This window comes from Arvicanthis niloticus, chromosome 8 (assembly GCF_011762505.2).
Source record: "Arvicanthis niloticus isolate mArvNil1 chromosome 8, mArvNil1.pat.X, whole genome shotgun sequence".
NCBI classification, from domain to species: domain Eukaryota; kingdom Metazoa; phylum Chordata; class Mammalia; order Rodentia; family Muridae; genus Arvicanthis; species Arvicanthis niloticus.
Genome location: NC_047665.1, coordinates 41,812,045 through 41,950,476, shown reverse-complemented (window position 1 = coordinate 41,950,476; position 138,432 = coordinate 41,812,045). Strand labels below are relative to the sequence as shown.

General features: G+C 38.5%; 1 protein-coding gene across 5 annotated transcripts; it reads right to left on the bottom strand.

Moving 5' to 3' along the window:
- Window positions 1–17,046: 17,046 nt before the first annotated feature.
- LOC117714384 (putative G-protein coupled receptor 141) lies at window positions 17,047–79,618 on the bottom strand. 5 transcript variants are annotated; one of them, XR_013112226.1, is made up of 6 exons: window positions 79,501–79,618; window positions 59,490–59,556; window positions 59,269–59,352; window positions 22,575–22,708; window positions 20,689–20,828; window positions 17,047–19,394 (listed from the first exon to the last, which is right to left on the bottom strand). XR_013112226.1 is itself a non-coding variant. In XM_076939324.1 (5 exons), the coding sequence occupies exon 5, from the start codon at window positions 20,646–20,648 to the stop codon at window positions 19,731–19,733; it is 918 nt and encodes a 305-aa protein (XP_076795439.1). In that variant the 5' UTR covers window positions 20,649–20,828; window positions 22,575–22,708; window positions 59,269–59,352; window positions 59,490–59,556; window positions 79,501–79,618; the 3' UTR covers window positions 17,047–19,730. The 5 variants fall into 5 exon arrangements, 3 of the variants coding, with proteins under 3 accessions (XP_076795439.1, XP_076795440.1, XP_076795441.1); XR_013112227.1 differs by lacking the exon at window positions 17,047–19,394 and adding an exon at window positions 19,953–20,048; XM_076939324.1 differs by having other exon boundaries at window positions 17,047–20,828.
- Window positions 79,619–138,432: the final 58,814 nt, after the last annotated feature.

Here is a 138,432-nt window from a genome sequence, read left to right as displayed (position 1 = left end):
TCCACTCAGTCAGATGCGGCATTTGCTCCATGCAGACATGAAAATTCTTTAACAAGGAATAACCAGTCCCTAACAAGACAGCCTAAAAAGTGATTTACTTCAGGATAATACTATCTTTTTATTTAACCAAAACTCAGAGGTAAGGACATTATCACCAAGTAGAGGCAGATACAGGGAGACGATGTCATCCCTACTCCACCAGGAAGCACATGGTGGGAGGCTTTCTGTTAGAGGAACAGTTCATTTATTTTCTACTATTTTTTAAGTTGAATTAATTTACATTAACTACACAAAAGGGATGTTTTTGACATCTAAATACATGTATATTATATATTTTTCTTGGATTTCTTTCCAGACTCACTTTTCTGGTGTTCTTTCTCCCTTTTCAGTGTCTTTTTCCTCTGCTCAAACAATCTCTACAGTTACTCCACACTCACGTGTGTGCATTTGCACAGGCTGTATGTCAGAGGAGACACAAGATTAGCCATTCTGAATCTAGTTTATTTCTCTCAACATGATGATTCTGCATCCCATTCATTTCCTGCAGCTGACATGATTCTTACCAAGACACTATTGTGTATATGCTGTATTTGCTTTATCATTCATCTGTTGGTGGGCATGCAGCCTGGTTCAACCTCCTGCTGATTGTGAACACAGTAGCTAGAAACAAGATTGTGTCCGTGTCTCTGTAGCATGATGGCTCAGATCCCTTACAATGTATGCTTTGAGTGGTATGTCTCGATCACATAGTTGTTCTATTTTTAGCTTTCTGAGGGACCTCCCCATGAATTCAATCGTGGCTGCTCTAATATCTAAGGGCTCTTTTCTCCTTGGCACTGTTTGTTTTCTGGAGGAGTATGGGAAGTTTGAGATTCTCTCTGAACATTAGATTTAGAATGGACTTAAACACTCATATAGAAATACTTTTCAAAATCTCCGAGAATCAAAAGTCCTGTTTTAAAGATGTATTTATTTTTACTCAAATGTGTCTGTGTGCTGGTGTGGGTGCAAGAAGATGAGATGGTCAAAAGAGAATGGTGGATCCCTTGAAGCTGGATTTTTCAGGCAATTATAAGCCATCTGACATGAGTGCTATGAAGTACATTCTCTTAACCCCTGAGCCATCTTTCCAGTCCTCAAAGGTGGTCTATAAAGTCTATACTCACCTCATAAGCTGAAGTTTGACATGGGCATTAATTGTTAGCTTGTCATTTTTCAGAAGACAAAGTCAGCACATCTTCATCAGGTACGTAGAGGAAGCAAATGTTTCTAAGGAGCTGCTGTGTACCCTTCTATGGAAGATGCCTTTTGAGAGGCTCTGGAGGGGTTGCCTCTGCCCCTGAAAGAATGGAATGGAAATTGCCCACCATCATTATAGTTGCTAGAGTCCAATTGGGAAATGTCCTTAGGCAACTGGTAAGAAAAGTAGAAACTACTCACTCTTCAAACATATTCACATCTTCATGTTGTGGAATCCTGGGAAATGCCATCTGATCGCAAGTGCCCAGAGACCAGGTCACCCTGGATACTGGGTTCGATGTAGGGGACTTCAAGCGTTGTCTGTGCTGGCACCTGTGCTCTTAGTTTCTGTTCTCTTACTTCTCTCTAAGGGTATGTGCATTCCACCTCATGATCTCAAGGCAGAAACAAATTTTCTTCTATAAAAATTTGAGACTTTTGAGTGAGAAAAATAAAGACAAATTGCTCCTCTTCTCTCTGAAGATGAAAGCTGGAGGAGGCCCAGTGTTCCTCTAACAGCATCTCCCAGGGAGCATGCACAGATCGGAAGTTTTTAGCATTTTTAGGAGTCAACCAAAGTATATTTGAGAAGATTATTCTCTGTCTGATTTTCTAGCATACAGAGCTCCAAGTAATAAAACCACAGCTGGCACACAGAAACCTTTGGTAGTTGAGAGTTACAGATATTCGTTTTTAAATATGTGCGCATGCTCAGTCTGCTCTCCTTTCTTCAGGGCATCTCATGAGCAGATTTCAGGTCCAAGTGGAAACTCTTTGAGAAAAATTTTCTGTACTAAACATGCATACACTATATTGACATTATTCGCTAAAAACATAACTCTTTAGGTAGCACTTGTACTGCATGTTGAATAGGTGGAAATGAGATGGTGATATGTTAATGCTGCCCTATTTTGTACAACAGGCAAAAGAGAAGAGAACCATACATCTATTATCATAGATTCCTATCAGGAACAAGTCTTCCATAAATACAGCAGGCTAGCTGGTTATGTTTTTCTGACAGAGTGTTCTTTACAACTTAAAAGAAAAATACACCTTTAGATTTTTATTCCTGTGTATGTATGTGTGTATGTGTGTGGTATATGTATGTATGATATGAGTGCATATACATGTGTGAGCATAGGTGCATGTATACCATGGAAGCCAAAGGGCAACCTCTGGTGTTGGTCTTCAACGTCCACCTTGTTTGAGACAGGGTCTTTGTTACTGTTGTTAGCCACTGTGCATGCCAGGCCAGCTGGCCAAAAGACTTCAGGGCATCCTCATGTCTCCACCTCCCATCTCAGTTGACATACGTTCTGGTGACTCAGACTCAATTCCTCACATTTGTGCGGCAAGTGCTTTACCCATTGAACCATCATCTCAGTCAAAGAATTCAAGTAGGGTTAAGAGGGAAATTTGAGATTGGATCAGAAAAACAACTCTGCTGAAAGAAAGAGGTAAGACTTCAATTCACAGAATGCCGTGTCATCTCTGATTTCTCTGCCTCTGGAGTTCACTTAGGTCTTTATGAATTGAACCCTAGACACCTGCCTCTATGCTTGGAGTGGTGTTAGGCTGTCCTTTGTCATTCTGGTTTCACTAAGGTGTTTACTTCTTCAGGATCCAGGACTGCATGTTGGGAGGGTGCTTGCCTCTGTCACACTCCCTTGTTCAATTTCATCATGCATAACCTCCACCTGCAGGTTTATGATCTATTCACAGTGTTTATTGCCCAGCATCTCTTCTCCTGAAATACTCTGCACCCCTCCCCATCTGTCCAGGGGGTCAGCCTCTGGCATTCTAAAGTGAGAGTCAGTGTCAAAGTTTTGAGAATTAGGAATGGCTGCTTTATCTTCTTAGGAGCTTCAGCATCTGCTCACTGTTGGTTCTCCCACATTAATTGGATAATTTAAATGAATGCATAATAATATGTGACCTTCTGAGAGTAGATATGGAATAATCTCTTTTGTTGGTGAGTTAACAATTCCCCGCTAAATCCTTCCAACTTTTCTGGGGCTAGAGTTGAAAGCAATAGTTGGCATTGGTCTAAAAGAGGCTCTATCATATCAAGGCGCCTTGTTTTTTATTATTATTATTATTTTGTGATTTTTTTATCAGACAATATAGTTTGATCATGATGTCCTCTCCTCTAACTTTTCTTCTATTTTCCCCACATTCCTACCCACCCAGCTTTATGCTCTTAAGTTCCTCATTTTACAGGAAAGAGCTGAGACTGAGAGGCAGCTGAGGTCTAGGCTGTACAGAGGACTTGGCTCAGAGGTTTGAAAGTCCGTCCTTCTTTCTTTATACTCACTCACAATGCTGCCCAAGGTAACAATCTCAAAGCCACTATAGCAGATGGTCGCTCCATATTCCAAAGATCTTTCTATCTTGGCTACTGTCTCTTAACATTTGGGAAGGACTTCAGAACATGAACATTTTCAGTGAATAATGAGGAAGCATTGTGTACAACGAAGACCTTTATTATTCTTTTCAATTTCAGATCCTTAAATGCTATGTGAAAGTCATCTCTATGTCTTAGAGTTCCAGTTTGAGAGAAAATAGCTCACTCTTAAAGTTACTAGGCTCTATGTTTATTCTGTGTTGCTTCTACTCCTTTATGAAAGGAAGATATTATTTCCTCAGAGAAGAGCATGGGAGAGGAATGGACAGTTTAGCTAACACATGAGATGTAGCTCTTATCAAAGATTAAACCCAACACTTTCCTGAGATGCCAATGATCTTGAGATCTTACTATCTAAAGGGAGTTCAGTTGAGATATGATTCATGGTAGATCTTATTAATGTGGCAAAGGAGACTTAGGGGAAAGTCTCAACACCTTTTTAAGGTATGCTAATACTCAGACATGTCTAGAATATCAATGCATGTCACTGTAATGCTTTTAAAAAATCAACCTCCAAAATCAATATTTCTTGGAATTTATTGTACTTATGAATCGACTGGGATCTTATTAACACAGAAACTCAGCAGTTCTGGGTCCTGAGTTCCTGTATCTCTAACTCATACCCAAGAGATGTACAAAATACTTACTGCTCCATGAAGTACACCTTATGCAGCAAGAGAGTACATACAGTAACCATTGGCACATGTATCTATGTAAAACAATCAAGTAAGATACAATAATTCACTTACTTCATCACTCCTGCTACATTTGAAGGGTTCTCTCAAGGAAAGTTCTATTGAATACATTTATCTAAGAATGCACAATTTATTGTTTTAAGATTTATTTTTATTTTCTGCATATAGGTGTTTTGCCTGAGTATGTGTACCTGTTCATGCTGGTGCCTATGACAACTAGAAGAAAGCATTGTATCTACTGTAACTAAAGTCACAGATGGTGGTGTATAGCTTTGTGGCTGCTAGGAGCTAAACCTAGGTCTTCTTCTGTAAGACCAACGAATGCTTTTAAGTACTGAGCCATCTCTTCAGCTTCCAAAGCACAGCTTAGTAAAAATTCCTAGTCTCAGTGACTTCCTGCCGCATAGTTTGTAGCGATGAGCATCTTAAGAGAATCGACAAAGCATCCAGAGAGTGAGGAGTCTCAAGATGGATGCAATCAACATAGAGCATTGTTGCTAACATAATACAAACATTAGTTCAAAATTGGTTGTGCTCAGAGCAAAAGCATCTTTGTAGCTATAAAATATATGGACTTACACAAGGGATTTTAGGATGGAAGATTTTTGCTTATTTATATGATAAAATTCAAAAATATCCGTCTTATATAACCCATAGGGATTAGTGTGGACTGTCCAATCAAAATGGGCTCTATGATGGTGACTTAAGTTTTACATTGAGAGTTCAAAGAACTCAAAGAAATACCCTTATTCATTAAGGATTCCATCTCCAATCCTGCATGTCCTGAGCATTCAGAGAAACCTCACAGTTCCTTCTAAGTAAAGAAATAATTACCATGTCTTGATTACAACGGAGACTACAGAACTCTGTACTCTTTTTCAGGCTTCAGTTAGAATGAAGAACAATTTCACTAATCACATTTAACTCAAAATGTCACAAGTCACTTTAAAAATAAACCTCCTTTGCAAGGAAAGCCCAAACCCTATGGGATTCTTGCCAGTCCAAAGCAGACACCTTGTTCAGAGCGTTAAAAGCTGTTTTTAATTAAGTGTACAGGCCAGTCTCCTTCAAAGGCAATGGAACTTCTTTTAAAATCACTTTATTTGCCCTCTGATTAGTAAATGAAAAAGTACAGAGCTTATAGACCTTGGTCATAAGCAGGGTGGATCACATTGTCTAAGTGCTGGAGCATGAAAGGCCACTCAGGAAAGCTGGCATCATCACAGGGAGACAGGGTTTAATTTCCCTGGGGCAATGTGCTGCCTCAGATACTCTTAGAACATTGTCTAGTACAGAGTTTCAAATTCCTTCCAGACCATTACAGCACTGTGTTATGCAATGGACAGTTTGACATGGTGCCTGAATTGTACTCTTGAGGAAAAGGAACAGCTGACATTTGGGCTCAGGTATTGTGTGGCTTTGCACAAAACACGGAATCTTTTAAACCTCTTATTTTAAAATCAGGCACTGTATAATCTTGTTTCCTGTGCTGAGAAGGTCTTTTTCAAGGGAAGAAACATGAAACTGACAGGAGCAACCAACTTGTCATGACTTCCTAAGATGACAACGTGCTATCACCCTTGTTCATTCTCCCAGTCTTCCTGCACTCTACTGCTAGTGGCTTTTTCAATTTTTTGTGTTTTTGAATTAAGAAATATCCATATGCCTCATGACTAAACAATAGTTCCATAAGGTCCTTTGGGATGCCATGGCTTAGTTTGGCTCAAAAGTAGGCCAGAGAGAATTGGGAGTGGGGGAGCAGAACCTAAGGAAATGGACTCCACAAAGAAGATGCCTCAGGAGCTGCTCCCTGGAGTACCATATAGATACAAGGTAGGCAGGTCTGCAGAGTGACAGGACAAGTGAGGCTGGATATGGAAGGAGGAAGAAGCAGATGGACACAAGAAGGTGGGTGTGGGGAGGCAAACAGAGGCAATGATCCTGGCAATGCATTCATTCTTGCGCAGAAAGGGAAAAACAGGCAGAGAGTTAGGCAACACAAGCTTTGACCCAAGTTAGTCACTTGCATGGCACCCAGCATGACACTTCCTTATCACCAGTGATGACCACTTTTGATTAGATCATGTTACTATAATGCCAGAAGACCTCTTTTTCAGAGGCTTCATCCTTCCAGGCTTTAGGGTACCACACAAAAGGGCCAGAGGTACCTGTATGGACACCCACATGAAATTCTAGACTCCAGAGCAAAGTAGAAAAAAAGGCAGAGTCTGGTAAATAAAAATCATTAAATTGGAAGCTAGCAGAATGTGTTCATATCACACATGTCTTACCTTAGATCCATTCTGATTATAACCTGGAAATTATGGTATAAGGTGCAGGCCTAAGTGACAAAAACAACCATGGAAAAATCCAGGTTATAAGAAGGCACTATGGAGACAATAACCTCAGTTGGTATTTATAATCAAGAGATGCCTTCATGTAATAACAGAAATACTACGAATAAGACCTTTATGTTCTTTATAACCAGAGGGGATAGCTTTAGGGTAGGTCATGCCAGAGCACACAAGAATGGCAGAATGCAGGGCTGCTTTTCCTGGAATCCTTTTTCACTTTGTTTTCTTAAGACCAAGGAGTAAGAGAAAGAGGGGTGTCAGAAAAAAGAGGAGAACCTGGAGCTAGAGAAGTGGCTCCATAGCTGTGAGAGCTTACTGTTCCTTCAGAGGACTCAGATTCCCTTCCCAGCACCAACCTGGCAGCTCACAACCGTTTGTAACTTCCGTTCCAGGAGAATCAGATACTCTCTTCTAGCTTCCCTGGGTACTAGACACTTATGTGGTGCTCAAACAACATAAAGGCAAGTGCTCATACATGAAAAAATAAATAAATAAATAACCCTTTAAAAAGAAGAAGAAGAAAGAGGAGGGATTGGTTATGCTAATTTCTTGACTAGCAATACTTTCTCTCCTTTCCTTCCCTCCTGTTCCTCTCCCCCTCTCTTGGTCTCTCCCTCCCCCACTTTCTGTGTATGTTTGTTCATTTTATGCACAAAAGAAAAAAAAAACAGGCAAGAGTCACACATTGATTGCAATATGGCCTGATATGTCAGAGCTAACTCAGAAAATCTAGTAAAAACCCTGGATTCTAAACTGAAAAATGTATGCATGTGAAGCATATCTAAAATTTAACAGATAATTTCAGGAGACCCAAGGGTTTTTGAGGTTAAGGACAGTGAACTATTCTACAAGAGAGTAGCATTTGCCTGTTTGGGTTCCTGTGATGATACTCCACTGATTATGTATATGTACATCTTTCCTTTACTTTTCAGGAAAGCTTGCCACCAAGGCTTCTAGCGTTGGGACTGGGACACCAATCCAGACACAAAACATTTCACTTCAACCCTGCTCTGCTGCAAGATATGATGGAGCAATGGTGGCTCCGAACTTGTAAGAGTGGCCAGCCAATGACTGGTTTAACTTGAGGCCCACACAAGTAGAGAGAGCCTATGGCTGATGCTGCCTCGATCGTCAGGAACAGAAAGCTCAATGACCCAGAGGCCTAGGATAGAACCAAACATGGCTGACTGGAAAAAATCAACAAATTATATATTAATGTTATCCCGATCCTGTTATATCTATAGATGGATACCTAGCCCAATCGTCATAAGAGAGGCTTCCTCTGGCAGCTGGTGTAAAAATGCAAAGAGCCACAGACAAACACTAAGTAGAGTCTAGGGAACCCCGCAGAAGAGAAAAAAGGATTGTAGGAGCCAGATGGGTGAAGGATACCAGGAGAAAAGGGCCCACAGAATCAACTAAGCAGAGTTCATAGGGGTTTATACACTCAAGCAGTCATGGCACCTATTGTTTTGTGCTAGGTCTTCTGCATATATGCTGTGGTTCTTTAGCTTGGAGTATTTGTGGGACATCTAATAGTGAGAGTAAGGGTGTCTCTGACTCTTTTGCCTGTTTGGGGAACCTTTTTCTCCTATTGGGTTGACTCATCCAGCCTTGCCATGAAGGGAGGTGCCTAGTCTTATTGCATCTTGTTATGCTGAGTTTGTGAGACATGCTCTTTTCTGAAGAGAAATAGAGAAGCAGTGGATATGGGGAGAGGGGATATGAGGGGAGGAACTGGGAAGAGTGGAGGGAGGGAAATTTTAGTTAGGATGTATTGTGTAAAGAAGAATAAGTTTTAAAAAGAGAGAAAAAAACTTGCCACCTAATAGTAAAAGTAATTATGTTATATGATCACCAATGTCATTCTTAATGCTTTTAAATTTAAGACAGTTTTGCAAACTAAAATGTTGAGTATGCTAGGAGACACTATTTTCTCAAACAGGCATGTCAAAAATAACCCTGTATTTGAATTCTGCTGTGTACCTTTTGAAAGTTTGGTTGGTCTTCAGTCATCTTCTATGAATATCCAAGAATACAGAGCAGAACCCTGCTCTAGATTCTGCTGATGAAATGAGAAAAGGTGTTTAGCTCCTCCTCAAAAGAGAAGCAAAATCATTGGAGGGCCTGTAATGTTTTGAATCTGAATATCAGCCAGTCTTAGTGCATGTGAGATTTTCTCTCCATTAGTAGCAAGTGATTTTCTCCTTCAATGATGCAGAGAGTGAGCTTTTAGACTGATCAACTTCTGGCTATATCCTTAGATCAGTCTCTGGACTACTCTGGTTTTTACTACCAACACCCGGAATAGATGAACAGTAAAAAGTACAAACAAAAAGAGAAAATTTATCTTAAGGTCTATATATGTATAAACTTTATATAATATTTCTACACACTTCATTGCCTGTATCAACGCTCCCATTCTCATTCAAACTTAGACAAGCATTATAATCCCCCCCAAATAACCCATCAAGGCAAATACCACCCTTCCAGTATTCTCAAGATGAACTTCGAGTTACCAACTATTGTCAGAACCCGCATTCATTCTTATCAAGATCCTCATCACTCTGAATTATCTTGGTTTTCATCCTGTTCCTTCCTAACTCATCCTGAGAATTGGTTCTGGGTTACAAGAGACAAAGATCAGTAATTTTGGTATCTTGGGTAGCTGATGCAATCACCAATTTTTGTACCGTGTAAGAGGTATCACATTTCCTAGCATGCAGATCTAACTAGGAATATGTGGACCTCTCTGCTTTTTTTACATTTAGATTTTTATGTACCTGGAGATGTTATTAATTTTAAATTTTAATCAAATTCACTGAGAGAGAAAGACTGTCTAATTAAAATGCTCTCAATGTTTCTGTTAAAATTATTAAGGCAAGAGCATAGTTTAGTAAGACTCAGGGGACTTTTCAGACTAATGCTCTAATGAACTAACTCAAAAAGTCAAAATGAGTGATTACAATATCTTGAAAAATTACAGGAATTCTCCAGGAAAATAGTTTAACCTCAGTGAAAAAATGATCTTAAGATCTCCCATAAGAGACAGAGAAAATTTTATTAGTAGAAACAACTTCCCATAGAAACCTAAACATCATAATTTTATGTCAATAAATGCAACGATGTTAGCTGAAGAATAATTATAAATATATTCAGATATAAATATTCATATGCTGGTACTTACAGCTCACCCATCTAAACTCTTTTATCATCTTGTAAAAGCAGGCATGTAGTACTTCTGCCTGACCAATTCATTTTCCATATTCACAGACTCCCATCCAGACTTTTAGAATATGAGCACTGAGCACCTGTTTCCTTTTTGCAGATGCTATCCAGACTTGATCAAGCACTGACTTTCTATGATAAATTAGCATTTCTGACTTGTAGCAAATTCTCATAGTGATGCTGGGTATTGGTTACTATTGGTGATTATTATGAAGGAGAGGAGTTTACAGCTCTGAAAACTTTGTAAACTGGTTGGTAATTCATATTTATGAATAGCTGACAGGATACAAACCAGAGTCATCCTCTCATCTGTCATTCATTCCTTCAGTGTGTTTATCTGCCACTAAGATCAATAAAAGAAGAACAATTAGAAACATGTTTATAAAAACAACCCAGACTTTATTTCATGACATTTAAATTGCAGTGGAGATAAAAAAAAAAAAAGTAAGCAATAGATAATACAACTTGGAGGATTGACATTGAGGACTGCAAAATAGCCAGAAAGGGTAGGGAATGAGGCTCTGCGGTATTAGAGAGAGAAACCAGAGTGGTTTTGTGGACATGATGCTGGAGCAATATGGCTGATGTGAAGGAGCCAGCCAGCTGAGAAAATGCACAGCCTCAGAGCAAAAGCAATTGCAAAGGAACCAGACAGAAGCAAACGAACAGAAGAACCAGAACAGAAAAGCATTCCGCTAGAGCAAGGCAGAATGCAATAGAAAATTAGTAACGTTTCAATGGACACTAACAAAGTTTAGTTTGTATTTTTAAATGATAAATGACTCTTTTCAGAGGAATTAACACAGTCAAAATGAGCAGAAGAAATCTGTAATGTTCATCTACATAGGCAGTACAACTGACTTTGATGAGAGGTGATGACGTAAAGATCATACTTCAAAGGCAGAGTCAGAATTGGGTAGTAGAACATGTTTAAGGGGAAAACAGAGATGGTTTTGGAGGGTGGCGTTGCCTCTTAGTTGTAGATCTACTCCTGTTCTGTGGTGAAGCTAGAATATCTCTCCCCTGCTGATAGCCCTGGGCCTAAACTTGGCATCTCCACTGTAAGATGCTGATGAGACACAGGAGGAACAGACTGCCTCCCTGCTCTTGTATCTGGTTCTTGTAGCAGGCTCCTGTAATCAGAAGCACATCTGTGGGCAGCTTCCCTTTTACCTCAGTACATGGCTCCCTAGAATATCCAACGCCTTGGGAAGATTCCAGCATAGGCTCAGACCTACTTTAACTTCTGAAATATATTGCCATAACAACTTGCCTTGTAGCTTTCTAGATAGTTCCATCAACATTTCACCACTGAGAATATCCCCCTTATTCACTGGGTACTGCAGAGACCTCTGCACCACTCTTTCAGTCAAGTCTTAATTTCAACCTGTGTGGGTGGTAGTGGGAGCGGCAGGCCTTAGATAGGTTTGTTTCCTCTTACATTCTCTGGTATACACTTGAAGACAGCAGCCATATTTCCTATTTACTGTATTCTTTAGTATTTTACTTCCCAGTAGCTATATTTATAAAATAAAAATTAATATATTTGTTACACTTGTCTTCTACTATTCCAAATGACCCATTGTATTAAATTTTCTCTGGTGAAGTACAGAGAGTCTCAAGTTCCTGACTAGACCTTGATGGATACAAGGAAGATTAAGAATAGTTTCTTGGCATTTGGTCTGAGCAAATCAGCAAAGTGTGGTGCCAATATCTGAGATGAGCCAGGGTTCAGTAGGGAAGAAATCAAGTATTCTGATCTGGTTTCTTTAGATTAAAGCTTCCTATGATTATAAATGGTGCTTTCAAGTTGACTCTTCTGTGTTTGTGGCTAGAATTCAGGATAGAGGACAAGGCAAGAGCTATTAATTGGAAAAATAATATATAGCTAACATTTATAGCTAGGGGGATTGTGTGATACCTCTTCTGGAAGTGTGTACAAAGAGGCAGGAAGATCACGGAGGATTGAGTCCTGTGGCACTCTAAACTTTAAAGTCACAGTTGAAATTAAATAACTCAGGTGATACAAGAAAAAAGGACCTGAGAACAAGAGCTTCTAATAACTAAAGCAAGTATTTCAGTGAATGAGACCATTCATTTTATCATTGCTTTCTTTGAGGCTAAGATGAAGAATCATCGTTAACCACCAGATTAACGGATGTCATCAAAAATATTGACAAATTCTACATCAGAGCTGGGTGTCTAAAAATCAATGGAACTGGGTCAAAGATCTGATGGGTGGTGAGACACTAAACACAGAAGGCACACAGTGTTTTGGAAACTTTAATGCAAAGCTTATAGAGAAAGCCAGGCAGGGACCCAACACTGAATGAATGGAGTAATTGCCTGTCATGCATTACTCCAGCATTTTTATACAGATGTTGAAATTCAAAAATGTGTCTATGGGAGCTGAAGAGATGGCTCAGTGGTTAAGTGTACTTACAGCTCTTGTAGAGGACCCTGGTTTGGTTCCAACACCCACATGATGGCTCACAACCTTCTGACCTTTATGAGCACTGTGTACATACAACAAAAATGTGTGTGTATGTGTATGTGCTTGTGTGTGTGTGTGTGTAAAATAGTGATCCAGGAAATTTAATAAGCACTGGGAATTATGAACAAATGAAGGTGTTAGCACAACATTTATAATTTTGTAGTTTCATATTTTAGAGCATTGTTTTTACTTTAAAAGAAGGGTCTACCTTGATCTTTTGGAGCTGTGTTTTAAGTTTAAAATTACAAAAAGTTTGTATTTCTTCAAAGCATCACAGTAGAGCAATCCATTTGCCTCATGCACTATAGCTGCTAGATGATTTTCATTTAATTTAATTAATCTGAAACAAATGTGTGAACATTGTATTTCCAGTAACTGCTACTTGCCAAACTGGATACTGTCCTGGACATGCCCTTCTGTGAACCCCCAACCCCACAGCACAGTTTACATCCAGCACATTCCGACCCTTTCAGGCCTTTAAAAGAGCATTCAAACACTCCATGCCAACTGGAACAAACCACACTTTGACAGGCGTGATATTCTTAATCTTTTAATATTGACAAGAAGCAGACTTTATTTCTAAAAATGAAATATATCACAAGTCAATTATTCCAGAGCAGTTCAGCATATGTTCAGTCTTTGAATGTTTACAATGATATTCAATCTCAAATAAAAATCTTTCATTCTTTTAACATTGGCAGATTTTCTGAAGCACGTGTCAGCTGGGATAGTGTTGCCAACAGCAACAGCAGCTATGGGCTCTTTTTATCGCCACTGAATTCTAAGATTGGGCACCGACAGTATCAAGGTCAATGTCTTTTTTCTAACTAACTGACTGACATTGTCAACACAATTATCTACCGGTGGTTCTTGCCACAACCACCATCTCACAGGTTACGTAATTATAATTTTATAATTAGCATTTATTATGTTTCTACAGTGCTGTGATACAAATACAATGAATTATAAAAATGGATTTTAGAAGATGCTATTCAATGAATTTCACCTTCAGAAAGATTCACTGCATAGTTATTGTATTTCTCAGTCTCCTCAATGGATAAATGGAATTCTCACTATGGACAAGCACCGCTCATTTGCAGATTCCTATGCCACTTAGAAGTTCATTGTTATTGGGGAGAGTGGGTTTGTATACAGGACTAAACAGCTTCCCTATCCCAGAGTCAGTCAAGATGCATGGAGCTGTCTACTCTACAGAACACTATTAACAACCATAGACAAGAGGCCCCGCCTGGGGGAGTTTTCTATAGTTCCTCCTACTGCTGACACTCATGACTGGCCAGCAGCTTCCTGCTTTGATAAGAAGTTGCTAAGAAGTCACTGAGAAGTATGCCAACAGAGACAAAAGGCAGCTGGTATTGAATCATGTGAACTCCTCAAATGATGAAGGAAAGCACTTTGAAAAGAATTCTCTGTGACAGAACAAAATAATGGGCAGAATCGGATAGTTTTAAATGACTCATAAAATTAAAAATATATGCTTATTGTAGAATAGAAAGTTAAAGCCAGAATTATAAGTTAGCATTTTATGATAAAATTTGAGATGGTGAAAGAGTGCAATGTTATAACATGTCATAAAAATGTAAGATTTTTATGATGGTTTGTAAAGGAAGAGGTTGACAACTCGGAACCTCTATCTGGTTCTTTTCTGATTCAAACTGATAAAGACAAGGAAACAGAAGCATGACTAGGAGAGGGAGGGTCAGGAAGACAAGCACAGGAAGTGGAATACAAGGGAGTGTGCATGCCTGCTGCAGGAATTGTGGGAACTGCTCTCCCAGATGTTTAATGCACCATACTTTAAAAGAAATGTGGATTTGCCAGCACTTTGCCTCCTAAAGATGACTAGTAGGAAGTAGAGTTGGCCTTATGCTGGAGAAGACCCTGGTGTTGAAGAAGCAATGTATCTGGGATAATTTCTTCTAAAATCAAGAGGAAGGTGGCCCAAAAGTATCTTTATAAGCATATAAGTAAACATACACAACGATTTACCTGCCTGCAGACCTTGTAACTATATTTTCCATCAAAATCCCACAGATATTAATCACCCCACCTTCCATTCCAACCCTTGATTTTTTTGGCTTGTACACTGTAAAAGAACATAGTTAAATATTTTCCTATTATTTTCTTTTATTGATGAATGTTCTACTTTCACAGATTTAATGGTACTTTTCTGTGTCTTTAAACTGTAAAACATGTTCATATATAAGACTGTTACTGTTTACTTGCCTTATTCTCAAGGAAACCTTGGTAATGAAACTGTAGTCTTTGAGATGATGTACTCTGGGTACTTTTTTGTGATATCTATGCTTTAACTTTCTTCATGTGCTCAATTCTTGCATGTGTAAGTTTCTATTATGGATATCCAACTTCCCAATTATTAACAATTAACCTAGAAAACCACATAACATCTAATTGACTCATTGCTTGTTTGGGTTGTGAGGTCCATTGCTAAAATAGTCTTTGTGATTGCAGAAAGGAAATGGACAGATCAAGGGGGTTGTCATGAAACATGTTTTGTATACAGAATTGGACATTATGCAAGACTTTCTTGGCTTTCCTAAACTTGAGACTCTGTGAGCCTTCAAAGGATGGGCAGAGGTGTAGATTTTGGTGCTTACACTTCATACTTAAAACAGTGTTTCTCTGAGAATAAAAGAGAAATATTGACTTCTCTAGATTTTCAGTGACTCTTTTCTTCATCCAGGGATGAGAAGAAGTTTCTAAAATGGCCATATCTTTGAACTAACACCATGCCCTCTGTAAGAAATATAGTTTAGATTGAAAAAAGAGAAACAAAGAAAGAAAGAAAGAAAGAAAGAAAGAAAGAAAGAAAGAAAGAAAGAAAGAAAAGAGGGAGGGAGGGAAGGAAGGAAAAGATATCAGTCATTGCTAATAACATGAAATATTAAAATATACCTAAAAAAAAACAATAGTACTCAACATTTTTTACCTTTGTCTGAAGCCTCTTCCTTGTGTGTTTCTCTTTACTGTCCTTTCTATTTGCCTTTCTCATGTCTTCATATTTGTCCATAACTACTAAACACGGCTCCCCAAGCCCTGATGCCCTCAGTTTGATTTTCTCCAAAAAGCATCTCATTTTCCCAAATAGCTGCTGCTGCTTCTTAATCCCCTTGCAGGGTGAGCTTTCGTGGTATCAACTATCTAAACAGTGCATATCACTGTTGACTTTTGCCATAGAACTCTCCTCACCGGCTGTTTACATAATGTTCAATGAGCTCCTATGACAAGGAGAAGTTCTTTGTTCAACAATGCAAATGGGCAGGATAATCTTGTTCTAGGCCTTGTCCTTTATCTTCTTAGAAGTAAGCAAAAATATCCAGTCTAAGATGACGACACCATAAATGAATGTTTCTCTCACTGACTTAAATGCCAAAGCTGATGACAGAATAGAGTTCCTGACACTCATATCATGATTGGTATACAAATTCAATGGCAGGTTCTTGGAAGGAATCTTGGAAGGCATACGTATTTTCTATGCAATATGCTTGATTCACCCCACACAAAACTCATCCCACTACAAGTAAACAAAGTGGCTTTCACTCCAATTCAGTGCCCCTTTCACAAGAAAGTTCAGTAGTGAATACCTATTAACTACAACAACTTTTAATGGCTGCCAGAAGCACTCTTCCTAATTCTACCTACATCTCAACCACTGCCTCATCTTTGGGTCTAGACTCTGTTGGATATTGGCTGTAAGCCAGTTTGGCAGTGATGATACTCACATAAATGTCTTTTATTTATCAATGAACAAAATAGAGACAAAGATGTCCTTGTCATCTTCCTAGAAAATCACATTTAACAGACAGAAGAAGGAATGGAGGAGTTTATCAATGGGAGCAGAGTTTTCCTAAGGCATTAGCATATTTTTCCAGGCTCTTAACATTTGCACAGACAGACATCACTTTACAACTGATCCTGTTCATGGTAGGGCAGTGATTCTCAACATCTAGACCCAAACAAGCCCAGCTTTGTATCACAGTATTAAATAACACTTTCCTCTTCTGAACTGAAGCTTGAAGATAATGAATTTCATAGCTTTCCTGGGATGACATATATAAGTACAAGCAAAATACATATTTTTATGTGTACTAACTATAGAGACAAAATGAGGCAATTTGATATTGGCATCTCTATATAATTCCCACCCAAACACAACAGCTAAAATTATCACTTGTGGTAATGTTGTATTATATTTTAATATCATATATAGTTTACTTGTTAATCATATGATTTTTAAAAAAATAATAAACCACTGTCACTAAAGCTCTGAGGGAATGAGAATAATTTTTCCTTGAAATTCATGACAATTATAGTTAAAAAATATGCTTATGGAAAGCTGAATAAAACCCATTAACTCCAATAAATACCCACTTATATTCCACTTCTAACATGTCTGGAAGATTATTCAAATACACAGAAAAACAAGGTGAGTCTTTTTAATGCATGATCAAATTTCTAGTCCCAGATCTCACCAACAGATTCTACCAGTAGTCCTTATAATGGTGACATCCAAAGTGGCCTTTACGGACAATGTCGACTCCCATCACCATGTAGTATCCACTTTTATGTCAATTAAATAAAAAGACCAGACAACTTGAAAACTTTTCATTTATTCTGTGAAACCTGATCAATAAGGTATTGTAAATTGCAGAATGTTACATGTCTATGTTCTAGATAACAGTTCTCTATATAAGCAGGTCCATAGAAATAGGCCTTTTATGATAACATTGAGATATAGATAACTACTTTGCACCAGTATATCTAAAATCTGAAAGGTATAATCCAGTCCATAAAAGTAAGATTCACAGTCCACAAATACAGTTGTCACAAGAGGAAAACCCTCAGGAAACTTTTGTAAATAAAACTACTTTTAAATATTTCATTCTATCTTTCTTATATTTTGTAGATGTTACAAATTTTCTTAAAATGTTTGTGGGTCTTAGTGATGAAACACTAACTTTGTAAAACAAGTGAGGAAAACATTTGGAAAATAAATACAAAAGGAAAACTGGCAATACATGAAAGAAATGGGTTTTTATTTTGTCTTCTTGGTTTTTTGTTTTGGTGTTGTTGGTTTTTTTATTTTTTGTTTTGTTTTGTTTTGTTTTGTTTTTGAGAGATGGTAAGGAGAGATGTGAAAATTTAGAGGGCCAGTTGGAAACAGTCATGTTTGCAGTTGTGCTGCTACATTTTATTCCTTTAGAATGAGTTGCTATGTGTGGGGAGCCGACAGAAGGCGGCTATCATCCTTGCAGCCATCTTGAGCCATATACCCTGAAAAGAGACTTGTTTTCAACAGCCTACAACAGCTGAGCACACTCTGATAACATCTTGTTTTATATACCCAGGATTTTCCCTTGGATGTGTGTGACTTAAAGGTGTGACTTAGAGACAAGACTTAAAGGTGTGTCTTAAGAAGTGAGACTTATAAAAGGCAAGAGGCAGAAGAGGGGACTGGAAACTTGGAGGCACTAGGAACTCGAGACTTGGGACTTGGACTAGGAATGAGGGACTTGGAAAGAGAGAAGAAGAGAGACTTGAGAATAAATGGGACTAAATCATACTCTGTCTGATCTTCATTCTTCCCGTCTGTCCTCACTCTCTCTCTCTTGCTGAACCCTGACCCACGGACCGGAGCAGCAGTATGAGCCAGGACAATTTAGCCCCCAAATCTTGGGGCAGTGCGGGCTCTAACAATTTTGGCCCCCAAGCTTTTGGCAGTGCGGGTTTCAACATTTGGCAGAGCGGTCCTTGACAACTATGCCTTGGTAATTTCACTGAAACTAGAACCTCATGAGCCACTTCTTGTGTCTCAGATGAAGTTGGGATCCATGGATCAGCAGTAACTGATGAAAAGTCTTTAAGATGTAAGGATGTCCCTTCCAGGGATAAGAGCTCTCTTGACCTACCTATTCTTCTACTCATACCACTAATGACTTCAGTTTTTCTGAAGCCTTAAATATGAACATGGCTCAGTTACCTGAAAAAGTTTCAAGATCATGAAACTGAGAAAAACACAAGCATGGATAATAAAGGAAAAAAATAAACAGCATAATTTAGTACAAACCATAAACCTGTGCATGACTTTAATCATGAATCAATCTTGAAATAAAAGCTTAATGCAATTTAATATGCCACATGTCACAAGTTATGAAGCAAATTGCAAAATGTGCCTAAGAATTTGGCAAGGATATCCATATGGTTTAATATTTTAAAGGATGGAATGGTATTACATTTTTTGAGTATTTATTCATTCATTTTCAAATGTTTTCTAAAACTCTCTTAATGCAACGTAAATCTCATACCTTCTAAATTAAGGATTATCCCATATTCTTCCCCAAATTTCATTCTGTTCAAAATAGTTTTTGTTTACTTAAAACCATATGACTTTAAAAGTGAAGTACAACTTAGACTCCAGTTTATCTTCCTGTCTTCAAATGGGTAAGAATACATTAACTGTGGCCCGAGACATGTAAAAGTCCTTTCAAAACACAGAGAAGGAAAACAAAACAAAAGAAAACAAAACATCATTGCTCTGTATTTCACCACACTGGCCATGGGCATTCTCTACATTAGGCTTTCTCTATTACTTGGGTATCTTAGGAAGGTTACATTTAATTTAATTTTCAGAGAAAAAGCATGATTGATGACAGTGAGTTGCAATCCTCATATCCTTAAGCACACCCTTTAAAAGGTCAAGGCTAGAAAAGCTTGTTAGAGCAGAAATCCCCGTATTTCCTCCAAAGTTAGGATGATATGGAAAACTTTCTTGCTCTTCCAATTTTCCTGGTTTCTTCCCAGGTGTGTGTGTTGACTGTGCCAACTAGTCTGGTAAACCAAGCAGAGTTTGTCTGTTTGGAGCTCTGTGATGACCAGGATGAATTTTCAGAAGGTGAAGTGGAGAAGAAATAAGTCTTCAGCTAACTGCAGCTTGAAGCCTAGGAGGGAAACTATGTTTCAATCCCAGGAAGTCACCATGCCCTAACAAAACTCCAGCACCCAGTAGACACATTTTCTGGAGAGTCAAACAGACACTGTATATTGGAAAATAATGCAATATGGCAATTCTGTATAGGTTTACTACAAGTCATCTTTGCATGGACCCCTTCATAAACAACAGGGATAGAATAAGGAGTGGGTGGAGGACTTGCATACGCTTTTATTCCTTTTGTTTGGTTGGATCAAGGCAAGGTTTCGATAAAGCAATGAGAAACCATTTTAGCTCTTTGCTTATTCCCATTCTCAACAGGAAGAAATGAATATGGTAATCTTGGCTAGCGGCATACAAGGCAATTCCACATGTCGACAATCTTTTGCTTAACCCAATGGCTTCCTCCAAAGACAAAGAGCAGCAAATCATAGCAGCTGATGGCTGTTGTGCTCAAGAGGATTTCATTGTAAAATGTAACTTTGTTTTTACAGCTCTTAGAATGCGTCACAACGTACAAGTAATAAATCCTGAAGAACTGGTAGGGCAGAAAACAAATAATGATGATACCTATAAAAAAAAGATTTTTCAGTTGTGCCCAGAACTCCTGGTGGGATAGTAAAGAGTGGCGAAACTTCCGCACCATGGCCAATGTGATGAAGACCTGGAAACCCAAGAGAATCATCGCAATGGTTATGACAATAATGACTATCATATAGTTGACAACTTGCACATAATCACGGGCAAGTTCTTTATGGAATCTGAAGCACTGTTTCTCATTGTATTCTTCGTTATTTCCATACTGAGAAACCACCAAGGGGACAACAATGACAATCACCAAAAGCCACATGGCAGTACTGGCAGCAACTGCATGCAATTTTCTATAGAATTCTACTTTGTCTCTACGCTTGAAGAAGATGAGGTATCTAATGACTAGTATCACCACATAGAAGAAGAAGGTGAGGTACATGTGTATATGTAACATGGCACTCACAAATTTGCAGAAGGGTAATCCAAATGTCCATGTTCCTTTGATGAGGTATGCCAAGCGAAAAGGCACTGTCAGTAGGAATACCCCATGAACCACCACCAGGTTAATGACAGCCATGGTGGTCACTGAACGTGAGTTCATTTTCACAAGCAAGAACAGGATGGAGATGACGCCTACCAGTCCTCCAATGAGGACTATGAAGTAAACTGGTGTTAAATGATGTGGCAATATAGGATCACAAGAGGAATTCTTGGAAGTATTATATCCATCCATTCTTCAAACATTACCTGCAAAAGCAAAAACACCAGTGTACCTGAACAAACTTCCAGACTGTTGTTCACAGCTCCTCCAGTGCACTGACAAAGTGTCTCTGAAGTTTATCTGTTTTCATGGCATGTACTTTATGTTTTAAGAACAAAGACAGCAGTCTTTATATTTTTATAGTCTCTGCACCTAAAACACCAAGTCATTTCGTTAGTTGGTTTGATCCTGATAATAATGCAATACTGCAGATTGACTTTATGAAGAGGTTCACAGTTCTGAAAGCTCATGGTCAAGGGGCCATACTTGATATTGTCCTTCTTTTGGACAGAGTTGTAGGGAGGTAATAGAACACAGAGACTCTGAATGTGAATGTGTCTCTTCTAATCTCTCAGTCTTTTCACAAAAGCATCAGGATTTAGTCATGAGGAATCTACCCCTAGACACACACGCTGAGTGGCTGATGAAGTCATACAAAATATTCTAAGCATGGTTCTATTTCTCTAAGTTCTTCCAAGTAATTAGCAAATGACCTAATTAACTCCTTAAGAATACTGACTAACTTGACCAAAGCTCAGGAAAGTGAAGGAAACAGAGAGCTATATGAATCTGCTTTTCTCATGATGGTTTTAATATCACCGTCTATGAGGCTTGGATAAGTTCTTCCCCTGAAATGTGGCATGACTCCCGATATCCCATTTTTATATCTAATGCCTTGCAAATTTTAAGAACAGCTACTTTCATTTCTTCAGACTTCTGAAAATCATTCCTTATGAGTGCTCAGACCTCTCTAATCCATTCTCCAAGTTATCTTCATTATTTATTTTATTTTATGTGTATGAACATTTTGCTTGCTTCTATATATGTGTACCACATAAGTGCTTGCTATTGAAAATGGCCAGAAGAGGATGTCAGATACTTGGGAACTGGAGTCACAGATGGTTGTAAGCCACCAAGTGGGTGCTGGGAATTGAACCTGGGCCCTCTGAAAGAGCAGCATATGTTGTTCTCAACTGCTAAACCATTTCTCCATTCCTCCATATTTTCCATTAATTATTAGGAAGTATTTTTACTACACAAGTCAAATCAAATTTCCTATTTAAATTTTTCAATAGTTTCCCATCCCAAAACATCAATAATATTCTTTAAGTACAGTATGAACTTCTCAAGTAATTAATTAAAACTTAAGGTATTGGTTTACTGATGTTAGAAAAACAGGAGCTGAGCAAGAATAGTAATTCACTGGGTACCTGACCTTTGTAACACATTTGCAATCATTCTTAATGCTTTTATGAGCATCTCTTCAAACATGTATTGTTACCCAAGTTACAAACCAATTATTAAACCAAATGATATACACAATGTTGATGAATCTCAAAAGTTTTGTGTAAATCATGTAAATTCTCAGCAATGAAACAGTACTTTTAAGGATACAAAAATGGTTAATGAAGTATAAAACATATTATTTTATGTGTCAAGTAGAGATGTGTGTACAGTAACTAACCAGATGCATAGACATCCTAAATTTTCAGAGGAACAGAAAAAAGACAATTAGAAAAAATAGTCTCTAAAATCTTTTTTAGGAAAATAATAATTTCTAAAAACCTGAGAAATTCTATTATATGTATTCTTTTTCTAGAAAATTCAAAAATCAATGTGAGAGAAAACAAATAAATGTAGCCAAACTAATAGGAGGGATGTGGGCTTTAAATTGGTCAGTAGAACACCAGGGTGATGGATGTCTGACATCATCATTGAACTATACACTTAAAATGATGAATACTCATATAATCTCTTTACCTCTGTTAAAACATGATGGTATCCTAACCCCAGAAAGCCTCACCTTCTGCAGCCACAGAACACACTTCAGAGAGCTGTGGCCCACTTACCTGTATCTCTCTGGAAGCTCTAAAGTTTGCTGGGTTTCCCTCTACTCACCTTTACTTTTTCTCTATAAAAGAGCAGTTCTCCTGAGTGGAAATGATTTTGTTTTCCTCTGAGTCAAGCACAGATGTGCAATCAACACTTGTGCTCACCATTTCCTTTCACCGTTAGTGTAGTACCACTGATTCCTGAAAGAAAAGAGCAAAGTCAGTGCTCTGCTACTTGAATCAATCTCTTTGTAAACTTCCGGGATCACTGCCTTTCAAGTATCAGAAAGCATGAGTTAAACTAAATGACTTCCGTGTGCCAGGACTACACTATATTGTGCTATTTACTACTACTCACAGTGGGCCCCTAGCGCGTAACCTGTTGTTACATGGAATTTAAGGTTCCGAAACAGCCTTAATGCCTTCCTTTCTGTCTCTCCATAAGAAGTGGGGAGACCAAAACCAAGAACCTGTAGAGTGGCTGGCTCTTGTTTTCTTTACAGTTACAGACATTCAGAAGATATAGTTCCAGGATGTGACTTTGTTTCTGCTGCTGGACACAAGAGTTAGCCTGTAATGGATAGCAGTGTGCAAAAGCTTTAGTTCATCAGGTAACAGGGTTGTGGGATGATCCATTTGCACTGGGACAGCTGTGGCAGAATTTTGGTATTCAATACTATAAGTTCTGGATCTCAGATATCAAGATGACATGTTAAACATCCATCCTACATGTTGTCGAATGTAAATGGAGCAAAGCAGTACAATGTCAAATTCAAAGACTGAGGTTTTTAGGCCGAGTTAAAGAAGGAACCTGTTTCACAACATTAACAACTCTAAATGTAAGAGTCAAACATTGTGGTGCGTTTGTGTATTCACTGTGAAATGCTGTTTTCAGTTCTTTTTGTTTTGAAAAGAGTCTGCCTATGAGCCCTGTGCAATTAGTTTTGTGGTCAATTGCATACCTAGAGTCACCTGAGATGAGAGAGCATCAGTTGCAGAATTGCTTAGATCAGATTGTCTATGACCATGTCTATGAGACATGTCTTGATTGATGTGGAAGAGCCCAAGCTACATTGCCATCACCATTCCTACCCAGGTGTGCTGGGCTGTGTAAGAAACCTAGCCAAGCGTGAGCCAGCAATCAGGATTGCTCAGTGGTATCTGCTTAAGTTCTTGCCCAACTTGAATCTCATCCCTCAGTTGTCCACTATTATTAGTTGCAGTCCCTTTGGGAGTTGCATATCAGATATCCTATGTATCAGATATTTTTATATCAATGGTGAAATCATTGTTAAATAAGCCCTATCTTCTTCCAAGTTGTTTTTTGTTTGTGTTGTAATATAGAAACAGAAAACCAAACCAGGAAAGCATCTCTGTTAACCTCCGACTCATAATTCTCAAATACAACTGGCTGGTTGGCCAAATACTGAAATTATGAGTATGTCCCGAAACACCTGGCTCTGACTTCAATGTTTCTATTTTTTTTTTTTTTGAAGTCTACCTTTCCTAATATTCTTGATCTTGTTTTGTTATAATAGTTTTCAATCCGTAGGTTGCAGTCCCTTTGGGAGTTGCATATCAGATATCCTATGTATCAGATATTTTTATATCAATGGTGAAATAATTGTTATGAAGTTACAATAATATAATTTCATGGTTGGGAGTTACCACAACATGAGGGTCACAGCATTTGGAAGGTTGACAACCATTGCTCTAAAGTTTGTGTTTTGCATTTTTTTTATTCATTTTGCTTATAGGCTTAAGACTTCTTAGATTTAAAATATACTTCTTAAACAAAAATTGTGTTTGCCGGTTCTCTTGTAGCACTGCAAATTCAGAGTATTTTTCTTCTATTTAACTCTACTTTTCCCCTTATTATTTTCATGAATTTTAAGTTGATATATGCTTTATTATTCTAGAATAAACAACTTAAATATATGGCATGTGGAAATTTTTAGACAAGCTATATAACATGGTCCCTGTCATCAAATTCATATTTGTATTAGCTATAAGATTTAATGTTCTCATTTGGGTTAAGAGAGTCAAGCTTTTCATTTACTACAACTAAACAAAATTAAATTATCGACAGTATATTCTAAAAGAGCAGTTATCAGACTTTAGCCATCACAACTACATAATAATGCTAAATGTGGTAAATATGCTGATACTTTTAAATTAAGTTAAAATAAAAAATTATATTTTTTAAAAAAAATAAAAAACACAAAACTTGGGACAGGTGATTCACAATAAAGACCTTTGGAAGAGCCATATGAAAAGCTACTACTGTATAAGCTATCATATGAGTGTGTGCTCAAAAACCTGAGACTAGATAGGTCCTGGGTCCTGGGTGAAAACCTACTATTATTCTGCTAAAGAAACATAGTAATAAAATGACTTCTAATGACAATATTGCTATACACATAGATAAGTGTCTCACTCATCTCTCATCATAGAAATGTCTTCTTGTAGTAGATTGTAGTAGAAATTAACACTGGCACTCACAGCTGCCCAGTGTTTAGAAAGTAAGACACTTTGCAGCAGTCCCAAATGGGATGTCTGTATCAAACTTCTCCCTTCAAGGGCCAGGTATCTATGAAGAATAAGAGACAGAAAGCCATAGGTAGTAGATGATGCCTAGGAAACAGAACTTTCCAGATATAACAGGAGTTATTTTATGTGAACTCACACAGATTGTGAAAGTATGTATAAGATCTGCACATATTCAAGAGTCACAAAATCTCAGCACAGAGAAGAGGAAATGTAAAGTCCTACTCCTAACTAAGAAACTAGCTACACTTGCTTCTTGCTGGGTGGTGGGGAATCAGATTCCTCCAGTGGAATGACACTGGGTATAACCAAAACAATTCAGAGCAGGAAAGATTCTACTTTCTAACAGTTTGCAATGATTCATGACTTCTGTTCATACACTCCAAATGGTCAAGACAGAACAGAAACCTGCCAATCTGTATTTAATCACCAAAAACTGAGGATGTCTGGATTTTATTCTGTTGTGTTTCTAAGATTGTTCCCATTAAGTGCAAACAGTAAAAGGAAGAAATCTTGACAGAACTGAAGTAGTATATCTTTGATGATGTGATCAGTTTAAACCATACTTCTGGATAGAGCCTAGTCCATGCTTCTGTGGTTTAGGGGACCTTGATCTTTCAGTGCTGTACTGTGCTGTTTACTAATGAAGCATCTAGGATGAAAGCAATCAGAATAGTCTTCACGGGTAGCCCAGCTTGACGATCTGCCATGGTGGAGGACTCGTAGCTTTCAAATATCTAAAAGCATGTTTTTCCTAGATTGTCCATAATAGGTTGATAAGTTTTGGTCATGAAATAGGCTTCAGGCTCTAGGATGAAATATTCTGGAAGACATAGCTCAAGTTTAGAAGTTCCTCCTTTAAAGAGGGAATTCCAGGGGATATCAATAGCCACATGAAAATAACAAGTTTTACACTCTTCTGATTTGCTTTTGTGGCAGGAGCTAGCTCACCAAAGGTCATAAGGGAAAGGGGCCTACAGTCAAAATCGCTTCCCAGTGGCAACTGTTACATGAAGACAGATCTGGAGCTTAAAAGGAAGGTCAGAGTTAAAACAGTGAGGCCAGGAACAATGGGATGAGAGAAAAAAGAGCTTCAAACTGGAGGTGAAAAACCCACAAGGAGCAGCTTAGAGGAAGGGGGGGGGGGCTCTGGACCAGTGTCAGCAAGCTGCCTGGTTCCCCAGAGCTCTCCTTCCTCAGAGAGAACATGTAGGGCTTCCTTGACTCTCTATGTACCCTTGTTTCTGTTGCAGCTAAGTGGAACACACTCAGTTGTAAGGATGGGTTGTAAAAAAGCCTCCATCTATTTTAGGGAAAGAGATACACAAACTGCTCCATAGACAAGGAGTTAAATATTAGGTAACCAAGAACAACTCCAGCTCTCTTATGGTAGCTGTGATAGGAGTAACTCTCATGGTGAAGCTGAAAGTTGACTGCAGAAACACAAGCACAGGAGAGTTTATAGCCAGCAAAACACTGGGCAACACGTCATAGATAATCAGGATCCCTAGTTAACAAACAGATGCTTAGAAATTAATGAAAGCAGGATTTCATCCACCCCTAACTGGGTGAAAAACATGGATAGAGCACACTCACCTATCATGTGTCAAGGCTACATGCACAGTGTGTGCCCTCCTCTGGCTCAGCCCATGACAGCCCAGAATACTAACCTGTCTCAATAGAAAAGTACATCTCTCTTTGTTCCATTTTAACTAGAATGCCTCTGAAGATCCTGAGACAAACCAGCTCAACTGTTTTTCCTCTCCTGGGAATCCCTCTTACTCAGGAGTACCTCTCCATCTTCCTTGCATTCTCATATTTTCCTCAACTTTCCTTAATAAAGTTCACTTCCCCTTTGTTTACTCCCATGGCTGTCTACATTTTCCCTCTTTGTTGGGCTGAGACAAGAAGCCAATGTTTGAGGTTGACAGTTGAGTGACTGTTGAGTTTCTGAAACCATAAGTGCCTGGGTCATGCAATCCTCTGGTGAGAATTTCCAATTCTTCTCAAAAACTGCATCATGCTAATGCCAGGAACTGGCTTTCCTCAATGGTCCTCTGGGCAGGGCGACCTTCATGTCATATCTTATATATGAAGAATCAAATTCCTCACATTCTATGCTTCATGAAATATTACTGTAAATGTTTCAGCCATAACCTTATATTTATCTACTCAGTTTCTTTATCCATTGCTTTTTATATCTTCATACATCTTCTGGTTTCTATTCAGGGTAAGCTTTCTTCTGCTGGAAAACTCTCCTTAATATTTTCTTTAATAGGAGACTGAATTCTAAGACTTTGTGAGAGCCCCTGAAAAATGTCTTCATTTTATCTTCATTTAAAGATACATTTTAATAGAGTAGCAACATAGAATTAATGCTTTCTTGCAGCATTGTAAGGATGCTGTGCCATCAGACTCTGGTCTTCATCATTGGTACTTAGGCCATTGATGCAGCTCCTGTATCTGCTAATGTTTACATCTTTTTTCGTAAGCTTTGTGCCAAGTAGATGATTTTCTTTCTGCTGAGTCTGTGGGGTTTTTTCCTGATTATCCTGCCTGAGATTCCTCTTATTTCTTAAATGAACTAGTTGATGTCCTTGGTTACCTTAGGGAAGGACTTACCTCTGACCCTAGAGACACTGTTTTGTTTCAATTCATTCTTTTCCCCCTCACAGTTCAACTATACTTACGCTAGACATTTTCAGTGTTTCTCTGATATCTCTACTCTCTTCAACTCTTTTCCTATCTGGGTATTTTTATTTGCTCTTGTTCAGTTCTTTTATAACTAGCTATGTCTTATCAATTAAAACAACTGTGTTCATAGTGAAATCCTTTCTGTTTTAGACTGTGCTTACTTTGATTTTTAAATTTTACTTGCTTATGACACTTTCTCATAAAGTATTTTATATTTTATATCTTCTAATTCTTAACTATTTTTTAAAATCTTGGTACTGGCACTGATATGTGATTTTTCTCTCATTTTTATATCATAACATTTTTCGTATCTAGTAATTTCATATTAACTTCTGAAGCTTAGTTTTTCTTATGTAAAGCTTTCAGATGATGTTCTTTTCTTATGAGTAGGAATTATCTTTAACTCCAAAATGGATTATTTTGAGTCTTGGCTTTCACTCTATGCCAATTTCCTCTCAATTGAAACATTGCAACCTAGAAGAACAAGTAAACATTTGCAAACCTCAGGAAGATCCTGAAACTTAGAAAATTACCAGGCTTCCTCCCAAGGTTAAATGGGTAATAAAGATAAGAGGTGGTTCTCTAGTCCCTTGGGTAGCCTGTAAAGTCCTGAAGGGCACACAAGGGCAGCAGCTTTTGTTAGTCATTGCCCATGCTGTTAACTTTTCAATGGCAAAGCTATATGTGTGACATTTTCCCCACAGGTCATAGCCCTCCATCCACAGTTCTGTAAGTAGTGAACTCATTAGTTTACTAATGTAGATGTGGCTACAGTCATATTTGATCTGCCATTGGCTCCCTATGTAGAGTGAGTAAAACTCTTCCCATCACTCAAAGAAAAGTCACATAACAGTTCATTCAGTTGTAGTAAGGCTTAGTTTACCACTTTACTCTTCATACATTTTCAACAATAGTCAAAAGTATATTTGCTGGGTCCCATTAGATAATGATATAGACTAGTAGTTCTCAACCTGTGGGACACACATCAGATATCCTGCAGAGCAGATATTTACATTACAGTAGCAGTAGAAAATTACAATCATGAAGCAATGAAACAATTGCATGGTTAGGGGTCACCATGACACTGTATTAAAGTATCTCAGCATTAGGAAGGTTGAGAACCACTAATCTTGACTCTTTTCAAACCTTTTCCTGCAAATTCATTTATATTTTTGCCATACTTTACAAAACTTTTCTGTTTTAATACTGTGGTCTCTCACTCCAGAATCTACCACAAAAGGAAAGAATTTGAACTTGTAAATCTGGGTTAGAAAATATCAGTATGGAAAAGAAGTTTCTTAGGTTACTTCTTTGAGTTCTTCAGTAGGCTTGCCTGCTTTACTCATTACCTTGGATGCATATTCAGGCAAATCAATTTTGTATTTTATTTAACTTAATTAAGTTTGATTCTGGGGGTTAACCCCTAAGGCATGCTAGGTAAGTGTTCACCTTTGGTCTATATTGCCAGCTCTGTGTTTTATTTTATTTGGACTTCTAGGTTGTTTTTGATGAAACCTTTGATCATCTGATAGCCATTCCATCACATGATGATTCTGATACCAATGTCATGTGGGGTGTTTTGGTAGCACAGTAAGTAGTGTTTTGATACCATTAAGTTCAACCCAAGAGAAGGGGAACTTCCATCTAAACATCAAAGATTAGTTTCCTAACTTTGTGAAGGTTGCACTCTGAATTGAATAATTCCAGTATGAACTGTAAATTATAGATGCTGTCATGAATTGTAAATTCAGAAGTACATTATCTAATGCTTGCATAAGCAAGTACACTCCTTAGTGTTCTCCAGTCACCATCTCTGGCTCCCCCGGCCTTGCTCCAAGTGCTGCAAGGTTCAGAATCTTTCCATCAAGCATTTTCCATCTCAACCCCATTATCCAGCTATCCACCCCATTATCCAGCTATCCACTAATTCTTTAGAAATCAAGCCTGATGTCAGTGCTTTAGGGAATCTGCTTTATGTCCTATAGTTGGTCAGCTCTGCATGGCCTTTTCTGTAAGAATGGTCTATATTCTTCACTTGTGTGGCTAAGCAACAATTACTCAGGCAAGAGGATATTGCTTTCTAATTTCTCCTCACTCAAACCCTCAGGTTACAAATTCTAAGAAGATAAAATGCTATATTTTTTTTTTCTTTTCCACTCTTGTATCGAGGCAGTCACCAACACGACAAAGTGTTGCCTTAAATATTACATTGAGGAATAACTAGATGTCTATCTAACAGCACAGGATGCCATTTCATTCTTTGCTTCTGCTACTGTTTCTAAATTTACTGTGGGAAAATTAATCAATGACTATGAGGCTCATTTTCTCAGCTAAAATGTAATATCTTTCCACTTCAAATAATCAAGATAAATGACGTAATATATGAAAATATATAAAATAGTGTCTAACTCAATAGTTAATGATATCAGTTACTCTAAGAGAAAGAAAAGGCCTAAAGTATGAAGTTGAGATGTTTTCTAAGAATACCCTAAGCATCTCCCACTAGCAGAAAATATCCTTCAACATTCTGGGTTCTGAGAGGAACAGGAAAATGGTTTGAGGACAGCTAAAGCAGTAGTAGTCCATGACGCTGACCTGAGTTCTGCCTTTCTGCAACTATCCTCACTAATGTTCTCAGTCCACGTGTTTCATGGACAAGCAGTTTGTTATTCCAATCTATCCCAAGGACCCAAGGCTTTCCCTGGCCTCAGAACTAGACCCCAAACTGTTTACGGTGGCATTCTTCAGCAAGTCACCTGTGGAGGAAACAAGTCTAAACACAGCTAGACATTGTTCAGCCAGAAAAGAAGAACAGGGAGTGCTCCATCTCCTCACACTGCCCACACCCATCCACACAACTACTCATTCTTGCCTTGCCACAAACATCACTTGGATTCTCCATCTAACTGACACACTTTGGCTCACTCCTGGCCAGTCCTCTGACTCAGCTGCCACTCTTCTGACCTCATTTGGTTGTTTCTCAAAGAATTCCATGTGGCAGATCTTCCATCAGCCCAACTCTGAGATCTGCTTTTCCCTTAGAGTTTATTTTTTCCAGCCCCAGCCCTCATACCACTTATCACTCTTTCCAGTGATTTTTATTCAACCTCAAGTTTTGGGCTAGCCATTTGCCAGTCAGCAAGTGTTTGTTGACAAGTTGGGAGGTCCTGTTAAACCACACTGCTCTACCATGTCCTCAGAATCGCTCCAGTAGTCCTTTCTTTTCCAGTCTTACTGTGTTTCTTTCCCCAGCTCTACTGTGCTGGGCCATCAATTCCATAGCATATTGAGTGTCTCCATTAGTTTTCCTGACGGTGAAACTGGCTTGTCCCACCTGTCTAGAACACCTACCCAGCTAGGAACCTGGTCCTGAGTTACTCTCCTGGGGTTGCCTCTATATGCCTCCCTGGACCCAGCTCTTTGCTGGTTTATAATTCCATTGCTACTGTGCTTTACTCACAAGGAAACAGGATATTGTTAGACTCCAAGATGGCCTCACTCAAGCTACAGCTTATTCATTATGCCACACGACTCTCAGCTAAGTGGCTCTTATGTTATCATGTTATCTGTTCTCTCTCTCTCTCTCTCTCTCTCTCTCTCTCTCTCTCTGTCTGTCTCTCTCTCTCTGTCTCTCTCTCTCTCTCTGTGTGTGTGTGTGTGTGTGTGTGTGTGTGTGTGTGTGTGTGTGTGTGTATGCATGTACCTGCTGACAGCACACTCTTGTTTCAGGTCATACCCAACTACCAGGCTTTGATGAACCCCTGTAAAACACTGAGAAAACAGAAGCTAAAACCCTCTTTCTGTCTAGTGTGTACTAAAAAAAATAAATAAAAATTAAAAATTAAAAAAAAAAAACAAAAAAGTACAAAGTAAACTTTCTTCTTTCTTTCTCTTTATCTCTTTCTCCAGGGGAAGTAATTGTTTACTGTTTTCTTAAAGAAGACTCCAGACAATGTAATGAGCACCTACCTTTAAATTGGCTACCAGCCTTTGAAAGCCAAATAATTATCAGACCAGGGCCTTGGCAAGAAGATGAATTGATAAAAGCTTTTAACACCACTGCAGTTATAGAACCCATTTTCTTTAGGAGAGAAAGAGAGAGAGAGAGAGAGAGAGAGAGAGAGAGAGAGAGAGAGAGAGAGAGAGAGAGAGAATGTAAGAGAAGAAGATTTCCTATACAGAAGGTATACTAACTGCAGGAATGCTGGGACTTTCAAACAAAATAACATAAACTCTTTTCCTTCTGCTTTTTCTCTTTTTTTCCCTCATAAAGGTGATTTATTATCCATGTGGACGAGTAGCTTACAGCCATTGCTTTGCAAGTCCAGTATCATGCCAGCAGAGTCCAAGAGTGACAGAATCACCTGTGTAGCAAAAATGTCATTGTTGTATTCACAACAGACCCTTTTCTAAGCTATGAGAAATGATGGCATGTTGGACCAAATGACTTTTATCAATATCACATCCAAGAATTAAATGTTACATCCAGACTGAAGCAGAAACATTATGTGGCATTTGATGATACCGGTGGTGAATAGCCGCCTTGCATGTCTCATTTCTGTACACATTGGTTTTTCAAACAAGACATAACAGGATCATTAGTTAGTCAAGGTGATCTCATTTGAATCTAGACCCACTGAATACGCAACTTCTACCCCTGCCTGTTAGACTTGGAGACTCACAAGGAATAGGGGATGAGATCTAGGCCACAGACACTTTGAACAGGAAACAAGCAATAACAACAAACCCAAATGAACAAACAAACAAACAAAAAACAGACCTAGAAGCCACCCAGGATAGAATGTTTGAGATATAGCAGTTAAATTTAGCTAAAGGCACCACCTCATACATGAATGTTATAGAGAAAAGGGGGGATAGTTACTCTATCTGTAATGATTCCATAAACTCATGAAAGAAATAAAAATAATATGTCAAGAAAATGTGTAAGGGAAAGAGGAGAAAGAAGATGAAAACAGAGAAAACAAAACAAACAGATGGAGTGGAGAGGAGGAAAGACTGGGGTTTGGCGTCCCTGACAGGAGAGCTGCTGTCACTGGGAAGCTTGGAGTCAGCTATGGCAGGTTTCTGCATCCAGGAAAGGCTGCAAACTTATTTGTGTACCTAGATGGCTGTTGTTTAATAAAGCATAACCTGTTTGCCAACAAGGCAGCTGATCCCTGTTGACATCCTGGAAAGTCAGGAATGTCATTTCTCCTTCCCTGGTAGAAGCAGCCATAGCTACTGTCTTGTCATAGCATGAACAAGAGTTACTGGAGTTCTGATGTCTCTCCCATGCCTCTTCCTCAGGCTTCCTCTTCTGCAAGAGTCTACTTCTGCCATGTTCCTGTGCATTCTGGGTCATTATTCCAGAGACACTTGCTTGTCACTGTACACATTCTCAGAGCTTCTCAGAATGAATGACAGATGGCTGATAGTCGTCCTTTTCTTGGTTTGTTAATCATCAATTTAACTCCGTATTTTAGTTATTTGTGTATTTGTCTTTAACTTTGATTACTTTTAAACATATGTCTAATGCTCTAATATTGGATATGAGTTGTTAACTAAATGGGTGAAATAATATTGAAAAATTCTGTGACCTTATTGAACTTTTCCTTGATAGATTCCTGATTTACTCTAGACCAGTACTGATGTCAGGATTATAGAAGCAATTTGTGGCCCCTGAGAAAACTCTCTCAGGGAGTTTAGCCTCCTCTCTAACTGTGAAGCAATTACCTGTCCTGGCCAGGGACCCCTTCTCTGTCTCTGATTGGCTCTAAAGGACCAGCTTGAAACCTTGTCTCAAACTTTAATCTTCTTCCCTCTCTTATTTTTCTAATTGAAAACTCTTCTACTTCTTTTGGTCAGAACCAGAGTGCCCACCCTGTTCTGTCATTTATGTCCTTTGCAATCCAGGAAATTTAGCTTCAAGTCGTTTTGCTTCTCATTCCCACTTCTTTTTCATTCATCCCACTCCTAGGTTTACCAATTTAAGAATATTCTCTTTCATACCTCCAGGTTGTTTCTTTCCCTTATGCACTCCAAATGCACAGCTAGACAACCAGACTGAAGTCTTAATTGCATCATAAATTATTCTAATTCTCTTATTTAAAGAATCCCCCAGGCTTGTGTTATGTATAAGAGACATATACCCTTATTAACATAATACACTAGACCAGGACCCACTGACTTTTGCAAGCCTAAACCAGTCTCCTCCCCCAAACAACTAGAGAATGAGAAGTGTGTTGGGCTGCTTACATTTCTTGGATTTTCATATATGTAGGTTTGCCTGAAGCTCAGCTGGTGACGACTTCCTTGTATCTTGACAGTTCCCTACTGATGCTTTGCCACAACTCACTTGTGCTGTGTGGTCACTGCTCATTTCACCAGGAATACCTCAAAATCAGAAGTGAGATGTGGAAATGGTTTCTATGACTGTCTCTTAAAGAATCCATGGTAGAACTAACACTACTGGGTAGAAGCCTACAAAATGAGACTCCTGGACATGTTATAGAATTTTACAAAGTAATGTTATCCAAGCCCCTATCCTCATGGTTCTGTAGTCTATTTCCAAGGCATCTTTCCATTACAGAAAGATTAGGAACTATGATCTACAGTGAGACTTCTCACCTTAGTTGCTAAGTAATATTATTTAAGTATTTATTGTATAGTAGATAATATAAATTGTCTTTAATGGATAAAGCACATCTCTATGTTTCAATTTTCTTCTTCGTGGTAGGAGAGAAATGGTAAGATAAATTACTTAACAGACTCCTCGTGTGTATGAAAACACACACAATTTTAAAAGAATAGTTGTAAGTTGAAGATAAAGAGTGAAAGTACCAAGTGGAAGGAGCAGAGCAAATGTAAGAGTTAGGATCGGGGGTTCGCTCTGAGACTGTGTCCCCTGTCGCTTCAGAAGCTACACCCATGAAGTCTCACTAACAGGACTACTCAAATATGAGCTGAGTATAGACAACACGAATTGACATGCCTATGGACAGGGGAAAGCTCATGAGACCTCAACATACACAAAGAACTACAGGCAATGGAGAAAAGTTGGGAGTAGAAGAGGTGGTTTTCTCTGGAGAAGAGTGCACAAAATGGTTATTCAGTGCTAAATGCCCATCCTTGAAAACATGCAAAGAAGTAACATTATAAGCACTGAGCAGGTTATGTATGTGTGTGTGTGTGTGTGTGTGTGTGTGTGTGTGTGTATGTAGGCATACAATAACAATCAATGGGGAAAAATTCAGGAACTCAAAGGAGATCAGGGATGGGTATATGGAATGGCTTGAGGAGAGAAGGAGGAAGGGTGAAATGTTGTAGTTATAATCTCAAGAAATAAAACATATACATATTTTTTAAAGAATAAAAATTGTTTGACAGAGTTCTGCAATAAGTGTCTGGATTTTGAAGGACGTTTTGAAGTTCTGCTTGTGCAGAGGTGGAAATAAACACTCCGGGGAAAGAAGAGGCTTTGAGCAAAGACTTGAATGCATCTGTTGGGGGTTGCCAGTCACCTGTTATGATTGAGACATCAGATAAATGAAGAGAGTGCAGGTGTCTGCTAAGGAGTGTTACCAAAGGCTCAGTGTGTGGCTGTATGAGTATTTCCTATTTTAGCCTGAAATTACAAGAGATGCAGGGAATTTTAGATTAACATATGAAATTTCCATGTCTTCACCTTGAAAGCTATTTTATTTTTGCAATAAAATGAAAATTAGAGTAAATCCAAGCAGACAAGATCATATCATTGAATGGACATTCTGTTGGTTAAGTTTAAAGTATATAAGGTTTGACAAAGGTCAGCACCACATGGGACATCTTGCCCCTATACTGAACAAAAGTTAGGAATGGGTTGAAGAAAAAGGTGTGTGTTTTAAGTATGTTCATCCACAAATAATGACAATGCTGTGCCAAATACAAACAGAAACCAAGATGTCATTCTTGAACACTTTAGAACAATAAATTATGCTAAAAAGACACAAAATTCCTCAGGCAAAAGAACTAAGCTGCTACTTAGTTTCCTAACAGGGAAAGGATAATTTTGAAAGTCCTTAGAGAGAAGAAGGATATGTGAAAAAACTCCAGGGGCTGGAGAGATGGCTCAGTGGTTAACAGCATAGATGTTCTTCCAGAGGTCCCAAGTTCATCCCTCCCCCCCAACACACACACACACTGTAGGGAGCCGACAGAAGGCGGCTATCATCCTTGCAGCCATCTTGAGCCATATACCCTGACAAGAGATTTGATTACAATAGCCTGCAACAGCTGAGCACACTCTGATAACATCTTGCTTTAGATACCCAGGATCTTTCCTTGGGTATGTGAGATTAAAGGTGTGTGACTTAAGGGCATGGCTTAGAGATCAGATTTAGAGACAAGGCCTAAGGGCATGACTTAAAGGCGTGACTTAAGGGCATGGCTTAGAAGTGAGACATATAAAAGGTGAGAGGCAGACAGAAGAAAGCAACAGATTATTAGGCACTCGACAGTACAACTTGGAACTAGGAATTAGGTTAGAGAGTACAACTTGGAGTTAGTTATTTGACATTAGGCACTTGGCACTTGGAAGAAGAAACTTGGAACTTGGAGGCACTAGGGACTAGGAACTAGGGACTAGGAACTCAAGACTTGGGACTTGGAGAGAAGAAGAGAGACTGAAGAATAAACGGGATTGAATCACACTCTGTCTGGTCTCCTCGAGTCCATCCTCACTCTCTCTCTTGCTGAACCCCGACCCGCAGACTGGAGCTGCTTGGAGCAGTGCGGGCTAACAAGTTAGTCCCCAAGGCTTTTGGCAGTGAGGGTTCAAACACTGACAGATCGGCCCGAGACATTTTGGCCCCCAAGTGTGAGGCAGCTCGGGCGAAACAACACACAAAGCAGCTTTAAACATGTTGGAAGTTGGTTCTAATGCGCTATCTTAATTTGGCTCCTAAAAGCTGCACCTCCAAATGCTGAGGGCCCCCACCCCTAGCTCTTTTGATTGATAATAAAGAATTGCTATACAGCCAATGACTGAGGGAGACGGAGGCGGGACATTTAGATTGTACTGGCAAAGGACTGAGGGGGAGAAGATGAGGAGAATTACCAGGATGGGGGGAGCAGAGAGAACTGCCAACATGTAAGAATCTGGGAAAGTGGCTCTAGGAACCACTCCCCCAATTATGTCTGGGGTAGCAGAGATGAAATATAAAATTTAAAAATGTTAACTTAGGAATACCAAAGGGGAGTGTGTGCTAGCTGCGGAGAGGTTTAGGGGTGCTCAGTCATTGAGCTAGTGAAGGCATATCAAAGTTAAGGGGCATGTGTGTTTCTTTCATTCATGAATCCAGAATTCTTGGGCTGGTGCAACACGTGTTAGACCTGGTGGGAGCCAAAGCAGATTAACTGTTTACTGCTACACAAACCATCTGTCACTCTAGCTTCAAAGCATGCTATGTCCTCTTTTAGCTTCAGCAGACACCAGCAACTCAAATGGTGTACAGGCATACAAGGCAGACATAATGCCCATACACAAACAAAAATAATGTTTTAAATATTTATGTATTTTATTCTTTGTGTATAAGTGTACATATGTATATAGTTTGGGGGTTGGCCACCTGATTGCCTTTAGTGGACTCTTTCCAGTGAAAATAATTTCTCACTCAGAGCATTCTTTAGTTACCTACAGTTCAATGTTCTCTTAATTTTCACTTGCCTGATGGCTAAAGATGTTGAACCTTTTTCATATATTCACTGGCTATTTTACTTCTTATTTTGAGAATTGCCTGTTCTTTGCATTGGCCTATTAATTGATTGGATTATTTGCTTCAACAGGTTAAATGTGTTCTTTTGCTAGCCATAGATGAGGATCAAGGCTAGGAAACAACATTGGTGCAATTTTATTATTTAATCTCGGGCTCTGTTAATAACTTATCAACTACAGCTATAATATCATCTGAAGACTGTGGATCCTGTGCAGATTATTGGGTAGTATAGGGGATAGGATTTACTGAAGGAATGGGCATAAACTTGAGGGAGAAACAAGAATTCAGCAATTGCTGCCAGGTCTTGAGTAAAGCATTTGGAAATGGACTCAATGTTATTCTAGAGAGTACTATATATATAATACATATAAGTAATATTGCACTGACTGTATGGGGTATATAGGTGTGTGTGTGTGTGTGTGTGTGTGTGTGTGTGTGTGTGTGTATGGGTATGTATGTGTGTATGTGCACACATGTGTCCATGTGTGGGGGCGAGTGAGTGATTGCATGCACGAATATGTGTCAACAACCAAATTAGGTCATGGATTTGAGAGAACAAAGGGTGTGCATCCAAGAGGTTGGAGGAAGGAAAGCAAAGAGGCAAATGATGTAATTATATTTTCATTTGAAAGAGTGGAAACATTTAAAACAGAAACAAGTATGCACATACACACAGAACACTGACATTCTACCTTACTCTGGTTAGATCGATCACTTAAATGTAATAAGCTCTAAAAATGCTGAAGATGATGTTGAAAAAGCAGGACAATTATACAGTCCTGGCGAGAATGCAAATTAGTACAGTCACTATGGAATCAGTAAAGATTAAAATTCCTCAAAAAACTAAGTCAGGTGGAGGTAGTGCATGACTTCAATACTAGCAATCTGGAGCTAGAGGCAGGCTAATCTCTTGGAGTTTGAGGCCAGCCTGGTCTAAAGAGGGGGTTCCAGAACAGCCAAGGCTACACAGAGAAACCCTGTCTTGGTAAAAAAACAAAAAATAAAAGAACAAAACAAAACAAAAAACCCTAAACCTAAAATTAAAATGAGAACAGCCATATATTCAAGCTCACTGTTCCCGACTGCACAGCAGAAGTCGGAAACTACACAAATATGAGCATAGCCAAGGTTACTGCAGTCTCCACAATAACCGAGACACGGGAACAGCCTACAGTGAAACTGAAGACAATGTGGTATGAATATTTGGAGAATTGTTTTCTTCAGCCATAAAGAAGAATGAATTCCTGTCATTTGGAATGAATGGAATTCAAGTCATCAAGTTAATTGAAGTAAACTAGACTCAAAAGACAAATCTGTTTTCTTTTCTTTCTTTTTTTTTTTGCAAAATCTAGCTTTAAACACACACATGTAACATGTACATGCACACATGCACATACATGCATATACACACAAATGCATATACATATGTACACACATGCGCATACAACATGAGAGTGAAAGAGGACTCTTTGGACAAAGGGAAGAACCAGCAGGAAGCAGGAGGACATGTGAGAGGGTGAAGGGGGTGGATACCAGCAAGTGTGTAGTATACATGTAAGTAAACGTCATAATAAAACCCATTATTTTTTAAAATTATGCTAATAATGAAAAACATGCCAACAATAAAGACCCAATCCTCCCAGCTAATCTTTAAATTAATTCAAAACGTGGAGCATGCTTATATTGTAAAAATGTGAAAAAACAGTGTAGTAAATTGCAATAGAGGAATCTGGGCAAAGCAAATATTGGAGTTCTTTACATCATATGTATAAGATTTCTGTAAATGGACAGTAAAGAATTACTTATAAATAAATGCTTTTTAAATTAAGCAAAATCCATCTTGGGTGGGAACGTTTTCAGCTCTTACACTGTGATGACTGACAAGTTAAAATTCATCTCTTAACTGACTCTTCACAACAAACTCTTGAGTTCTTTCCTCTTCACTGCCTCTTCTATTGTCTGTCCTCAGCTCAACAACCAGTTATCTGCTAAGAGGAAGTGAGATCACTCCTCCCACAATTCTCTAGTGGTCTCTCACCTTACTCAGAATCACACCAAAACTTAGAAGTGTTCTGCATTGTCCTGTGAGGAATCCTGGCTAGCTATGCCTTTAATCTCATCTTCAATCTCTTCCCTCATTAATATATGACAACTGAACATGACCACAGATAGGCCTCTGCCTCGGGGCTCTTATACATATATAAAGACCTTTCTTGGGATTGTTCTCCAGATAGCTGTTGAGCTTGCTAGCTTGTTTCATGCTCTGGCCACAGTCCTTACTCAGAGATCTCCTCCTACTCTTCTGTTGGAAATGATGATGTCATCCACACCCACTGTCCTTCAGAGGTTATTCGTCTCCGCAGCATGTACTAACACTGACGCTTTACACACATAATTGTCTGTTCATGCCATTGCTTTATTTTTCTGTGTAGGTAGGTATCTTGTTTGTTTACCCATTTGCCTTATTGCTCACTATACTAAAATTTAAAATTTAAAGACAAGAAAAAAAACTGCTTTGTTCCCATTTTAACCTCCAGAATTTGGATTGGGGCTTTGTGAGTATTATCTTCTTGATATATAAATATTTAATGAATAAAACTGGGCATCCTATAAATTCTAGTGAAGCACGAAATCACCACGTAATCAATAAAACATGCTGCATACAAACCACTAGAAGAAAAAAGATGATCAAAGGCAGGAAGGGCAATAACAAACAGACAACCAGCAAGCAAACACCATACAATAATAATAAGTCAACAATCCTACCTAAGAATTGTGGCATGTCTATTATCCAGGCACTTGAGAAACTGACACAGCCAGGGTTTGGAGTCAGCCTGGGCTACGTGACTCTGTCTCAAAATACAACCAAAAACTTAATGAGCCAAAAATCCTGATCAGTATAAATGATGTGGGGTTTGGTTGTTTTGAGTTTTTATTAAAGAAGTATTATTCCTTCGAATGTGTAATATAGAAAAAAATAACTGAATTGTAAAAAGATAAATCATATAGTTGGTGAATCATCTCACACAGCCATTACTTTTAAAAAGACAGAGGGGTTGAAGCCCTGTGCAGGGTGTCTAGTCTCACTGTAACTTGTTACGCCGTGTTGGGTTGATATCCCTGGGGGCTGCTCTTTTCTGAAGAGTAACAGAGGAGGAATGGATGGGAGGCGGGGGTTGGGAGGAGTGGTTAAGGAGAAATTGCAGTCGCAGTCTGGATGTATTATATGAGGAAAGAATACAATTTAAAAAATAAACTTCAAACCGAACTAGGGATATTGTACCTAGCCTGAGCTTTGGCGGTGAGAAAGGAGGGAAGGATTGAAAAGATAGTGAGAGCTAATTAATGCAGGGGTGGAGCTTATGCTTAACATAGAAAGGCCTGAGTCCCAGAAGCAGACCTGAACAGAGCTGTGGTGAAGCAGGTGGCTCCCCCTGGTGTGTGGCTGCCAGGGACTTGATGACACAGTTGTCTTCTTAAAGCTCTCATTACTGTGAAGGCTGTAACAGAGGGCCCTGGGAACTTGTCCCAATCCTTCTCATCTTCACTCTCATTCCTCTCTGCTCTTGCTTCATCCCTGGATTCTCTTCCTGCTGTATCCTTGCATTCGGTCCTTGACCAGTCCACTGCAGGGATTCAGCCCTACCCAATCTCTTTCTGCACAGCGCTTCTAAGTCCTCCTTCCCTTCAGCTTGTCTTTCTCCACTCGGCTGCTACCATACTGCTTCTCCAGGGCAGGAAGAAAACACGCACAACAGGCCAGAGGACAAAGAACACAGAACTACAGTCTTTTGTGAAACTGAAGATCTTCGTGTTGAGAGACTGGATTAAATTGCTGAAGGCACTGAAACCCACACAGGGACCTTCAGAAGAGAGCCGGCCACTCACTGGCTAACCTCGGATCTCTGTCCTGTTACAGAGGCAAAGTCCCCATGGTGGTGGCAGTGTCCTGTCATAAGCCCGCTCAACCTATAGCCCACTAATTAGGAGCATGAGAGGTTCTGGAGCCCAGATGGAAGGCACGAAAACAGCTTCTGAAAGGGGGAGGGGTCAATTCTCCACCATTGTCCAGCCAAGAAATCACATCCAGATTCCAATATTAGTTGGAATGAAATGAAAGCAGACATTTTAATCGCTCTTAGAAAATCAACAGGGGGGGGGGAAAGCATACTGAGAAGAACTCTGGGTGACAGAAGGCACAGTAAAGACTGCCGTACCCTACCGAAAAAAAAAAAAAAACAAAAACAAAAACGCAGCACTACCTTAAAAATACCAAGAATAGGTAAACTGCAACAACAGATCAATCGAGAGAAACCCATTTGAGGAAATCACATACGGAAGTAGCATTTATAAACCACCCCTTCCCACACACTGTTTTTATATTTTCACTCTCTGGTGGTCATTTTTCTCTGCATCCTGGAAATAATCACCTGGCCCTTCAAAATCAATGGCTATAAAAAGAAATCTCCTCTTGAACAGCTTCCAGTGAAATGAAACCTGGAGTCTCCATAAACAAAAAACCACTCTAGTGCAAAAACTAAACAACAGAAACAACAGAAAAATGTGAAAGGGGAATGGAGACGTGGTGGGGGAGAGGAGGACAGGAGTGGATGGAACATGGGTATACATAATGGTAGGAGATGAATGTAACCAGAATGAATTACATACATGTATAAAATAGTTAAACAATAAATTAATTTTTTCCACTGCAGGCAGAGAAAGAAATTCTGGTTCAAACTCATGCTTCTGCTACTTGAGAGGTTAAATGTCCTTTTTCTTTGTTTCTTTCTTTTTTTAAACCAGTGTGAAGACACCTTCTGGTTACCTAGAAGGGAAGTGGAAGTGAGGTGAAGCTTCCTGAGTTTCAATGCTGTGGGCTTTGTGTTTGTACAGAAGAAGAGCCACACTGGCCTCCCCTGCCTCTCCTCAAGCAGGAAGAGCAGCCAGACAGTCTTCCCCTTCCCTGGGAGGACTTTTCCCCTTCCCTGGGAGGATTCTGCACAGAGACTCAGGTCTCCTTATTGAGACACCTTATTAAGATGCCGTGTGCATTTTGATCTTCTCCCCTCTGCCCCGCCCTGTCCTTTGCTTCAAAGAAATTTTCTACCCAGGGATTGTGATTTGCTCTTAAAAAATAAGCCTGTGAAGTGATATGCCCCAAACTCCTGAGGGTGCAGCGCTGTCTAGCCCTCTTGCTGCTCTTACTGCTGAGTTCTTCTAATACCACAGAGGAGCAGAATGCCAGGCAAGGATGCTTATGTAAACAGGTAAGGGAGGGGAGGTCAGACCTACAGCAAGACCCAGTCACGTCCTCTTCTTTATGACTCACTTTCCAAGGTTTAAACCTACTATTAAAAAAAATGATTTTAATTGCCTGCATTTCTGTGCCATGAAATCTCTTGTCACCCTCTTCCCTCATAGGATGTGATTAGTCAGTCTCTTGATTTAGTGTGCCCATGTCTTTGTTCAGTGTGTCCTTGCCATGATATGACCCTCCTTTCACTCACCAAGAATCCACTGTTGAAGTGTCATGGTGTTTATGTTTTCCTCATAACCTTTGTTTTACTTAATAACTGGCACAAAGCACTAGCTGGCAATCGCAGAAAGCCAATGAGAAGCTGTAATGTGTTTTCTTTGATTGAAAAAAAAAAAAAAAAGGACAATTATTGACCTAAAGATAGGAAAGATATTATAGAAGGTTGCTAAAAATCAGTGATAAGAAAGGGTTTTGTATCTAAGACCTTGAGAAGCGAAGAAGTATGCTCATTTGGGGGCCATATTCAAAATGTAGAAGTTATAGCCACAGAGCATAAAGTGCTAGGCTTTGAAGGAAAAGCTACCTGCAGATTCGGCTACACAGTGGGGTCACAGAGCGCATTCAAGGATTCGATGAGCTGGTACAGTCAGAGATGCTGGTGACCTGAAGCACCAAGACATCATAAAGCAAGAGCCAGAAATGAGTAAAGAACACTACCTGCATGAGCTCATTCCCAGCCCCGACTCTAGTCTCACATATAGCATTGGAGTAGACTCTCTTTCACTCTTCACCACCACGTAACCCATCATCTGCCCTGATGCCAGCTTCACATCCTCCTGACAACTGACAGGGTTTCTTTTTAATTGTTGTTGCTGTTGCTCTCCTCTCCTCTCCTCTCCTCTCCTCTCCTCTCCTCTCCTCTCCTCTCCTCTCCTCTCCTCTCCTCTCCTCTCCTCTCCTCTCCTCTCCTCTCCTCTCCTCTCCTCTCCTCCTTCCCCTTTCCCTTCCCCTTCCTTTCCCTTCCCTTTTTCCTTTCCTTTCCTTTCCTTTCCTTTCCTTTCCTTTCCTTTCCTTTCCTTTCCTTTCCTTTCCTTTTCTCTCCTCAGAGTTTTGTCTTTTAATCTTATTGTAAGAAAAACAACTAAAAGAAACTAAGGAAATTTTCATTTAGCAGATGTCTTAAACACTTCAGTCTTTTTCTTAATATCTTTTATGCATCTGTGTTATCTATGACCTATTGTACTTTAGTTTCCAAAGCATTGTATCAAAGATGCCGAGCCTTGAGGTGTCCACACCTTTAAATGATGGCACAGTGCTTCATAGAGTCACTGCCTCCAGGGTTGCTTAGCCAAGTGCTCAATGGTGGCATGTGTCTAATGGTTATCATAAAAAAAAAATCATTTTGTGAATTAAGTTTTGTTCATGTTTTACAACATTTCTAGATGACGTTTCATTAGCCATATGTTAAGGAAATATTTGTGAATATAGATTTATAGAACCAAACTGATTTACTTTGAAACATACTAAATATGACTAGAAGTCAGAAATTTATTCCTACTTTTCTAATGCAAGCCTTTCCTAGTGAGGCAACTCAAAGTTTCACCTTTACTAGCTATTCTTGTGGGTTTGTTTTTTAAATACACAAGATGAAGCTTTGAGAAATATTGTCATCACCCCATGAGCCATACACTAACTTGCAGTTCTTCGTGAGCTAATCTGTCTGTAAGGGAACTCTCCTGCAGTGGTTCTGCAGGCTCCTCTGTTTCTTTAATTCCCCTTCTTCCCCAAGCAGAGCCCTGGAGAAATCACTGATTTCCATCTTGATAACGAATATAATCTGCCAAGTAGTTCAGCTACCATTATGGCATCAAAGCCAGAGAGTGTCAACAGCAGCAGGAGACAGCAGAAATTCGGCACCGAGGAATATGTGGATGGGCCAGTTTTTTTTTTTTTTTTTTGGATGGTTTAATCAGATCAATGTTGAATTTTAGCTTTTGCTTTACAGCACTTATTTTATGTTCTGCCAGTAAAACTTGAATTTTAAAATAAAATTTGAAAATGTGAAGCCTATTTATTAAGAAAATGGGTATTTCTTTTGGAGAATAGGTTAACATCTATGGCTGGAAAGTACAGTAATTCTAAAGTGATCTTGATCTGCCAGGGCTCCACTCAAATCAGTCATCCACAATCTAGAGTGTCTGTGAACTATACTCACATTTCATCTTCAGTTCTAGGTACTTCTGGGTTCCTTCTTTCTCACCAATACTGAGTATGTTTGCTCTGATTGGTGCTATTTAGGGTTCTAAGTTGTGAGTCCCTCTCCCAATCCTGGCACTAAATAAAGATAAATAAATAAATATGTATATATATATGTTATAATGATCCCAAAGATTCTAGAATATGGATACCTTTTATACAGGTGTTGAAAGAAGAGGTGTAAGGTCATGGAAATTAGCAGGTCTCTTTCATTCCCTCAGCTAACTAGCAACACTGATTTGTCTCTCAGCACCATATCGTAGGAGACAAGATCAGAGACCTCCTCTACACCATCATGTTCCCCTGGGCTGGGAATTCTAGAGAACCAGCTAATTCTTGGCTTTTCTCAGCACTGCTTCTATCTCTGTGACAAGTTGCTAGGATACTTGGAGGCAATTCATTTGCATACTAAACAGAAGACCTAGAGAAATCATTTAAATGGGCCTACTCAATGTTCTCCAAGATCGATACATCCTGGAAAAAGAAGTTTATTGTGTTGTAATGCCAGGGAGGCAACATTGTATTCAAAACTTAATTACCAAAACTTAATTTATTCCTGAAAGAATCCCAAGCTCTTCTAAAAAAAAAAATTAAACTCTTCGGAACCTTATATCTTTCACCTTTGAAATGGATAATCACACTTAGAATTTCTTAGGGAATGTTCATATTCTTTGCCCCAGATGACTGAACCCAAGGCATAGAACATTGAGCCATCAAAGGGCACCTGGTGTGGCATCATTAAGTGCTTACTGTCTTGTCTCCAGCAATTCCCATAAAAAGAGCCAGTTGTGGTCCTCTTCTCAAAGGTCTCACAGTGCCAAGCTTGAGTCATACCATGCCTTTCCTCTGACTGTTTTCTGCATAGTTCCAGGTTCTTCGCCCAGCTCCTTCTGCTGCCCAAGCCTTCCTAAAGTGCATTCACCTCTCCTCACTCCACACTCTCTTCTCATACTGCAGAGCTGTAGTGATAGTTAGAGGTACCTCAATGAATAATGATCTCCACTAGAACAGCCTCCCCTCAGATTCTTGTTCTAAACAGGCTCTGCTGTTCCTCAGGAATGCGGATGCATCTTCTTCACCTCATGCTGGATTCCATTCTTCCTGTATCTTTGACTTAGACCTAAAGAGCTTCTGTAACATTTGAAATATACCTTTCGCTTTAACCTCTCAACTCATTCCCAATTTTTTTTCACGATCTCATTCTACATGTGGTAGAAAATTTTTCTCACAAGAGTCCACCTGAATGAAGGAAGTTGTGGTGCAAATTGCCTCACTGTCTCGTCGAATCTTCAGGTACTTTATCTGACTTGCTTCCAGCTACCCCTGTGCTATGCACTCTCACGCAACATGGCTGCAGTGACCTCTGACTTCTATAAGATTGAACAATTATTCCCTTCCTGGAAAATTGATGCACGATTCACAGATGTTGCAGAAAAAGATGGCTACTGATATTGTGAGGAAGGAATGTGGCTGCTAGAAGTTTTTAGGTCGTCTCTGCAAGAAGCTAAACCTATTTTTCTACTGTGAAACAGGGTGAGATTTGTGTTAAAGTTAGGGTTATTTTTTTAAAGTACCAGTGCTGGAGGAAGGAAGAAGAAAGACAGCCATCCAAACCTCAACTGAGATTTTCTTGGCAAATTTGTGCACAGAAAATTCATTGCTGAGTGAAAGACCTATATGACAAAAACTTCAAGGATTTGAAGAAATGAACTGAAGAAATATCAGAAGTCAGAAAGATCACCAGTGCTCATAGATCTATAGGATTAACCTAGTAAAAATGGCCATTGTATCAGAAGCAATCTAGAGATTCAGCACAATCTCCATCAAAACACAATTCTCTACAGACCTTTAAAGGACTAACTCAACTTCATATGGATAAACAAAAAGTGCAGAACAGCTAACACAAACCTGTCCAATAAAAGAACTTCTGGAGCTATCACCATTCCTGATTTCAGGCTGTACTACTAAACCAAAGTAATAAAAACCACATGGTATTGGCATAAAACAGACATATTGATCAATGGAATTGAATTAAAGACACAGACATAAATCCAAACATCCATGGACACCTGATTTTTTTTTTATAAATAAATCTGAAATACAAAAAGCAAAAAAAAAAAAAAAAAAAAAGAAAACAAAAAAAAAAAAAAAAAAAATCTTCAACAAATGGTACTGGTCTAACTGGATGTTTGCAGATAGAAAAGATGGATCTATATCACCCTGAAAAGCAGTCAAGTCCAAGTGGATGAAAGACCTCAACATATGATCAGACACACTGAACCTAATAGAAGAGAAAATGGGCAACTGCCCTGAATACACTGGCATAGGAAACAACTTCCTGAACAGAAAGGGAAATAGAATAGAGCAGATGAACTGGGGGTGGTAGTGATGGGAATAGGAAGGACCACACGCAGAGAAAGGGATGGAGGAAGAGAGTGTGGGAAGAAACAACTGAAATCAGAAGGCATTTGGGGGCCAGTGTGGAAACTAACTGCAGTGGAAACTCCCTGGAATCTACAAGAGTGACTCTAGTCAGGACGCCTAAGAAGACGTGGATCCTGAACAAGCCATCTTCAGTAACCAGGCAAGGCTTTCAGCAATGAGACTAAGACACCAACCCAGCCATAAAACTTTCAACCTATAATCTGTCCTGCTGGCAATATGTGCTAGGAGTAGTGACTTGGAACTTGTAGGAATTAAACACCAATGATTGATCTAATATGTGGCCCATACTACCAGAGGGAGTCCATGCCCAACACTCCCTGGATAAACAGGAACAGAAGACTAGATAACCTAGAGACTTAGAATCAAACCAACATGGTTGACAAGAATAAAAAATTTTAAAAAAACATTAATGGTATGATTCCTAATGATGTTCTAATTTATTTATGGATCAGTGCCTGGTCTAATTGTCCAATTGTCATCAAATAAGCTGATGGAAGTGAAGACCCGCAGCCAAACATTTGGTGGAGAGAGAGATCCTAGGTTGGAGGTTTCTATCAGGTCCCTCTCCTCACAGCTCAGGGAACCTAACCAGATAGGGAGGAATTACAGGAGTCAGAGGAGTGGAGAACATGAGGAGAATATGATTGTCCTACTGGGTTGCCTTGCCCAGCCTTGATGTTAAGGTTTTTGCCTGGTTTGATTGTATCTTCTTGTGCTGTGTACAGTTAATGTCTCTGAGAAGCCTGCTCTTTTCTAGGGATATATGAGGGAGTGTACCTGGAGAAGAAGGGAGGTGGGAGAAAGGCACTTGGAGGAACAGAGATAAAGGAAGCTATAGTCGAGACATATTGAATAAGAGAAGAATACATACGGAGTAAAAGAGAAAAAGAAAACGCATTGCTAGACTGGCAGCCGACAAGATGGTCAATCCTGAGTTCTACATGTTAACAAAGATCTGGGTTTTTACAGTTCTATTTTGGTCCATTTCTTAGTCCACACTGGGTGCCTACTTAAAATCAAATAACATAACTATTTTATGATTGCACTAGTTACCAAGCAACCAACAACCTCTACCCCACTTCTGCTTCTGAGACAAATGAACTGCCCAGATCTCTGTGGACATTTCAAAAAAAAATAAATTAGCTATACTTTATATCATCATCTTTTCAGATTACAGACGAAAATCAAGATCAACCAATGAAACATGTAAACAAGAAATCTATTCTTTAGGCCTCCAAACAGCCCCTCCCAATAAACTGATGGCTGGCAGAGAGTTGGTCCCTGGATTTGTTTTAAATAGGCTGCTTGGTCACCAATGTTATTCCCAGTCAATTAAACTTATCTTGAGCTGCTGTTTTATAGTCTTCATATAACTAAATATACTGTTCAACTGAAAATGTTTTTTTTTTATTTCGCCATATATTGATTGGCCGTTTTCCTTGCTAGATTAGAATCTCCATTTGTACAACTATCATGGCATATGATGCTGGATATACTGAAAAGGCTACATACTTTTGTGAGCTATTTGCTTAGTTTATGGTTTATTCTTACCACCTTTACTATTGCTTTGCTTTTGAATGATGCAAACTTTTCATATAACTTATTTACTTCAGCCTAGAGATGAAATACGAATACTTTGCCAGATGTTGAGACCAGAGTATCAGTTACCTGCTATATTTATTGTAATTCTCTTTCCAAACAATATGAAAACTTGCATTTAATTTAAAATGCACCTGTTTACCCAAGAGATGTGTAAAGATTGCTGTGATGGTTAACACTGGCAACCTGACAATATCTAGGATCACATAAAAGACAAGTCCTCCGGGCATGCCTGGGGGGAAGTGTCTAGATTAGGCTAGCTGAGATGATGGAAAGACGACAGCACTTGGATGGCACCATCCTATGGTCTGGGACTCTAGATGAGAGCGACAGTAGAAAGCAGGCTGAGTACTCATGTCCCTTGCTCTGTTTCCTGATTGTGGACAAAATGTCATAGGTTGCTTCATGGTCTCTGCCAAGCCTTCCCTTTTATGGCAGAAAGCCCGAAACTGTGAATCCTAATACAGCCTTCCTTCTCAAGGTTATGTCTTCTCTCTTTGTTTACCTTTGTGGAGTATTTTGTCCTAGTCCCAGTTAAAGTAATTAATTGCATGCTAATAAACTAAGAATTCAAGGTAAAATGCAGCCAAATTCCTCAAGCAATTCCACAAAGAAGACAGATGGTGTGAGGGGAAATGGAGATAACAGAAGACTGTGCCATAAGAACATAGGTGAGAAGCTAAGCTCAATGGGAAGAGACTAGTACAATCGAACTGTGCTTAAACAGAGTAGAGGAACAGAAAGGATCGGGCAAACAGAAAACAAACAAGTGAGAAAAAGAATGTGAACAAGTGTCAGGACGTGGAACAGGATTAGCCACAAAGGACAAATGCCAGCCCTGGAACGTTTGCTTATGGTCAGATGTTCTTCTCTGTGCTGATCTGAAAAACAACAGGCAGCAAACTCAATCTCTGTAGACTTCAACAACCTGGCTTCAGGTTTTCAGAGATGTCTCCAACAGCCCTAACTGCCAGTAAGAAGTAGGGTCAGCTCTCTTTTTAGTTCAGTTTAGGTCTCTACAGTTTTGAGTAAAAGGAAACAGAGTTTTCTCTCCTGTGCATTTGACATGAGCTTTTTTTTTCCTAACGATCACTGTTCTATATCTTCTAGGCTTCAGCCCTACTAGAGCATGAATAAGCAATTACATGCATTTAAACCTTAACTCAAATATTCATAACGAATAGGAGGACTATCTGACATCAGATGTGTCCTTGGTTTTGGACACAGCTTCTATTTTAAAATATGGTTTCTATGACGAAAAATTGAAACACACTGGCTAGGGAGCCTCTCATGTACTGTACATAGAGTTGGTTTCTCCTCAGTACTATAGGAGCCTTGGGTCTCCACATCAGTAACTTTAGGGAATAAAGTTCTCTCCTCCGTCACTGGAAATAAAGAATTTGGGTTAAAAACTTAATTGAACATTCACCCATCATCTGTCCTCTATTAAAACAAAACAGAAATAAGTGTATGCATAGAAACTTCACTTTGAAATAGAAACTTCTGAGATAAAACCATATATACTGAGGATTCTTTGCAATGTACCGGCTTCCTGAGCAAACAAAGCCAATGAACCCAAGGATACAGAAGTTACCATTGTCAGCCAATGAGAAATGATACTGTTGTCTACACATTCCCTGACTTTCTCTTCTCTCTCTCTCTCTCTCTCTCTCTCTCTCTCTCTCTCTCTCTCTCTCTCTCTGCCCCCCCCCCCCAGGAAGAAGTAAACCTGAATAAAATAGTGAAGTAGGGGTGATATTTTTACCCTCAGAGCACTGTATTTTCTACCGAAGCCTTGGGCATTACTTAGTCATCTAATCTCTTTGTTCCTCTTGTTGCCTAACAAGGTTTATTCTTTTCTGTGTCTCATTTCTGTAAACAACTTATCACACAGGGCTGAGCACATTTCTAGCTTCTTATGTACTGTTTCTTTGGTTCTCATCCATTATTCCTCCCAGAAAGTAACGACCCTATATAACAACAAAATCGCATTTACTCTATTACATCATTTCACGTTTGGAGTAGAGTTGCAACTGCCATCTCTCTCCACAATAAAGTAGATATACCCAGGTAGGGCAGACATTGTAATTCCTTTCTGTTTCCATCACAATTCTTAGCAGGTCTGCAGTCTAGTTGTTTCACTGAGGAAGTACAGTGTGAACAGTCCTCTTGTGTCTCTCTCCCCAAACTCCATCTCTGCCTCTTCCAATTCTATTTTTATTCCAAGATCCATGCCATTGGAAGAAAATGACTTCATATCTCAGCGCTTAGAGTAGGTTCTTAACATGTTCTAAGATAAATTGAACAATGAACCTTCAATCCCACCTCATCCTGAACAGCAGCTCATTATAAACATATGACCTAAGAGGACCAATCAGGATAAGTTTCATGACTCCTCAGGTTGCTAGACAATGGCAAACTCCTGTTTTAAATAGTGGAATGTGTTTGTCCAAGGACTAGTGATGCTGTAGTCATACCATTGCCTTAGTAAGGGGCTTCATGTGAGGCTACCCCTCATCTCAGGGTATTAATGCCTCCTGGTATCTACTATAACAACTGTGTTTTAATGTGAAATAAAACAGGATGGAAAATCCCCTACTAAGATTTGAAACTGTCAAAATCTATTTACAACATAAAAGAAGGTGAAATCAGCTTCTGCTCTGATAACATCAATAAAGTTGCTGTGATGTCTTCATCTGTAATGTGGTACATAGCATAAAATACCAGCACAGCTGGGCAGTCACTCCACACACTAACACATGTCCTTTTTTTATCCCCCACATCTAGATGCCTTTGCCTTAAAAAAAAAAACTTATAGTAATACATTTTTTAATTCAGAATAAATATCTTCCAGCTTTAATGAGGATAAAACTAACACAAATGAGGGCTCCCTGGGTACTCTGTAATGCCCAATGCTTGAGACAGAGATTAATGAGAAGCCATTGCGAAAATCATGAGCTTACATCCAGTTTCTGCACCCTGAAGCAACACAGCATGGTGTAATGGGACTTGCTACACAAGGGGCAGATGAAAACAGCACTTAGCAAAAAAAAAAAAAAAAAGTTTCATTTCTTGGATCATGTCTTTAAAACAAAAAGTTTCCTTTGAAAACTGAGAGTAATACAGACTTCCTTCAAGGTTTCTTTAATAATTATTAGTTAAACTGAATGCTGTTAAGGTTACTCGTTAACTTTCTTTCAACTTGTGCAAGGTCTGGGAAGATGGATCAACCATTAATGTATTTGTCACACAAGCCTGAGGGTCCAAGTTTAAATCCTCAGAAATCAGCATAAGTGTCAACAAGCTCTGGGTTTGATTGAGGACCCTGCCTCAGTGATTATGATGGATTGCAGATGATTCCCAGTATCAACCTCTGGCTTCCACGTGTACATAAACCCTACAAACATTCAGAAACATGCATATACTCACAGTCATACAATACACAAACATGAAAATGGGAGAAAAGACAAAAATTTTTATGTAACTGGCAATTAGTTACCAAGATAAATTATCTAAAATTCTGCTCTAAACTAACACTCTGAAACCTGTGAGTGTGGTAATTTGAATAGGTATGCCCCACTATACCTATTTTGAGTGCTTGACCCATAGTGAGGTGCAGTATTAGGAGATGTGGCTTTGTTTGAGGAAGTATGTCACTGTGGGAGCCAGCTATGAAGTCTCTCATATGCTAAGGCTATGCCCAGTGTGGAACTCAGCCTCCTTTTGCTACCTGTGGATAAAGATGTAGAACTCTCATGTCCTCCAGAACCATGTCTGCCTGCATGTCTCCATGCTTCCTGACCTAATGATAATGTACTGAGCTTCTGAATCCATTAGCCAGTCCCAATTAAATGTTTTACTTTGAAGGAGTTGCCTTGGTCATGGTGTCTCTTCACAACAATGAAACCCAAACTAAGACAATGGGCTACATAGTAATTGTCCTCTCCTGGTTTATTTTTATGGTGTCAGACTGTGAAAATACCCACACTTATAATTTTAAAATTCTGAAATCTTAGAGGAAAATGCAGTCCTTGGAGTCCATGTTAATTGACTAGTTCTACGAGTAAAATTGTGGAGTATCACACTACCAATTACCATGATTATATTGTTCAGCTGTATGTCTGGGTGCTAATTACCATCTACTACAAAAAAGAAGCTTTTCTGATGAGGGCTGAACAATGTACTGCTCTATACGTACAACAGTATGCCATCAGGGCTATTGTACTGCTATGTTAATTCAGCAGAATAATAGTAGTAGGTTTTGTCTTAGGGCCCATGGTTTATCTAGTCTCAGGTTCTTGGTTTTATTAACAATATCAGGTATGAGTGCTATCTAAAAGGGAGGGTTTTAAATCTAATAAAAAAAATCTTTGGTTAATTCCCTAATATTTGTGCCATTTTATATCAATTGCCATGATGAGATACAATAATTTAAATGATATAGTAGGAAAATATAATGAGCTTATGTCCCAGCCTTGGGATTTAATGACCTTGTAAAAGTTTCTTTGCTTCAAACTATTACACCTTTCAACTTTCTAGAGAATAATGATACAAGCCGTTATATGCCTATACTTTCACAAGACTGGGAAACAGGATCTCACTCACCCTTGCCCCTAAATTATCAGCATAAAATCCATTCTACTCTTTATCTTAGAAAATCTAAAGGCCAACGTGTATATTTCAGGGGGTGGGGTAATCACTTAAACAGAAGGAAGAAGAAGAAGAAGAAGAGGAAGAAGAGGAAGAGGAGGAGGAGGAGGAGGAGGAGGAGGAGGAGGAGGAAGAATTAGAATTGACTTTTCAAAATTAGCATCCTGCCCATATTTAAATTCTGATATCAGTTGCTCTAGCAGTACAATTTAATATAAAGGATCATTCCATCAATAGCATGATATTGTTGTGAATCACACAGGTGACAACACAGAGATGTAGAAACTCTGTTTAGACCCTTGCATAGAGAGATTCTTAATAACTACTAGCTAAAATTAGAATATCCTAAGAGATGGCTTCATTCATGTGATATGTGACTGACCAGCATTTTTTAAAGTGAAATGGAAGCTTCTAAGTAACCATGTGGAAGACAGGGTGTAGTTCAGGTCATTGCACGATTGCTGATACAAAGTCTTAGATGTTTACTTGGCTAATAAAGTTTAATGTAGACAAGTACATCGTTAGAGCCAAGACAAACATGTGGAATTAAAAAAAATGTTGATACCAAAAGAAGCAAAAAAAAAATCTGAATAAGACCAAATGTGAACACATTGACTAAAACTAGTTTCAGAGTTATTCAAACAAAACTTTTCCAAACTATCCCAATGTTATTTTATCTAAATTTTCTTATATGTAACAAAATTGAACTTAACTTTTATATATATTAGAGTTTCTACATTGTATCTAATATTCTTGCCCTCTCTCTTTTTCTCTCTCTTTGTCTCTCTCTCTCTCTCTCTCTCTCTCTCTCTCTCTCTCTCTCTCTCTCTCTCTCTCTGTGTGTGTGTGTGTGTGTGTGTGTGTGTGTGTGTGTGTGTGTGTGTGTGTGTTTGCATGATGGACATCATTCATCCAGTTCTTTACCCTGATTTATATACATGACCCCATCACTGGTGCATGTCGCCATGTAGCCCCTTCCACTGCAGAAACAGGGTATATTAGTAGCTCCTTTCTGTTAGTCTGGTTGGCTTGTTTTGTTGAGTAAATGAAAGTAGAAGAAAGTGTGTCAGTTCCAAACTTTGCTTCAGAAGTACATGTTTATGTACTTTCCCCATCCCTACTCTGTGTCTCCATCATTTCCAGAAGAAAAGCACACTACCCCAACTCTTGATCACAAAAAAAGAAAGACAACACCTAGTGAATCTAAACCTTCTCATAGAGCACACAGTCAGCACACATCAGTCATGAGAGTATGCACCACTGAGGTCTGCAGAGCCATCTAGACAATGCATGGGTCTCTGAAGACATATCACCACTCCTTAAGATGCTGAGTCTTCTGATGGCATAGTATACAGCATTCTTTGTTAGTATTTAATGGAATAGAATGTTGTGAACTGGATTTTTAAATTGTTGCTTCCAACTGCTCATATAAAAGGAAGGGGAAACACTGTCATCTTTTAGATATCGGATTTAATTAAAAACACTGACAATCATAACCCGATACACTAATAATATCACTTGGAGACATGGACACAAGTGATGTGGATGGTAAATTTCAGTCCACTTTCAGTGGTAAATATTAAAAGCAATATTAAATATTCACAGATGACCTTCATAATTTTCCATGCTTTGTCATTTCCTTTTAACCTATTCCCCAGGCATAGATTTCCAGAGTCCCTTAACCATTGACCTTTAATCTTTAAGCCTGTTGGGTTTTTTTTTTCTACAAAGCATATATAATCCATGAGGGCAAGCCCTGGACATTGAAAGGAAAAGCACTGTACTCAGAAGAATCAGAGCAAGAAAACAATCTCTCTTTACTTACTTGTGTCTAAGAGTCTGTTGATGTCACGCTCCACATGCTCTTTCCCTTGGGTCTTCCCATGGGCAGATTTTTTTTGTCTCCCTAAAACCTACTCATTTGGATTATAGATTTTACTGCTGAACAAATAACAGGGAAGATATGAAGAAGACAGTTCTCTGGGGAAAATTACAAAGTTTCTAGACATATCTTTTTAGAAAGGAACGTGTTTATTTAGCACACTGCAAAGAGAACACTGAGAAGTTCAATGGCAGAAACCTTAAGAAACCTCCCCCCACCAACAATACTTCCCAAGAGCAGTGGACACTAAATGAATTCCACGGAATGCAAACATCACTCAACCCCATGTTATTCCAAATGTGCCAAACTAAGTACTTCTCCTAAGCATCAGTATGATTTACATAGTATTTACATGTCTTCTTGGATATAAAATACACATTTCGTTTTTTACCTGTATACTGGCTTAGCTTTTTATTACTTCTAGAGCAGTACTCTTACCCCAAATGAACGTGAATGTACTTGACATATGTTGCCTGGTGGATTTCTAGAAACAGTACCAATTTCAATTCTATCAAGTTATATATTTTTTATTCTTGCTAAAGATAATCGTTGTATCTTAATTCGCTGATGCTTAGGAGAATGAAACTTAGTACTTTTACTCACTTTTATTTCACTCAGTTGAAAACTACTAATGGCAAGATGAATTAAGCTTGCCAATACAATTCATCCAAAACATATGAGCTACTGTTTCCACTAAATGGTGCTACAAAAAGTATAAGTAAAATTTAAGATGCCCTTGAAAAACAAGAAAGATAAGTGTTTTTAAGCTACTTAATGCAATAGCTCCCAACCACACAAAAGTGCCCTGACTCTCTCCACTACAGGCAGTAACTTTAAGGTCATTAACAAAACAACATTCTTGGATACAGAATGAATTTGTGTCTACATATATTTTTCTTAGTTCTGCTTAAACATGGTTTAATAAACTCTCCATCAGTCTCTGTTGCTAAAGGAACCACACTCCATGTGCGAAGGATGGAGTGAAGTCATGTTGGAAATGAGCTGGAAGCTTCCTCCCCATCAGCTAGCTTTCATAATCCTTGAATGAGCCATGGGAGCTGCTGAGAGAGAAAAGGCACCAGTGGTCTTACACAGCCATGAATCCTGCAATCCATGAGCCAACTGCCAGCCAAGATCTACCCACTTATGCAATACCAGTACTACTGCTGTACGGGGAATCAACTCCTCTCTGAATTTTGAGATCCTCTCTACAGAAGGTAACACATGGCTGGTACTATACACATGGACAAATCTCAATGGTGGAAGAGATTCTAGGTCCTGGTGGGAACTGAATACTCTTGCTCAGCTAAAGTGACATAATGCCAAGCTACCTTCTAAATATTTATGCTAATATCCATACAAATACTACTTTCAGACTTAATCAAAGAAGCCTCTCAAGTAAAAGGTGGTGACTGCTAAGACTCATACGTATTAAAGATGTTGAGGGCAGTAATGGAGTGTTTAGCCCTAAACGAGACATTTGTGCTATCCTCCTTTAAAGCTTACAGAATATTGCAGAAGACAGGGAGAAAAGAATGTAAGAGCCAGAAGATAATGAGAAAGGCTGAGAAATGTCACCTTCTGGGTAAGGTGTAGCTATTACAATCACAAACTCACTGCAGTTGTAGATGCCTGCGCTGTGTCTATACAAGAACGAGCTCCTCAATAGTAAGGCATGGATATGGAGGCTGGGGGTCAGAAGCTCCACCCATCACTGAACCATTTGATACTAATAAATCTGGAGGGTGGGAATTGCTAGTTGTCTTCCACCGTATTTTCACTTGTGACTCCATCAGAACCCAGTGGATAGTTCCAATCTAAATGTCACCCAGATGGCACTAGTTAAATCAAATGGGTCATAAAACAAAAGACTTCAATTCTAGGAAAGAGAATGGGAGGTATAAGGCGTGGTTGATAGTGATGGGAGCAAGATAAGAGGACTTGGTGGAAGACTCAACTCAAGACATTATATGCAAGTGTAAAATTCTCAATAACAAAATTAACCAATAGAGAGCAAAGAACAATAACAGGCATTATATTGACATATTTGAATAAGTTTCTTAAGCAAGGCCTTTGAGCTTTACATCTTTGTGTTGTACTACCATTCTGGTCATTTGCGATGCTTATGCCAGGGATGAGCTCAGTATCTATGGAGCTGGTGCCCTACAGATGCCCCTGCTTCCTCTCCCCGCACAGGACTCTGAATCAGTGTACTTTTCCCCAGGAGTAACCCAGGATGTCTCTGCCTGCAGTTGGATAGCGCCTACCCAACACACAGCACAATGTTCTCTTTCTCAAGTGTCACCAGTTGGTTTGAGTTTGGCTGCTCTCTGAAGATGGCATCTCACTCTTCTGTCTCCTTGTTAGTTCTTACAAAAGCATGGGGTAGAAATGCCTATTCCAGTCGTAAAATTAAGTTCAAAACAATACCCTACTTAGTTAGAACAAAGGCTTTTCTGGTCTAGCTTTTTCTCCAAGAATATTTTCAGAGAACGAGTTTTGGGCTGTTTGTTTGTTTGTTTTTAATGCCCATAGCACTAAAGACTAAATTTGGGGCTCACTTCAGTAACTAAGTTAGTTCTTCCCCTGACTTCAGGCTAATTATGCCTCAGCTCAAGCTCATGTAAAATTAGACTTCTAAATCTGCCGGGCTGCTGTGGCAGTTTCAAGAGCTAATAGCTGCAGCCAGAGCACCTCACAGGCTACCTGTTAGCTGAGAGGTCATGCAAATTTCAATCTTTTCTGGTATCTAGAAGCTTCCACAGCCAGAGAACTCAACTTTGTGTCAGATAAAAACCAACTGATTTCTGTGCAGCAAGCACTCTGTGGTTACTAGTCTCCAGAGCTTTCTAATTAAAGTATATTTTTCCTTCCCTTCCCAAACACTATTTTCTCATGAACTGAGTGAGCTCTCCTTTCTTCTTTATTTGCTCTCAACCTTTGCCTTCCTTTGAATCCTGCCATCCTTCGTTACTGAGGAAAGGAAGCTTGTAGTGGTATGTGACTATAGACTATAGACTATAGACTATAGACTATAGACTATAGACTCTGAAACGTTGCTACTTTCATTTAGTGGAACTATATTGAGAAGCTGACATGTGTTCACAATTAGCATATCCTGAATTATTAAGTTCAGATGATCATGATGCTTCCTTCATCTAAAAATTGTTCTATTATGTGCTTTGTAAATGGATGCAGAGAATCTACCTACAACAAACTTTTGATCAGACTTTTGTTATTATATTATATTATATTATATTATATTATATTATATTACAACCTAGCAACACTATGTGTTGGTAGCTGGTGACAATGAAAAGGAATTATCCTCTGTGTCTAGTCAATTTGAACACCTTAGCTTGTCAATAATCTTCATAAATTATAATGTCAAAACTGGAGACATAGGAAAGCTATAGTTAGAAAAACCAGAATACAGTGGGATAGTTAGCAGCTGATCAGGATATCTCTTCAACCATCCCATGCCTAGAGTTTCCTCATTTATAAAATCAGATGAAAATGTCTGCCTTGTAACATAGTAAATATATGCAAGTCCTAGCTCTCAGCACCAAAGTTACAAATATTTAGGATTCTTTTGGCAAGCAATAAGCATTTAATATCAACACATGAGAGGATCTGGGAGGTTTGGGTACAACTCTCAGTCCTGGAGGCAGTGTTTTACCATAGGCTCCTGTCGGAGGTTATTCTGTTCCCAAGAACTTCCATCCAGGGCTGAGCACCGTTCCTCTGAGTGTACCACTAGACTCTGTAACAGGAGATGGGTAAAGAGAAGAAGAGAGATGAGAAATGGAGGCACGGAAAAGGAGAAAGGGAAAGAGGAGTGGGGAGCAGGCAGGTGAGTGGTTGTTTTTGAAAGCAAGGAGCAGTTGGACAGACACTCACATGGGGATCAGTGTCTTATATTCCTTTGTCCATGCACAGCCTCAAGTTGATAGTCGGTCATTACCATCTATGTGAAAAGAAAAACACACCATAAAAACCTACTTGTTCTTTGTTTACAGGGGGCAGCAGTGCAAAAGTCAGGATCTTTGGCACCAAACATCTTTTCCCTTTGATGATGGTCACATTTTCCCCTCACCTCTTGAATGCCACTTTGCCAGAGCCTCTGCCCAACTATACCTAGCAAGTCACTAGACCACAATCTTTGGGCTCTTACTTGTTACTGATATGCAGCAGTTTGCACACCTTTAGCAGATAATAAATCTTTTAATTATAAATGGATTGAGTCTCTGGTCTTTTCCCAGGGCTCACAAAGTCTGTTACATACCCATATAATTTTAGTCACCTCTAAAAACTTGGTTGACTTTATATGCATGCTTTTGAAATAGGTGTGATCTTTTTTAGGGAGCAATGGCAAAGAAATCACCTTGTAGACACATATTCAGCACAAAGGGTGCTTTTTTCTGAATAATTTCAATTTTCACTGGTTGGTTGAGCTGAAGACTATAGAACCTGTAGGTATGCGTGGCTGGCTGTATCTATAAAAAAGTACTGGGGCTGGAGAGATGGCTCAGCAGTTAAGAGCACTGACTGCTCTTCTAGAGGTCCTGAGTTCAATTCCCAGCAACCACATGGTGACTCACAACCATCTGTAATGGGATCCGATGCCACCTTCTGAAGACAGTGACAGTATATCCACATACATGAAATAAATAAATAAATCTTTAAAAAAAAAAAAAAGTACTTTGGGACTTATCCTGTCCCTAAGCTGTGCTATGTTCCTGTGTAACTGGAAGAGACTCGAAGTGATAAGTATTAATCATTTATTATTTGTAATTTTAATGTTTTTAAATTGTTTGTGTGAGGTATGAAAACAGAATTTCTCAGTCCTATTGGAGAAGGACCTAAGTAATAGCAATGTATGTTCAACTACATACATGTATTATTTGTTTGAAAAGCGTTGACATCAAGCTTGTCACTGATAACCTAATGATAACGCAGGCATGGACCTTATAGGTCAGTAAAATAAGGGTAATCTTCTGTTAACAGTGCAACGTGTTTTAAGCTGCCAACCAACAGTTTTAAAAAGTTTCCCCTGCCCTCTGTTTTGGAAGTACATTGATGACAAAGATCCCAGTGCCTTGTACACGCTAGGGAAGATCTCTCATGGTAACTTCAACCATGCCCTTTTAAAATGCTTTAAAATCCGTGGATAAAATAAACAAAATACCTCTCTGCAGGTGAGGCACAAGAAGAATCCAGCAATGGAGTTTGGTAAAGCTAGCAGGCCAGTATACAGAGAACACAGAACACAAAACCATGGTCCAAGTCAAAGTTAAAGTCAGACTGTTATTCAACTACACCAAGCTGACTTGAAAGGAAAGAAGCTTGGAGAACATTCCTTTCTGATGAAAGACCCAGTACACCTTCTTGCTCAGGTTCTTATTTTCACAGGGTGAAGAATAAATTTTCTTCAAACAATTCCACCTGAAAGTTCGCAATTCAGAGAACCCGGCAGTATCTAGGCATACAAAAAAAGGTGAAATCCTAATCTGAGCTGGGCAAGCAACTCTGAGTATCTGGGCTGCAGGATCTTGGGAGGGAAGTTCTAAGTGAAACAATGAAAAAATATATTTAGTAAATTTAAGAAGCCTTGCCTCTTGAAAGTCATTTGTTTAGGCTTCTTTAAAAAATTAAACTTTTAAAAAAGTTAACTTTTGAAAATAAAAAGTATAGTCATCAAACTAGAATCTCAGGGGGAATATTAAACACAGAGAGTAAAGCTTAGTGCATTATACGCAATAAAGAGTAAACATTCTCAAAAGGAAACACTGGAATAAATACACTGTGCACATGCTTTAGCATAGTGCAGCCTCATTTACATCATGAAGATGCTATGAAGTCCCAGGCAGTCTCGGCATTTTTAGAACTGGGGGCACCAAGGCATAGAAAGGCTGAGGAGCCCACCCAAATCCATCCACACAGCTACTAAGAAAGAGATGCAGCCAATTTCCAGCCCAAAGAACTGGGTTTCAGTTCTGTTTCCTAGCAACTGCTCTGCAATCCTGTGAAGAAAATGGAAACCACTAAAGAGGAGTCCCATGGAAGTTAAATTTTCCGAGAATAAGCAATGGTGAGAGTGAAAAAACTAACTTTTTTAGAGAGATGATAGCTGAAAATTCTCCAGAATTGGAGAAGAGCATCAATCATTCAATTTGGTCAAATTTCTAAAGTAGAATTTGAAAAAAAAATTATATCCAGACATAGACTAGTGAACCCCAGAACCTCCTAATATATAGGAGATGCTGACCACAAAGACAGCCATTAGAAAAGACAAATTGATAAAAAATAAAAGCCCATTACAAAGGAGACTTCTTGAGACAGTGGCAGACTATTGTCCTAGGAGCAAGGGAAGATGGCATCAGCTACAAGGTGTATCTAGTGGGATTGTCATTGAGGAATGTGAGCAAATAATGCCTTCTTATGCAAACAAAAAGTGAAAGTACCTTCACTAAAGAAAAATATAGAGGACATATCTTAGAAAGAAGGAAAATCTAAACTACAAAGCAAAAATGTTAAACTATGTACAGTTTACATGAATACATCTAAACCAGTCTTCTAGAAATGAATTCTGAAAATCAAAATGTTTGGAAGAAAAATAATTAAAATCTATAATTGACAAGGAATAACAAAAGAAATAGGGAGATTGGTGTGTTCACATTCTCGTTATTACTGGAGAGACTAATATGTAAAAACTGTTCTCTTAGGAAAGTTAAGGCCTTTGGTGAGGAAAACTGATTTTTTCAGACAGGTCAGGGGAGGTTTGACACAAACTCCAGAAAAATGTAAAAAAGAAAAACACATTTGGGCAACATTGGTGAGCACCCATCTTCCTACAAAGATGTTTGCACCCTCTCTTTTAGCCCCTTGTCAATGCTACAGTAGATATCACCTCCCTGAGCTGCCAGCCTACAGAGACTACTAGTGAGACTGCTGGAGTCTGTACATTTAGGAAACATGCAGGAGTGTGCCTACTCCTGAAGTAATACATACATTACAAGACTGGGAGGTTGTTTAAATTAATTCACATCACTGTTCAGTACTCAACTACAAATCACAATACACCTATTCAGTGTGTATCCCATACTTGCAGAACAGGGTATTCTAACAGAAAGTTCTCTGGACTGAGACCATGGGCATAGCATGAGCTCAGCAGAGCAGAGTGAATATCTCCCTGGATGTTACTGTACAACCTGTTTTACCTCAACTGAAGCTACAGGTGAGACTGAACTGACATGGTAAGGTGTTGGGAGCCAACTTTTAGCAGAAAATGACTAGAAAGCAGATATCCACATGCTAGCCACACCTCCAAGGCTTATGTCATATCCATGCGCCTACAAGGGGCGTGGCAAAAGTGTATAAATACCCCAGATTTCCCTTCAATAAAAGAGACTTGTTCAGAACCTCTGTCTTGTCTCCATTCCTTGCGTCTCTTCTCCTTATCCTCTCTCTCTCTCTCTCTCTCTCTCTCTCTCTCTCTCTCTCTCTCTCTCTCTCTCTCTCTCTCTCTCTCTCTCTCTCTCGACCCTGACCCGAAGACCACCTTTGAAAGGCCAAGCCAGGCAGAGCTGAGCAGGCCGCAACACAGAAACTATTCAGGCATTGTTAAGTCTTTTGTCTCAAACCAGGTCCCCCCCCCCCCCCCCCCCGCAACAGTAAGGTTGGGTGGTCTTGCTGCTGAAACACTGTAGTGCCTTCTACAAAAGACCTTTAAACAAGGAGCTGAGGTGCTCAGGAGCTAGCAGTAAAGAGACTGGACATTTATTGAGTGCTTACTGTGTTCCACCTCAAGCCTTGCCTTAATTCTCCCAAAAGTCTTACAGTCTTTCCTCTGCATAAGGTAAAGTGCCAAGACCCATGGGACTTCCTACCAGAGCTCCCAGCTGGCAACTGCTGCATGGTTACGCAGTGCTTTGGGCACTACTTGAGATGCTAGTGGATTCTTGTTCATTTACCTATTTTTCAAGCTTTGTGTTAGCTCAGATGAGAGACAGAGATAAGACACAAAGGCTATGTGAGTCAGTATGAATGTGCCTCAAACTGCTGAAAATAGTTTATCTGCTCCATTTATACTACTCTTGAACACACACCTAAATGACTCTGTATCCTACTATAGAGATACTTGCTCATCCATGGTCATTGCTGCTCTATGCACAATATCCAGAAAATGGAAACAGCCTAAATGTCCATAAACTGATGGACAGATAATGAAAATACGATGCATTGAGACAGTGGAATATTACTCAGCTATTAAGAAAGTTGGAATTAGAAAAATTTGCAAGTAAATGAATGGAGACGAAAACAGTCAGCCTGAGTGAAGTAAGTCAGACCCAGAAAGACAAATATCACAAGGTTTTTCTTCTTTGTAGATGTTAGCTTTGAATTACCAGTATATGAGTCTTCTTTGGAATACTTACAGAGGTTAGTAAATTACTAAAAACCCATGGGGGAGCATTGGAGGCACAGAGATTTTTGTGCTCACTGACATGCACTAGGGCAGTGGTTGTCATCCTTCCTTCCTAATGCTCTGATCCTGTAACTCAGTTCATGCTATGACGACCCTCAGCCACAGAATTATTTTTGTTGCTACTTCGTAACTGTAATTTTGCTATGATTGTGAATTGTAATGTAAATGTCTGTGTTTTCCAGTGCTCTTACGTGAACCCTGTAAAAAGGTCATTTTACCACCAAAAGTGTCACATTCCATAGGTTAAGAACTGCACTGGTGGATCCTGGAATGTTAAGCACAGAGGGCTTATGCCCTCAAGGGAAAGAGTACAAAACCCAATTTTCACCTAGAAACCTGAAGCAGATGTGTTTTCTAACCTGGTGACCTTGGATCTATGAAGGCTGACCTTCAGACACACTCTCGTAAACTTATTTTTCTTTCAGTCAATCTATACGACCTATTTTTATGAAAGGTGTCATACTTACTTTACAAAGAGTTTCAGCGAACTCACATCTGATCTATGTTTCACTTACTTTGTTCCTCAAATGATTTTAGGCATGCTTTATTGTGCATGTGGGATTGAGGTAATCACTACAAAAATGGTTTTCAGCAGATTGTGCTGAGTGTAAATAAGCCTAAAACGGGCAAATCGGGATTAGACTTCCAACATTTGAAACAACACTGGCTACTGAGTCATGTTGTGCCAAACTGCCTTCTTGCTTCCATGGGTTGTCTGTCTGCTGTCAGTGAAGCTCACATAGATCCCTACAGGGGAATTTCTTCTAAAGGAAAGAAAGCAGAATGCTCTGGTACAAAGGGTTAAAACATCATTGTGAGGAGCTAAAGAGTTGGCTCAGTAGTTAAGAGCACTAGTTACTCTTCCAGAGGATCTGGGTTTAATTCTCAGCTCACAACTATCTGTAATTCCAGGCCCAAGGGATCTGGCACCCCCACACAGACATACATGCAGGCAAAGTTCCAATGCAGAAAAAATAACAATAAATCTAAAAGGTAAAAAGTAATTATGTAATAAGAAACAATAAATTAAGGTGGGTGAAAGGATATCAGGATAGAAGAGAGAAAATGATGGATACATAACACTAAAGAATTTTCAGAAAAGGTCATACAGAAGCCTACTGCTGTAGAAGTATATATACGGCCCACTGGTGCAATAGTGGCATAAGCATCATGAGAGTAACCAAACACTCACTGATTGAATTTAAGTCCCATTCCACAAGATACAACCTATACCGAGTACAATCATCAGGCCAAGACCCTACAACTATACAGACATCATAGTCCCTAGGGAAAAACTTACTACTATTATTCTTCCAAATGTATTAAACTACATAGTATTAAACTGACTGCTAATGAATTCTTCTTATACCCGTACATTAATTTATGTCTCAACTCTCATCAAAGAAGCTTCTATTTACCGTAGATGATGATTAAAATAGAAACACACAACCTGCCAATGTACAGTGAATAAAAGAATAGCAAGTGCTTAGCCCTGAATGAAGCATGTATCCCTCCTTACAATGTTCAGGATCACCACAGAAGAGGGGAGAGAACGAATATAAGAGCCAGAGGTAGTGGATGACTACAAGGAAGGGTTATCATTTGATACAACATTGCAGATGCACACAGGAGCTCACTACAGTTGTAGCAGCATGCAAAAAAACCTGGACAAGCCTAAGCCAGACCAAATCTCAGCATGAAGAGAAGAGCTTGCATGATTCCACCAAAAGCCAAGGAAGTAGTAACAATATTTAGTTGAGAGAGGAAAGAACAGGTAAAAAAAACATAAGAAAACTGATCAATTGACCACGCTGCAGAGGAAGTTATTTTAGCAACACAAATTGACCTTGAAGGGGAAAGGGGGAACAGACTGGATAGAAAGGGAAGAGTGAATGGGCCTAGTGCAGTTGGGTAATGGAGAATGGGAATGATCAAAATACATTGCCTAGAATATCAAGTAACTAAAAATCAGAAGAAAAAAAACACTTATTCTAGGAACTAGGCACTCACACAGGCATTTGGATAGTGATTTTCCATCCTCTTTATATTTATTCTAAACAATGTTATGCTAACAAATATTAGTCTGGCAAGAATTATATAACCACTTTGTATTTCTATAAATGTCTCTTCTCTACCAAGGGCAAAGATTTTAATGGGCCTGTTTCTGATCTCTGCCCACAAAAAAAAAAAAAAAATGACACTAAACTTTTCATTTCTCTTGATTGGAACATTCTGGAGAAGAAAAAGTTTAGTCTATTCAGGTCAGCAGGCTGGAGAACCATGGTAGGTGATGTGCAAAATATTCATGGTGGAATCCATTCAGACTAAACTTCTACTCTTCCTAGCCATTGATGAAGAAAGCCAGGAATACACAGCTCATTTTTTTATGCGACTCTTGGAAGCAAGAATTTTTTCATTCTACTAAACAAATATTACATGGACATACTCCTACAAACGCCCTAAATCTATCAAGTTCTTAGAAACTGAGAATAAAGATTATGAAGGAATTGGAGAGAAAGAGAATCAGAAAAAAATTGTAGCTTGGGGAAGAAAAAACAAGCATCTACTGAAAATGGGCGATATAATTATTCTGTCTATCCAACAAAATGAATATAGTAAGCAACTGAACTATGTTAACATATGTAGATAGGTAAATCTACATTACCATCATTGTAATTTTAACAACAGAAGAAGAGGGATTTGTCTTCTACAGAGAACCAGTCCTCTGTGAGGAAAAGGTGATCCAGCTTACCCCATGAAAAGAAGGAGCCACTTGCAACACTGGAGCTGACTCAGACCTAGAGAGGCCACATTCTGCTCAGTGGTTCTTGCCAGAGATGGCCTGGTTTTTGTCATCTTCTACTGGGTGTAACAGATACTTGGAAGTCAGAAGGAGAGTCCAAATTTGTGGAAGTGAAAGCAAAAAAGTGTTCCCAACTAGGAACAGAAGGTAGTAAAGACATGTGGAGGGAGCAAGCATTCAGTGATGCATCAGAGTGAATCTCTTTAGGGATTTTCAGAAATATTTCTTCAGTACAATTGCTAAACAGAACAACAAGAGATGATGTTTACCAAGGATGATGCTCACACAGTCTATCACAAAATAAGTGGTACATTTCTGCTTTGTCCCCTGGGGACAAAGAAACAGCAGCAGGCGATAGATGAAATGCCTCATTTCACATGAGAAGGCATCAGAAATAATACCAGACACACAGCACAATGCTGCCTTTTGTTATTATTTTCTGAAAATGCTATGTGACAAAATCTCACTATGTCTCCTAAATTTTTTTCACCTTAAAATTTAAAGGAGCTTGTAACCTGAAATATTTACTCTGTTTTCTCTTTAAAACTATATAAAATTATTTCTTGTACTGTTACTTAATATCTAAACTGTATTTCTTTACATTAAATGAAATATTTTTAACAAATATATAAATACAATTAAAATTTCCTCTGAGAAGAAAACAAACTAGCTGCTAAGTATTGAATGTCTTTTTTTAATGGATATTATTCTTAAATCAAAAAAGGAATAAATACCCCGTCCCTCCCCCACTCCATCCAGATGTGAGGAAGCCCTAACCAGCAAGTACCTTCAGATAGGCAGATGATGGGGCACAGAATGAATGATTTGTCAAGGAACAGAGTGGAGTCCCATTCTCTCTTATCTGACTTTTGGCCTGTGTGCAAAAGCTTGTTGTTTGCACACAACATTCGAGAGGTGTGACTTCCTGTCCATTCCCCCAAAGGGCAGAAAATAAAAGTTTACTCCCCATCTCTTTTGATTAATTTTAGTTGAAAGTCTACTTTATTAGATATTAGACTATCTACTTCAACTTGTTTCTTGGGTCTGTTTGCTTAGAAAACTTCTTTCCAGAATTTTACTCTAAGGTAATATCTATCTTTATTACTGTGATGTATTTCTTATATATGCAGCAGAATGATGGATTCTGTTTACACATCTATTCTGTTAGCCTGCCTTTTAATTTGGGGAATTGAATCCATTAATGCCGAGAAGAATTAATGACCAATGATTTCTAATTCCTGTTATATTGATGGTGGTGGTGGTAGTGTGTGTGTGTGCATGTGTGCATGTGCGTGTGCGTGTGTGTGTTTAAGCAGGCACAAGAAGCAAGTTGGAGTAGCCATTCTAATATCCAACAAAACAGACTTCCAACCAAAATTTATCAAAAGATATCGAGAAAGGTAGTTCATATTCATCAAAGGAAAAATTGATGAAGATGATATTTTAGTTCTGAATATTTATGCTCCAAAGGCAAGAACAAGCACATTTATAAAGAGACATTACTAAAGCTTAAATAATACATTAAAACACATACATTCAACACCCCACTCTCATCAATGGATAGGTCATAGAAACAGAAACTAAACAGAGAAATAATGAAATTAACAGAGGTTATGAAGCAAATGGACCTAACAGATATCTAAAGAACATTTTACCCAAACAAAAATACCTTCTTCTCAGCACCTCGTGGAGACCTTCTCCAAAATATTGACCATACAATCAGTCACAAAGAGAGCCTTAACATACACGAGAAAACTGAAATAATCTCTTTTATATTGTTAGAGCACCATGGATTAAAGCTAGACTTTAACACAATAGAAAGAACAGAAAGCCTAAAAAGTCATGGAAATTGAACTACTCTGTACTGAATGATGACCGGGTCAGAGTCATCATTTATCAAGAAATAAAGAAATGAAAGGCTATCTAAAATTCAATGAAAATGAAGGCACAATAGACCCAAATTTATGGGATAAAATGAAAGCAGTGCTAACAGGAGCATACATGCACTAAACGTCTTCATGAAGAATTTGGAGAGGTCTCATACAAGCAACTTAGCAGAGCACCTAAAAGCCCTAGAACAAAAAGAACATACCCAATAGAAATAGATGACTGAAAACAGTAAAACTCAGGGTTAAAATAAACTCTCTCTCTCTCTCTCTCTCTCTCTCTCTCTCTCTCTCTCTCTCTTTTTCTGTGTGTGTGTGTGTGAGTATGCACGTGTGCGCACGCATGAGCGTGTGTGTGTGTGTGTGTGTGTGTGTGTGTGTGTGTGTAAACAACAAAATCAACAAAATCAAGAAATCAAGAAATGCTGGTCTTTTGAGAAAATTAACAAGATAGACTAAGATATACAAACCCTTAGCCAAACTAACAAAAAGGCAAAAAGACGGCATGCAAATTAATACAATCAGGACTGTAAAGAGGGACATAACAACAGACACTGAGGAAATCTAAAGAATTATTATGTGTTCCTTCAAAAGCCTTTACTCTATAAAACTGGAGATGAAATGGATGGTTTTCTTGATTGACAAAACTTTTCCAAAGTTAAATCAAGATGAGGGAAACCATTGAAGTTGTCCTATAAACCCAAAGAAAATAGAAGCAGTCATTAAAAGGTTTCCAAACAAAAAAAGCTCCAGTCCAAAGAGTTTTAACACAGAATTCTACAAGACTTAGAAGAGCTAATACCAGTACTCCTCAAACTATTCCACAAAATAGAAGCAGAAAGATCATTGCCAAACTCATTCTTTGAGTCCAAAATCACCCTGATACCTAAACCACACAAACCTTTTATTGACTACTTAAACTGGAAATCAAAGTTCATATAGCGTCACTTGGTGTATAAGAAGATATGCTTCCCAGGGGCAACCACTTCTTGAGAAGCCAATCTTTATCATTAGAATATAAGCAGCATCAGAACGAGCTACTTCAGAAAGAACATTGCCAAACTCATTCTATGAGCCCAAGTCACCCTGATACCTAAAGCACACAAAGAATCAACACAGAAAGAGAATTTTAGACTGATTTCCCTAATGAACATTCATATAAAAATACTTAATAAAATATTCCCAAACCAAATCCAAGAACACATCAAAAATATCATCCACTATGATCAAGTAGGCTTCATCTCAGGGATGCCGAGATGGTTAAATATATGAAAACCCATCAATGTAGTCTACCATATAAATAAACTGAAAAAGAAACCCATATGGTCATCTGATTAGATGCTGAAAAGGCCTTTGACAAAATTCATCACCCCTTCATGCTAAAAGTCTTGTAGAGATCAACCATAAATGATGAACACCTAAATACAATAATAAAAAGTCAACATCAAATTGAAAGGAGAGAAACTTAAAGCAATTTCATTAAAATCAGGGACAAGATAAGGCTGTTAACTCTCTGTCTTTTCAATATAGTACTTGAAACCCTATCCTACGACTTGAAGTCTTATCCTAGCTAGAGCCATAAGATAACTATAGGAGATCAAGGAGGCACAAATTAGAAAAGAAGTTGTGCCAATCTTCACATATGATATGATAGTATACATAAATGACCCCAAAAATTCTACTAGGGAACTCCTACAGCTAATAAACATCTCCAACAAGTGGCTAAATAAAAAATTAACTAAAATAAAAATCAATTGCCCTCCTTTATCCAAACGACAATCAGGTAGAGAAAAGAATTAAGGAAACAACATCCTTCACAACAGCCACAAATAATATAAAATGTCTTGGTATAACTCTAAACAAGCAAGTGAAAGACCTGTATAACAAGAATTTCAAATCTTAAAAAAAGAAATAGAGGAAGACATCTAAAGATGGAAAGAGTTCCCATGCTCACGAATCAGTAGGATTAACACAGTAAAAAATAGCAATCTGACTAAAAGATATCAAAAAATTCAATAAAATTCCCATTAAATTTCCAACATAATGCTTTGCAGTCCTTGAAAGAACAATTCTCAACTTCATATGGAAAAAACAAACAAACAAACAAAAACCGGGGTAGACAAAATAATCTTGTACAGTAAAAGAACTTCTGGAGGTATCACCATCCCTGATCTCAGGCTGCAGTACAGAGAAATAGTAATAAAAACAACATAGTATTGGTATAAAACACACAGGTTGATCAACATATTTTTGACTTACACCTAAAGAGCTTCTGTAACATTTGAAATATACCTTTCACTTTTATTCTCTCAACTCTTATTCCAAAAAATTTTTTCCATGATCTCATTCTACATGTGGTAGAAAATTTTTCTCACAAGAGTCCACCTGAATGAAGGAAGTTGTGGTGCAAATTGCCTCACTGTCTCGTCGAATATTCAGGTACTTTATCTGGCTTGCTTTCAGCTACCCCTGTGCTATGCACTCTCACAAAACATGACTGCAGTGACCTCTGACTTCTATAAAATTGAACAATTATTCCCTTCCTGGAAAATTGATGCACGATTCACAGATGTTGCAGAAAAAATGGCTACTGATATTGTGAGGAAGGGAATGTGGCTGCTAGAAGTTGTTTTAGGTCGTCTCTGCAAGAAGCTAAACCTATTTTTCTACTGTGAAACAGGGTGAGATTTGTGTTAAAGTTAGGGTTATTTTTTTTTTAAGTACCAGTGCTGGAGGAAGGAAGAAGAAAGACAGCCATCCAAACCTCAACTGAGATTTTCTTGGCAAATTTGTGCACAGAAAATTCATTGCTGAGTGAAAGACCTATATGACAAAAACTTCAAGGATTTGAAGAAATGAACTGAAGAAATATCAGAAGTCAGAAAGATCACCAGTGCTCATAGATCTATAGGATTAACCTAGTAAAAATGGCCATCATATCAAAAGCAATCTAGAGATTCAGCACAATCTCCATCAAAACACAATTCTCTACAGACCTTTAAAGGACTAACTCAACTTCATATGGATAAACAAAAAGTGAAGAACAGCTAAAACAAACATGTCCAATAAAAGAACTTCTGGAGCTATCACCATTCCTGATTTCAGGCTGTACTACTAAACCAAAGTAATAAAAACCACATGGTATTGGCGTAAAACAGACATATTGATCAATGGAATTGAATCAAAGACACAGACATAAATCCAAACATCCATGGACACCTGATTTTTTTATAAATAATTCTGAAATACAAAATGCAAAAAAAAAAAAAAAAAAAAAAAAAAAAAAAAAAAAACCATCTTCAACAAATGGTACTGGCCTAACTGGATGTCTGCAGATAGAAAAGATGGATCTATATCACCCTGAAAAGCAGTCAAGTCCAAGTGGATGAAAGACCTCAACATATGATCAGATACACTGAACCTAATAGAAGAGAAAATGGGCAACTGCCTTGAAAACATTGGCATAAGAAACAACTTCCTGAACAGAATACCAATAGCTCAGGCACTAAGAACAACAATCAATAAATGGGACTTCATGAAACTGAAAAGCCTTGTAAGACATAGTACATGTCAATAGGACAAAACAATAGCCACAGAATGGGCAAACATTTTTCATTGACCTCACATCTGTCAGAGGGTTAATTTTCAAATTACCTAATAAACTCAAAAGAACATCAATAAATCAAATAATCCAATTAAAATGGGGAACTGATATAAATAGAACTCTCAATAGAAGAATCTCAAATAGCTTAGAAACATTTAAAGAAATCTTCAGTGTTCTTAGCCATCAGGGAAATGTAAATCAAAATGACTCTGAGAATCCATCTTGCACCCATCAGAATATCTATGATCAAAAATACAAGTGGCAGCTCATTCTGGGAAGGATGTGAACCAAGGGAAGCATCCACCATTGCTGGTGGGAGTGCAAACTTCTACAGCTACTATGAAAATCAATATGACAGTTTCCAAAAAATTGGGACTATTTATACCTCAAGACCCAGCTATAGCACACTTGGGCATATACCTAAAGGACCGTCCATCCTACCACAAAAACACTTGCTCACTTATGTTCATGATAGGATGTGGAAAGAACCTAGAATTAGTAAAGAAACTGTGGTACATTTATACAATGGATTGTTACTCTGTAGTTAAAAAGAAATATGACATCATAAAATTTGCAGGCAGATAGATAGAACTAGAAAAATTTATCTTGTGGTAACCCAGACCCAGAAAGGCAAACATTTTATGTACTCGGTCATAAGTAGCTATTAGCTGTTAAGTAGATGATAACCATAATACAATCCACAGACCAAGAAAGAGGCGAAGGAACAAATAGAGTTCTAGGGGGGATAAAGTCAACTCCCTGGAAGGGGAAATAGAATAGAACAGGTGAACTGGGGGGTGGGTAGTAATGGGAATAGGAAGGACCACACGCAGAGGAAGGGGTGGAGGAAGAGAGTGTGGGAAGAAACAACTGAAATCAGAAGGCATTTGGGGACCAGTGTGGAAACCAAGTGCAGTGGAAACTGCCTGGAATCTACAAGAGTAACCCTAGTCACCATGCCTAGGAAGACATAAAACCTGAACAAGCCATCTTCAGTAACCAGGCAAGGCTTTCAGCAATGAGACTAAGACACCAACCCAGCCATAAAACTTTCAACCTACAATCTGTCCTGCTGACAATATGTGCTAGGAGTGGTGACTCAGAACTTGTGAGAATTAACCACCAATGATTGATCTAATATATGGCCCATACTACCAGAGGGAGTCCATGCCCAACACTCCCTAGATAACCAGAACCAAAGACTAGAAAACCTAAAGACTTAGAATCAAACCAACATAGTTAACAAGAATAAAAAAAATTTGAAAAAAATCAATAGAATGATTCCTAATGATGTTCTAATTTATTTATGGATCAGTGCCTGGTCTAATTGTCCAATTGTCATCAAATAAGCTGATGGAAGTGAAGACCCACAGCCAAACATTTGGTGGAGAGAGAGACCCTAGGTTGGAGGTTTCTATCAGGTCCCTCTCCTCACAGCTCAGGGAACCTAACCAGAGAAAGAGAATTACAGGAGTCAGAGGGGTGAAGAACATGAGGAGAACATGGCCCTCCTACTGGGTTGCCTTGCCCAGCCTTGATGTTAAGGTTTTTGCCTGGTTTGATTGTATCTTCCTGTGCTATGTACAGTTAATGTGCCCAGGAAGCCTGCTCTTTTCTAGGGGTATATTAGGGAGTGTACTTGGAGAAGAATGGAGGTGGGGGATGGGACTGGGAGGAACAGAGGTAAGGGAAGCTATGGTCGAGACATTGAATAAAAGAAGAATACATACAGAATAAAGGGGAAAAAGATAATGCATTGCTAGACTGGCCACTGACAAGATGGTCAATCCTGGAACTTCTGGAGGTATCACCATCCCTGATTCAGGCTGTAGTACAGAGAAATAGTAATAAAAATCACATAGTATTGGTATAAAGCACACAGGTTGATCAACAGAATAGAATCAAAGACCCAGAAACAAACCCACAGACCTATTGAACCCTTGGATTTTGACAAAGAAGTCCAAACCATACAATGGAAAAAGAAAGTATCTTTAAGAAATGGTGCTGGTCTAACTAGTATCTGTATGTAGAAGAATGCAAATAGAGCCATTTCTAACACCCTGCACAAAACCCAAGTCCAAGTAGGTCAAAGACCTCAAGGTAAAACTAAACACAGTAAATCTAACAATGGGGAACTGCCTTGAACTCATTGGCATAGGAGACAAGTTCCTGAACAGAACACCAATAGCTCAGGCTCTATGATCAACAATTAATAATTAGAACCTCATGAAATTAAAAACTTCTGTAAGGGAAAGAACACTGTCAATAGGACAAAATAACTATACACAAATTGGAAAAAGATCTTCACTAACCCTTCATCTAACAGATAATATCTAAAATATATAACTAACTCAAGAAGTTAGACACCAGCGAACCACCTAACCCAATTAACAAATGGGGTACAGTGCTAAACAGAAAATTTTCAACAGAGGACTCTCTAGTGGCTGAGAAGCACTTATAGAAATGTTCAACCTCCTTAGTCTTCAGGGAAATAAAAATCAAAATAACTCAGATTCCACCTTATACATATGATAATGGCACAAAAAAACAAAACAAAACCCAAGGGACAGCACAGGCAGGGGAGGATGTGGAGAAAGCAAACACTCCTCCTTTGCTGGTGGGAGTGCAAACTTGTATAAAGGGATAAAAATGGAGCAGAGACTAAGAAAATGAACAAACAATGACTGGGCCAACTTGAGACCCATCCAATGAAAGAGAACCAACCCCTGTCACCGCTAATGATACTCTGCTGTGCTTGTAGACAGGAACCTAGCATAACTGTCATCTGTAGGCTTCATCCTGCAGCTAATGGAAACAGATGCAGAGACCCAAAGCCAAACATCAGGTGGAGCTCAGGGAGTCTTGTGGAAGAGTAGGAGAAAGGATTGAGAGAGGAAAATGGTCAAGCACACTAGAAGACCTACAGAGTCAACTAACCTGGAACCATGGGGGCTCACAGAGACTAAACCACCAACCAAAGAATGTGCATGGGCTGGATCTAGGCACCCTACACATTGGTGGCAAATATACAGCTTGGTCTTCATGTGGGTGCCCTAACAATTGGAGAAAGGGCTATCTCTGACTCTGTTGCCTGCATTTGGATGCCCTCCCCGTAGCTGGGCTTCCTTATCTGACCTCAGTGGGAAGGGATGTGCTTAGTCCTGCTGCATATTCGTGTGTCACTGTGGGTTTTCATGCATGGGTGGCTTCCCCTTCTCTGAGGAAAAAGGAGAGGGTGATGAGTGGCTTGTGAAGGTGGGACTAGGAGGAGAAAAAAGTGTGGGACTGCAATTAAGATATAAAGTGAATCCATAAATAAATCAGCAAAACTTATTTAGTTAATTAATCAATTAAGAAAAGGCTTCACTCCCCAGCCCATACCAGAAATTCGGGTGCCAGCAACTTCTCAAGAACTATTTCTCTCTCCTGTGTGAGTCAAGTGCAACAAATGCCACTCATTTTTTTTAAAAGTCCCATAATCTGCAGGAACTGTGATCTTTAGGCAACCACATGTTTCAAAATCACAGTTACATTCAAATCTGAAAAGAGAAGCAGCCTTGGGAGTCTGCCGCTAGTTCTTTTGTGAGTACTGGAGCCCCAGGCCTTCAGTGTTCCTCTAACATGGTCTTTGCCATGGTGTCCTTATCTTCTTGCTCACTCACTTAACTATTTCAAGGATATTGCTTACATATTAAGCACCAGATACTGTTCTAGAACACAAAGATATATTATGTCTATTGCTGTTAAACACTGTTATATTAAAGAGACTCTGATCCTGTAAGGCTTGATTGTGGTTGTTATGAATAATAACATTAGCATCCAAAATAAAATCAAATGGGAATTAGAAAGACAATTTAACATAACTTATTAACTAAACTTTCAGATCCTTTAAAATGTAGTATTTTAGTAATCCTTTCAGATAGGGTGACTTTTTTAGATAGAGTCAAGCTAACTCATTGAAATATTCTGTGACAAATCTTCAGCAAATGTGAGATGCTGACCTGGAAGCTATGTTGTTGAAAAGTTGGGAGAAGAAGAGAGGGACATAGAAAAAAGTTATAGCTGCCAGAATTAGAAAGAGTCTGAGTTAATTTTATAAGTACCAAATACAATGAATTGAAGCTTAATAATGTAAGGATGATAGTTGCTAAGTAGAAATATGGAGAGAGTCCTTGGATGTGGAGAAAGTGAGCCTCTCCTGGGCCAGGGTCATCCACAGAGTGTCCTGCCATGGCCAGAGCAGAACAAGTTTGTAGCTTCTTCTTGATGTTGCTAAAGATATTGAAACATGGCCATGCTAGGGTTCCAGTAGAAGTTATAGGTCTGACTCTTGGGAAGTTTGTTGATGAGTATACCATCAGAGTGACTGTTGTACTGGTTATGTCACAGTCAGATACAGGCATCAGTGTAGACGCTATTGATCCAGTGTTCCAACCCAAAATGTCAGAAAAGCTAAAAGAAACAGGGATTCTGACACAGTTGTTTGCTGGTATGCAGTCACCATGGCATTGGTTGTTGGTGTTCTGCTGCTGATATCAACACTAGCAGAACTCTTGATACTTTCCCAGATAGAGCAGTGGCCTTGCCTGTGGCTCCCACTCTGAGTGTAAAGAGACTGAATGTTATTAATGCCTTCAAACTGACTAGTTCCAATATGATGGTAGCCTAAGAACATGAACCAGGACAACTTCAAATCTGGCTTAATGAAACAAACTATCTACCCTGGCATTAATTCATTAATTAAACAAATGTCACTACCCTATTGCACTATTAATTTTAAGTCAAAATGAACTGAAACAAAAGATGCTGTTAAGTTTGCTTAAGTAGAGTTGGGTGGAAGTTTTGACACCTCAGAACTACAGAGAACATTATAAACAGAGTGAATCAGGGCCGAAAGAAATGGTAGAATTAACTAAGAATTATAATAAGGCTGTAAAAGAAAACATACCACCTGAACAAATAGTTATAAAGAATGTTAGTAAGCAGAATCCCAAACACTATTCAAAAGAAAAGGTTTCATGATTTCAAATACTGTCTATTGTTTTGCAACAATTTTGCATACTGTTTCATTTAAATAAAGCAACACAGAATGCTTTTCCAAATACATTTGGTATATAATCCTCCATTGATCCTATTGCAGACAATCAAGGGGACTCTGAAGGTGTATTTGGTGAAGTGTGGGACATGTGGTATTATTTCAGCACTGTGACACCTCTGGTCTCAGTTACGCAATTACTTCTGTTTCCTTAGTCAGGGTTTTGTAGATTCCAAAGTTGTGTAAGAATATATCAAAGTGAACAAATTTTTCTACGATACCATTTACTATTTGGAAGAAAAGCAACATAAATTTTTTCTTATTATTGACTACAAAATGAAGTACATTTACAATAAAAAAGAAACACTTGAGCAGTTTGGGAATTTTTCTCAAGTCTCCTTGAAAGACCTCATTAATTTGAACAGACTGTAACATTTTTAACATATCTGGACCTGTTATTGCAGTGACAGCATACAATGTTACTTATGGTGCTAACACTTAGTAAGTACTAAAACTTTGCAGGGCTGGCTTACTCTTCCATTGGAAGACATTTTCATGAATAAGTCTGATTTTCTTCACTTGAGCTGGAATTTAGGCCACTGTGATAATTGATGATGTCTGTATGCCTTTACTCCCCATTAAAAAAACGTTTTTGCATCCCCTCAAACTTTTGTAGACAAATTCAGATGGTTGGTAAATCACCCTATAGACAATTCAGTGCTAAAATGAACAATTCTGGTGACCTCTTACTTTAGAACTGTGAAAAATGACAGTCAAGAATGGGGGTCCTGAGGGCAAACACTGTTCCCTAAGCTCCATCCATCTCTCTTGTGGCTTTTATATCTGCTGTGAACGAAGAACAATTGTTGTGTTTTTTAATGTTGCATTTTAAATGGACACACGAATACTTATATGTTGCCTTCAACTTTACCTCAGGCTTCAGAGGCTAGAATAATTACTATGCAGCCTTTATTTAAAAAAAAAAAAAAAAAAAAACAAAAAAAACAAACAAAGTTTGTCAAACTTCTGCCCTAGAAGGTTTAGATAGTATTTCTCCAACCAAACAGGATTTTGACAAACAGAATCATCGTCCCCTAATCGATCCCCCACTGAGCTTCCTGTTCTGCCTGCAGACTAAGGTACTGACTTAGGAGCTGCTTTAGAAAACAGGAGAAGGAGTTGTAAAACTGAAGAAATAATTTCTCAATTATACTCTGCAGCTGTGAGGAAACTAAAATGCAGTGAATTTAGGGACTTGCAAGAACACATTTACAAAGAGGCTTGAGCTAGCTTCTTAGAGTCAGAGAGTGACTTATTTTAAGCTGTATATTATTTCATTCCACGTATTGGAAGCATGCCATTAGTTGTAAATAAGAGATAATGCCATAAAAGGCCTTTTTAAAAAGAAAATAAAGTTATTTGTACAGGTGTTTCTATGTTGTATTTATGAGTTTAAGAATTAATTTTGGAGTGTTTCTGTCACATAACTTAAAATTGGAATGACAAGTGCAGTATGCTGAGGGTTTTCTTCAGTGACCAAGCACTTGCCGTAGCTAAGCAGCTCTGGTATTCACTCCCAGAAATTCAAAAGTAAAACAACACACAGATTATTTTGAGCAATTTTTTTTTAGAAATTTCTCAGCATGAGGTTGCTATCATAATTTTTTGGTATTGATTAGGGTTATCAGAATGGTTCCAAATGAAATATGATGATATTGTCAATAATAGTATTAAAGGGATTTGATACTAAAAACCACATCACGTTGAAGATAAGTATCTGAATAACTGCTATAAATCTAACACCAAGTCCTCTATGGTTCTGTATCCAGGATTCATTTCTGTTTTTCTTTTGGGACAAATCCTGAAATAAGTGTGTCCACTTTAATACCTAACACAAACTAGGCTTCATCTTCAGAAGTATGTGACACACACAAGGAAGAAGGCAACTCTTTTTATAACGGAGGTTTGTGGTAAAAATTGAGGATCTTTCTTTTCATAGCTTTTGGTTCTGAGGATTTCAAATTCAATCCAGGCAACAGGAGGCCTATTTTTATCAAGGTCATTGCAGAAATCTTTACCCCAATGCTTCAACACTTACCTTAAGAGCCAGATTTCCAGTGTGAGTTGTTGAGTCGGGCCACAGGTCTACAGTGCAGAGAGGTTGGCCAGCAGCATTGCTGTCTTGGCACATCCACTCTCTGTGTGCACGAGGGCCCTAGACTGACCACTGAGCAAAGGAAGCCAAAGGGTTCTGTGTTCCTCAGGGTGTCATCAGACCACAAAACCTCAAGCACACTAGTACAAAAAACGCCAAGTTTTTAAGGATGAAAAGTCCAACATGAAAAAAAAATTACAGGAAGGCCAACTGTCAAGAAATGTTTATTAGGGTTTATTGATTACTTTGAGTTAAGTATTTCTTATCAAACTTTATAGAGAATATGAGATAAAGGTGATGTCAAAAACAGAAATGGGAGATGAACTATGTATTATGTTAAGGATGTAGTCTCTCACTCTGTCTCTCTCTCCCCTTCCCTCCCTCCCTCCCTCCCTCCCTCCCTCTCTCCCTCCCCCCCTCTCTCTGTCTCTCTCTGTCTCTCTGTCTCTCTGTCTCTCTGTCTCTCTCTCTCTCTCTCTCTCTCTCTCTGTGTGTGTATGTGTGTGTGTGTGTGTGTGTGCGTGCGTGTGTGTATGTGTGCAATATTTTCCACACAGGTGACCCAGGACTTCTCTTTTAACTTTGGTGACTAGTTCATGTATTGATATTTTTATTAATATACAACAATGACCAAAATAGATATTCTAATCATGTCACAGATTAAGAGAACGAAAACTTTAAATCTAAATATGTTCTAGCAATCGATAAAGAATAAATTTGTGCACAGTTACTTTTTTATTTATTGATTTATTGTTGTCATTGATGATGATGTTGTTGTTGTTTTGTGTTTGAAACATAGAAAGAGAAGAAAGAAAAAGCATTAGAGAGAGATAATGGGAGGGAATGTACCATAGTGCATGTGTGGAGGTGAGAGGGCAACTTTGCAGAATTGATTATCTCCTTCCACATGGGTTCCAAAACTGAACTCATCATAGGCCTGCATCATAAGCACGTTTATTCATTGAACCATTCAGTCCCAGATTCACTCTTTAAATTTCAACAGACTCTCTAAATAAATAAATAAATAAATAAACAAATTTATACCCACAGTCATAAAGATATTATACTGTTTTGAAAGAAAAGTAAGTTCTTTGAACCATGCTAATATATGTACTTTATGTCAATATTATAAATTACTATTTTAAGTATGAATTCTTTTATTTTTATTTAAATTATATAGTTTTCATTATTTTGTCATTTAAAAATATTTTTAAATTTAAATATATTTTGACCATATTCATCCCCTTCCCCAAGTCCTCCCAGATCTTATCTGCCACCTTACCCATCCAATTTAAGTTCTTTCTTAAAAAAATAAACAATACCTAATCAACAACAAAACTCCTCGAAACCAAGAAAATAAAATAAAACTAACCCTTCCAAAAAACAAATAAACAAACAAAATGAAACATCAAATTGTAGCCAAATAAAAGCAAACACTCAAGATAAACAAAACCTGTGGAGTCCATTATATGTTGGTCAACTACTGAACATAAGGTCTGTCTTGAATTGGTTGATAAACCCAGTATCATTCTATTGGAGAAAACTATTTTTCTCTCTCAGCAGGTATAGGTGACAGTTCAGTTGTTAACCTTTACTCTCGTGGCTAGGCATTCATTCATTCATTCACTTTTTAAAATTATAACAAAATAAAATATCAAATCAAAATCTATCATATCGTAGTTGGGCAAGACAAACCAATAGAAGGAAAAGAACAAGAGAAGGCACAAAAGTCAGTAACTCATTTGTTTGCACACTCAGGAATCCCCTGAAAATACTAAAGTGGAAGCCAGACTATAAGCACAGAGGACCTGGTGTGGACCTGTGTTGGCCCTATGCATGCTGCCCCAGTGTCAGAGTGTATATGAACTTTGCTCATGTTGATTTAGAGGGCGCTGTTTTCTTGGTGTTCCTCATGCCCTCTGGCTCTTACACTATTTCCACCTCCTCTTCCATGGAGTTTCCTGAGCTTTGTGGGGGAGAGAGTTGGAGGCATCCCATTTAATACTGAGTGTCCAAGGTCTCTCACTGACTATATATTGTATGGCTATGGATCTCTGTATTTGTTCTCATCTGCTGCAAGAGGAATCGTCTCTGCTGATGGCTGAGCAAGGCACTGATTGTTATGTATAGCAGAATGTCATTAGGAGTCATTTTATCACATTTTTATTCTTTTTTAGACCAGTAGTATTTGATTTTACCACAGTTCTCTGGGCTATCTAATCTCAGGTTCTTGGACATCTAAGCAGTGTCAGATATGGGTTCATCTCCTGGAGTGGGCTTTAAGGCAAATTTTAATATAATCATTACCCTGTAAATTGCATAATAGTCTATAAGCCTATCAGTTATAAAATTTGTTCTTAACCAACATCTTAGACACACCTGCATTTTAAGCTATATTTAGACATATTTGTATTTTAAGAAATGTTACGAGGCACCGAGTTGATACTAACCTTGAGTTCTTGTTACTTTAAAGGCCCTAGGTAGGCGTAATTGGATCATTTCTGGTGGTTTCTGGTCCCCTTTACAGTGCTGGGATGTTAATAGTTTGAGCCAGCTTTTGGCAATGCATTCCTAGTTCAAGTGCTCTGACTTAGTAGTTTGAAGAAAGGAACTTCACATCAGGAAAGTCTTGAATTTCAGGAGTAATGCACCATCTCTGTACATGAGTAAAAATGTTGGACATTAACTCATGATAGAGGTATTTCCATTTTTTGGTATTCATAGAATCTGTACATTAAAGGGGATGGAGGAATCTAGAGACAGACGGTCTTTCACAAGTTATTGAGGCACTAAGAACTTAAAGAACAAAACCTGAAGTGTGAGACATAAACAGGTCCCTGATTTCCAAACATGCTTCTCTCAAGGAAGTGCTGAGTCTCAACTTAGCACAGATGACTAGAGCAAAAAGAAAGCATAGACACTAGGTAGAAAAGACACCAACTTAGGGACAATATGAGAGGGATTAGCCCCTTCTTATCGTATGAAACTCTGAAAGTGCTACACTCAGATAAGACATGAACTATAAGTGTTGTAATAACTTATCTGTAAATCTCAAAGTTACTGGGCAAGTTAGATAATTATGTGATCGCTGGAAAGACTTGGTGCTATCCCCACAACTACACTTGGCCACCATGAAAAATCTGCCCTCTGAATGATGACATCATGTAGATTAGTCAATTCTGGTCTTCTATAAAGTTAATCCAGACAGCAAGCTGGTGTACAGGACCTTTAGGGCAAGCACTGTGCTTGTGTAGCAAAGCTACCGTAACCTGTAATGACTGCTAACATACCTTCCAACCAGCTCTTTGTTTTGGTATTGTTTGTTTTGTTCCTTTTTTTGTCTCAGGAAGGACTCTCAAAAGAAAACCACAGAAAATATTTTTAAACTAGTTTAGGCTATGACATACATCTGCTAAGTTAGTACTCTTTGTTCACTGAAATCTAATTCTAATATTAACTCTCTGGCCTGGAGACATTCCTGACTAACTTTTTAAAACATGTAATGTGTTACAAGACATGACTGTGAACTGTGTCTGTGCATGAACATGCCTGTAACTACATGTGATGACCAGTATCTCCAGTATTAATGTGCATACATCTTTCCAGCAAAATCCAAAAAATGATTTGTTTGGGGAGACACTGCTTTAGAAGGCTCTCTACTGCTCTGTTCTCTTCTTACTTGCTACAACTAGTGTGTGTGTGTGTGTGTGTGTGTGTGTGTGTGTGTGTGTGTGTGTGTGTGTGTGTATGAGAGAGAGCATGCATGTGGGTGCATGAATGTGTGTGTGTGTGTGTGTGCATGCATAAGTGCATGTGTGTCCGTGCACACATGCATGCATGAGTGCTTGTCGTGTGTGGTGTGTCTCTGTTCTGAGGATTAACCACAGGGCCTCTACCACTGGGTTACACCCCAGCCCTCTTCCCTCTCCCACTTCCTTCTTGTTTTATTGACCGCCGACATACCGAATGGGTGAGCCTATGTTGCTGTTACAAATGCATACAGATAAATGGAAAATAGAAACAAATGTCCAGAGAGGTCTGGACATGATTAGCTTGAAAGTAACTATAATCACTAGTTTGAAGAAAGGAAATGAAGGAAGAAGAGTTTATACTGGACTCTACTCTTCAAACGAAATAGAAATTTTGAATATTAAAAAATAATGCAACTAAAATTAAATACTCAAGTTACTGGAAGTAGTATGGAAGAGAAGTCAGAATTCATGTCTATAGAAAGCAGCAGACTGAAGAACAATTACAGAGAAACATAAAATAATAAGTATGTAAAAATCACAAAAGAAGAATCTGTTATACCTGTAATCAGTACCTGAGAAAGAACTTCATGAAAGCGATGTTTTAAGAGGTTATGAGCTTCCATCACTTAAAGGATCAAGTAAATCCCAAAAAGTATGGCAAGAACAACAGAAAATAACATAGAGATCAAAATTACAGAAAGCCAAAATTCAAAAAGAAAATTTTGAAATAAATTGGAAGTTTGGAAACTATTTGTGTGTCTATAGAATGTGAAATTAAGTATCTCATTTGAAAAGTGCACGGGTACAATGGTGTGTGTGAGTGTGTGTATGTGAGTGTGTGCACACACACACTCTCACGCATCCATGTATGTAGACTAGAGGTCAGTCTCCAATATTGTTCTGAACACATCATCCCCACTGTTTTGCAGAAACATAATTTCTTATAGAGATCTGGGGATTTCTATTTAGACTGACTTTAGAGCCTCCAGGACCTGCCTGTCTTCAACTTCCTAGAACTAGAATTGTGAACACATCTTAACATGCCAGCTTTTCCCATGAGTCCTGGGAATCAAACTCAATTCATCATGTTTGTAAGACAAACTCTTTACTGGCTGAATTATGTCCCTGTACTTTCCCAAACACTTTTAAATGAATAGCAACTAACAATGAAAATAGGTGTTTGGTTTTTGTTTTGTTTTGTTTTGTTTTGTTTTGACAAATAGCAATGAGATCCAGAGAAAATGGAATAGTATCACACAAATTATGAATGAGGATAGCTGGCAGCTTAGAGTACTTAATCCACTGAACATATTTACTATCTATTAAGCTATCATATGAATCAAAATGATAATAACTTGTATCCTACTGATGGGCAACAGGGAAACAACAAACTAAAAACAATACAAAAAACAAGCAGCTTGGGATGAACAAGGGGGATCGATCTAAGACTGAAGCCAGGGCACACTGAGCCGAAGGATTAGAGGAAGTAAACTCAGGTAAACCTTAAAATATCGAAGATGCAAGGCTATGATGAAAATAATCACTAGCATGGTTTCAAAGTGGGATAATTCACAATATCTAGTTCTAACAGAAAAGGAAAATTGAACTAAATGTTCTCGAGTGCATAGATCTTTGTGGAACAGGTAAAAATACTAATTTATATATTTAATCAGTTAAGAATGTCCATTGTATACATAAAGAACATCCTGGATGTGGCTGTATGCAGATTGGAATGTGGAATCCAATGGGAGAAATGTGATCACAAACACTTGGGCATTCACATTGCGTAAAAGAAACCAGACACCAAAGAACTTCTTGTATAGGGGCATTTCTATGAGGTTTCATTACAGGCAACACTGATATCTTGTATTGCAAGCTCAGCTAGTGAGGACCACTGGGGACTAGTGGGGAGACTAAGGTCAGAACCAGATGATGGCTGACTCTGTGCTGTGTCTGACTTGGTGGCTGCTTAACTTGGTCTCTGGTGCTTTGTCACTTTCCTATTGATACACCATACTGAAATAATGAAAGACTTTTTTTTATGAGCCACAATGAAAATTCTGCAATTCAATAAATGATTATTTCACACTCCTATCAGTCCTAAGTAGTGCTTTGGCCAGCATTCTCTTTTCTCCCTGAGGGCTTGAGACCAACTACTTTCCTTTTCCAGAATTTTTGCGTGTCAGGCTCATTTTCTGGAGGATGGTGTTGAAAAATGCCTTCCTCATTTTGAAGTAGGTCGAGCTTATGCTTTATCTCCACTAAAACAAGTGATAAAACAATTACTCCAATCTATATTTGGAGCCAATTTGAAATAAATTTGCATATGGCATCTGTAAGCCTCCACTTCTCACCCATTAACTCAGGATGCAAAACAGACTCTGGCTGAACTCTGCTGCAGATCTTCAAAACCATTTCAATCACATAAAGGGAATGACTTCCAATATTGGGTCCATGCAGAAGTGAGTGTGGTGATATTACCCCTGAATGTTTGAAAAGCCAGGCAATGATCTGTGAATTACAAAATCTCAGTCTTCCTTGATGCTTGCATGTAACCACTTATACCATTTCCACTTGATCTTCCCATAACCCTGGCACTTAAATTTTAATTGACTAAAAGATGAAATGTGACCTTATACCACCCGCCTGAATCTCTAAGTTGTAACATAACAACAGAGAAAAAGTTAGTTCTGCATGACAGGTCTAAAAGTGACAATCACATTAGTCTTATCTGACTGGAATCTTCTTTTCTCCAGGTGTGGGACTGTAATTGTTTCATTTCCATTCCTGTCTTAAAATATTTTTCACATAATATATTTTAATCATATTCTTTCCCTTTCCAACTCCTCCCAGATCATCCCCACCTCCCTATCCACAGAAATTCATTTTCTTTCTCTCTTTGCTTTTTTCTTTCTTCCTAAAAAAAAAGAAGAAACGAAGGAAGGAAGGAAGAATATCAAACAATTAATCAAACAAACAAAAAAAACACACAGTAAAAAAAAAAATACTAAATCAAAATGCCCACAAAACAAATGAAGTCTGTTTTGTCTTAGTCACCCGTCCTGGGCATGGGGCCTATCCTGTGCTGTGGGTCATGTACTCAGTCGCACTCCTTTAGAGAAAAGTGATTTTCTCTTTCCCAACTGATAGCAATTGCAAACAGCTTCTTGGCTAGGAGTGGCACTTTGCATACACTTCCTCTTCTCTATGCTATATTTTTCTTTTGCTGGAATCTATGCATGTCTTGTGTATGCTGTCAGAGTCTCTGGATTGCATAGGAGCAACCGTCAGAAAAGCAAAAGCAGCTTCCTTGAAGTCACCCACTACCTCTGATTCTTCAGTTCTTTTTGCTACTTCGTCCACTTAGATGCCTGAGATTTTGTAGAGTAGTTGATAAAGATCCAATTTAGGGCTGTCTGCTCCAAAGTTTCTTGCTCTTCGCACACTGGCAGGTTGTGGGTTCCTATGTTGTCACCCACTTACTGTGAAAAGAAGCTTTCCTTAGGAGGGCTGAGTGATGTACTAATTTCTATGTTCCTTTAACACAATAACAGTAGTAGGTTTTCTGCTACTATCTATCCAGGTTCCTGGCCATGTTAGCAGTGTCAGGCATGGGCTTCATAGAGTGGGCCACAAATGTCCCCTTTAAAGTGGTTGGTTCCTTCCATAACATTTGTACTACTTTTGTATCCGTATGTCTTGTAGGCATGTCACTATTAAAGGCCTCAAGGTTTGTAGCTGTGTGATATTGATTCCTTTTTCCTTCTGGTAGCATGAAGAGCACCTTTTAGCACCAGCTAAGGCTGAAGCTTCTCGTTGGGAACCGGTTTGGTTTCTCCATGTTTGATGACATGGCTAAGCGGTGTCTTCAGCAGCACAGCTTTGCTATCGGGGTGTGGAGAGTAACCAGTAGCTTTGGCAGTAGCTTCTGGCATTTAAAAGGTCTAAGGGGCATCTTTGATCATGAGATCATCAAAATTTAACCTACTGTTGGCACTGAATGTTTTGCTCGATGACAAAAGATGTCAGGTTGGAGTACTGTCTTCCTTATTATATGCCGACTTCATTTTAATTATATATATACATGTATATATATACATATATACATATATATACATGTATATATATACATATATACATATATACATATATACATATATATATACATGTATATATATACATATATACATATATACATATATACATATATACATATATACATATATACATATATACATATATACATATATACATATATACATATATACATATATACATATATACATATATACATATATACATATATACATATATACATATATACATATATACATATATACATATATATACATGTATATATGTATACACACACACACACACACACACACACACACATGAGTCTTCTACAGTGGTAGGTTTCTATGTGGCTGTTTCAGCCTTTAGTGTTAGTTGTCCATCTCTTTCCCCTGAGCTTTCATTCCTCTCCCCAGTTAATCCTGCTAATCCAGCTTCCTCTTTATCTCTTCATAGCACTATGTTCTATTCACCTAATAAGTCTCAATAGCATTGATCTTTTCTGACCTGAATCTTCTCTTCTCCACATGATGAACTAAGATATGTAAAAACAAAAGAAAATGCTAAGGTTTTGAGTGAGTTCCTCCATATTCCTGGTGGCTTCTTCTCCTTCTCTTTCTCTTTCTCCTTCTTCTCTCCTTCTCCTCCTCTTCCTCCTTCTCCTCCTCCTTTTTCTGCTTCTTCAGTTCTTTCTTCTTATATGGTTTCTCAAAAGTCATACCAAATACTTCCAGTGCTTTCTAACCTAACAAATTAAGTTGTTCTTTTTTATATGATATTTTTAAAAAGAACTGTCTCTAAACATATCTTCCACAATCCTGTGTTCCGGTTCTATAAGAAGATCTTTCCCATGGGCAAGCACCAGTCCCTGACACTATTAATGATTCTCTGTTCTGCTTACAGGCAGGAGCCTAGAATGGCCTTCTTTTGAAGGAACTGACTCAGAGAGATGCAGGGACCCTCAGCTAAACATTGGATGGAGCTTGGGGACTCTTATGGAAGAATTGGAGGAAGAACTGAGAAAGGCAATATGAACTCCATAGGAAGACCAACAGAGGCAACTAACCTGGATTCTTGGGGATCGCAGAAACTGAACCACCAACCAAAAAGCATAAATGGGCTGGACCTAAGCCTCCCCACAGATATGTATTAGATGTGCAGCTTAGTCTTCATGTGGGTTATGAACAACAGAAGCAGTAGCTTTCCCTAAAGCTGTTGCCTGTCTGTAGACTCTATTCCCCTAACTCAGCTGTCTTGTCTGGCCTCAGTGGGAGAAGAAGCGCCTAGCCCTGTAGAGACTAGATATGCTGGAGTGAGGGAAAACCCAGGGAGACCTCCACTCTCTTAAACGAGAAGGGGATGGAGGATGGGAAAAGGACTGTGGAAGGGTGGACCTGGAGAGGGACAGCAAAAGAGATATAAAGTGAAAAAATATCCCTTACATTGATCTCAATGAAACTTATTTCATTTCAGTCCTTTTCAGTTTTTGACTCTTGCCTCTGATCACTGTACTCACACTAAATGTGGAAAATGTCAAACACAATAAACCTCAAGGTCCAGTCTTTCACTAGCTCTCTAAAGCTTCCAGTTGAGTGTCAGTCCATTTATGGGAAATCTGTTCCTGAAGTTATCCAAACGTCATACAACCTGAATTCCCACCAGATCAGCATGGCCAGCAGCATCTTGCCAAAGCTTGGTCCCCAAGTACATAGCCAGTGTATTCTTACAGCCTTTTACTACCTACCATTACATTTTTATAGTTGTATGGATTGGTAAGAGACTTCAGCCTCCTCACCTGATGGGAACTTATTTTCAGTGACAATTCCCTTAAATTCAGCACATATTCTAATGAGAGATGCCAGACTTATTCTGAAAATCGCAATCTCTTTCCAGAGAAATCAAATAGTTATGGAGGCCCTTGCATTAGTCCTCCCCTCAAATATCTATCCTCATTAGCAAATTTAAAAAAGACTTCCTTTCTATGACCTTTATTCCTTATTTAGAGTGTTGTAGTTCTACAGTATGTTTTATCTAAGGATGAATTTATTCATTAATTGAAAAAATGCTCTCCCTAGTCACCTTACTAACATGGCTTTCTTGCTGCTTGTGGGTTCACTTCTGCATTGGATGGGGAATCATCATCTGCCATGTAACATCACTCACAAGCCTCACTGAGCAGGTCATTGCTCCGATAAACAAAGGCTTTTGATTCCCCTCACCATTTATAACAGTCTCCCCTCTCCCCCAGTCTGTCATCCTTTACTATTCCTAACGTACACAACAAATGTTAACTCATTAACTCATCTAACACACACACACACACACACACACACACACACACACACACTCATTTGTGGGCTCAAAGTGTATGTCAGTGGTCAAACAGGCTCATGACCATAATGTACACAATACCCTGAACTCCATCCCCAACACCATAGAAAACTTTGTAGTCTGTTTCAATTTTATACCCGTACAGAATTTGCATTTTACCAGAAAAGGATTCTAGGAAGCTAATGACTATAATTTATGTACAACTGATTAATATAACACAAAACACATTGCCTATTGTATATACTCAGGTTTGCTTAGTGAATGGATAGATAGAGACATACTAACTGCATGCCAAGAGAAAGTTAAGAATTCCATATGTTTTTGTTTTTTGGTTTTGGGGTTTTTTTTTATTTAGACACTATAACAATTTTATGGGCATGAGCCATAAGTCTCATTTTATAGATGAGGAAACAAGCTAAAACACTGCAATAGTCTATCTAGAACATAACAAACAATATTGTAACTTTGTATTATATTAGCCAGTCATACTAATGATATTTACAATCCAGTTATCTAGCATTTGTCGAATCAGCGCTGTCCTACGCTGTCCTCGAACCCCTGAAAGACAGTGGTTTCTTGTGTTCATTACGTGTGCTTGTTAACATGTCCTATGAGTATGACAGTCTGAATGGTGATAATAAAAATTGTCCTCTCGGGCTGGAGAGATGGCTCAGTGGTTAAGAGCACCAACTGCTCTTCCAGAGGTCCTGAGTTCAATTCCCAGCAGCCCACATGGTGGCTCACAACCATCTGTAATGGGAACAATGCCCTCTTCTGGTGTGTCTGAAGAGAGCGACAATGTACTCAGATGCATAAAATAAATAAATAAATCTAAAAAAAAATATTTTTTTTTAAAAAAAAGACTTGTCTTCTGAGTTTTTACCCTTCTCCCTCCTTAGCCAACTGAGGAAGTAAACGTACAGAAAAGCTTCTCTTTTTCTAGAAACAGTCTGAACAAAATACAATCTCTTTATATCTCATCAGTTACTCTAGTTCCTCATTATTGGAAGCGGAGTCCTGTGAATCACTAAACTGCCTTCACCAAACAATTGCGACACTCCACACACCATTAGCAAGGGGATCCAGATAGGACTTCAAGTTCACTGATGATCTTATTTTTCTTCTATATGTCATCTCAGTGCCCTTGGGCAGTGCCATGGACTGTGGACTATATGTCTGTGTCTCCCAAAATTAGGGTGTTCAAATCCATCGCCAATGTGATGCTCTTTAAAAGTGGGAGTAGTGCCCTTATACATGAAATAAATGAGATCACACCTTGCTCTCTACTACAGCAGAATAAAGCGGGACTTCTGGAAGGAGTTCTGTACTATGGGACAAATCCCCCCAAACTGTACATATATATAAATAAATAAACAAATAAATAAATATCTTTTAAAACTCTGGTTTTCTACTGTAGCAGCCTGGGCAGACTGTGTAAGACCTCATGAGTCATACTGAGTCATAGTAAGAACTTTTTATTTTACCCTAGAAAGCCATAAAGAATTTTGTATAGAATAATGCTGTCCTCTTTCACCAGCCTAGAGTCTGTGATGACATGACAACTGTCATCATTTTAGTGACTGAAAATGGTCCAGGGTAGAGGACAGTAAGAAACAAATGGAAATATGCTTCAAGGGAGTTCTAATGATTAAATGCAGGCGGGGGACGAGGAGGTGGTGAGAACTGGCCGGTTCAGAACTACTGAAGTCTACTTCAGTACTACTTTGAATATAGAATATGAGCAAGGAAGAGATGAGGCCAGTGCATAGCTTCTGCCCTAAGGTATTAGCGCCATTCTTCACTGAGATGAGAGAGTCTGTAGGAAGGCTGAGTTTGGAAAACAGCAAAAGTCTGATTCTGAACATAATCAAGTAGAAGATGCCAATTAGACACTCAAGCTTTATTAGACAGATACCTATATTTCCAGTTCAGCCACAAGTATTTGAAAATACCTCAAACTGTGGTATTTTCTTTGTCCTGTTACGATGAAACTTTTAGAAATAATTTTACCTCATTGGAACATCATATTGGGTATAGCTAAATCTGCATTGCCACTCAGAGCCACAACAAGTTGTGTCTTACTAGTTTTAGACAAGAGCCATTTTTTTAATCTATGTTTACAAAGTCATGACCCTGACTGAGAAGAGAATGAAAACATTAAATGAGAAGGCTAAGAACTAAGCTGATAGAAGCTGTGACATTTCAAGGGAAGAGATGAAGAGATGAAGAGATGAAGGGAAGAGGCAGCCAACTGAGAAGGCACATGACAGCAGCCATGCCTTCAATGACCTTGGCAAGATTCCCATTCTAAGCATGCCTCATGCAGTGTTCCTCCTGTAATCCCAAGTTTATCAGCTGCTTCTTGTCCTGTATCTCACTGCCACCTCCTCAGAAAGTCCTTCCCTGACTGCACCTTGACAGGGAGTTCTGGCTTACTCTATCACAGGCCCTGTTCTGATTCTGTCCAGACACATCTGAGCTGCTTGTATGTACTCGCTTGAGTCCTTCTGTTCATCCTCAGTCACCAAAGCTAAACCCATGTACTTGAGGGAAGCAAAAAGTTGCATCATCTAAGAAACTGTCTGAAGTTCAGTAAGTTTCCGTGGGAACAACAGACTGAGCAACACCAGAGACCACAGGAGTGACAAAAGTCCACAATTCAACTTCCTAGTTCTATTTCATAAATATTCCTAGTTCTATTTCTATTTCTATAATTTCATAAAATAAGATTTCTTTCATATTTAATAAGATTTGATTTATTGCATAGAATGGTAATAGAGAAATTTCTATGAGCTTTGTGTATTCTGGTTTGAAATTGTGTGAGTGTGTGTGTGTGTGTGTGTGTGTGTGTGTGCTCATGTGTGTATTTGTATGTGTGTATGCTTGATCTAGAAGGTAGCTTGATTCCACAGTTTCTTAGCAGGATTTTAGTTTAGCTGATCTATCTGGAGATGAAAATGGAGAATTGAAATCACAAGTCCATGATTATCTGCTCCTTTTATATTCACTGGTGTTTGTTTTATAAAAACGAAAGCCCCAATATTTGGAAGGTTATATAATTATTACATCTTTTTAATGATTTGGTCCATTAATTGATATGTATTGGGCCCTCTTCATCTCTTCTAGTGAATTTTGATTTGAAGTTTGTTGATCATATATCAGAATAGCAATGCCGGCTTGTTTTCAGTTTCTATTTCAAAACATACACTTCTATACAAGGAAATCACGTGGGTCAAAGAAAAAAAAAGCCCAAAATGTTGGAGAAGCTCCTGTCTGGGTCTTCAAAATTGGAAATACCCAATTATTTGCAGGAAATGAAAGAGATGGTTGAAGTTGTGGATTCTTGGCTATGGTTGTTACAGAGTTTCTATTGAGCAAGCGGCTGATGTCTGCATGAATTGGCTTTCCTGTGATATTTTTCATCCATAGCAGAGGGCCTTACTTTTGCATTCTGAGTGCTAGGTAGGTTTTCTCACTCTGAAGAGATTCATTTCCCAGATCATACTCCTTGGGGTTACTATTTTCATTGAGGGGTGTCTCCAAGATGTACTGAGGTTGTGGATGTCATGGATACCACTGAAAATTCAGAGTTCTATATTTTGACCTAAATGGCATGATTAAGAAAACAAAAACCAAGCCAAACAACAAAGTTATTCCATGACCTATTTGTGATAACTTGGGATTTATATCAGTTTTAAAGACTACTGAAGTTGGGGATTAGCTCAGTAGCTGAACTTTAGCTTAGCATGCTAATATCCTGGGATCCATCCTAGCATCATATGCATGAAATAACAAAATACAGAACAAGTAATACAACTCTGACTCACGCACTCAAGATTGGAAGCTCAAGTTCAAGATATAGTAGCTATATCAATGCCAATGTTAGTGCAGACCAGAGGAGGCTATGTCAAACCCTTCAACAGGATGGAGTCAGGCTCCACCGTCACAGTTTACCACCAATATAGGAATAGAGGAAATTTCTCTACCACCTCCAATACCTGGCTTTCCCTGTGGCTGCAACTAAATGACAGCCACTTTGCAGAATAAGCACACCTCTCCAAGGCCTCCACGCTACACACCCTCTTAACAAAAACACATTGGTGAAACAGACACAAGGTTCTGAATTGATCGTGTGACAGTGCAATGGGGTTATAATGACAGTCGGAAATAGGCTTTAAGGGTATTGAGTCATGGTGGAGGTGTCCACATTTTTAAGTATTACAGCAAATTCTAAACTTTGCTTTGTAAACAGGATACCATCGTTTCAAGATGCCATGGAAATATTTAAAGGGAGACTGGTTTATGAGTTTCATGGGGAACATTCTGGGTGGCTATATCATCAAGGAGGCTTCAACAATCCTCTCTCTACAGGCTGCGAACTGGTAAGATAAACTTCAGCATGTGTAGCTTACTTGGTTAATGTGGTGCAGAATATGAGTTTGTGCCCAGTTGCACATCAACAACTATAATAGTTGTGGGGCAAGTGAACCACAGAGTAGTGTCTGTGAACTAGTGTCATTCTGACGACTGGAACAGTCACAACACAGTATTCAATATTTTGTATGTATAACTAATACACAGTATTATCTGGAATTAACAGTCACACAGCAGCCCTTTTCTAGAGTAAAACAAGAGAGTGCAGCAAATAAATGCTACAAAATCGTATCTTTAGAACGCTATGGTTAAGGTGGCTCTATCTAAATGGCTTATTCCTACTTCTACAACTAACCTTAAACTTCTTAGATAGAGTCAAAGAATATCTGTTTATATCAATTTTTAAATATACAAAGAAGTTACATCCATGTCTTGGAAATTAGCATCTTCTTATGTAAGGCCAGGAAATAATTTTATGACAGATACCAACAAATCCTGTTGATTTTTAAGATCTTCAGGAATCTTCTTTGGAGCTGTTGAAGATAAAACTATCCCCAGGTTTTTACATTGCACCCAACAACACAAGGAATCTAAGCCCAGGGGTCATGGCCACAGTGGTTTTCTGTATAAATATTAGAAAGGCTTCAGTTAAAATGCAGCATCTGAACTGGGTACCACTATCAGAAATGGAAATTGGGAAATTCTGATATCATAGATCCATGTCTCACTCATGTTTACAGTATTCTAAACTTGATATTCAAGCATCAATATCCTATATTTAAATCTAAGTGGCATGGTGAAGAAAATAAAAAAAAAAAACAAACAAAACAACAAAGTTATTCCAAGATCTATTTGTGATAGAAGACCCCTGGGCTTCTTCCACATTGCTACACTGAGGTGGGCCCCAGCCGACTAGGTATAACCACACCAATACGGAACTGTGCTCCCAAGGAGTCTTATTCACAGTGGGACTTAACAGGATGCTGAGAATTAAGAAGTCTGACATTTAAAAGAAATTAGCAAAGAATTCTTCCATGATCTCTGTGGCTACACCTAAGCCATCAACAAGAGACTTGCCATTTTCCCAGATGCACAAGTCTAAGGCAGAAATCCCAAATGTCCTGAGGATTATCAGTCTGTGGAGGATTTGTTTTGAATCCCAACAGATGTACAAGAAAAAAAAAAAACCAAACAAACAAACAGGAGGAAGACTGCCAGGAGGTTTCTCATTCTACTAGCCTCTAAATTTGTCTAACAATTAAGTCTTTCCAAAGACTCTTTAATAAGAACAGTTACAGCTGCAGGGATTGACCAGTTCCTGTTTTCTCTCTCTTCTGCTATGTGTTAGTGCCAGCCTAAACCACTATAATTTGTTAGAAAGGTTATTTTAATTTTAATTACTCACCAGATACAAAAGAGTGCTTAAGCTAGTGTTATCTGCTTAGATTCTCTGAATCTAAGCATAATTTGCTTCACTTCCTATGATAATCTGCTAATCAGTAGTAAAAGATTCCAATTTTTAGTAGCAAAGAGACCCTACCCATCCTGAAGCTAATGTGTTTCTTCCTTAAATCTAATTTTAAAAGGGGGTTAGTTCTCCCTCCCCACAGCATTTGTTGCCACATACACTCATAGACATATGTCAACATAGCAGGCATTCGTGCAGTTCACAGCATTCGGAGCCAGGTAAAACTAATCACACATACACACACACACACACACAAACACACACACACACACACACACACACACACACACACACACACACCAGCCACTTGCCTGCCAGCACTCTGCCTAGCACCTTCTATCCCTATGAGAGCTAGCTAGCCAGGATGGACCCTCTCCATGTCCTGAGACCAATGTTTATGGTGGTTTGGTGACCGGATTCACTGGGTAAACTGACTGGTGGTTTGTTGACTTGAGAGACATGACAGACACTGATACCAGCGATCTTAGTTCTGCAGGGTTAACATTCTCACCAGGCTTAGAACTACTAGGCAAACCTGAAAACAGCACCCATGTTGGTGTTGATGAGTTAAAGAATTCAGCTTTACTTTCCCCAAAATGTATAGTAAGTCTAGAAGTATTTGAAAGAAAGCTGGCTGTTGTTTGTAATAAAACTCTATGACAACTGGAGACAAACCATGTCTTAGGAGCTGAGTCATCTCCAGCAGACATGACTTGAGGACCATTAAGCATTTCCTCTTACAACTTAGTTCAGTTAACCCAAGACAACTTGTTTTTCATCCACTGACCAAAGAAACCTGCTGAAGCCTGAAAGGCTTCACTAATCTATGGGTAAAGAGATAAGAATTTACAGGGCAGTTTGCGACTTTGTACATTAAGCAAAATAATAGCAATAGCTTACCCCTCTGAAGCCTGTGAGCTCACCAAGACCAGCACCAAGTATGATATATCTCCCTGTTGACTTGTTGGTCAGAGATATCCTAAAGACACCCCCAAACACTATAGATTATTGCCATTGTTCTTGGTTATTCACCAGAACTTGGTGGTAAGATCTGGTTGCTAAAAACACCATGCACGTTGGTCTCAGAGCATAGAGAAGCTTCAATTTTGCTAGTTAGGTTTTAGAGTGATGAAAGGTGCTATGCAGAGTGCTTGGGTCAACAGTGTTATCCAGCCACAGACACTGTGAAATGTAACAGTCACTGCTCTGTCAAGATATGTCTTCGAGAGTAATTGTGGCACAGATGCTATGAGGAGAACCAATGCCTTTCTCATGAGATTAAAGAAAGAAACACATGCTTGGTCCTGCCAATCTGATATGATTGTCAACAAGAAAATCACTAACCACACTATCCCTGTTTTACTAAAGCTAGAGAAAAAATGCTCCATTAATGAGAACAAAAAGTCATTTGTTCCTTTTTAAAAATAATGCGAAATAGTTTTGTTGGGGCCTTTAGAATATTAAGGTGGGGAGATTCCTACCATAGGGTGAAGCATAAGGAACACCGTCACTGAAATCCAGCACTATTATTTCCATAAGCCAATTCAGAAAAATAAAGTTAGTTTGACTTGTAATCTACTGTGAAGTCATGACTATTTTGCTGTGATCATTCTTCCTTTCCCTTTTGTTGTTTTTTGTTTGTTTGTTTGTTTGTTAGATGTATTATGTGCACATGTATTATGTGCACACAATTCCCACTAACTACAGGCAGAAATTTAAAAAGAAAAGGAAAGGAATGATGTGGGGTAGCCATGATCTCAGAGACAATCATGATCTAAGCACTTTCCTTTCTGAAACTTATGCATGATGTCATCAAAGATTCCAAAATCTCTTCTGAGTCAAATTGCCATAAACTAGATGGTTTTTAAAAAGTAGAGGTGTATTCTACAATATTCCTATAGTCTGGAGCTTAAACTTAGGGTAGCAGCAGGATCTATGGAAAAAAATCTTCCCTTGTTTGCTCCAGCTCTGGGGTATCCCAGGATCACTGACTTGTGTCTTCCTCCACTTCACATGGCCCTCATTGTATAATTTCCCTTTTTGTCTCTTACAAGGCTACCATCTCTGGGTAATGTCTCCTCAGTATCTTCACCTTAACTTTTTCAGCAGAGACTCTTACTTCAAATGATGTTACACTTGGAGGCTATAGATAAACACATTCTTCTTTGGCAGGCATCATTCTGCCAGCCACTGGAGACCTAAACATAGCTAAGAACCCAGGCAACACAGTAATTGCAATAGATTCATTTGCACTTCCTTGAAAGACAATGCTTTCTTTTTCAGAAGACTTTAAAACTGAATGTTTCCACAGTTAACAGCCCCAACCAAACCTGAGCCCACCTGGCAGCAGAGTATCCTGCTGTAAAACTGAACCTTTGTAAATACCCTGAAACAGAGAAGAGTATTAGAACTATTTTACCTGATTAGTTAATGGAGTTCATAGTTCCAACCCTTAAGACCTCCCTGATCGCTCAAGAAACATTGCCAGGTTGCATAATGGCTTCCAATTCTGAAAGGAAAGGAAAGCTGATCAGAGGTTAGGGTGATGAAAAGCCAACAAAAAATTTAAAAAGCGCAAGTACTCAACCATACAGGTGGAAGGCTTCTTACTTACCTGGTCAGTCCATTTTCTCTTCTGGCCTCTGACCAATCAGTGATGCAGAGTACAGAAAAAAATAAAAACTGGATGTAAGAAAATCTCTAGGGGATCCTGCTGAGGAAAGCACAGCCTATCCTGTGACATGGATATATGCCTGAATGAAACAGAAGTGGAAAGGAAGGAAAAGCAACCGCAGGAGGAAGAGGTGTGGGAAGGAAAGAAGGAAGGAAAGACAGAGAGCTTACTACTATCATGGGTTTGTGTGCTTTTGGTTAGGTTTGAATATGTATTGTTTTGTCATTTTTGTTGTTTGCTTTGATTTTCATTTTTTGGTTTTTGAATTTCTGTTTATTTTTGAGAGAGGAAAGAGAGAAAAAGGGAGAGAGAGAACAAGAGAGAGGAAATTTGAAGTTGGATGGGTAAGATCTAAGAACAATTGTGGGAGGGGAAATATAATCAAAACATAGTTATAAAAACATTTTAATTAAGAAATATAAAATTACATTATTTCTTCCATGTACCACACATACACACTACACACACACATATAATAATAATAATAATATTATTATTATTATTATTATTATTATTATTATTATTATTATTGTTTTTAACTGAGTGGGCAGAACAATCAGCTTTCCCCTAACAGAGCATGAATCAGACTTTTCAATAAAAGAGCTGCTTCTGCACACCGAACTTACTGTGTGAACAAGAGGCCCTATTATAAGCTGGCACACTTGGGAATTAAAGTCAGAGGACCAGGGGTTTAAGGTCATCCTCAGCTGTATGCAAGTCCCACTTGCTCTTCATGGGACCCTGTCTCAACAGCTTACCAACAGCAAGATCACCAAGCCTCTATCCTTAACAACTGGAATTTGGTCTCTATTTGCCAAAGGATTGAGTACAGCTAAGTGAGTATTCTAAGTGGAAGTGGGGGGTAGGAGATTATGAGAATCTTAACAGAACTATACTTCCCAGCTTGTATGCTCAGAAAACCCTCATCTAAAGTAAGCAGAATATATGTGACTAGGTGGCATTCTTCATCAGCACATGATTCAGGGAAAGTAACAGGCTGTCCCCATACAAGCTCAACACTGAAAGATAATACAGGACTCACTGAAAAATACAGAGCTTTGATTGGAAAAAAAATGTATGTAAACACTGACTAATACACAGGGTAAAAACACAGAAACAGAGAGAAGAAGCACAAGTTCCCCTAGCATGGTGGGGGTGGATTCAGGGTTAGATGTTAGGGTAAACTATGGCTTGAAGAAAGTTTCTTCTCCATGACCAATAGCTGAACAAGAGTTGAATTCTCAGAGTCTTTCATTAATTGCACCAAGAAGGTGAAAGCATAATCTAAGTTGTAACCTTTGGAAAATGATTTTATTAAATTAGATTAGATTATGATGGGATTCCCCATGACTGACTTGTGCTGGATTTATTAGGAAGAAAGAGATCTCACAGGCAAAGAAAAATGCATGCTCTGCATGATGTAACACAGGCAAGCAGGACCCTGACCACAGCCTGTTCCATGCTATTTAGGCTTCTGGCTTTTAAATTCAGTCTAAAGCTGTTTTCTTATAAAGAGGTTATCTTATAAAGCAGTCTGCCTTGGGCATTTTGCTATAGTAACAAATGGACTAACATAGTTGATAATAGCAGGTAGTCTGGGCTGGATCAAGATGAGTATAAAGCAAGTGTTACAACCTTTTTGTCTTAAGTACCAGATAATAGTTATTTTAAGCTTTGCAGAGCCAGGCCATCTCTACTGAAACTAGTAAACATTGCCACTGGAGGGTGAAAGGACTCACAGACAATAAATTAATGCATGCAGTTGTATTCCCATAAAATTGTATTCACATAAACAGGATACACACCATTAATACTCCATTAGAGGATAAACGAGAACATTCTCCCCAGAGTTAGAAATCAGTAGTTAGCAATTCTGTCTTTTAACAGTTGTAGCAACTTTTAATCTCTGTGTTCACAGGGAACCCTCACTGGACCATCTCTCAGTGGGTCACGGTGGACTGAGAAAATGGTTTAAATATTGCCGGGGAATTTCAACTTAATGGCACTGAAGTAAAACCCTTGAAATAGCCTGTTTGGATTTCAGGCGGCATTACGAGTGTCTTAGACACTCTAAACAATCATTGTCACACAACAAACTTTCCAAAAGGTCCATCTCTGTCTCAGTTGCCCATCTGACGAAGGAAAATGGATTCTGGAGATGTCACAGTACAGCTCACTGGACAGTTCTAAAATGCAGCCTTAGACTTGCCTTCCAGAACCTACAGAGAAAGCTGCTGCCTTGGTGCCGTCCTGCAGCCTGTGTTCCAGGGAGCGTTCTGGGCTCTCCATGTGGAGACTTCCACTCAAGATGAAAATGATGAATGCTAAGAGAATCCTGATAGAATCCTAGCAATGGCATCGTTATACACAGAATCCAGCCCAAGTTCATTAGTAGGCAGGCTCAGTGACAGACTTCCCTATTTACATATTTGGCTTCATGAAGTAAACTGAACATCAATGTGCTTTCCTAGTGGGTATCGAGCCTTGGCTGAAGGCAGAATTCCAGCAAGATCCAATGGATCCTTACAGAGACACAGAAAGGATGCATCAGTGGAAGAGTGCTGGAGCCTGTTGGCATTGCATTAGTGTTTGCTTTGGTTGGGTTTCAGAAAGAAAAGATCATTTAGTATCCTGCATGGAGACAGTGGCCTGTGCAGAAGCTCGTGTGAAGCCAAGCATTCTCTTCAAAATAACTTAGCAGAAGTGAGCATCAACCGATGATAAAGAGAATGTGATAACAAGACACAGTAGAGACTTCTTCAGCCATAGAGAAGAACGAAATTATTCCATTTGACTAAAACTTGATATTAAACAGACTCAGCTAGACCAGGAAAACAAACATTGAATATTTTCACATATGTGAAGACATGATTATGCACACACACTTACATATACATGTGTCAATAGGCGGACTATTTAAGAAGAGAATGGTGACTAATAAAAGTGAATAAGGGGGAGAAGAGATTCATAGAGCTACATCTGGTCAAAGTACATGAAACACTTGAATAAGAACATCACTGACTGTCACTTTGTACAATGAACATGTGTTAGTCTCTATTTTTAAAGCAGGGAAACAAGACAGCACTGACAATGGAGAAGGTTGAAACGCTCAACTCTAGGAACCAAATGAGAATTGCTAGAGCCCTTGCTTTGTATAGATCATTATGTTGAGCATAACAAAATCTCTAACATTTAATAATTAAAATGACAAACTTCAAGTGACACAGTTTGGTCCAGCTGGATTGGTTGAGTTTAGTCTATTACTATGGTCACCTGACGTCTCACTCAGATGAGGCTAGGAGTCCTGCATGACCTTAAGCGTTTGGTAGTGCTTGCCAAGCTGAGGCCCAGGAGCCCTGCTAGAGTAAGCAAGTCTGCAGGGGTACTTGTGTTTGTCCTTGTGGTCAGTCCCACTTATGGAGGTCAGGGCTCCTCACAGAGTAGCAGGGAAGGCAAATACAATGAGAAGGCATTTTCTAAGACTCCTTGACTTCCATCACTGATGTCCTGTCGATCAAAAGTCCCAAGACAAAAGTCAGTATTCCAGGAGTCATAAACAGACTGGGAGCCTTTTCTGCCACGTAGTGTCTGATCAAATCTGTGAATGTGCTCTGAGGCTAATTTAGGCATAGCTGAGGTGAAGCGCCATGCTATTCAGCCACTGCAATGAATGACAGAGAAATAAGTGTAGACGGGCCATACAACTTCATCATTGCCTTCTTTCTTTTTTTAAAGCACTGTTTGGGGGAGTTGTGCACACTAAAGTACACATGGCATGATCAGAGGATAACCTTATTCTTCTCCTTCCGCCATATGGGTCCCAAATTCTGGTCATCAAGCTTAGCAGTAAGTGCCTTTACCCACCGAGCCAGCTCACTGCTCCTCTGACACACTTTCCTATGCTTGGGAACCAGACCATTTCTGAGAGTGAAATGATACATTTTCTGGAAACATAAAATTTAAACATCTTCCAATGTGAGTATGTGAGCTGCATTTTTGAAAAGGTCAATATCCAACTTAGTTTTTCAAGACTTGAGTGTACAAGCCATTTTCATGAAGTCCTTATTTTTCCATTTGCTTTATAACAAAAATGAAATCTGTATACACTGAATGGTGCCTATAAACATACCAATTCATACACTGAGGTCCACATTAGTTATTTTTCTTTTTGCCATGACCAAAACTTGTGTGTGTGTGTGTGTGTGTGTGTGTGTGTGTGTGTGTTCAAGTTGACTAAGACACATTTAGAAACTGTTCCTGCGGGGGGTGGGGGGGGGGGGTGTCTTCTGTCTTCCACTTTTCTCTCCTCTATGAAGTCTGGAACTCATAGAGAAACTCATTCACTTTAGAATCTTTGTTCTTCTGAGGTTCAAACACTAAGCTTTGTCAGAACTCCTAAGACCTACCCACCCCCTTCCTGTTTCTTTCTTGTCAGTGGCTTTTTCCCATACACACCTTCAGATCTCCCCAGGATTATTTTTACTGTTTTGTTAGTGATCTCAAATGTTTCCTTTAAAAACACTTGCCTTTCAGATGACCAATCAGTCTTGGTTTCCTCAGGAATCTTTTACATCTCTGGAACACTCTAAAGCTACCCAACTGTACACTCTTCAAAACATGACTCAGAAGGTCTGATGTTATTGTGACAGCTAGTCTTGGTTGTCAGCATGACTACATCTAGAATCAACTAAAACCAACCATGCCTTTGTGAGACATTCTTGTTTGGTTCATTTGAGGTGGGAAGACCATCCTATTTCTGGGCCATACCTTCTGGTGGCAGCTCACATGAAGGGACATTGAAGAAGGAAGCTTGGCTTTTAGTCTGCTTCCCCTCTTTCTTCCTAGCAAGTTCATCAATCCTGTTCCTAAGATGTCCCTCCACTGGTATTAGAACTTACTCCTTTGGGACTCCAATATAGACTGAAGACTAGCTGAGATATCCAGCCTCACGGGCTGAACAACTGCCTGATTCTTGGTCTTTACATCTGGAGACAACCACTGTTGTTAGACTACTTGGATCACAGCTTGTCTAAATTTTAATTTATATATATATCAGTCTATCAGTTTTGTTCCTTTAGATAACCCTAACATATGAACTCACACAATTAGCACTCCTTAATCCAAAACTCTATTCTGAGAAAACCCCATCTTCCTTCTGTTAAATAATCTATATTTTCATACATGAGTCTTAATGCTGCATCCAAGTCCATATCAGCCTTAATCATGGTGGTGGTAATGCTGAAAGTGAGACTGTTTAACAGCCATGGTGAGGCTTCTGAAAGTGAGGCTCTACCAAGCTCTGACACCTCAATAGTGATGCAAGGCAGTCTCCATCCTGTTCAGGCTATACCATAACCATAAGAAATCCACATTAGTAACTATGTGCAGGGCTGATCATCATAGCTATGCTGCTAACAGGTTCCGTTTCCACAAATATACTCCTAAGAAAGACCAGAGTACAATTATAGTATTCACAAGGTATTCATCATCTAAGCTGTAGGCTCTTTCCTAGGTGGAATCACAGTAAGGTTCAACTAATTGAAATTAACCTGATTGAGTTTCATTCACACCAAGGGACCCATTTACATTCTGTACAGGCCTGTCATCTACTGTTCTGAATTTGCATCTTCAGGAAACACGCTTTTGGATATTCTAAGCAGGAGTCAAAAATTGTTTCTATAACTAACCACATAATAGCTAATTGTCTTTTTGAACTATATGGAATCTGTGGGTGGCAAAATTCAATATTACCAACCTCCAGACTGCTAAATTTTTCAAATTGTTGAACTTTATCTGATTATTAAACTATGTGGGACAGCCTAGACCTTTCACAATCACATGGCATTCTTAGCATCTTGAGAGAGAGGACGGTCTTTCTCTGTATTCATTGCTACTATTTAACTTGGTACTCTTTAAACCTACAGACAGGCCACACCCATTGTTACAAACTTTGCCAGGGTGAACATACCATTGAAATGTTCCTATGAGAACTTTCAAAATTTGTCATTTAACTTCAGCAGATTTGCATGATAGATCTAGCATTCGTCATAGCTCTCCAACCAAGAGGAACAAAATTTCCCAAGCCTTTAGAGAATTTCCCTGAGTAACACTTTGGGGTTATCACACTTGCGTGTGATAGTGAATGTCTGTCATCAGGTATAAAATACCTGCGACACTTAAAATGTACCCATTTAAGTCAGAGTCCTATTAAATTATACAGCAATACTGACTTTGGTCACTACAAAACGATCTCCTTGCGTGATCTTTGAAAAATACATAAAGATAGGAGACTGTCCTGATCAGTTTCCTATCGTTTTCCCCAAATTTTTCCCAGAAGAAAAGTGATCCCCATTTTGGCTGCAAGTGGCCATCCCAAAACTGTAATTCTCTTTCAAATTATCTATTCTACAGTTATTTTAGATAATATTGTCAAAGAAACTATCTTTTTACTTCACCTTTTCAACATATAAGAGGAAAGTACCTATTTGTAACATAAGTTTTGTAGAAAGGCCCAAGCAAACACAGATGCTTTGGACAGGTGGCTCAAAGGGGACATACTCTCCTACCCTGATCTGCCTTGGTGATTTGGCGACATCTACTAAAGCATTAAACTGGAGCAGGGGATTTTTTCTAATGCCTGTATGCATTTTTCCTCTTGTAAATAAATAGTCTAGAGTTGCCATTACAAAATCAGCTGCTTTCCTGATAAGCTATAGCATCAGCATCCTACATTAACCACAGCAGAGCCGGTATTTTGAGCTTGCCTTCTCTTCAATTGGCACTAAGTTTGAGAAAGCTTCTCTGACTCCTGGCTTATGCAAATTATAAATCATCACCAGAAGACATTTGTAAGTAACCTGTCACAGCGATCTTTTGGCATCCATCTCATAAACCACCTAGCCAATGTTGTGGGAGAAGAACAGCAGGTAGGTGGTGGAGGCTAATGATCCAGTCACACTGGGAAACACACCTATACCTCTATTTGCTTGGTCCAGCAACAAAACTTCAACACAGAAAAAAAAGCAACATACAAAGATTAACTCCTATAAAATGCATTGTTATACCAACCCTCAATACACAAAGCCCACCTCAACTTGGGTTTCCCATTGTTTACTGATACATAGCTGTCTGAATATACAGAACACAATAGCTTTGTTGATGAGATCAATGTCCCAGATTTTGTTCTTGTATGATTTGGAATTAGTACCTTTTAGATGACATTGGGTTTCTGTGAGCTAAAGGTTATGTTTACACATAAGGCACCATTAAGATATATCAGAACTCATTTTTTTATTTTTTTAAAATTTTATTGGATATTTATATACAATACAGATGCCATCCCCTTTCCCCATTTTCCCTCCCTAGAAATTGCCTATCCCATCCCCCCACCTCCTCCTTTATGCTTTTATACCATTTTAACTACATGCATGTATTAAAGTCAGTTCTAGGTTGAGGATCTAGCAATACAATAGATGCAAATAGTCAAGAAACAAGCAAGACAATAAACAGAAATAGTCAAAGAAAAAGCAAGACATTAGACCCAATTATGTGAACATTCCCATGATAACTGTTTCTAAAGGCTTATCAGGATGACCAAAGTATCTGAGCCTACTTCCTTGTCCTAGTGCAAGGTCATTTTCATGTCTGAAGCCTACTTCCTTGTTCTAGCCTAAAATTTAGATTCCTGTCTGAAATTAGTTCTTTGTTCTAGACTAATATTTAGATTTTTGCCTGAAATTACTTCTTTGTTCTAGCCTAATATTTAAATTCCTACCTGAAATTACTTCTTTGTTCTAGTCTAATGTCAGATTCCTGCCTGAAGCCTACTTCCTTGTCCTACTTCCTTGTCCTTGGCCAATGTCCTATTCCTACGGCAGAACTCAAAAGGAAAGTAGATTATTAATGACATGAAGTGAAAGAACACACTGGAAATCCAGCCGTGCCTTTTCCTTTCCACTCTTTGGCCCTTGGCTTCCAAGAGTTCATCAAACTTCCACTGCTGTGCGGTGCCTCACAGGTCCAAAAGCAATGTAGCCAAGGTCTGAAATCCATGAAACCCTGAACTAGAGTAAGCTTTCCTTTTCTATAAGTATATATCTCTGGTATTTTGTTGCTGTTACAGAAAATTGACTAACTTGGAGGTCAATGACTATTTTTCTTTCTGCAGTAAGTGGTATGCCTTTCATCTGGAAAAGATATTTATTCTTGTTAACAAAAGACAAGTCTTGAATCAGAAACATGTATTTTAATACACTTATACTTCATCATACATATATATACATATATATATGTATATATATATAATACATATATATATAAAATAGTTTTTGTGTTTTTCTAAACTTTGAAAGGATCCTTTTAGATACTGAGAGGAGACCAGGAGGGTGGCAACATTTGGGATGTAAATAAATAAAATAATTAATTAAGAAAAAAAGGATACTGATTCCACTTTATAAATGAGGGTTTTTATTGAGGCTTCAAGATTTTTTTTTTATTTATGTTGAACTTATTATGGAAATGTATGCTACAGCTTACCAGCTAATTACAGAAATACATGCTGGCTTTTATGAATTTTGTCTATTTTTAATGACATGTTCAGTCCAACTGGACTGAACCTCTATTGTTTTGGGATAATATTCTATTCCTCTTTGTACCAGGTGAGGAACCACTGTATCTGGATGCAATTTAAAGAAACTATTCTTATAAAATGTCCATCATGTAGCCTGAGAAAACCCCAGGCAATAACCTCCATATCCCATAACTGGTGAGAATTATCTTCTCTGAGCTCCAGAGTCTAGACCACTAGCATAGCAAGCCACAAGTCTCTGGTTTGTTCTTTTCTCTAATTGCTTCCCTGACATCCTACAAATGACACAGACATTTGATAGAGTCACAAGATGTGGAAATAGAAGGCAGTCTTGGAAGCAACAGCCTTGCACAACCAGCTGAGGCTGCTCCAGTGTTGGAATTAGCCAATAATGATAAGCATGTATGCTTCTGTAAATCAGCCAGTACCATAGTTTTGCTTGGATTCAAAAGGATAAAGGAGACTATATGAGAAAGTTTGTGAGTATATATAAAGACATAAAAGGGCTAATGGAATTTAGCTTTAAATGTCTGTTAATACTGAGCTGACAGACTTACTCTGAACTTTTGTAAAAGAGTAAAATAAAATCCATTTGTTGAATGAGATGGCCACACAAGCCTGATGAGCCAAGTTCAATCCCTAGATCCCAAAAAGAAGTGAGAAAACTAACTCCTGAAAGTTAGTCCCTGACCTCCACATGTCCCATGGCAAGTATGCCCACATCCATACATGCACATCATACTACTGCTACTACTAATAATAATAACATAATTTAGAGTGAAAATATTTTGTAAGAAATGTACTCAAACTCAAACCTGGATGGAAGCAGAGTGATTCAGATTGCCACATGTTAAATGAGGTTTAACCTAGAATGCCATTAGGCATGTCCCTCTCTGTGTTCTACATACAGTAACAATCTAACTCCAACCCTGTAATTTGGTGCATTGTTGAGTGATAGGACCAAAGTAGAACTAGCGTTATCCTATGGAGACCTTGAAGCTCAGCAAGAAATGATGAGAACCCAGTGAAACTTTGAGCACAATGCCAACATTATTTAGCCTACAGTTGTAATATCATTTTCATTATACAGATGAGATGTCTCTATGGCATTCCTTCAGAATTTTCTGGAGAAATTGGATTTCATAGTAGCCATGTTCCTAAAATAAGAGAAAGAATCAGAATACCTAAGAATTAATATCATGAAACATGTTTCATGTTTTGTAGTAGCCTGAAGCCGTGTTCCAAGAAATAAGAGAAAGAGCCAGAATACCTAAGAATTAATATCATGATTTCATTCTTGCTTCCAGCTATCCGGGCAGGGTCTTCTGACACTGGTTTTAGTTTAGCCAATTTTTGGAATTTCTAATATGAAGTATATTAACAGATAATAGCTCTTTCTTGATAAAGTAGCTCTGAGTCTAATTGTCCTTTTAGATATGCAGCGTTGTCACTTGTTAGTTTTGTTTCTGCTCTGAGTTTACCTGCTTAACTTTTGTATTCTCCAAAGTTTCTACTGAATAATGCCACTGGCCTTCTGTAGTGATGGTTTCTGTGCCAGCTGTGGATTTTCTCAAATGCAAACTGATAAGACCCTTTTAAAATGACATGAACAAGCTTCTTGTCACTGTTCTATAAACAATGCAGTATAACATTTTCATGTTGTTGGCATGTTATTAAGCATTACAAGTGATTTATAAATGATTTAAATTTTGCAGTAGGATGTGGAAAGGTCAAATGCAAATACTATTATATGTCATGTAAGGGCATTGAGCGCCCACTTATTTTGGAATCCACAGGGTGAAGGAAACAATCACAACTGTATCCTCCTCAAGGAATCACTTCATTAAATAAGATAATGAAAGCAAACTGCACAGGCTCAGCCAACTGTAAGCATTGAATTAGTATTTAATGCATTTTTGTTTTGTGCATCACCATAATTATTATGTATTTATTCTCTGCTTGGGACATTATACAGACACAGCCTGCTCCAGTTTCTCATTTTCCTGACACTGATATTTAGCTGTGGCCTTAGAAAGTTTTATAAAAATAGTCATATGTGTGTGAAAGCAGAACTCTAACTGTGAATTCTGATAGTTTTTGGAGGTACAGATGCTCACTGTCAGATCAGTGTGCATACTATAGAGAAAAATTAGGCAAGCAAATGAGGAGAGTGGCAAGTGGTGGTTTTTAAACAGAACTCCTTGCTGATCATAGAGCCTGGGGCGCTCAAGCCCAGGCACAGCAAATGCAGCAGAGTTATCAAGGCTCTTCGTAGCAATAAAAGAATGGCAAATCATCTACCTTAGCAGGGAACTGAGAATCAAATTCGCTAAGAGGGGCCCTTCAGGAGTAAAACACAACCCCAGGAATGTGGCTTCACTTTAATTGAACCAGACTATGAGCAATGGCAGCCTGAGTTAGTATAAATTGATAACCATCTTCGTATTATTAGTGGAGGCTAAGATCATAGGGTGACATTAGCCTACATCTTAATGTAGCATTCAGAGAAAAGCAAACATGATTCTAGTTACTGACAAAGCTTTGTGATGATTCTGAGAACAGGGGGTTGGGGGGGGGGGGAAGTCAGAGAAACCGTGCTGTACTTTCAAGGATTAAACTCAGACCCTAAATGCTGCAAAAATATGTGATATTTTGAACTCATGCACCTAAGTCAATAAATAAATATGTAAGCAAGTGTGCACACAACAAACACTCCCAGGAGAGTGGCAGAGAACGTGTCACATTCACAATTGCCTAAATGCATCATCAAAGCATCTAATTTTTATATATATCAATCAATAATATCAATGAGAAATGAAAGTATATAGGAAAGTGTTGTCCATAAAGAAGAAAAGGAGCAGCAAACACAAATCCTTTCAGCAGCCTCTATGTTGCTCAACCTTGACAAGGCTTCAAAATAACTATTAAAGTATCAAAAGTTTGAAAATGAGGCTTGTTTTCAAAGTAAAGGGAATCATGATGACAAACCTTCACCAAGTCAAACTCTGAAGACATAAAAGGTGAAAGGCGTAAACCCAAGTTTTGAATTTGAAGGTAGAATAGCTGAAAATAGTTTACTGTACAGGTTCAAAAAAAAAAAAAAAAAAAAAAAAACATACAAACCCGAGACACAACAGTAGAGATTGTATAAACTTAAGAATAAAGAAAGGGAAATAAAAATGATACTAACATCTCAATAACCACATCAAAAACACTCAGCAATGTCCAGCATCCTACCACAAGCATTCAACAAGCCAGAGAAGGATATCCTCTTTACTGACAATAGCTGATGTCATACTTAATGCTGTGAAGCTGAGAGCTTCCTTCCACAATCAGAAACAAGATAAAATAATGGCTGTTTTCTCAACACCTCTTCTAAACATTGCACCAGAGAGTCTAGACACATAGCTAAATCATAAAGCATGAGATAAAGGTTATGAAAAAAATCTATAAAACCTTTTTCTAAACTGGGTGTGGTGACATACTCCTTTAATCAGAACACTTAGTGATTTCAAGGCCAGCCTTGTCTATACAGAGAGTTCCAGGACTGCACAATGAAACCCTCTCTCAAAAAAAAAAAAAAAAAAAAAAGAAAGAAAGAAAGAAAAAAAGAAAGAAAGAAAAGAAAAGAAAAGAAAGAAAAGAAAAGAAAAGAAAAGAAAAGAAAAAGAAAAAGCAGCCTTGGTTTCAAAGAACATGATCTTTTATACAGAAAACCCTTCTAAGAAATTCTTCATTAATGACCTAAGCTAAGTTGCAGAATGCAAGATGAACCTACTAAATTTTATGGTGTTTTCACACAGCTGCAATGAGTACTAAAGAGATGAAATTGAGAAAATTTCAAATACAAAAGCTCACCAAGGATAAAATATGAGTAAATTTTGAAAAAGAAATGCAAAACTTAGACTTTGTGAGAGCTTTTGTAGAATGAAATAACAAAACAATAAAATTGTAAAACTGTGGGATAGAATTAAAAGCAACTAGAAAGATCTACCAAAAAAAGAAAGTTTTTCCATGTAAATCATCAGTTAGGCAATTTTCTTCTTAAATGTGTATAGAAGCATAAGAAATAAAAAAGAAACTCATAAAATGGACATTGTCAAAATTTTAAATGTGTTTCAAAGGATATCATCAAGAAAGTGAAAATAACTTACCAAATGGGAGAAAATCATACATCTTACAATTGCATAGCTTCCAAAATGCTCAAACTACTATTACAACTCTATAATAAAAATCTAATTTAAACTGAGTAAAGAGATTAGGTAAAGTTTCTCCAAATAAAATGTAGAGATTCCCAAAATCATACCAAAATATTTATATTGTTATTAGTTAGGAAAATTTAAATCAAAATCCACAATGAGATATTGCTTCATACTTACTAGATTTCTTGTCAAAAAGGGAAGAAAGAGGGGAAAGAAGGATGAGAAGGGAGAGGAAGAGAGAGAGAAAGAATAATAGGAAGAGGAGAAGGGATGGAAAGATAAGCACATAGTCACCTAGAAGTTCTGCTTGTAGATATATATCAGAAAGAAAAACAAATGGAAGCATAGTGTCTTAGTTAGGGGTTACTATTGCCTTGATAAAACACCATGACCAAAGCAACTTGAGGAGAAAAGGGTTTATTTGGCTTATACTTCCACATCATAGTCCATCACTAATGGAAATTAAAGCAAGAACTTTAGCAGAGCAGGAACCTGCAGAGTCCACAGATGGGTGCTGCTTACTGGTTTATTTCTGGTAGCTTGCATGGCCTGCTTTCTTATAGAATCCGGGACCACCAATCCACAGATAACACCGCCCACAATGGGTTGGGCCACCCACAACAATTAAGAAAATGCTCTATAAGTTTGCCTGCAGTCCAATTAATTGAGGTATTTTCTCAGATGAGGCTCCCTCCTCTCAGATGATTCCAGCCAGTGTCAAGTGGACATAAAATTAGCCAGCACATATGGTACTAAAAATGGTTGATGTGTGGATATATGTGGCATTATTATTCATAGCAGGGCAAATTGCAACTAACCCAAATATCATCATCTGCAAATGAATTAAATAAAGCATGGACTGTTCGGGCAGCAGAGTATTACTTACCTCTAGAAAGGAATGCTGAAACGCACAGCAACATGAACAAGCCATTGAATGTTAAACAGACACATAAAGACACATATTTTGATTGATTCCATGTATGTGAAATGTCTCCACTAGACAAAGCCAGAGTATATCAGTTGTTAGGAGGAGAGAGTAATTAATATTAAGAGCTAACAAACATGAGACTTCTTTTGGGAGTGACAAAAACATTCTAGAAATAGTAATGATAAATGTACCACATTGTGAAAATGCTAAGACATACATACAAAATTTAAAATGAGAACTGCATTTAAAGTCATGTGTTTGCAGAAGCTTCTACATAAAAGGTTTCCATATGATTTTATGAATGTCTTTAATATTAACTACCTCTCCCAGTACTCCCACAGTGACTTTGTCCTCTCAACAGTCACCAAACTCTTTCTGTAGCATTGTTCCTCTTTAACCTTTACACCACCACACTCCATCTCACACCCCTTGAACTCCCACCCTTGGTCTCTGACTAATTTCATGAACTTTGTGGTTAATACAAATGAATTGGATTAATTTGAATCACATATCTAAGATTCAAAGCTAATATCTTCAAATGAGAGAAAACATGTTCGTCTTTTTGGTTTTGAGTTACCTGGCTCAGAATAATTGTTTCCAGTTGGATCTATTTACCTGAAACCTTTATAATTTCATTTTTATTAACAGACCAATGATATTCCATTGATTAACAGACCAAATTTTCATTATCCCATTGATAGGCAGCTAGACTATTTTCATTTCCACAGTCCACACAAAATCACTGCATGGAGAGTGGAGGTAGGCACAAAGTCCCACCCCTTCCTAAGAAGAATTGACTATTGGTAGCTACTGGAGAGAGAGGGTCAGATTTCTTTATAGGTGCTCTTTCTGGTACAAAGTTGTATGGTTGGAAAGAGGGTACAGATTAAGGAGGATTGGAGGAAATGGGAAACACTGTCAAAATTCATTGCATTAAATTCTCAAAGAACCATTTTTTTTAAGTAATAAACTTTAGAGCACTAAGCTCCAAATAGAATATCTTTATCAGACCTCTCTCCTCAAGGTTCAGGAATCTATACAGAAGAAGAGGTTAAAAAAAAAAACAACAACAACAACGTTAGCAAAGTGGATAAATACAAAATCAGCTCAAACAAATCAGTAGCCTCTCTTTGTGGGTCTGAGGTGCCCGTGCATGGGCGTGGGTTATGTTGGGCTTAGTTGTAGTTCCCACGTGTCTGTCCCCCAGGCATCTTGAACTGCCCGGCTCAGAGGGAGGGTGGCATACTGACCATCCCACAGCCAAAAGGGATGAGGGGGAGAAGCTCCAGAGGCAGCCAGCAGAGTAGATGAGACTATTGGTGGAGGCGACTCGCCTGGCTGGGTCAGGGCTGGCTTGGCCTTGAGTTGGCAGCCTCCATGGCTGGAACAGTAGAGAGGTCCTCCAGCAGGAGATTATGCAGGGGCTCATTGGTTGAAGGCCCCCTCTACAGTTCTTCATGGCAAGCCCCAAAGACAAGAGAAAGTCCATCTTAAAACGTTTATTATCATGGCACAAAGTTGATGAAGCTGTACCCCGTGTCCTCAGGGCAGGCCTGCGGTTAAATATCTTTTGTAAGGAGGAGGGTCTGGGACAGAATGCTTAATTGTCTATACCCTCTGGCCTTTAGGTATCTTATTAATATGGAGATCTCTTGAGGCTATGCAGCCTGTGTGCTCTGTCTGTGCTATGTGACCTAAGGCCACAAACCTTTCTTTGGGTGGGGCTGTAGGTAAATAAAAAAAAAAAAAAAAAAAAAAAAAAAAAAAACAGGGCTCAGGAGCAAGGCAGGAATACCTACCATATCCCATATCCAGGGTTCAAGGCCTGTGCTCAACCAGGTACCCAGCTGCCTCTCACAGCCCACTGCCCCATATTTCTTTATACCAATGATAAGCAGGCTGAGAAAGAAAAAAAAGGAAACAACACCCTTCAGAGTAGTCACAAATAATATAAAATATCTTGGTGTAACTAACCAAACAAGTGTTTTGTATGACAGGAACTTGAAATCATTCAAGAAAGAAATTGAAGAAGGCCTCAGAAAATGGAAAGTTCTCCCATGCTCATGTATTGGAAGGGTTAAAATAGTAAAAACGGCCATCCTACCAAAGCAATCTACAAATTAACTGTAATGCCCAACAAAGTTTCAACACAATTTTTCACAGACATGAAAAGAGCAATTCTTGACTTCATATGGAAAAACAAACAAATAAACAAACAAAAGAACAAGACTGAAAAAATTCTCAACAATAAAGAACTTCTGGGGGAATTACAGTCCCTCATCTCAAGCTGTACTAAAGATCAATTGTGATTAAAAAACCAAACCTCATTGGTTCAGAGATAGGTCAATCAATAGAACAGAATTGAAGACCCAGAAATAAACCCACACACCTATGGACACTTGATCTTTGAAAAAGAAGCCAAAGCCATAGAGTGGGGGGGAAAAGTATCTTCAACAAATGGTGTTGGTCTAACTGCTGGTCTGCATGTAGAAGAATACAAATTGATCTATTCTTATCTCCTTGTACAAAGCTCAAGTCCAACTGAATCAATGACCTCCACATAAAACCAGACACATGGAATCTAATAGAAGAGAAAGTGGGAAAGAGCATCACACATCGGCACAGGGGAAAATATCTTGAATAGAACACCAGTGCCTCAGACTCTAAGATCAACCATTGACAAATGGGTCCTCATAAAACTGAAAATCTTCTGTAAGGCAAAGGGAACTGTCAATAGGACAAAAAATCAGTTTACAGATTAGGAAAAGATCCTCACTAACCTTACATCTGACGGAGGGCTAATATCCAATATATACAAAGAACTCAAGAAATTAGATCCAAAAATAAAAATAACCTAATTAAAAAATAAAGTACAGAGCTAAACAGAGAATTCTCAGCAGAGGAATCTCGAATAGCTGAGAAGCACTTAAATATTCAACATCCTTAATCATTAGGGAAATGAAAATCAAAACAACCTTGAGATTCCATCTTACACCAACAGAATGGCAGAGATCAAAAACTCAGATGACAGCAGATGCTGGTGAGGATGAGAAGATTGCTGGTGGGATTGCAAAATGGTGCAACTGTTCTGGAAATAAGTTTGGTGGTTCCTCAGAGAATTTGAAACAGTTCCATCTGAAGACTCAGCTATACAACTCCTGAGAATATACCCAAAAGATGCTCTACCATACCACTAGGACACATACTTCTCTATGTCCATAGCGGCCTTATTTGTAATACCCAGAAACTAGAAACAACCCAGATGTCCCTCAACAGAAGAATGGATACAGAAAATGTGGTTCATTCAGCTATTAAGCAGGATCAGGTATGGGGAGAGACAAGAGGAACAGCCAAAGGGCCAGGAGAATAAATCAAAATATGCAGCAGTGGATGTTAGGAGGCAAGAGGAAACCTCTAAAACCTCTCAGAGACCGGGTATATGAGAAGCTACCAGGATTCAATGGGGATGACATTAGCTGAAATGCCCAACAGTGGTGAGATGGAACCAGAAGAGACCTCTTCCAGTAGAGAGCCCCCAGTTGAGGCAGGGGCCACCCACTCATCTCCAAAAATTTTAAACTAGAATTGTTCCTATCTAAAGAAAATGCAGGGGCAAAAACAGAACAGAGACTGAAAGAAAGGCCACCCAATGACCGGCCTAACTTGGGATCCATCCCATGCATGTACACCAAACCTTGACACTATTATTAACACCACATTGTGGGTGCATACAGGAGCCTGCCATGGATGTTCTTGGAGAGGCTCTACTGGCAACTGACTTAGACAAATACAGATACTTACAGTCAACCATTAGTTTGAGGTCAGAAACCAATATGAAAGAGTTAGAGGAAGGACTGAAGGAGCTGAAGAGGATTGCAACCTGATAGGAAGAACAACAGTATCAACTAATTCAGACCCCAAGGAGCTTCCAGAGACTACACCAAAGACCAAGGAGCTTACTTGGGGTGGTTGTTAGTCCCGGGCACATGTGTGGCAGAGGACTGCCTTGTATGACCCCAGTGGGATAGGATGTGCTTAATCCTGTAGAAACTTGATGCCCAGGGAAGAAGAAAGCTGGTGGGGGTGAGGTGGGAATGAAGTGGGGGTGGGTGGAGGAAGCACCCACTCGGAGGTGGAGGGAGGAGGAAAAGGGTGAAGAACATGGGGAGGGGAGACTTGAAAGGGAGAGCAACTTTTGGAATGTAAACAAATAATAAAATTTAATAAAGATTTTTTTTTAAGTTTGTGAGAGACAGAAGTGGTAGATGACTCCAAGAAAGCAATTTCCCCCAGACACAACAGGTACTGCAAAAGCATGTGCACGACCTTCACAAGTTCACCAAAATAAAACTCCCAGCACCAAAAGGGGAAGTGGGCAGAAGAAGCTAACTAAGAAGCTATTTGTATTTGCTACCTGATGGGAGAGGATAATATACATTCCTCACACCAGGGCAGGTAGCACACTCCAGAATATCTGGACATCCCATGCAGTGTGTGTGTGTGTGTGTGTGTGTGTGTGTGTGTGTGTGTGTGTGTGCTTTTCTTTGTTTTGGTTTTGCTTTAGCCTTGAAATTTTATGGGTTGGTTTCTTTTCTTTTTCTTTTTTTTTTCTTTCTTTCTTTTTTTTTTTTTTGAGAAAGAGAAAGAAAGAAAACAAAATGGTGGGTAAGAAGTAGGGAGGGGAATCTGGGAGAAGCTGGAAGAAGAATATTATCAAAATATATTTTATCAAAAATGTTTAAATAAGTAAATAAAATAATTTAAAGTGGTGAATATAATGTTATATGAGTTTTAGTTATTTCTCAGGGAAACTTTAAATTTTTCATTTGTGTATAAGGTGTTTACATTATTTCCTCCCTCCCTCCCTCTAAATCAGCAGTTCTCAACTTGTGGGTTCCAGCTATCATAAAACACGTATTTCTAGCAGTCTTAGGAACTGCGACACCGCTCAGTAGCAAAATTACAGTTATGAACTAGCAAAAAAGTAATTTTATGATTGGGGTCACCACAACATGAGCAACTGTATTAAGGGGTTATAACATTAGGAAGATTGACATCCAGTGCTCTAAACCCATATAAACAAAAAATATGTACATATTAGTATTTTTATTTATCTGTATATCAATACAATCTGCTAAATTTACTTTGTATAAAGATACTTATTAATCTTAACTTTTTAATAATTTCAAATCTTGGTTCAGGGCAGTATTTCTTAGCCATAATGTCAAATGCACTAAAAAAAAATTAAAATGTATTTGAAGGACAATAAAAAGCATTCTATAATTCAATTGTGGGGAAAGCTGTGTAGCTGTAACTATACAGAAAAGCTATTGAGTTGTTTAGTATACACATCACATCTGAACAAGGCTCACAAAGGAAGAGTACCAGGAGACTGCAGCCTAGAAGATGGGTACAGCAGGTGAGAAAGGAAGAGAGAAGCCAGTCACTTAATATCACTCAGCTAAGGAAGAGATGCTGAGAACCTGGGTGGGACAGGCAGGGGGATAAACAGACAGATGTGACTAGATTCAAGAGATTTGTAATGTGTAAAAATGTCCAAAATATGGAAACAAGCATGGGGATAAATAACAGTAGTCTGTAAATGAACATGGTATTGGAATAATTTACTCTAATTAGCTCTTCAGAGAATAACTGTCAGATAAATCTAAATAAATAATGAGAAAGGGCTGCTTTGACTAAGATATAAACTATTCTGCAAATGTTCTGCATAAAACACTACATCTTTCTTGATTGTTCCTGGCAATGGCTCAGAGAATCTCACATAATTGTTTTATTGTGAGGCAAGATGTCCTGCTGTACCTTCTAAAACCTATGTCCTAAAATAGAATCCTTGTCTGGGGCATAGGGTTAAAAAAAACAACCTGTGTGTTCATGATGCTTCATGACAAACAGAACAACACTTTTTATTTCAGAGCCAATGCTAACGGATTGAATAAATGGAGGCCTGTATTTTAAGTAATTATTCGCTTCACATTTTCCATGTAGGTAGCAAAGAAAAGAGACTGTCATTACTTAATCTGTAAGCAGTCCCATCAGATACTCTGTGATCACACGATCACACATATGTTTTGATTTATGAGTTTCCCATCACAACCCACTGTGCAATTTCTATACACCATCTACTGAGCCTAGTCTTTGTATCTGAAAGCACCCCAATTCATTGATGCTACATTATTCTAACATCTGGTTTAGTGTTCTTTCAGAATTAGATAGCTTAAAGACAAAATATTTTGCTAAGCTAACAGTAAAAAGAGTATTCAGAAAGTAACATTCTAAACATGAAAATGAAGTTGATAAGGATTCTTAAACATTACTAGGCTGTGGATGTCCCTGGCTTTTACATGACTGAAGTGGATGTCATATTCTACTGCAATCACTAGCTGGCACTTTCCTTTGTTTAATACCCATAACTCAATACTAATAAGAAAATTAATGTGCTTTTTGTAAATAATACTAATGATTTAGCAGTAATAGAATATAAAAGTTTCTAATGTAGTAAGCTCTGCAAAACATGTCTAGAACTTTTCGATTCTGAAAAGGAGGGATCTTCAAAATAAACAGCTATTGCTGCAACAAACAATCTTAATGTAGTTTACAAAAATACACAAATGGTGGTCAAACAAATTATAGATAAGGAAAAACTCAAAGTAAAAGTTGGTAATGTAGTTTTAAAAGGCAAACATTAGGTTCTAACAAGATACACTCAGTAGAAATTTTTAAAAATGAAACAGCATCTTGTGTACCTGATTGCAAAGTGTGTGTGTGTGTGTGTGTGTGTGTGTGTGTGTGTGTGTGTATACATACACACATTTCAATAGAGTCCAGATACAATCAGACTTGCTTTACTGACAAAATGAGATACTTCCCATTTGGAAAATAGCATTTTAAATTAAAGCACTCTACACATCTTTCCACAACCAAATAGGATAGAAGAGAAGAAAACATTAAATGTCATTTTGTGTTTATCAGAGTTCTTGGTCCCCAGTCTATAAGTTGATTTCAAATTTAGGACACCCAAAACTTCATTTTCTATTCTATGGCTGCATCTGATAAAGCTACAGGTTATCTATCTCCAAATATTCTTGGTCAAACCGGTACTGAAATATAAAGCTCCAAAATATGTAGCAAAGATCTGAGAGAATGCAAAGACACTGAGACTCCCAGACATTACACAGCAAGCACTCCCTCGTGCAGTACAGACACGTGCCCTCTGTGAGCTGCCTTAGTAGCATTTCAAGCAGGATGGGAACATTTTTCGCTGCAAGTTCTCATTTTAATTTTTTTCTTGGAAAAGGGGTTAAGCTCTGGAAGTAGAGAGTTAATATTTCCAGTGATCTGGTCAGAAAGAAGCACAAAGCATGAACTACACTGTAGGATAAACACAAGGATGGGTGAGTAGGTGGGTATTTAAGTAGACAGGAGCCAGAAACTCTTAAGTGTACACTGTATCTGCATCAAACATTCTATCTGGTACTTTGTATAATTTACTCCTCAAAGAAGAAACATATAAGTTTACTATAATACTAAAGGCAAATGAGCACAGAGTAGGAATTCTAACCCAGGCTTGTCTGTCTCTGAATTGTAGGCTTTTTAAAAATTATTACATCATGTTTCATCATAAAAAATGGCTTATTTCTCTAAAATAAAAGATGAGATATTCAGTGGCTATTAAACTATACAAAATACATTTATCTTATGTTAACAATTATAAAGGAAATCTTTACTGGATGTGAATGTGTTTACTCTTGGATTTCATATTATCTTTCAAATACACAATCTCATTTGAGCCAAATATTATTTTATCTAAGATTTTATCTAATTATTCAAATTTGATGGATGCCACATCTTTGAGGTCCTTGCAAACATTACAAGTTCAATATTTGGAGAATGATCTTTACAGTTAAGAATTATCAGCTACAGAGAGGCTAAGAAGAAAGACCAGACATAAAAGACCTTCTTGTGTATTTTTATAGTCAAGTATTTTTTTGTTCAAGCTTTATGTGTTTATTAACTTTGCCATATATTTGCTTCTTTCCTAAGTAATGTTTTTCTGTTTTATGTCTTTCACTTATTATTTTTGACACTTTTGAATATGTGTGCTTTATTTACATCATTTCCACCCCTGCCACTGTCCCCTGGCTTCTGGTACCTCAACCTCCCTCTCAAAATCACGACCTCAATTTTTTAATTAATACTGTTATGTGCACATAGACACACGTGAATATACTATGCTACATTTAATAGATATTTTATATTGTATAGGCTTTCTGGTTAAATGTTTTCTATTTATTTTAAATTTCTCAAAAATCTTGAAATTATTAATAAAATTTTCAGTAACTGTAAAAAAAGACTTCTAGCAATTAATGCATATGAAAGAAAAGCAATATCTTCTAAAACAAAACAAACTTCAGTGGGCTGGAACTGTGACCAAGTACAAAGTGCTTGATACACAAGTATGAGAATTGGAGTTCAGATCCTGAGCCCCTAAAACACAACATTAGCACTGCAGCTCCCCTACAAACCCACCACTAGATAGGCAGACACGGGGCCCCCAAGGAAGGAGGGTAGACTACCCAGACTGCTGAATTCTAGACACAACTGAAAGACTCAGTCTCAATACACAGGGGGAGAAAAATCAAAGACCCCAGACACTAACTTCTACCTATACCATACGTGTACCACACACAGAATTTCTAGTAGAGGCAATTGAATTACAAGAATGTATTGACGTGTACAATACATTCAATACAATACAATACAATACAATACAATACAATACAATACGTATAGTCAATGGTAAAGCCAAAATCATAGCTCCTGACTCTGAGTCATCGTATTTCTCTGGAGTGCTCCTGACAACAGAGGGTGGAATCAACCCTAGTCATTTCATTGCCAGTCAAGATTATATGACCTTATCCAAAGCTGCTACCCAGTGGCTACCAGGGAGACAACCACTTTGTAGAAAGATTGCCTCTCTTCCTACAAAAAAAAAAAAAAAAAAAAAAAAAAAAAAAAAAAAAACCTCTGTGTTGGTGTGATGGTGTTACAGGGGGAGCTATTTCAGGATTTTTGTTTGTTTACTTATATTAAAAACAAAATTTTGATGAAAGATGTCTTTGAGGGATAATATGCTGCTTATAAAAAACATTTTTTTCCAGTTTACAACCTAAAGGACTCTCCAAAGACATGGAAACCTCACAAAATTGCATCGCAAAAGACTCAAATGCAGTGTGTGCTGGACATCCCTGTGAGAGTCCAGGGGAAAGTAAGAGAGCTTTGAAAAATCAGGATCTGGATTAAATTCAGCTCCCTGATCCAAACACCTGCACACAGAATAAATCACATAAAGACAAAAGCTGGATGCTCACCCAGCCTGGGCAAACAATGATGAAGAACAATGATGTGCCTGACTATGACATGGTTAAAGAGCTGTCACAGTAGAGAGACAGGACCAATCTCCTAAACTGAGCTCTAGCAGTCAAAATGGATAGGCAGATGGAAAAGCGAAGGACATTTATATAAACCTTATTTCTATGTGCTTTAGTAAAAATAGCACAAGCACTGACCCAGGTTATTGGAATGACTCCAATGAACTTACAAGTCTTCCTGATGGATTTAAAGAAAACATATGTGTGCACATGATACATAAAAATATAAAACAAAACACACACGCATATATACAACAGTACTATAGATTAAATCTTGAATGTTCTCAAGAGGCCCAGATGCTAAAGGTTTATTCAGTCTGTGGTGCTATTGGGTGGTGGTAGAGTCTTTAAGAGATGATACCGAACCTATGAAAGTCATGCTGTTGGAGTTCACCCTTGAGGGGATATTGGAACCCTGACTCTTTCTGCTTTTTGCTGCCACTAAGTGAACAGGTTTCCTCTCTAATAAATTCCCACCATAACACACTGTGACATCAGAGAGCCGAAGCAACAAGGTTCTGTGAAAGCAGACTGAAGCTGTAAGCCAAAGTGACTCTCTCTTTCTCTTAATTTGTATGAAGCACTTTTCATAGTGGGACTAGTGATTTTAAAAATGTACATGGGCAATAAGATAGGAAAATAGGGAAAATGGGAAAAAACACTTAGCTAGGGAGGAGCTACGGAGGGAAGAGGGTTAAATAACACTAAGGATGTTTGTAAAAGCATAAGAAGTCATAATTTAATGTTCACTTAAAATAACACAAATAATAAATGTATCTATACATACAATATACATTACACACAGAGATATATTCATACAGCTTAAATGAAGTTACATCATTTGAGGTGACAATGCTCCCTATCAAAACTATAGAATTTAACAAAACCTCCAATGTCAGGAAAGGAAAACCTCTTTCCAAGTCATTGGTCAGAGGAACCTAAGCATCTCCCAAAACAATACAGGATATAGCGATCTCCTCTGTTCACCTCTCAGAAACTGCTCATGTCAGACAGAGGACAAGGATGAATAGAGCTGGAACTGACCTGGAAGCCTCATCCCTGAGAACTAGCTCTTACAGTACTGGGAGGAGCTATGCAAACTTCCAATGGAGAAAAGCAACCAATAGTTCTGCCTAGCTATAATACCTACAAACAATAGCAATAACCAGAATGACAAGATATCCTGAAAGGTTCGGTAGAGCCATTATATCCTAGGAGGTATGCAACAGCTATCTGTTCAATAGGAAGAAATGTAGGATTCACAGGGTAAACCCAGCCCAATACCCATGGCTGGTGAGGCCAGGGGCCCTAGATAGTTTCTATTATTGCTACTGCCCTAAACCAGTATAATTCCTAACTTCATTCTATGTCATTCTCCTTATACATAGAGGTAAGTGTAGCTTTGTCCTGCCATCAAGAAGTTTCTTTTTGAAGCAGGGAGAGACTATTGCAGAAAACCACAACTTGACAAAATCCAGGGACCAGCTGACCATAGATAGAGTGCCTGACATCTGATATCGGTTATTGTATTACAACCCCTATACCTAAGGCTCAGGAACATCTTCGAAGAAGGGGTAGAAAAATTGTAAGAGCCAGAGAACCAGGATGTCTTCTGTGAGATTGTCCCTTCCATGAATGATAGGTAAGCTGTACCCAAGGAATTTCAGCAAAGAGGTTGCCCAATCAAAACCTGATTAATGATAATAATAACTGACTGTAGACATGGATGAAGCAAATCTCACAAGAGCCCACTTCTAGATGAAGAACTACAAACAACTAATGGCTACTAAAAGAGGCAGAATCAGTCTTCTCCAATGGTAAGTCCTAGGAGAGGTTAATCCCTAGAGGTCAACTCTAAACATATATACATATGCACAATACTAAATTAACTCAACAGGGTGTATGTCTGAATTTATATGTATGTGTACATATGTAACAAGAATTACAGAATAAGAAATCATGAATTTGAGGGGTAAGGGGCCATGGAAAGTGTTGGAGAGGAGGGGGGAGAAATAATATAAATATAATACTTATATGTGAAAATCTCAAAAAAACCCACATATAGTATACTAACATAATATATATATATATTATACATATATATGTAATGTGTATAAAGTATATATTTTTCTGTTTACGTAAAACACTTAACACATTATTTATGGACTCATTCACTTGGTGCCTAATAAATGCTGGCTGATTAAGGTTTTCTTTGCTCTGCTCTCTGCTTTCTTATCTCAACTTGGTTCTCCCTCAAATACTCTGAATTGATTTTTCTATTTTGTATTTAAAGCACATCTCCATGGGTTAAAGAAATCATATGCTGCCTACTACTTGGATAGCCAGCCAGCAATGCCTCTATCAGCTCTTCCCCTTCCACTGAAGAAGGTAAGCGAATGGAGTCAGCAGCTTCTGGGGTTCATTACCTCACCTAGTGAGCCTCAGACACAGGCAAAAAAAAACTAGACGGGGGCAACAGCACTGCCATTCTTGTGCTGTCTGGTGGTTCCATTGTCTCCTGCAACCTTATTGCCTGAGCAGCCTGCAGCACTTCCTGTTCTGAGGCTGTTTAACCACAGCCTGTGTTGCCCAATGTTCGGGCCAGATTCCTTCCCCAAAAGATAAGCCCCGATATTTGTTCTTACAATGTGTAAAGCTGTGTGTCACTGGACCAAGTCCAACCCTTCTTTGCAGCATTCACACTGCTGCTTTCTCATCTCCAAAGCTTTTGAGCAACTGCTACAATCCTCTAGACCTAAGCATGAAATACCAATAGGGTGATAGTAAAGACTAAATTAGCAAAGCAAGAAGCCTGTGGGCAGAGACCAGACTGGAAAGCACTTCACCAAGAATGACATCCAAAAAACCACAGGCAGAACAAAAGACCTGTTTCATCCACCTACCCAAGCCTGAAAATCCCAGGGAACACCTGCCAGTTGGAGTCGGGTATCTCCGATGGCTCTCAGACATTGCACAGCTCTACCCTCTCAGGAAAGCTAATCAGCCTTCTGATCTCAGCCACAGCTTTAGATCACTGGGTTCCCTTGTCATACAGTTCCCCCAAAAGAAATGTGCTGATATTTTAAAGCATGTGTGGTAATTTGCACGTGTGTGTGTTTGTGTGTGTGTGTGTGTGTGTGTGTGTGTGTGTGTGTGTGTTTACTTGACAAATTGTCATCTTTTGCATGGTCCATCATTTAGGCTGATCAAACATTATGTGATTTCTCCAATGTGTTACCTTACTTTGAAGGTTGTGCCTGACACATAGTACAAGCACATGCATTTGTTGAATAGTACAATTTCAGTAATGACCCGGCAAAATGAATCGTTTAGATAAATATTCCTAACCTCAACTAAGATAATGCTGAGAATGTGCCAACACAACAGGTCTCTGTTGGAGCAGTTTGTAAGATAGCCAGAGTCTTAGAAAAGGCCTAGATTGTTAGGCTGGATCCTGGTCAATGCATGTCTTTTAAAGCCCATTTTGCATTCTATACGTGCTAACAAGAATCCAATACCCAGGAAAACACAAACTGTTCTCTTTGTGCCATGACTACAGGTTCGTTTTTTAGACAATCAGTACACAGCTAGAAAGTGTGTCAGTCTCTGTAGCTAGCTGCTCTCCAATCGATGTTCCTGGCATCTTATATGTGTCACTTTCAGAAAGGAAAAGACCCTGTATCTACTTATGCATATCCCCTAAAGCATCTGTCAGTCTAGAACATGTAGCAAGCAGTTCTGTGACCACTTATTAACACTTGTCAAATTTTTGCATGCATGACAGACATATGGGCAACTGCAGAATTTATAAGGCTATGTTTTGTATTTGTGTGATTCCGAAAGAAAATAGTAACTAAAGTCAAATTGTGAACACTGAAAAACAATTTTTAGTGCTAGGCTAGAAAGTGATGAAACCAAAGGTTTTGGGGGGACCTGGAGAGCTGGCTCAGTGGGTGAAATGCTTGCCAAGCAAGCATTATGACCCAAGTTTCGATTACTGGAAGGCATGAGCTCTGGGGTAGCATGAATCTGTACTACTACTGCTTCTTGTGAGATGGGAGGTGGAGACAGACTATCCTAATGTACTCGGGCCAGCTACCCTGGCATATACAACAGTGAACAATAAGGAGACCCTGTCTCAAACAAGGTGAAAGCTGATGAACAGCACCCAAGGTTGGCACATGACCTCTACAGGTATACCACGACATGAACACATAATGCACTCACACACAGACACACTCAGGAACATCATTAGTCACTGAAGCATGTCATTTGCTAACCATGCAAAAGTAAACTTCCCAGTCTCCAATGGCTCAAGATGAGGGGGAACTTCTTACAGGGAGGCCTCCAAAAATACAGTATGGGGAATCTCTTCAGCTTTAGCATGTGAAACCTCGTAGTGTGTGTGTGTGTGTGTGTGTGTGTGTGTGTGTGTGTGTGTGTGTGATTGTTCACGATGAAAATTATAAATAAGTATGAGAATATGAAGAATGATACAGGGGACTGCAAGCTTCCATTGTTTAAGCTTCAATAATTCTAAACATGAGACATATCTAGTTTCATTTATTTCTTCATCATTCCTTCCAAAATTGCATTTTTGAAAAAATATATTACAGCACTTTATTCATAAAAGTGTCAGTCATAAATATAAAAGTTCTTTCTTAAATTATGCATTATTTTCACACCTAAAATCATGGTTTCTTAGTATCTTTTCAATTTTTTAATAAAAATAGATTCTTCTCTCTTACAATACATTCCACCCAGATTTCCCCTGCCTCTACTCCTCCATCCTCCCCTATTTCTCCATATCCATCCCATCCCCCATCCATTTCCTTTTCAGAAAAGAACAATTTCTTAGTATTTTTCATATTATTGGCATCTTGATATATCCAGTTAGAATTCAGATTTTCCAAAAATTCAGATTTTTGTTCTTGGATGAATTTCATAGTGTTTGCTTTTGAGGTTGGCTTGTTTGAATCAAAACCTAAGCAAGTCTCACCCTTTATCCTGGTTGATCCAGCTCAGAACTTCCATATCCATCCATCTGCAGGCTCTCCACACTCATCAGTATTTTTATTTGCAATTCATCCTGTGATGCAAGTAGGTCACTTGTCCTCCAGTCTTCCACACACTGGACTTTCTGGGTGTGGCACAGCTCATTGCCTCACCTTCAGTCCTGTCCCTGGTGTTTCTCGAGCCTTCGCAGGTTGAGAGAGATTTAGGGTTGACATCTGGAAAAAACATTTCATAGCTTCATGTCACTTGAAATGATACATATTATCTCTTGATTGTATTGTTCTGAAATAAAACCAATCATCCGGTTCACCTTAAAGGGTCATAGTCAATCTGAGCCATTTTTCTGTGTGCGTGTATATGGGTACACATTTGGTACCGAACTTTTATAGTTAGCATACAAAGGGCAAAATAAATGTTTTCTTTTCCTTTATCATTTGTTAGGGAGATTCCTTTCCATCTCCCACTGGTGTTCATTGGGTTTACGTTGTGGTTTACAGAACCACTAAGGCCAATGGATTTAAATAAATTTGGTATGTTTCAAGTCATTACCATTACTGTCCACATTAATGGTCCAGCTATCACTTTTTTAATAAGAAGGCTCTCAGATCTTTTAGATGTGACCTGAATGTCGTCCAGTGACTTTCTAACCTGCCAGACCAAGATTCCAGGCTTATTTTGCATTACTGTCATTACAAACATGGAACTAGTCATTTCTACAGACAGTATTGATTCCTTTATGAGAGAGAACGGGGATTTAAAGGCTGTGGACCAGACACTTGGGATAACCGTTTTCTTCAAGTTCTGCTAGACAATTTTCAGAGGAAAAAAAAAATGAGAAAAGTGTAACTTTCAAAACACGATGCACCAGGAATTTATAGAGTCCACAGTGGCATTTAAAAGTCAAATTCAGTAGCAATACACAGCTGTGAAATTTCGTTGACTTCATATTTGAATCTCTTTCTTCATATACTAAAATATTGATATGATTTAAAACAACATTGGCATAACTAACATTATTTCCTTTACTCCAACACATATATGTGCATGCACAAGACATATACATGCATACATACTGATTTATCACTTCAGTCAGACAACTGTATTAACCTATGATTACTGAACACAGTTTGAAATTCCTCAGCTGTGATTACTCTCTGTGGGATATGTCTTTCCACAAAGAGTATGTCAGTAAGTCATACTTTTATTATTTATTCTTTCATCCTTTTTATAGTCCAGACTTTATCACACTCCTGGTCCACCCTCCAACTGTTCTACATCCCATACCTCCTCCCAATCCCAACCACCATCTCCAAGAGGATGTACACACACACACACACACACACACACACACACACACACACACACCAGGCCTCCCCATTCTCTGAAACCCCAATTCTCTTAAGCGTTAGGTGCATCTTCTCTGACTGAGTCCAGACCCAGCAGTCCTGTGCTGTATATGTGTTGGAGGCCTCATATCCGTTGGTGTATGCTGCCTGGTTGGTGGCTCCATGTTTAAGAGATACTAGGGGTCCAGATTACTTGAGACTGCTGGTCTTCCTATAGGGTTGCCCTCCTCCTCACCTTCTTCAAGCTTCTCCCTAATTCAACCAGCTTCTGTCCATTGGTTGGATGTAAATATCTGTATTTGACTCTTTCAGCTCCTTGTTGGGCCTATTGGAGCACATTTAGGATAGGCCCGTTTGTAAGCACACGATAGTACCAGTATTAGTGTCAAGCCTTCGGCCCTACACCTGAGTTGGATCTCAATTTGGACCCGTCACTGGACCTTCTTTCCCTCAGGCTTTTCTCCATTTTTGTCCCTGCAGTTCTTTCAGACCGGAACAATTCTAGGTCAGAGTTTTTGACTGTGGAATGGCAACCCATCCCTCCACTTGATGTCCTGTCTTTCTACTGGAGATGGACTCTGCAAGTTCCCTCTCTCCACAGTAGGGCATTTTATCTAAGGTCCCTCCATTTGACTCTTGGGCGTCTTTCACCTCCCAGCACTATGGCACATTCTAGAGGGTCTCCCCACCTCCTACATCCCAAGATTGCCTGTTTCCATTCTTTCTGCGGGCCCTCAGGGCTTCAGTCCTCTTCTCCTCAATACCTGATCATGTTCCCTGTTGAGGCCCGGGCTGCCCCGCGTTTGGTGGCCAGTTCCCCTCCCAGTTGCCTTTCCCACCTAGGTCCCTTTCTCTTTCCTTCCTCCTGTGATTGCTTTCTTTGGGCCTTTCAGCTTGTTAGCCTTTTTGGATTGTATCCTGGGTATTCTGTATTACCAATAAGTAATATCCACTTATTGGTGAGTACATGCTATGCATGTCCTTTGGGTCTGAGTTACCTCACTCAATATAATATTTTCTAGTTCCCTCTGTTTGCCTGCAAAACTCATGATGTCCTTGTTCTTAAAAGCTGAGTAGTATTCCATTGTGTAAATGTACCTCATTTTCTGTATCCATTCTTCCAATTTATGACATCTGGGCTGCTTCCAGCTTCTGGTTATCACAAATAAGGCTGCTATGAACACAGGTAAACATGTACCCCTGTGGCATGGTGGGGAATCTTTTGGGTATATACCCAAAAGTGGTATATCTGAGTCTTCAGGTAGATCTATTTACAATTTTCTAAGAAACCTCCAAATTGATTTTCAGAGTGGTTGTACCAGTTTGCAATCCCACCAGCAGTGGAGGAATGTTCCTTTTTCTCCACATCCTCGCCAACATGTGCTATCACCTGAGGTTTTGATCTTAGTAATTCTGATTGGTGTAAGGTGGAATCTCAGGGTCATTTTGATTTGCATTTCCATGATCACTAAAGACTTTAAACATTGCTTTAGGTGCTTTACAGTCATTTGAGATTCCTCTGTTGTGAATTCTCAGTTTAGTTTCATACCCCATTTTTTGATTTGGTTGTTTGGTTTTTTGGTGGTTAGCTTCCTGAGTTCTTTATATATTTTGGATATTAGCCCTCTATTGGATGTGGGGTTAGTGAAGAATTTTTCCCAATCTGTAGGTTGCTGATTTGTCTTATTGACTGTGTCCTTAGCCTTATAGAAGCTTTGAAGTTTCATAAGGTCCCATTTATCAATTCTTGATCTTAGAGCATGAGCCATTGAAGTTCTGTTTAGGAAATTTCTCCCTGTGCCAATATGCTCAAGACTCCTATTTTCTCTTCTATTAGATTCAGTGTGTCTGGTTTCATGTTGAGGTCCTTGATCCACTCGAACTTGAGCTTTGTGCAAGGTGACAATTATGGTTCTATTTTCATTTTTATACATACAGACAGCCAGTTAGACCAGCACTATTTAATGAAGATGCTTTCTTTTTTCCATTTTATATGTTTGGCTTCTTTGTCAAAGGTCAAGTGTCCATAAGTGTGTGGTTTTATTTCTGGGTCTTCAATTCTATTCCACTGATCAATGTGTCTGTCTCTGTACCAACACCATGCAGTTTTTATCATTACTGCTCTGTAGTAGAGCTTGAGGTCAGGGATGGTGATTTCCCCAGCCATTCTTTTATTGTTAAGTATTGGTTTCACTATGCTGGGATTTTTGCCTTTCCAGATGAATTTGAGAATTGCTCTTTTGATGTCTGTGGAGAATTGTGTTGGGATTTTGATGGGGATTTCATTGAATCCGTAGTTTGCCTTTGCTAGGGTGGCCATTTAATAACAATTACTATGTTAATTCTGCCAATCCATGAGGATGGGAGATTTCTCTATTTTCTGAGATCTTCTTTGATTTCTTTCTTGAGAGACTTGTAGTTATTGTCATACAGATATTTTACTTGTTTGGTTAGAGTTACCCCAAGATCTTTTATATTATTTGTAGCTATTGTGAAGGGAGTTGTTTCCCTAATTTCTTACTCAACCTGTTTGTCATTTGTATAAAGGAAGTCTACTGATTTATTTGAGTTAATTTTATATCCAGCCACTTTGCTTAAGTTGCTTGTCAGCTGGAAAAGTTCTCTGATAGAATTTTTTAATTCGCTTATGTAGACTATTATATCATCTGCAAATAGTGATACCTTTATTTCTTCTTTGCCAATTTGTATCCCCTTGATCTACATTTGTTTTCTTATTGCTCTAGCTAAGATTTTGAGTACTAAATTGAATAGATATGAGGAGAGTAGGCATCCTTGTCTTGTCCCTGATTTTAGTGGGATTACTTCAAGTATCTCTCCATTTAATTGAATATTGGCTGTTGGTTTGCAGTAAATTGCTTTTATTATATTTAGGTATGGTCCTTAAATTCCTGATCTCTCCAACACTTTCAACATGAAGGGGTGTTGTATTTTGTCAAATGCTTTTTCTGCATCTAAGATGATAGTGTGGTTTTTTCCTTTGAGTTTGTTTATATACTGGATTAAGTTAATGAATTTTTATATATTGAACCAACCTTGCATAGCTGGGGTGAGGCCTACTTAATCATAGTAAATGATTGTTTCGATGTGTTCTTGGATTCAGTTTGCAAAAATTTTATTGAGTATTTTTGCATCATTATTCATAAGCGAGATTGGTCTGAAGTTCTCTCTTTTGGTTGGGTTCTTGTGTGGTTTAGGTATCAGAGTAACTCTGGCTTCATAAAATGAATTAGGTAGTGTTCCTTCTGTTTCTGTTTTATGGAATAGTTTGAGAAATATTGGTATTAGGTCTTCTTTGAAGGCCTTCACTAAATGTGTCTGACCCTGGACTTTTTTTGGTTGGGAGGTTTTTAATGACTTTTTCTATTTCTTTATGGAATATGTACCTGTTTAGATAGTTTACCTGCTCTTAATTTAACTTTTTATGTGGTATCTGTCTAGAAAACTAGCCATTTCATCTAGATTTTCCAGTTTTATTGAGTATAGGCTTTTGTAGTAGGATCTGATGATTTTTTTGAATTGTCTTTGTTTCTGTTATGTCTCCCTTTTCATTTCTGATTTTTTTTTTTTTAATTTGGACACTGCCTCTGGGCCCTTTAGTTACTTTGGCTAGGGGTTTATTTGGTTCATTCTCTCAAAGAACCAGCTTTCAGTTTGGTTGATTCTTTATATTCTTCTCTTTTGTTTCTATTTGATTAATTTTTGGCCTGAGTTTGACTATTTCTTGGGTCTACTCCTCTTGCGTGTGTTTGCTTCTTTTTGTTCAAGATATCTCAGGTGTGCTCTTAAGTTGTTAAAGTAAAATCTCTCCAGTTTCTTTACCAGGGCACTTAGTTCTGTGAATTTTCCTCTTAGCACTGCTTTCATTATGTCTATAAGTTTGATATGATATAACAACATTTTCTTTAAATTCCAGGAGGTCTTAATTTCTTTCTTTATTTCTTCTTTGACCAAGTTATCACTGAGTAGAGAGTTGTTAAATTTCTGTGGGTATGAGGGGTTTCTGTTGTTTTGTTGTTATCAAAGACAAGCCTTAGGCCATGGTGATCTGAGAGGATGCATGGGATTATTTCAATCTTCTTATATCAGTTGAGGGTAGTTTTGTGACCAATTATATGGTCAGTTTTGGAGAAGGTACCATGAGATGCTGAGAGTGGGTATATTCTTTTGTATTAGGGTGAAATGTTCTGTAGATATCTGTTAAATCCATTTGGTTCATAACCTCTATTAGTTTTACTGTGTCTCTGTTTAGTTTCTGTTTCAATGACCTGTCCATTGGTGAGAGTGAGGTGTTAAAGTCCCCACTATTATTGTGTAGGGTTCAATTTGTGTTTGAGTTTTAGTAAAGTTTCCTTTATGAATGGGGGGTGCCCTTGCATTTGGTGCATAGATGTTCATAATTGAGACTTTTTGTTGGTAAATTTTTCCTTTGATGAATATGAAGTGCCCTTTCTCATCTTGTTTAATAACTTTTGGTTGAAATTCTATTTTATTGAATATTATGATGGCAACTCCAGCTTGTTTCTTGAGACCATTTGCTTGGAAGAACTTGTTCCATTTTCTTACTCTAAGATAGTGTCTATCTTTGTTATTGAGATGTGTTTCTTGTATGCAGCAAAATGCTGGATGTTGTTTGTATATCCAGTCTTTTTGCTTATATCTTTTTATAGATAAGTTGAGTCCATTAATATTGAGATATATTAAAGACAGATGAATGTTGGTTTCTGTTTGTTTGTTTTTGTAGGTGGCTTTATGCGTTTGTGGTTCTCTCCTTTTGGCTTTGCTGTGAGATGATTAATATCTTGTCTTTTCTTTGGTGTGGGTACCTTCCTTTTGTTAGAGTTCTCCTTCAGTAGAGCTGGATTGATAAATAGATACTGTTTGAATTTTGTTTTGTCCTAAAATATTTTGGTTTCTTCATCTACATTGATCAGGAGTTTTGCTGGGTATAGTAGCCTGGGCTGGCACTTGTGTTCTCTTTGAGTCTACATGACCTCTGAGCAGGCTCTTCTTGCTTTTAGTGTCTCTGTTAAGAAGTCTGGTGTAATTCTGATAGATCTACCTTTGTATGTTACTTGGCCCTTTTCCCTTGCAGCTTTTAATATTCTTTCTTGGTTCTGTGTGTTCAGTGTGTTGATTATTATGTGATGAAAGGATTTATTTGGTGTTCTATAGGCTTCTTGTATATTTATGGGCATCTCGTTCTTTAGGTTGGGGAAGTTTTCTATAATTTTGTTGAAGACGTTTCTGGGTCATTTGAGCTGGGAATCTTTGCTTTCCTCTATTCCAATTATTATTAGATTTGGTCTTTTCATTGTGTCCTGAATGTCCTGGATGTTTTAGGTTAGGAGTTTTTTATGTTTTTAATTTTTTTGACTGTTGTGTCAATATCTTCTAAGGTATCTATCTGAGATTCCCTCTTCTATCTTTTGTATTCTGTTGGTGATACTTACATCTATAATTCCTGACGTCTTTCCTAGGTTTTCTATTTCCAGGTTTGCCTCCATTTGTGTTTTATTTATTGTTTCTAGTTCCACTTTTAGGTCTTGGACCATTTTATTCAATTCCTTCATCTGTTTGTGTTTTCCTGCATTTCTTTAAGGGGTTAGTTTGTTTCCTCTTTAAGGACTTCTACCTATTTATCTGTGTTTTCCTGTATATCTTTCAGTGAGTTATTTATATCCTCCTTAAAGAACTCTATCTTCATGAGATAGCATTTTAGATAAGCTTCCTAATTTTCAGGTGTGTTGGTGTATTCGGGGCTTGCTGTGGTGGAAGAACTGGGTTCTGATGATGCCAAAGTATATTGGCTTCTGTTGCTTATGGTCTTACACTTGCCTCTTGCTATCTGGTTATCCCTGGTGTTTGCTGGTCTGGGTGTCTCTGTCTGGAGCCTGCCTCTTGTGTCCCTGAGATGTTTCAGGTTTCCTGATGGGCCTGTGGCCCTGGCTGTAGCAGACCTCCTGTGGGGCCTTCAGACTGTGGGGTCTTAAGAGGGGTATGTACACTGGTGACCTGTTGCCCTCCTGCATTGCCTCTTCTGGGAGGCTTTCTGGGTGGCCTTCAGACTGTGGAGAATTCACAGGGGCAGAGAAGCTGCTGATTGTTGCCCTGGCTGCAGCAGATATCCTGGGCAGCTTTTCAGACTGTTGGGTCTTCAGAGGAGCAGCCAAGCTGCTGCCCTGTGTGTAGCTGTTCTCCAGGGAGGCATTTGGACTGTGAGGTCTGTTGCCCTGTGTGCAGCAGAACTCCAGGGAGGCTGTCCAAGTGTTGGGTCAGTTGCCCTACATGCAGTAGAGCCCCTGGAAAGTCTTCAGACTGTGGTATCAGTTGCCCAGTTGCCCTGTATGCAGCAGAACTCCTGGGATGTCTTCAGGCTGTGGTGTCTTCAGGGTAACAGACAAGATGGTGATCTGCTCTGGCAGAAGGTACTGGCTGGAAGGAGTACATCATATTTTTAAAATACTTGAATCATTTTATTCTCCAATTCTGTCCAGATTTAAGCACATTCTTGTTATTTTGCCCTTTTTACATTAATTTTATTTTGATTATGCAAAGAATATATACAGATCCAAAATTAAATCTTCTAAATAAGATGTATACAAAAATACCTGCCTTCCAACATTATCTTCTCTATTCTATTTTCTTCTACATTTAGAAAGAAAAGTTTTTACATGTGTTAGGCTTTCCCTGACTTATGAATTAAAGTAAATGCTTGTGCTATCTCCTTCTGTAGGTAAAAGGCCAGATTTCCTATGTGATGCATGGTTACATTTTGGTGTTTTATTTTTGGTTTCAATAATCTGTATTTGCTAATTTTTATGATAAATATGCTATGCTCATAATAACAAAAGCCAATATAATGAAATTATTTCAATCACAAATGGAATTACATCAATAAGAACACTGACATCTGAGTGAAATGAGCATGAGAAAATCTCATTTCCTTTCATGTTTTCTGTATCTCCCTACACTGAGCAGGTAAAACTTCTGTAATCTAAACATGAAGTACCACCTTTAAAGAGCACACCAAGGTACTGTAGTTGCTCTGACAATAGAGTCCAAGCTTTATTCGAAAATTCATAAGCACCTGAATCTTGCTCACACCAAACCAACCCTCTTGTTGCCTCCTTTGCTAAAGTCCAAAACTGTACAGAATTGCTCAGTGCTTAGAAAATGGCAAAGCTCACTGTCCTTTTAGAAGTCTATGTAGCTTACAGGCCTCTTCCAGATCCCTATCCTTCTACTGAAAATGCCTCATCTTTCACCAAACAGCTCAGAGCCAGGTACCATGAACATGGGACATTGTGGCCCTAATCCCACCCTGATATGTTTCCTCTATATTTATCATTCTCTGCTCCTGGACTCTATGCTCCCATTCTGCAGTAACCAGCAATAATAGTTCTTAAAAAGTATCATTCCTAATATAGTAATCAAGTAGTAATCAATTAGACAGTGAATGCAACCCACTTCCCATATGCCTAGAACATCACTCTTAACTTTGTCTCATTGACTCTTAACCAATTAATAACCCTCTGTTCCGATAAAAGAGACCAAGGTCCAATGAGTTTAGGAATTTGGTTCACTGTTAACAGCCCAACAGTAAGTCAGAATATTTACAGAATGAAAGCATGCACATAGGACTGGCTAGCTACCCAGTAGTATGGCACTTGTCAAACATACACAAGGCCCATACACATACACACACACACAGAGAGAGACCACACGTGTGTGTGTGTGTGTGTGTGTGTGTGTGTGTGTGTGTGCGCGTGCGCGCGCGCGCGCGCGCGCGCAACATGTACAAGGTAAGTGTCAAGCACTGTTCAAGTACTACTAAATCTGTTGAGAACATTGTTGGTATATATGGTACATTTTTATGGTCATTTCTCTTAGGGAAAAAACTACATTACATTATGATTCAGCTTAGATATATTAGTCATAAAATAAAAGGTACCTTGCTAAGAGAATGGGTGTGGGAATAAAAAAAAAGAATAGTTGAGTCTATATCATGTTGCTTGTATGTATGATTTCAGAGCTGACTGGCACTGGGCAAGAAATTGGTGTGCTCTTCCCTGCACCTTTCCCACCCCTAGGTTTATTCAGTTGCTTACAGTTCTTTGTGAGGCCTCAGTTGATGGTTTCATTTTAACCAGAAGAACTAATGCAAAATGGTAGCGCAAAATTACTTTTATTACTTCATAAAGATCACATATTTAGGCATGCCTTGCCTGTAATCTCATCTTAATAAGAACTCACATCTCCTAAAATACATTGTTCTAAACTGAGTAAAAATCTATAATTTTTAAAAGAAAAAAATATTCATAGAATTGATGAAAATGTTTAGAAAGGACTAGGGATAGTTTGTTTATTTACCTTTCCATTTATATTCTGAGTGTTTCAGTTGGCTACATCCAGTGGTTGGATTCATCTGCATTAAAATCCTCTGAGAGTTTTTTAAAAGTTAAACCAAAACGCAATAATCAGTTGAACTCTTAGGGATGAACAGAAATAAATGTAAAGAATGCTTTCTCTCTGTTATTTGGCAGGTATAGAATGTGCTGTGATGAGCTACAAGAAAATGCATTATTGATGTGTTGTAATAAAGGACACTTTCTTCTCTGTTAGAATAATGATTTATTTTCTATTAACCATGCCAGGAAATATTGCCACTGAAGGTTGTTTTCAGCACAAGGGAATTGTATTCAATTCCATACCCTGCCTTTCCATCTACCACAACAGCTCTGAGGCTTTGTCAACAAGGTGCCATTCATGTCAGAGTACCTGCTTTTTCCTTCAGCAGGGAATCAATGGAACCAAAGTATTTTTCTTTCCCTAATCATACCTTTTGTTCTATACCTTGACTATTCTTCAAATTCCAAGTGATTTGTGGTTCATTCATGCTGCCACCTTGTTTCATCTATACAAAAATAAGCTTTCAACTATGTTACCATTGAGAAGATATTCTAAAGAATAACTAACTACCTTGGTTATTTTTTTTCAAAGGGTCAGCCTGTACTTTGTGCTTTGCACAGCAGTGCATTCCATTGTTCTAAATGTACATGCAAATTGCAGCTGCACATCAGGAGCTTGCTGTAACATCATGACAATCTCAAACTCCAAATGAGCACATTTTATTTACCATCTGAATTAGATGAGAAAAGCTAATTTGTATTTACTGTGAAATTTATGAATGCATGCTACAGTTATTAGTAATGAGCCCCAGCTACATGTGATAATGATTTATTTGTCTTCTATTAGCATTCAGTTGGCACTAACTTATCAAGACACACTAGTGAGTGAGTATTTCTTCTTTGTCTTTCTGCAGAAGACAATCTCTGCATGCTGAGCACTGTTCTAGACATAGTCCCCAGTTTGACTGGGATAGTGATGTAGGAGAAACTTGATGATGTTACATTAATGGATGAACTATTGAAAACTGAGCTAAGTGTCCTAGGGAAGAAGAACATAGGTATATCATCTTCTCTAGGCTGAGGCCTAAGGATAAAATAGAGTTAACAAGTCTTGGTCTCTCACACCTCAGGTCTACACGTGAAAGAAAATGTGATAAAGGATTCTTCACTAACACACATATATTGGTTTGCCTTACATTGCCTTGTTGAGCTTCATTTGTCGTAATGCCATAGAGAGAAGCACACCCAAAAACTACTGGTGGTGTTCTGGCAGCTTCTTGCCACTTCTTCAGACTCAACATAATTGGCAGAGTGATGTGAACTAATATAGACTCATGTGAGGTTTTGCTAACATAGATTCACGTGCTGAGGCAAGACACATGGTGAGGCAAGACTCATGGAGGACTCATGAGTTGGAGGGAGTATAAATAGGACTCAGTGACAGCTAGCTTTGCAACACTTTTTGATCTTGCATCCTTGCTGATTTTTGCTTTGTTGAGAGGCACAACAAAGGACTTCTTCTGGCATCCCTGGTAGTCCTGAACCCTCCTGCTGACTAGTGACAATTTGGCTGAGGCATGGCTGTGTCTGCTAGGCTGTGCCACCACTGCTGATTCATGTTTGCTACCTTGACACTACTGAACTGGATTGGTGGTAGATTTGTAAAATATTTGCGAGTGGATCAAGCTGCAGCTGCTGACCTGTGACCTGAGGTGCTGATTTGCTAACAACACAAATGGAATTTGCTCTAAAGAACAATTTCTAAACATCTCCACTTCCCCATATCCTAATAACCTTTCTTTTCCACTTCCTTTAGTGGGTGATGGGTTAAAAGGGAAGTTAAAGCATTTAAGAACTATTATTTAAAATAGGGTTTGAAAACAATCGAAGACTACAGATAGCCGTTGATATAGAGTCCAGATAAGTAATTTTATGTTTTTCATGAAAGGCATCCTTGTGTTTTCTCCATAGATCTCCCACCTTCTTTTTTGTTTTTAACCTGATTTCCATAATATATACTGTGTGTCTAAAATATCTATTTATTGTCTTGGTCCTTTTGTCTCTTCAATGAATGTTGTGATAAATTGCAGAGAAGGAGGATTTATGATAAGGAATATATGTAAACACACACTAGTTTAAAATATACTTGTATAACATAGAAAGAACATTTAATTCCAACTATAAGACATATAAGAGTATATAAATCCATAATATTATTACCACTTTATATACAGATAAGCAGATA

What these genes read in the sequence shown, in the direction of transcription:
- LOC117714384 (XM_076939324.1), bottom strand. Translation starts at nt 20,648, where the DNA reads ATGGATGGATATAATACTTCCAAGAATTCCTCTTGTGATCCTATATTG.